The sequence below is a fragment of the Dendropsophus ebraccatus genome, chromosome 3, assembly GCF_027789765.1.
Source record: "Dendropsophus ebraccatus isolate aDenEbr1 chromosome 3, aDenEbr1.pat, whole genome shotgun sequence".
In the NCBI taxonomy this organism is placed as follows: Eukaryota; Metazoa; Chordata; class Amphibia; order Anura; family Hylidae; genus Dendropsophus; species Dendropsophus ebraccatus.
The window spans coordinates 122,905,711-123,049,889 of record NC_091456.1 but is presented as its reverse complement, the minus strand read 5'-3'; the positions used below and the strand labels follow the sequence as shown (position 1 = coordinate 123,049,889).

Here is a 144,179-nt window from a genome sequence, read left to right as displayed (position 1 = left end):
GTGCACTGTAACGTATATAGTGTAGAGCTGGGGCTACCTCTGTATGACTGTATGAGGGGATATTGATCTTTTGTTCAGAGGATTTTATTCAGTAGCAGCGGTGGTGTTAGTCAGTATTTGGTGGTGTTAGTCAGTATGTGGGGGTATTATTTGTTACTTGTAATCTGGTGTGGTGTTCATTGGTCTTAGTATACCAGATTTGGTCAGTAACAATATGGTAGCAATGGTTGTGGTGTTGCGGTAATATTTCCACCTTGTATACTGGTAATATTGGTCTCAGTATACAGGATTTGGTCAGTAACAGTATAGCGGTAATATGTATGGTGATACTATTTCCCTCCTGTATACTGGTTTATTGGTAATATTGGTCTCGATATACAGGATTTGGTCAGTTACTGTATAGCGGTAATATGTGTGGGGATATTTGCTCTTTGTATACTGGTGTTATTGGTAGCTGTATGACTTGTATCTAAGCATACAGTGCTATCATGCAAAAAAAATTGTCTTATAGCCCAATTACACCGGCCAATAATTGGTAACAAGTGCTCCTAGGAAGTCTATTCAGCCGATGATCGGCCCATGTAAAAGTGCCAGAGATCTGCTGACATGCAAGCAAATGTCCCATAGTCGACTGATTTGATCTTTTGTGCGGCTAAGATCATTGCTGTCGGCTGCACATCCCCTGCCCTGCTGATTAGCAATCATTTGCAGACCTATGCTGCCCCATATCACGCCGTGTTAATGGACCCTTATTAATGTTACCATAGATAAGTGCGGTGGCAGAAGGGTGGGCCCCAAGAATGATTTCCCCTGGTGGGCCAAGGCACTCCAGTCCGACACTGTATATATATATATATATATATTTCCTGGTCGTCCTACGGCAGTACACTCATGGGTTAATGGATTCCCTTGACCCGGACAGAAGAGGGTTAATCTAGCAATAGAATACAAACAGATTAATAGATTAACATACAACACCTGCTGGTCAGCCTATAAGATACCCTCAAGAATCACAAGACCGCATATTTTTTTCTCTTCTCGGACAGAAGAAGGAATGGTGCGGTCTCTATACCTCTCATGGTCCCTGAGACAATATACTACTCAGCCGTATACTGGCGTTATGCCAGTCCCTCAGCTGTGTCCATGTGCCTGGTGTTGCACCTATCTATGGCCGGCCATGGTGTCAGTGTTATTCTTTCACTGACTTGAAAATCCCCAGGTAAGCATTCAAACTCCGGTCACTGAATGTAATTTACCTTTACCGCGGCTTTCCGGCGAGTCCGGCGTCCGGAAACCTCGTCTGCGCAGGTCCTGCTCATAAAAAGCCCGCGAGTGCACACAGAGACAGCACTCTGCCTAGGCAGCAGGTCTCTCTGGTGCACAAGGTATATGTATATCCTGGGGTCTCCTCTCTACCTCTGTTCATTATATGTTATATTCTAATCCTCTCTTGTGCTCTCCCATAGATGTCAAGCCCTGGAGGAAAGAGAAGGAGAAAGAGCAGGCACAATGCATGTGCCACATGCCATCAGCCACTCCCTGATACCTGGGAATGATCTAATTGTGCTTTATGCCTATCAGTGTCTCACAGACGTCATCATCATCACCAGCAGCAGCAATTCCAAGCTGGGGAATTTTTGTCCTGGTTTAAAGACCAGATGTCAGAGACATTCCAAGATTTAAAAAATTCCTTTTCCACTCAGCTTCAAGACCACAGAGGTCATAGTATACGGTCAACACCTGGACCTTCTGCTACTGTATCAGAGAAGCATGTGCCTTCTGATGATGAAGATTCTGTTGAATCTAAATTTGAGTCAGTGGAGGACATGTCGCTCCTGAAAAAAGATTCAGTCCCTAAGCTTTCGTCTGCAGTGAAAAAAGCAGTGGAATCTGACAAGTCTGTCTCCCATAAGCCTAAAAGAGAGCAATTGTTCTATTTCCCACCAACACAAAATAAAGTGTTTCCATGCCATCCGCTAGTAAAAGAATGTTTCCAAAGTACATGGCCCAAACCTGAAAAACCTAAAACAAGTTCTAAGTTTAAGTCAGTATACAGACTTGATTCTGAATACACAAATGAATGGGTGACTCCACCACCTGTGGATCTAGAGGCAGCACGCCTATCAAAAAAATCATTGTTTCCCTCAGAAGACTCCTCCCTGTTGTCCGATCCGATGGAGAGAAAGGCAGATTCCCTTTCTAAAAAGGCTTATGTTGCGGCTGCATCATCTTCCAGGATCTCGATGGCAACAGTACCAGTGGCGCGAGCCTTGAGGATTTGGTTAAGCGATTTATTTAACGATATTGAAGATGGCGTGCCCAGAGAAGAATTACTTCAAAATATGTCAGTTATGAAATTGGCGGCTGATTTTTTGTGTGATTCACCCATGGACAACTTGAAGTATGCCTCAAGGGTTATGGCGGTGTCTAATGCGGCAAGGAGAGCGCTCTGGATGAAACAATGGTCATCAGGCGATGTGCTCTCCAAAAATCATTTCATCTCATTACCTTTTCACCCTTCTTCGCTCTTTGGACCGCAACTTGAAAACATCCTCAAGCGTCTAAGTGAAAAGAAGGGAATAGGATTTTCCTTTAAGCCAAAGCCATTTAAGTCTTTCAAGACAAAGTACAGAAGAACTCCAACGAAACATTCTAATTTTCGTTCCTCGGCCAAGAGGAGACAGTATGGCGGCAAGCAGCAATACAATCAAAGTGGGAAGAAGAAATCCGACTCCAACAAAACAGAGCAATGACGCCGGGATTTGCTCCCAGCCAGTCGGAGCAAGACTGCAAAACTTTGCAGAAGTCTGGGCAGAAACATCAAACGATGCTTGGGTGACTTCAACAGTCTCGAGAGGTTACTCCTTAGAGCAGTGAAAGTTCCCTCCGAACAAGTTTCTCTTGAACAAATCTCCAAATCCGGTGGTTCATCAATTACTTCTTCAGTTCTTTCAGAAAGGCGCCATAGAAGAAGAGAGGTCAAGGGGTTTATTAGCCAGTATTCGCCGTTCCCAAAGCCACCGGGGACTGGCGATTAGTGATCGATCTCACATTTTTAAACGGATTCTTCTTAAAGAAAAAATTCAAAATGGAGTCCATTCAGACAGCCATCCTAGCGATTCAAAAAGGAGATTTTCTCGCCGCCATAGATTTGCAGGACGCCTATTTACACGTGCCAATCATAAGATCCCACAGAAAATTTCTCAGAGTGGCGGTTCTTCATCAGCATCAGACCCAGCATTTCCAGTTCACCTGCCTTCCCTTCGGGATAACGTCTGTGCCCCGAGTTTTCACCAAAATAGAGGTGGTATTAACAGCTCATCTGAGGACTCAGGGGGTATATGTAATACCCTACTTGGACGACTGGCTAGTCAGAACTCCTTCCAAAGAGTTGCTGCTTCAACATCTCAGTCTGACCTTGAATGTTTTACAGAACCACAGGTTTTTAATAAACCACAAGAAATCCAACCTTGTACCTTCTACCCGAATTACTTACCTGGGGTTTATCATCCACACCGATCAGATGCGTCTCTTCCTGACATCAGAAAGAGTGATAAAGATACAGCATGCGGTCCAGAACCTTTGTTCTCGTCAGCATTGTTCCATCCGTTTTGCAATGGTAGATGAAGTGTCGGATCCTCGGGGTAGGCGGGGACCACAGGAGCCAGAATGACGGCGCTTCACGGCTTCAGGTTTAATGAAGTAAAACGATGAATTTTAATGGTCTCATAAACAGAGCGTTTCGAGGCATAAATTGCCCCTTTGTCAAGTAGGAGAGAAGATGAGGCTAGCATTGATGCACTTTCATCAAATTCTGCGCAATCAGTCGGTCCAGATTCAGTCGGACAACATCACGTCAGTTTATTATATAAACAAACAGGGCGGAACAAGAAGCCAACTTCTCCAAAAGGAGTTCAGCCAAATAATGGACTGGGCAGAGAGGAATCTTATTTCCATATCGGCGGTACACATCAAAGGAGTGCTGAACTCCAAAGCCGACCTAATCAGCAGGAGAATTATGCATCCAGCAGAATGGGAACTGACACCATCAATATTCAATTCACTAGTGGCCAAGTGGGGTCGCCCCCAAATAGATGGCGACAAGGAAGAACTCAAAGCTACCTCGGTTCTGCTCCCTATACAGGTCATATCACCCATGGGCGGTCGACGGCCTGTCATTCAGCTGGTCGAAAATGTTCGTGTACGTCTTTCCCCCACTGCCTCTGATAGTGAGAGTTCTAAAGAAGATACAAGACGACAAAGCCCGAGCAATTGCCATCCTTCCATTCTGGCCTCGCAGGGCTTGGTTTCCTCTCGCATTGACGCTCTCGAGGGGAGATTATTGGAAACTACCTCTAGTACCCGACCTGTTACTGCAAGAAGGGATATACCATCCAGACCCAGCCCATCTTCACCTCACGGCTTGGAACATGAACAGGACAGACTAAAAAATCAAGGGTTCTCAGATGAAGTGATACAAACCCTGATGTCATCAAGGAAGCCCAGCACCTTAAAGGTCTAATCCAGAGTGTGGAAAATCTACTCTGAATGGTGCTCCACTAATGAGAGATCAACAAAGGAAGTCTCTTCAATACTACAATTCCTGCAAGAAGGCTTTCAAAAAGGTCTAAAGCTGAACACCCTTAAGGGCAGTAGCAAAAATACGTCCTATCTTCCACAATCCCATACCATCATGGGACCTGTCTATTGTCCTAAAAAGATTGGCGGAAGACCCATTTGAACCATTGGAATCTTCGAGCCTGAAATGGTTGTCATGGAAAACCTTATTCCTTATAGCCATAACATCGGCCAGGAGAATTAGTGAACTTCATGCCCTGTCCTGCAAGGAGCCATACTTAAGACTCTTACCACATGCGGTAGTCCTGTGTACAATGCCAGGTTTTCTCCCAAAGGTTCCTACTACTGTCAATCTAAACCTGTCATCGATCCAGAACAAGACGAAAGATTACAACTCTTGGATATTAAAAGGTCAATTTCCTACTACCTTGACAAAACAGCAACTTTCAGGAAGTCTGAAGCGTTATTCCTACAATTCCAAGGGAGAAATAAAGGTGAAAAAGCCAGCAAATCTACATTAGCCCGCTGGATTAAAGAGCTGATAAAATTCTGCTATACATCTGAAGGACTGGAATCACCTCTATCCTTAAGGGCACATTCTACCCGCTCAACAGCAACTTCATGGGCAGAAAGATGCTACGTTCCGTTAGATCAGATCTGTAAAGCGGCAACATGGTCATCATCGTCCACCTTTGTGAAATACTATCGGGTGGATTTCGCATCTTCAGAGAGATCAGCCTTTGGTCTGAGTGTTTTACAAGGAGCTATTTCAGTTTGATCCCTACCCCTGTCTCATTGCTTTATATGTCCCATGATTGTGCTGCCGTAGGACGACCAGGAAGTATCAAATTTACCTGAAATTTTTATTTCCTGCAGTCCGTAGGCAGCACAATATACCCCCCCAATAAATCCTATTGCTGCATACTATACCCGGTCTTGTGATTCTTGAGGGTATCTTATAGGCTGACCAGCAGGTGCTGTATGTTAATCTATTAATCTGTTTGTATTCTATTGCTAGATTAACCCTCTTCTGTCCGGGTCAAGGGAATCCATTAACCCATGAGTGTGCTGCCTACGGACTCCAGGAAATAAAAATTTCAGGTAAATTTGATACATATATATATATATACACACAGGAGAGTACAGGCTATCGTTCTCTGGTGTCAGCAGTGTCACACATTACACAGGTAGTAAAGATTTGGAGAAAGACCTGTGCTGTGTTCTGTGCAGCCACCTCAGTGAGACAACAGTAGCTGTAATAAGTGACTGGAGCTCCTATGTTGGGGTCAGTGATTGGTTACATTAGGAGCCTCTGCAGCTGTATGAATTGCTCCTATCCTTGGAGCTAATAGTTTAGTGTATTCCTCTATAATCAGTGTCGGACTGGGGTACCTGGGGCCCACCAGAGAAAATGATCCTTGGGGCCCACCAATATAGAACCAGTGAGACACGACATGCTGACCCGCTACTTGTGGCTCCTGGTGGCTGCAACCTGTGGGTGACAACCATCAGCCCTGAGGGTCCAGCAATACATCTGTCTACAGCGGCAGTTATCAGATGATTATCCCCAGCATACAACTCCCAACATATCCTGAGGGCTGCAGACTGTCAACTTGGGCCTCGACCGAGCGATATATATTGTTACTGACCAAATCCAGTATACTAAGACCAATAAAACACAGTGCCAGATTCAAAAGTAAAAAATAAAAACATACTGACTAAGACCACCGCATACTGACTAATACCACCACATACTGAATAATGTCACAGCTGCTACTGAAGAAAATTCACGGTACAAGGTTCACAATCACCTCATACAGTCATATAGAGGTTGCCCCAGCACACACAGGTTCTGTACACCATATACATCACAGTGCAGTTATATCAGGTGACTCCAAGGCTGCTCTACTCTCCTATTGTGGGAGCACTCTGCAATGTGCTGCAGTCAGGGTCTGTGCGCTGCTTAATCAGCAGCTGAGGGCCGCTGACGGGCTGAGAGCGTCCTCCCTCTACAGTGGTCTGCCAGCGGGGGTGTCACTTGTCACCTGTTCAGCAGCTCCCACATCCTCCCTGCGCTCTCCTCATTCTCCTTTAATTTTTCGGCACAGGCCGTGTCTCTGTCCAACGCTGCCCTCACCGAAAAATGAAAGAATGAGTAGAGCGCGCAGAGGATGAAGTTGCTGCCGGGAGAAGAGACGTGTGCTGCTGCGAGAACGCTGCCAGGGAGCAGGTGACAGATGAGTTGAAGTTTTTTTCTATGGAGGGGGCATAAAGGGCCAATAAAATATATTTGACACAGAGGAGAGCATACATCTGATTGGGGGGCACAGATGAGGGCATAAATCTTATTGGGGGGCACAGAGGGGCATAAATCTTGCACAGAGGATGGCATAAATCTGATTGGGGGAACAGAGGGGCAAATATCTGGCACAGCGGAGGGCATAAATCTGTGTGGGGGGGACTAAAGCTGATTCGGGGCACTGGGGGCTAAAACTGATTGGGGGCACAGAGGGGTTGGGGGCTAAAACTGATTTGGGGAACAAAGAAGGTGGGGCTAAAACTGATTGGGGGCACAGGGATAAAACTGATTGTGGGCACCGAGGGGGTGGAGCTAAAACTGATTGGGTGCACAGAGGGGGGCCCTTAAACAACTAATTGGCACAGAGGAGGGCTCAAATCTGATTGGAAGGACTAAAACTGATTGGGGAAATGGTGGGGGGGGGCTAAAACTGATTGGGGGCGCAGAGGGGGTCGGGGCTAAATCTGATTGGGGGCACAGAGGAAGGCCTTAAACTAATTGAGGGCACGGGGGGGTGCATAAAACAACTAATTGGGGGCACAGAAGGTCATATATCTGGCACAGAGGAGGGCATAAATCTCGGGGGGGGGGGGGGGGGGGCTAAAACTGATTTCGGGCCCAGGGGGGCTAAAAATGACTAGGGGCACAGAGAGGGTGAGGGCATAAATTTGATTGGGGGGTACAGAGGAAGGCCTAAAACTGACTGGGGGCACAGAGGGGGGCCCTAAAACTGGTTGGGGGGTCATAAAACTGATTGGGGGGCACAGAGGGGCATATATCTGGCACAGAGGAGGGCAAAAATCTGATTGGGGGCACAGAGGGGGGCTAAAAGTGGGTGCATGGGGGGACTAAAACTGATTGAGGGCACAGAGAGGTTGGGGGCTAAAACTGATTGGGGCACATAGGGGGCCCTAAAACAACTAAGTATCACAGAGGGGGGCATAAAACAACTAATTGGGGGCACAGAGTGGCCAATAAAATATATCTGGCACAGAGGAGAGCATAAATCTTATGGGGGACATAGGGAGGGCCTAAAACTGAAGGCACAGAGGGGTAGGGCCCTAAAACTGATTGGGGTACAGAGGGGGGGGGCATAAAACAACTAATTGGGGACACAGAGGGGCCAATAAAATATATCTGGCACAGAGGAGGGCCCGAAAACTGATTGGGGGGTGGGGCTAAAACTGGTTGGGAGCAAAAAGGGCGTGGGGCTAAAACTGATTGGGGCACAGAGGGGGCATAAAACTATATGGTGTGTGGGGGGGTATGGCTCCAAGGGGAATTGCATCTGGCTATGGGGGAGTGGGCATACCTGTCAACAAAGGGCATATCTGGCTGTAGTGGGCATACTTGATTGTCTCATGGTTGAAGGGGGCATAGCCGGGAACAAGAGCCATACCTAACTACTAGGGGCATACTTGGCTACAGGCCTTTCTGTCTAAGGGCATATCTGGCTAAAGGAAGCATTGCATCTAGCTACAGAGTGGGCATTATCACTGGCCACAAAGGGGGCATTAACAATGGCTACAGGGGCATTATTAGTACAGAAGGGGGATTTATTATTGGGGAAGAGGACATAATTACTCAGCTCACTATAGCTCACTCAGTGTGAGGATGCAAAATCCAAAAGGATCTATGTACCCGGTACATCTGCTCTCTTGGAAAGTTGATCTTTGTACCCGGTACATTTATTCACTTGGATTTAGCACTCACACTCAATAAGCTATTTCCAAGTGATTAAATGTACCAGGTACATAGATCCAAGTTATAAAAGAGCAGAAGTACAAGGTACATAGATCCACTTGGATTTAGCATTCTCACACTGAATAGGCTATTTCCAAGTGGATCTATGTACCCGGTACTTCTGTTCTTTTATAATGTGGATCTATGTACCCGATACTTCTGTTCTTTTATATTGTGGATCGATGTTCCCGGTACTTCTGCTCTCTTGGAAAGTGGATCTATGTACCTGGTACATTTATTCACTTGGATTTAGCATCCTCACACTGAATAAGCTATTTCCAAGTGAGGGAATGGACTGGGTACGTAGATTCACCTGGAAATAGCTTACTCAGTGTGAGGATGCTAAACCCAAGTGATTAAATGTACCAGTTACATAGATCCACTTTCCAAGACAGCAGATGTACCGGGTACACAGATCTACTTAGAAATAGCTTATTCAGTGTAAGGATGCTAAATCCAAGTGAATCTATGTACCTGGTCCATCTGCGCACTTGGAAAGTGGATCTATGTACATTTAGTGGATCTGGTACATTTAATCACTTGGATTTAGCATTCTCACACTGAATAAGCTATTTCCAAGTGATTAAATGTACCAGGTACATAGATCCATGTTATAAAAGAGCAGATATACTGGGTACATAGATCCACTCACACTGTGTAAGCTATTTCCAAGTAAATCTACGTACCCTGTCCATCTTCTCACTTGAAAATGGCTTATCCAGTGTGAGAATGTGGGATAATAGTGGATCTATGTACCTGGTACTTCTGCTCTTTTATAACGTGGATCTATGTACCTGGTACTTCTGCTCTTTTATAACGTGGATCTATGTACCCGGTACTTCTGCTCTTTTATAACGTGGATCTATGTACCTGGTACTTCTGCTCTTTTATAACGTGGATCTATGTACCCGGTACTTCTGCTCTTTTATAACGTGGATCTATGTACCTGGTACTTCTGCTCTTTTATAACGTGGATCTATGTACCCGGTACTTCTGCTCTTTTATAACGTGGATCTATGTACCTGGTACATTTAATCACTTGGAAATAGCTTATTCAGTGTGAGGATGCTAAATCCAGGTGTATCTATGTACCCGGTACATAGATCCACTTTCCAAGAGAGCAGAAGTACCAGGTACATAGATCCACTTGGATATAGCATCCTCACACTGAATAGGCTATTTCCAAGTGACTAAATTTACCAGGTACGTAGATTAACTTGGATTTAGCATTCTAACACTGAGTAAGCTATTTCCAAGTGAGGGAACGGACAGGGTACCTAGATTCACTTGGATTTAGACGCAACCAAGTTACACAGAAGTATTGAGGACCTTTGGGTCCTTTATTCCTCTCCTTCTGTGCGTACAGGACCTGGCAGGTCCTGCTTCTCTGTTCCTCTCCTTCTGATGTGTAGCCCGCTCACCCTGCATTACAGTGAGCGGGCTGAAGAGGGAGGGGGGATGTGGTGGTTGGCTGTCAGTGGTATACCTTACATGAAGGCAGAGCAGGGCTTTCTGGGGCCCCCTTCCTGCAAGGGCCCCATAGCAGTCGCCTTCCCTGCCTTCATGGTAGCTATGCCACTGGTCATGGCACCAGATTATCTGCCAAAGATTTGAAGCCAAAGACAGGACTGGATTTAAAATTGGAGAAATCTCACGCTTATGACCTGATCTCTGTTTATATATGTGTATATATAACATATATAAACAGAGATCAGGTCATAAGCGTGAGATTTCTCCAATTTTAAATCCTTTCCTGTCTTTGGCTTCAAATCTTTGGCAGATAATCTTTCTGTGTAAATGAACCCTTAGATTTTGAAAGTTATAATGACAGTGACACTTTAAATACACCATGATAAACTCTACCTTTTTAAAGTACTTTAAAGTAGTTTAGCCTTAAAAAGAAAGAAGAAAGCCTCCTGGACTTAAGCGCATCGTGCCATGACCAGTGGCGTAGCTACCATGAAGGCAGGGAAGGCGACTGCTATGGGGCCCTATATATATATGCTACGCCCTGGCCCCTGGGGGCCACTTTCGCAGTGCAGATGTTGTGAGGGTGCAGGAACCGGGGCAGCTGTAGGATATAGTGTGGTCACGGTGTAGGCACGAGGGTGATACAGCTGGAAACCGGGCTCCTGACCATGCGGGAATACTGGGCGTGCGATTCTTCGTTGTCCTTAGTCAGGGCACCAATGAACACACCAATGCCAAGGTTCAGAAACAACGGTAGTTGTACATTTATTGTAACGGTGGTAACTAGTAGTAACAGTCTCTCCGGATGCAACCGGGAATAAGGCAATCTTGGATAAAGCAGAGTAATGGGTGATGCTGCAATAGTCTGTGAGAGTAGCGTGCTGAATGATGGGAGTAGTAGTGAAACTGAAGCTGAGATGCTGGGTGGAATGAGACTTGAATGAAATACTTGCTGTTGATGATTTGAGGAGATGATGATGAGAGGAATTGAAGAATGACTGAAGAATCGACACCCAGATGAGAATCTTGAGACTTGAGACAGGAACACAGCCAGTGGACTGGAGCAGCAGAGCACACAGAGGCCTCTCTCTTTAGCAGGGAGAGAGAGGACAAAAGCACATCTTGTCTCCTGATGGTGGAGGACAAGACTCGACGCACAACCTACCCCCTCTGTGGCAGGGAATAGACTGAGGTAGCACAGGAAGTCACATGGTAACCCCAGCCAAAAGCTCGATGACCATTGGTGTTACCATGGAAGCAGGGCACAGTCACGTGACATCCAGCCATTGCATCATCACACCATTAGGGATATACAGAGGAATATACATGAGGAGTACCATCCTTGAACACTAGGAGGCGACATACCTTTTGACACTGATACCTGAATACACATGCAATAAATGACTGAAATGGCAGACCTGAATACTGAGAAGGGGGACACAATACACGCAGTTTGCAGTGGACCATAGCTTTCCAGAACAGAACTAGTTATAATAAAAATATGAGCATAAGAATGGCTGTTCTGGGACACTGCATACCTCCCTACTAGAAATGAGCCGACCTCGGCGAACCACAAGCTGAGGTAGATGTGGCCGAATGAACATAGAAGACCAGGACAACAGGACAAGAGGAAGGAATGTTAGTGTGAGTGAATATGTAGATGTGTGTTTCCCACGCTCAAGGCACAGGTGACAAGAGAGAGAGAGAAAGAAAAACCCTAGTGGCAGGACTTCACCTAGGGGTGCCTAACGTACTCTGGTTACAGGTAGTTAGTGCGTGGACCATCTGACATGGAAGTCAGGACAACTTAACTGCTGGCGGGCGACCCTCAATATTCCAGTCAGTTTGACAGTACTTTTCCAATGGAAATGAGTTACCCTACTGGAAAGAAAACTGTGAAGACCTGTGTACTACCATGGCGTGTCTGTGTGAAGTGACTTGGACACCTGAAAGAGAAAAGAACAAAATAATAAAAGCAAACATACATGGGGGCCCCTTACATACCGGTCAATCATACAACACAATTATCCAATAGGCCAAACACACGAAAGGGTATCCAAGGTGCAATATGTATGGACCAGTGTGAATGTTAGGTATGACTATGTGTGATAACTACTGTGTTGGGACAAGACAGAGGTGAACAAATACTGGAAACAAAAGGAAGGGAAATACAAAAGACAACAAATACTGCGAGGTCTTGAGGAGAACTGGCTCACATGACTCTAAAGGAAACCTTGAGAGAAATCTGAATGAAAATCTGAAGAAAATCTGCATACGAACTGGCTCAACTAAATCTTTCCAGCTATAGATATGATGATAATACACAATGAGATTATGCATGGAGAAAATAGAAGATTCTTCTGAAAAATACACTTTTTAGAAAATACACTTTCTCTGAGGCTATAGATATAAATATGTAGACTGACTTCTTTACTCAGAGGAGGAGGAAACTGTCTCTGACATGAAAATATACACTGTGAAAAAAAAATACTTCTTCAAAAGACACACTTTACTCTGAGACTATCTAAATGACTTTTCTTCTCACTCAGAGGTAGGAAAAAAAAAAAAAAATATATATATATATATATATATATATATATATGACTCTGACAAGAAAATAGACCTTTGACTACTGAAGTGCAATGCTGAAGTGCAATACTGAAGTACAATAATAAACCTCTGACAATCACATAATCTGGAAAATGCTTTAGGAAGGAATGGATAAGTGTCTCTGTGTGGTAGAGTCTCTTTAGGCAATATAGAACATTGTCCATGTAAAGGCTCTGGGACAGGCACTGAAGAACAGTTTGGTCAATGAGTGTCCATCAGCACATAGCTGAATGATAATAAGGGAACTTGGTCAGGAGGACCAGGCACGAACCTTGAACGTTGCATAACAAAACAGTTTAACAGCACACGAAAAAAAAAAACAGTCATAGAACTCAGCCTTCGGGGAGAACACTTAATAGAGGTGTCCTCTATCACCCCTCTTCTTCTCCGAGGGGTGATACCGGGAGGAAGCCAGAGCAGGAGCATCATCTGCCGCGGTGGTGACCACAACGCTAGGGGTCACTGTGGTGATGGGGGAAATGATGGGAGCCACGTGGTATGTCACTGAGGTGGTCGAGCAGGCGGCTTTAGCCAGAGCAGCAGGAGCAGTGGAGTGAGCAGTGGTAGTGGCTGAACCTGGGGCCTTGGAAGCAGCAGTGATAGAGCCCAGAGGCTTGAAATCCTGCCAATCTTCTTCCCAGTTCTCTGATGGAGTTGGTAGGAAAGGCCGTTGTATCGGATTCTTAGGCCGGGTGACTGCTGCAGCCCAGGGACCTTTTGGGGACCCTATCAGGGTGTACTCAATTACCTCTCCAGGAGTAAGGTTGTTAAGGTAGGCTGGCTGGTAATCTCGCATCACTGCATGCCTGTTGACCAGCACCAGCAGTCCGGTGTATGAGTCCATCACCAGACCATAGCCCCGCTGCTTGTCAAATTTTGTGATAGTCCCCCTTCTCCTCTCCAAAGGAGCTGCACCTGGCCTTGGTCTTTCCAATTTGCGGATGAAGAGCCGCTCGGACGCGGCATTAGACTCCAGGTAGGGGGTATATGGATGACCCCAGAGTGGGGCATAATCAGGATAGGGCACTGATGGCGGTGGTTCCGGCACTAGGCCGGCTTTGGTAGAGGCAGCATCGCTGGCGGTAGTAGCTGCGGTAGACTGCCAGGCAATAGTGGAGGCTGCAGGCGCAGTAGTAGCCATAGCGGGGGCAGCTTTAATGGCGGGCGGAGAGAGAGAGCCCGCTGTAAATCCTCTACTAGCTGCATTACTTTGGGCTCCCGGCCGAATACCCATTGTGGTAGGGGCGGAGAATCACGCCCTGGAGGCCGCCATAGGCCCTGAGATATTGGGCCCTTAAAGAAAGTCTTACCCCCGGGGTCAGGGTCTGGAGGCACCGGTGAAGACCCGTCCAGGATCCGGTCGTCCTCGGAAGAAAGCGATGGTCCGGTGGAGAAGGTGTAGCGGGAGGAGCCAGAATGCTCAGGGCTGAAGGCACCGCTGAGTCCAGAAGACGTCTCCTTGTCGCTATCAGGGGAGCGTGGAGCGGAGGCCCGGCTTTGATCCCCGTCTTCGGACCGGACAGATCCCCAGCTGCTGTCACTATCGGAGGGCAGCGGGGCTAGCAAACAGGCTGGATCGAGTTCGGGCAGAAGCGTAGGACGCTCCGGTAGAGGCAGTACGGCAGCCGCGGAGTTACACTCCTCACAGGATGCCATCTTGCTATGCACTGGCGTGGTCTTGAGGACCTGGGGGGAGGCGGAGCGCAGAGGCTGAAGTTCCGGCCCAGCAGTCTGCCTGGCAACAGTGACGTCATCTGGCGCTGGCAGCCAATCAGGAGCAGTCAATGCAAAGTCTATGGCGCCGGGCGATTCCCGCGCTTGGGCAGCATGGCAATTAACCCCCTCCTCTCCGGGGTATGGCGCAGTTAGAAATTGAAGAAGACGGCGGCCATCTTGTGTACAGTTCAGGGCCCTGAGTGCCTCGATTACCCCCATGGTGATATGGCAAAGTCTTTTTGGGGCTGCGGCACAGTCTTGGGGGCACATAATGCAAACGTTATCCTGTTCGTGACGCCAAATGCTACGCCCTGGCCCCTGGGGGCCACTTCCGCAGTGCAGATGTTGTGAGGGTGCAGGAACCGGGGCAGCTGTAGGATGTAGTGTGGTCACGGTGTAGGCACGAGGGTGATACAGCTGGAAACCGGGCTCCTGACCATGCGGGAATACTGGGCGTGCGATTCTTCGTTGTCCTTAGTCAGGGCACCAATGAACACACCAATGCCAAGGTTCAGAAACAACGGTAGTTGTATATTTATTGTAACGGTGGTAACTAGTAGTAACAGTCTCTCCGGATGCAACCGGGAATAAGGCAATCTTGGATAAAGCAGAGTAATGGGTGATGCTGCAATAAGCTGTGAGAGTAGCGTGCTGAATGATGGGAGTAGTAGTGAAACTGAAGCTGAGATGCTGGGTGGAATGAGACTTGAATGAAATACTTGCTGTTGATGATTTGAGGAGATGATGATGAGAGGAATTAAAGAATGACTGAAGAATCGACACCCAGATGAGAATCTTGAGACTTGAGACAGGAACACAGCCAGTGGACTGGAGCAGCAGAGCACACAGAGGCCTCTCTCTTTAGCAGGGAGAGAGAGAGAGGACAAAAGCACAACTTGTCTCCTGATGGTGGAGGACAAGACTCGACGCACAACCTACCCCCTCTGTGGCAGGGAATAGACTGAGGTAGCACAGAAAGTCACATGGTAAACCCAGCCAAAAGCTCGATGACCATTGGTGTTACCATGGAAGCAGGGCACAGTCAAGTGACATCCAGCCATTGCATCATCACACCATTAGGCATATACAGAGGAATATGCATGAGGAGTACCATCCTTGAACACTAGGAGGCGACATAATACCTTTTGACACTGATACCCGAATACACATGCAATAAATGACTGAAATGGCAGACCTGAATACTGAGAAGGGGGACACAATACACACAGTTTGCAGTGGACCATAGCTTTCCAGAACAGAACTAGTTATAATAAAAATATGAGCATAAGAATGGCTGTTCTGGGACACTGCATATATACCCACATATATACATACACTGACATGGTCAAAATTTGTACCTGTCATTTTTCTTTCTTCGAGACGTCAGGCAGCACAGAAGGGATATCCTTCCCCCACTCACCTCTCCAGGACCGCCCACCTAGATCAATTAAATAATTAAACAATGAGGTTAGGTACCGTATAAGTATAATCTCCCCACAATGCTACATGTGTAATAAAATAGACAACAAATATAGATGCAAAAATAACATTTATTGGGTGGGTATTCATGTGCTGCCTGACATCTCGAAGAAAGAAAAATTACAGGTACAAATTTTGACCTTCTTCTTCGTCGTCAGGCAGCACAGAAGGGAGATGCATAGAATAAACACGAATAACTGGGCAGGATTAGTTTTGCATAGCAGCAGACAACACCCCTTCACCAAAGGCTGGATTCTGGTTTTGTGCATTCAATCTGTAGTGCTCTGAGAACGTAGATGTCGAGGACCAAGATGCAGAGTTACATATCTCCTGCAATGGCACCTGGGCTGTTTCTGCCCACGATGTCGAGGTAGAGCGGGTGGAATGCGCCTTCACAGGAAACGGAGGCTCTTTGTCTTCCAACTTGTAGACTTCGTGGATGCACATCTTGATCCACCTTGCTAGGGTGTCCTTAGAGGCTTTTTTGCCTTTATTAGGCCCCGAGAATTGTAGAAAAAGATTTTCTTCCTGGCGAAACTGAGCAACTCTGGAAGTATATATTGACAGAGCTCTGCTTACATCCAAGGTATGTAGGCGTTCCTCCTCTTCATTTTTGGGCTCTGGAAAGAACACGGGCAGAAAAGCTTCTCTGTTTACATTGTCCACAGACCCTACCTTGGGCAGGAAAGATGGCACTGTTCTAATACTGACCCCTTCAGGGAGGAACTTGAGGTAAGGACTGCGAGATGACAAAGCTTGAAGCTCTCCAAGCCTTTTTGCAGATGTTATTGCAACCAGGAATATTGTTTTATATGACAACCATTTAAGATCAACGTCCTGTAGAGGCTCAAAGGGGTCTAGTCTGATACGCTTCAGGACCAAGCTTAAGTCCCAGGATGCTACCGGATGTCTCAAAGTTGGCCTAACATTTCTTAAGGCTTTGAAGAACCTGGTAATGAGCGGTTGACTGGAAAATCTACCGTCAGTAAAGGCGTTGATTGCAGTAAGGTGTGCACGAAGAGTGTTTACCTTCGGACCTTTGTCAAAGCCGTTCTGCAAAAATTGTAGAACCACCGAGACCATGAGCTCTTGATAATTATTGCGTTGTAACCAACCGGAAAAGATCTTCCACAGTCTATTGTAGGTGGCATTAGTCGATTGTCTTCTTGCTGCAAGTCTTTATAACTTCTTCAGAGAACCCAAGACTCTTCAATCTGTCAGTCTCAAGAACCAGGCCGTCAGATGTAATTTGTGCACTTGCGGATGTAGAAGTCCCCTCTGTATGAGTAGGTCTTTGTGAGGAGGGAATGTCCAGTAGTCTCCCTTGGAGAGATCCAGGAGTACTGGTAGCCATGCCCTGCGAGGCCAAAACGGAGTGATAATGATCACTAGTTTTTTTTTTCTTCTTGATTTTGTTCAAGGTTTTTGGAATCAGCGGGACTGGTGGATAAACATACACAAACTTCTCCCTCCAAGACATGGCAAAGGCATCTAGGACACACGGCCTGTCTTGTCTGTTCAATGAACAGAAGTTCTGGACTTGACGGTTGGACCTGGTGGCCATGAGGTCCCATTCCGGTAACCCCCACTTGTGGACAATCTGCTGAAAGTACCTGGGGTTCAGAGACCACTCTGTAGGAAGAATCTGAGTCCGACTGAGCAGGTCTGCCTTGCCGTTGTCTGTCCCTTTGATATGCAGGGCTGTGAGGGACATAACATTCTTTTCCGCCCAAGACATTATCTGGTGGCAAAGTGTCTGCAGTTGTCGGCAACGAGTTCCTCCCTGCTTGTTCACATAACAGACGGACACAGAGTTGTCTGAGTGTATGAGGACTGGCTTTCCCTTGAGAACAGTCTCGAAACCACATAACCCCAGACGGATGGCTGACAATTCTCTGAAGTTGGATGACTTCATTCTCATCTCTTGGGACCAGGTTCCTTGTATCCATCTGTCTGCAATGTGAGCCCCCCATCCCGACTAAGAGGCGTCTGTCACCAACACGACCGGATCCTGTGGAAAGAATGTTTTCCCCTGCGAAATATTCAGGTCTCTTAACCACCACAGTAGATCTATGCGAGTAGAAGACGACAGACTCAGGCGTGATGACAGACTCCTGTGATCTCTGTTCCAAGTTGACAGAATCTCCTGCTGTAGCGCTCTGATGTGGGCTTTGGCCCAGTGTACAGCTTCTATTGAAGATGTCAGAAATCCCAGTACTCGCATGGCTGATCGAATGGACACTTTCGGAGTCTGAATAAGAGTCCGGATCTCCTTCTTGATGTTCAGAATTTTCTCCTGAGGAAGATATAATTTCATTGCCACAGTGTCGATAATGAATCCCAAAAACTGGATACGGGATGTTGGGACCAGTTCTGACTTTGCCAGGTTTATGATAAACCCCACTCTCTGGAGCAGTTCCATCGTAGTCTGGACATCTTCTCTCAGCTTCTGTTCCGTGTCTGCTATGATAAGCCAGTCGTCCAGATACGCCACTAGACGAATGCCCTTCAATCTCAGAGTTGCTAAGATCACAACTGCTACCTTTGTAAAGATGCGTGGGGCCGGCGAAAGGCCAAACAGCAAGGCTTTGAATTGCAGGTGTTGCACCTTTCCTTGCATCTTTACAGCAACACAAAGGAACTTCCTGGAATAGCTGTGAATCGGGATGTGTAGATACGCGTCTCTCAGGTCGAGAGACGCCATAAAGTCCCTTGGTTGTATCAGTCCTAGAACAGTCTTTATTGTGTCCATTTTGAACTTGCTCTTTTGCAGTGATCGGTTTAAATATCGGAGCGCTACTTTAGACCGGGCTTTGGTACCGGAAAAAGCCTTGAGTAAACGCCTAAGCCCTCTTCCTCTCGGGGAACCGGCTCTAGGGCTCCCTTTTGGAGAAATTCTAAGACCAGTGTGTTGATTCGATGATCTTCTGCTCGGTTTTCTAGAAACCTGTCACTTGGATGTCGATCGAATTCTAGAGAGTACCCTTTTTCCACAATAGACTTGACCCACCTGTCGCTCGTTATCTGATCCCACTCTGATATGAAGGCAGTGAGTCTCGCCCCGACAGGAAGAACGCTTCTGGCGTCAGAACTCAGTCTTCTGATTACTGGGCTCACTCTGCTTCTTCTGGGTCTTTCCTTGAAATCTGCTTTTGTAATTCTTTCCCAACTTTCCTTCTGTGCGTCTACGAAAATTGCCTCTTCCTCTTTGAGAACGAAACTGCTTGGTATTTCTGCCTCTGAATGACTGGCGTAAAGACAAAGATTCTCCCTCTTTATTTTCTTCAAGTACCTTGTCTAAAGGAGTGCCAATCAATCTGCCGGGTTCAAAGGGTAACGAAACAAAGTTGTTTTTGGAAGCCAGATCACCAGTCCAAGGCTTCAGCCATATCGCTCTCCTTGTGGAATTAGCAATCGCCATATTTTTGGCTGTCACTCTCACTACGTCCAGAGGAAAGTCACATAGAAAGTCCGCTGGTGACTTCAAGGACCCCATCTGTTCTAATAACTCCTCTCGATGAATGCCATGTTTAATGTCATTAGTGAGATGGCTTAACCAGAGTCTCAATTCTCTAGCAATTGGTACGGAAGACAGCGCAGCTTTGTTCAAGGATGCCAGATTACAATGAACCTTTTTAAGTAGAGTATCCGCCTTCCTGTCCATCGGATCCTTCAGCAAAATGGAGTCATCAGCCGGAAAGTAAGTTTTTCTAGACAGCTTGGAAACTGCATGATCTACGACAGTAGGTGTTTCCCACTTTTCTGAAACAGAAGGATCCAATTTATACACGGACTTAAATCTTGAGCCAAGATCCAATCACTTGTCCGGTCTTTTCCACTCCTTCTCCATAATGTGGGATAGGACAGGATGGCCTGGGAGGACACAGGATCTTTCTTTGGAAAATAAAAGAGACTCTCTTTGTCTTGATGTGATGAGTCATCTTTCTTAGATTCCAAGCTCTTTTTAACTAAATTAATCAGTTTGTCAGCAGCCTCAGCAGCCTCTTTTTTAAAGAGATAGAAGTCCTCGGAGATTTCAGGTTCCGATGCAGACCCAGAGGCTTCAGATGCAGATGAAGAGGAATTTGTATGCTTATGATGTCTTTTGGTTCGTTTAGATGGAGGAACCATCTCATCTTTATGTGCCTGGAACCAGGTAAGCATTTCCTTTAATTCACCCATGAGATCCTGAGACTGCTGCTGCAGAGCATTCCGCAGAGACTCTCTAGTCCTGCGACCAGACCGAGAATGACTTCTCCTCTCTGAGCAAGGGTCACATATATTCCCAGAGACATCATCAGGCATAGGTTGTTCACAATCAGCACAACATCTATGATGGGACTTTCCTCTGCTCTTGCCCGAACCTTCTTGGCTAGACATCTGTAAGAACAGAAACCATGGTAAACAACCCCATGCAATAATAGAAGGACCAGGCCTCCTAGACAGTAAGTACCTTACAAAAACCAGAATCCGGCTGCCCAGGCAGTAGAGTGGCTGTGGGCGCCAGGATTCGCGGGTTTAAATGGCCGTGGCTGCGCATGCGCAGTAGAAACCGGAACTGCCGAAATCCCAAACCGCAAGTGACGCGGTACGCATGCCGCCTACGTCATCAGAAGACGCCGACGCCTAGAACGTCATGACGTCAATGCTTCTGCGACGCAGGCGCATAGCATAATGATGTGCCGAGACCCGCCATATTGGTACTCCTGCCGCGATAAAACAGATGCCATGAGCGGCGACTTACCCGGGAGGCCTACAGCAGCAGGCAAGTACCAACGACCAGGATAACTCTGGCACTACCAGGTACTTCTCCGGGAGCAGTCTGGCCAGGGCACCCCCGCTGGCTCTATCAACTGCCAGCCGCAAGGCAAGCGATGCAGCCAGGACCCCGCAAGGCTGTTCTTCTTCTTCCTCTCGTCCAGGTGGGCTTCTTAGCAGGTACGGTAGACCTGCTGGAGACTTTGGAGGACAGAAAAAAACACATGTAGCATTGTGGGGAGATTATACTTATACGGTACCTAACGTCATTGTTTAATTAGTTAATTGATCTAGGTGGGCGGTCCTGGAGAGGTGAGTGGGGGATGGATATCCCTTCTGTGCTGCCTGACGACGAAGAAGAAATACATTTATACCCACAGATACATACACACACTGACATATACATATATACCCACAGATACATATATACACACACTGACACACATACACAGCACTTACAGCTCCCAGACTTCCCCCTCCTCCTCCTGTAGTCCAGCTGATCTTTACGGTAGATGCTATTTCCAAGTTACACAGAAGTATTGCCCTGTTATCGGCTTCATGTCCCCTGTTTACAAAGGAAAATGTGCGACCAATAATGATACATTTTGAATAAAGCGAATCACTCATCTAAACGAAGCTCTCTGTTTGATCAGCGATCCGCTTATCAAGCCCGAAGGCTCTCAGTGATGATTGGCTCCCTGGCGCTTAACCCAGGGTGCCATTGAAAAGCTGGATCCAATCCTGGGAAACTGGGAGAAGTTTTCCAGGATTGAATCCAGCTTTTCCTGCATCCCGGGAGGTGTGTCAGGAAGCAGAGCAGCGCTGAAAGCCGATGGGCTTGATGAACGGATCACTGATCAAGCGAAGGGCTTCGCTCTTAAATGATGAGTGATTCGCTCATCTCTAAAGCATGTTCTTAAGACAAAAACAGCCGCAGATCGCTGATCGCTGTCACTTTTACATGGATTGATTATCGGCGCAGGAGCATTTCTTGCCAATAATCAGCCTGTGTAAAAGGCCCTTAAGCCCTCACGGACAAGATGCTCTTTCCCTATCTACTAGTCTTCCATTTGTTTCTTTTTTTTTTTTTTTCAAAAAAACTTTTTTTATTGTCACATCCATAAATACAAAAAAGTTTTACACACAAACAAGTTATCCAGTTTTCCCCTTTTTCCAATACCCCCCTCCTCCCTTATCCCTTCCCCTCCCCCCCCCCTTCCCCAGGTGGACCTCCAATACTCAAACCCGACCAGACCAGTGTTTCTATTTTCACTCCTACTTTCTTCTTCACTACTCTCTTCCTCTTTCCCATACCTTTTCATACTTAACATACTGTTTTACCAAATTATTCCAAGTCTCTGCTCGTAATATTTCATTTGTATTCCAACTCCGTACAATCATAAGTCTTGCCACAAACAATCTCCTACCCAACACTTCCTTTTTTTTCCTATCCATTCCCGCCATTTGTGAATCATCTCCCAATATTATCAATGCTGGATACGGTACTATTCTATATTCCAGTTCTTCTTCTACTGCCTTTATTATTTCCCGCCAGAATTTTCCCAGGGCCGTACATGTCCAAAAGATGTGCAGCCAATCTTCTACCTCTTCCCCACATCTTGCACAGTCGGCCGTGGATCTTTTGCCTATTTTTACCAGAAAAGAGGGAGTGTAGTACAAACGGTGCAGAACATGAAGCTGCACCATCTGGTGATTTTGGTTTACCGACACTTTCTTAACATTTTTTAATATACTCTCCCATTGCCCCTCCGACATTTTACCTAATTCCTTCTCCCATTTCCCCCTACATCCCATTTCCATCTTCCCCTGATTTTCATCCATTAATTTCCCATATATTCGTGATACTCCCTTTTTAATACCCATACCTCTACTTAGGAGTGATATTATTTCCGGAGTAGTTCCCACTATAAGCAACTCTCCATTCTCAGTATCCCCAACGGCATGCTTCAGCTGTTCGTATTCGTACCATTCTTTCCCCTCCAGACCAAACTCATCCCTCAAATGCTGCCAAGTTTTCAATTTCCCATCTCGGAAGGCGTCTTTTACTTTACTAATCCCTGCTCTTTTAAGATTTTTAAGTATTCCTAATTTACATATTTCCCTCAATCTGTTGTTATTCCATAAGGGTGTAATATCTATCGCATTTTTGACCCCCAATAGCTTTTTAAGATTCCTCCATACCTTAACTAGCATAGATACCGCGGGATACTTACTCCATTCTAACTCTTCTAAAACTCCCACTTCTAACATCCCCATCATACCGTCGTGAACCCTACCTAACCTTCCCTCTAAATATTTATACAATTCCACTCCCCTCCTATTCCCTAAATAATTTAATTGCGCAGCTAGGAAGTACAGCCTCATGTCCGGCAACCCTACTCCCCCCTCTCCTTTCGGCAGGCAAAGAAATTTTTGTCGCAATCTTACTCTCTTCCTCCCCCAAATAAGTTTATTTAACATTGCTTCTATTTTTTTAAAGATATTCTCCTCTATCCATACTGGAGTAGCACAGAATATATACAGTAGCTTGGGCAGGATTATTGTTTGGGCAAGCATGACTCTATCCGCTTTGGAGTGTATAAGGTTTATCCATATATCTACTTTATCATTTATAGTTCTTAATACCTTATATGTGTTGTTTCCATGAAATTCGCTGATCTTTCCTGACATCTCTATTCCCAAATACCTAAAACTTTCTCCCTGTTTCAACACTTTCATCTTCCCATATCTCTCTCCCCCCTCCCCTCCCTGGTCCTCTAATATAGGCAAAAGAATAGATTTATCCCAATTTATTTTTAACCCTGAAAAATTCCCATATCCCTCAATCACACTCACTACATACTCAACAGTCGTCTCTGGTCTACTAAGGAAAAGCAAAGTGTCATCCGCAAACAGGCTGATTTTGTCATTCGCTCCTTTAACCCCAAACCCCTGGATCTTCTCATCCCTTCTGATCATTATTGCTAGCGGCTCAAGTGCCAAAATGAACAACATTGGAGAGAGAGGACACCCCTGTCTCGTGCCTCTTCCTAACTCAAAGTACCCTGATTGGACCCCATTTACCATTACACAAGATTTTACATCTCTATATAGGAGTTTTACCTTCCCTATAAAGTCGTCCCCCAACCCAAACCGCTCCATGACCTTCCATAAAAACTCCCACTCCACTCTGTCAAAGGCTTTCTCCGCATCCAATGACAGAATGGAGTGGGGAATTCCCTCATCAGCCATCTGCAAATTATGAAACACCCGTCCAATATTACTCATAATCGTTCTCCCTGGCACAAAGCCTGCCTGGTCTTCATGCACCAAATCAGATATTACTTTTTTTAAACGGTTTGCCAATACTCTAGCATATAACTTAACATCAACATTTAACAGTGATATCGGCCTATATGCTCCTGCCTGCTGTAGATCCTTACCTTCTTTGGGTATAAGTGTTATACTTGCCTCTCTCATAGATTCAGGTAATTTACCCTTTTCCACCGCCCCTCTCATTACTCTACATAGTGCCGGTATCATTACCTCTCCGTACCTCCTATACACCTCGAAAGGTAACCCATCTCCACCTGGAGAGGTATTCCCTTTCACTTCCTTCAGGGCATTCTCAAATTCCCAAATCTGCAATGGGGCCCCCAACTCTTCTTTTTGCACCTCAGAAATAACTGGCATTTCCACCCCCTTCAGGTACTTCTCAATCTCCTCTGATGTTTTCTTGTTCTCTGACCTATACAACCCCTCGTAGTATCTTACAAATTCCTCCCTGATCTCACTCTGCACACTAGTTAACCTCCCACTCCCATCTTTTATTACTGATATTCCCTTCCTGGGCTCTTGACTCTCTATTATCGCCATTGTTCTTTTACTAGGCTTCCCTCCACTTAAATATCTCTCTTTTCCCATAAAAAAGATTTTATTCTTCGCTTTTTCTTCCAACATTTCATTGTATTCTTCCTGCGCCTGTAACCACTCCCTCTCCTTTTCCTCACATGGGTCCTCATGATATTTTTCCTCCATTCTTGCTACCCTTTTCTCTAACTCTATTCCTTCCCTTCTGAACTCCTTCTTTTTACTTTCTATACTTTTTTTGAGTATACCCCGAAGGAAGGCCTTCATGGCTTCCCATACCATCTCATCCGGCGCTGTCCCCCAGTTCTTACTTAACATCTCCTCTAATTCACTCTTTATCTGATTATCCTTATTCATAAGCTTAAACCAGTGTGCATTTATTCTCCATCTAATCAATCTCTGTTTTTCCCCTGACACTATATCTACACATAAGGGGGCATGGTCTGACACTGCGCGTGTTTTATACTTTATTTCTTTTATATAACGTACAAATAGGTCATTTACTAAGGCTAGGTCAATTCGTGAACTTGTCTGGCAGGTCTTATTAAAACAGGAATAAACCGATGCCTCAGGGTTCCTCTCTCTCCATATGTCCCTCAGACCCATTTCCACGCTCGCTTTACTTAATGGGGTTATTTTAGCTATATTTTTCACCTTTTTTCTTCTCAATCTATCTTTCTCCTCATTCATCACACAATTCATATCCCCCAAAATCATAACTGGTAACTCCTCCCACCCACTAATTATTTCATACACCTTATTCAAAGTGACGGATGAGTACGGTGGTGGTATATATACAAAAACCAAAATACACCTCAAAAATCCTATTCTACATTTCAATATTATATATTTACCCTCTTTATCTAAAACTTTTCCCTCTAATTCCCAAACAATTGATCTGTGCACTAAAACTGATAACCCTCTAGAATATTCAGAAAATGTTGCGTGGTATTGAGAAGACCACCAGGGCCTATTTAACAAAGTAGTCGTGGACTTCGTGAAGTGCGTTTCTATCAAACATATAATCCCCGGCAAATAATTTTTAATCACCCCAAATACTGCGTGTCTTTTTAACCGATCTTTTAAACCCCTTACATTCCAAACCACTATTTTCGTACTCATCCCTCACTTATCAGGCGTCTTTCCCTCCCCTTTGGCCTAGGACCCATATAGAGGAAAGAGCAAAGTAATAAAAACTCCTAAAAAATTTGAAACACTTCTGCTTGTTACACCTTATTCCACCCGGGAACCCCCCCCCTCTCCTCCCCCCCTCCCCCTTCCCCCCCTCCCCCTTCCCCCCCTCCCCCAACCACCCCTCCCCCCCACTCCCCCCCCCATCCCCCCCTCCTCCCCCCTCACCACCCTCCACCCCCCTCCCCCCCCCCCCCAACCTGTCCCCCTGTCTTTACAGGAAGGCAGATTCCTACTCGTGAGTTTTCCCCACCTAGCACGCTCCTCATTTCATTTTCACTTATCATTTACCGGCCTTGGCTATCCAACCACTTCCCCGTTTCCTCTGGTGTACCAAAAAACCACACTTTCCCATTAGCCACCACACGTAATTTTGCTGGAAACAGTAACGAGTACTTTAGATCGGCCGCTCTCAAACGTTTTTTCACATTATTATAGCTCATTCTGTCCCGCCCTGTTTGGGCTGCAAAATCTGGATAGATAGAGATCCTCTGTCCATTATACATCAACTCCCCTACCTTCCGTGCCCTTTGCATAATGGTGTCTCTATCTCTAGCGGACATAATCTTCGCTATTATAGGCCTAGGATAGTCGCCTGCTGTTATCCTCTTCCCTGGTATTCTATGTGCCCTCTCTACTTCAAACCCTGGGGAGAGATATTCCCCAAACCTTTCCTTTAGCCATTCATATATAAATGTGGTTGGGTTTTCCTTCTCTTCCTTTTCTGGTATACCAATTATTTTCACATTGTTCCTGCGCGACCTATTTTCTAAATCTGTGGTTTTTTCCTTCATCTCTCTGCTACTGTTCTCCAGATACTCAATTGTTTTTTTCATTTTCTGCACCTCATCCTCCACTGTACTGATTCTGTTTTCTGCCTCATCACATCTTTCTTTTATTTTCCCCATATCTCCTCTAATCAGGGAAATTTCTGACTGAATGGTCCCGATCTGTCCTGTTAACACTTCTAATGACACATTACATTTGTTCACAGCTTCCAATATCTTTTCCAGGGTTTCACTGCCTTCAGCCTTTTCCAATTTACTCTGTGCTCCATCTGCTGTTTCCTCCAGTAAGGATTCCCCCAGCCCTCTGTTAACTAATTTAGCTTTATTTGCTGCCTGTGACGGGGATAAATATTTTTCCATCTTTCCCCCCTGCTTCGTCTCCCTTCCTTCTTTAGTGGGACTCTGCTGATTTTTTTTTGTTCTCATCATTGTACCTTTTAACACACAGATTTTTCACCCCTCCTCCAACAGTTCTCCACAGGTTATTCCCCTCACTCCCAACAAAAGTGTAACCAAGCTCACATACAAGGTGGGAAGATTACAACGTACATATGATTACATGACCTTGCACCTCCTAACCCCAAAATAAATTACAAGCTTAAGGACACACAAATGGGGTTTTTCCAACTCCTACTTAAACAGCTAACCCCCTTTTTTTTTTTTTTTTTTTTTTTTTTTTTTTAATTTAACTTCTATTTTGTTAATTCGGCAGTCCTCTTCGTTGTTTCCACTCAGTAAAGCCTGGCCCAGTTCATATGTGCCCAAACTCTATGCGTCAATAGAATGTCTCTTTAATAATGTTCAATGTTGCAGTGTCTCTCTGCACCTTGCACAAGCTATTCCAGTACACCATATACTTTTACTCAGTAATTATCTTTGTGCAGTTACTTCATACATCCCTCTGTTAGCAGTTCCACAATGGTTTAAAGAAGTCAATTCTGCTCCACTGGTTATACCAAGTGAGACCCTTCTACTAGACCCCCACTGCTTTACACACAGTATAGGTCAAAGAAAACAAAAAGGGCTGATCTCACCATCTGCTGTCTTCTGTGGCCACGAATTCACACCACTTTGGTCTCTTATGGCTAGGCGAACCCCTTTTCCTCTGACCAGCAATCCGGCTGTAGGGGATGGCCCCTTTAATCGGACCAGTGTGGCTATGGCAGGCCCGCACAGGCTCCCGTGGCTTTGTATTTCCTTGCACGGGGTCTGCCTCTCACCCAGACTCCCGTGCCTCCTGCAACTCGGCTTCCGCTTCTGCCCGGCCGGCTCGGCTCTCACCCGAGCGGCTGCTCCGGCTCTCAGCGTTCAGCTCCACTCGGCTCTGACGTCACCAGCGGGGTACTGCTTCCGGATCAGCTCCCGGCTTGCAGTAAGGGCTCCCGTCTCTCACTCGAGCTTCCCTCCTGCATCCGTCCAAGCAACTTGGCCTCTCCACAGCACCTCCCGGACTGAATCCATATACAGCAGGGCAGACTAGCAACCAAAGGGGACCCAGCGGACAGCCTCAGCATACATTACTCCCGCGTGCTAGGTAGGCAGGAGAGCTTCACCTCAGCTCCTCCTCTTCCTCATCCTCCCCCAGTCTTCTATGTGCTTCCATTTGTTTCTTGAATATGTAATGTTCTGTACTATCACTTGTACAGCGCTCTGGTATCACAGGTTCTTTAAAAATAAATAATAATAATAATTCGCCTTTGAGCTTTGCAGTCAAGAAAGCAAATTGGTCAGCATTACAGGCTGTGTGTTAACCCCGCCTGCAGTAAATTACTATCTGTCACACCCCAATAGTTTGCCAGTAGCCCTGAGCAGATCTGTCAAAATGTTTGGGTTCAGTAACGTTATCTAACCCCAAATGCTAGGTGTTTGATTCCCTGTGGCTGCAGAAGTTTTGACAGATCACAAGGTATGCAAGGTATCTTGTATGGCAAGGTTCTCCAGTCATGGAGTGCATGGAGCAGTAAGTACTGCAGGCCTTTTCCCGTAATTACTGGATATTAAAAAATTGTGTCTTTCAGCTCCTTAAAATCTTGTAAACCTTATTTCCCCAGCGACATGACAGCACCACCAGAGAGGGACTCCGCCCCCCAGGGACAGGAAACCTGGAGAATAAAAAGAAAGGCCCTCCTCTCCACCCTCAGTGGTTTCCTGTCCCTGCGGGGAGCCTGGAGACGAAGCATGCTGGAGCTCCCTCTATTCCCTGGTGGTGCTGTGCGGCCGAGGGGGAGACTCAAAACGGGCCCTGGTTGGGTCCAGAAGACCACACTCACCCCCTCCAGACGATCCGGGGCATGGAGCGGCCTGGACATGCCGACCGGAGGCTCACACGCGGCGGTGAATGCGGCGGGAGCATGTTTCCGGGTGGGGGAGGTGGGAAGTCCACAATAAACTTGTTGCAAAAAAAATAGTTTTATGGCCTCTATTGATTTAAAGGACGCATATCTCCATGTACCATATCTCCAAAAATATTTGAGAATTGCTATAAAAATTAATAACAACCTGTGTCACCTTCAATTCCAGGCTCTTCCCTTTGGAATTGCGATAGCTCCAAGAGTGTTCACCAAAATTGTGGCAGAGATGGCAGCACACATTCGGGAAGGGCCAGGTTTGTTCATTCCATACCTGGATGATTTTTTACTTGTAGCTGGGTCAGAGCAAGAACTCAATACACAAACAACAAGGACTTTAGGTATACTAGATAAACTGGGATGGATTGTAAATAACGAAAAATCTTTTTTATCTCCAGCTCAGGAAAAAAGGTTTCTAGGGATAAACTTAAATTCATCTTTTCAAAAATTCTTCCTGCCAGAAGAAAAAAATCCTCAAGCTAAAGGAGTCGGTAACCTCCGTGTTAAGGAACCCCAGAATTACCATTCGAAAGGGTATGTCTCTGTTGGGTTTGTTCACGGCAGCCATCCCAGCAGTTCCTTGGGCCCACATCCATAGTAGACCCCTACAGATTCACCTCCTTGGGGTATGGGACGGGTCTCCAAAGGGATTGGATTGTAAGACAGTCATTCCCCAGGATGTTCTAGATAGCCTGTCCTGGTGGTTGGTTAGAGAACACCTCACCATAGGTCTAAGTTGGAATATTCTCTCCCCAATTGTAGTCACTACTGACGCTAGCCCTAGAGGTTGGGGGGCCCATTTAGGGGATTTAGATTTTCAAGGTACATGGGACTGGTCCTATAGAGACAAATCTTTAAATTATCGAGAATTGGCAGCAGTATTAGAAGCTCTTAGATCATCAAAAGACTATATGCAAAATTCTAATGTTAAATTTTTTTTCGGACAACTCTACAGCGGTTGCACTCATAAATAGACAAGGAACTACCAACGGGGCAGCATTACTGGATCTATGTTATCAAATATTCTCCTTCGCAGAGCAAAATCTTCTGACGTTATCAGCGGTACATCTAAAAGGAACACTGAACACCAGGGCAGACTATCTCAGACGCAACTCACTACACCAGGGGGAATGGCAGCTAAACCCAGAAGTATTCCAGATGATCACGGGCCTGTGGTGTCAACCAGAGTTGGACTTATTTGCCACGCGATCCAACCGGCAGGTGAGACAATTCTGCTCACTGTCTCCCACGGATCGACCTTTGGCGATAGATGCACTATCTCAGACTTGGAGTTGGAATCTAATGTATGCCTTCCCGCCATTGCCTCTTCTTCCAAGAGTCCTGAGGAAGATAAAACAAGACAGGGCCAAAGTGATTGTAGTGGCTCCATTTTGGCCCAAGGAGGGCTTCGTTCTCGTGTCTGACCCAAATGTCTGTGTCAGACCCATGGGTTCTCCTGGACCGTCCGGATCTACTTCTACAAGGACCAGTCCAACATCCACAGGTAGCCAAGCTCCACTTGACGGCTTGGCTCTTGAAAGGCTAATCCTAAAAGGTAAAGGTCTGTCGGATGCGGTCATCTCGACATTGCAGAAAAGTAGGAAGCCTATAACCTGTAAAATTTATTTTAGAATTTGGCAGGTCTATTTTAATTTTGTAGGCACTAGTGCGATTGAATTTGACAAGCCCAACCTGGCCAGGATTCTGGACTTCCTACAAAAAGGACTGGAAAAAGGTCTAAAATCAGCTACCTTGAAGGTACAGGTTTCGGCTCTAGGAGCACTATATGGTCATCCTTGGATTATTAGATTTTTTAAGGCCATAGCTAAATTGTGTCCTAGAATTCCTATAAAAGTAGCCCCTTGGGATCTTAATACAGTACTCTCCACCTTAATTAAAGCCCCCTTTGAGCCTTTGGCAGAAGCATCACTAAGATTAGTGACACTCAAAACAGCCCTGTTGGTAGCTATTACATCAGCTAGGAGGGTGAGATGATACATTTTTCATCTTCGGAGCCCTATACTAAGGTATTGGCGGATAGAATTATACTTAGGCCAGATCCCGCTTTCCTACCGAAGATATCTTCAGCATTTCATAGGTCACAAGAGGTGGTACTGCCTTCTTTTTGTGACAACCCCAAAAATGAAAAAGAGAGAGAGTATAGTTATCAAGATATCAGGAGAGCAGTACTTTCTTACTTGGAAGTTACTAAATCCTTCAGGAAGTCTAAGAGCCTATTTGTACAATTTTCTGGTCCAAATAAAGGAAACAAAATATCTAGAGGTACTCTAGCAAGGTGGATCAGACAGGCTATAAGTCTTTGCTATACTTCCTTGAGTCTCTCTCCTCCTCTCTCTCTTAAAGCTCACTCCACACGTGCAGTGTCAGCATCTTGGGCAAAGAAAGGGGATGCCTCCATAGAGCAGATTTGTAAGGCTGCCATCTGGTCTTCTCCTCACACTTTCTTCCGGCACTACCATTTGGATCTTTCCTCTTCTTCTGATGTGTCCTTTGGAAGGAAGGTCTTACAAGCTGTAGTCCCACCCTGAATTCCTCTCTGGTATTCTCTCTGGTGGTGCTGTCATGTCGCTGAGGAAAACCGGAGTTACTCACCGGTAATGTCGTTTCCCCGAGTACATGACAGCACCGCTACATTCCCACCATTTTATATTCTCCTTCTCACTGGGTGATCACTTAGGGGTGTTAGTTGGTGATCTTATATAGGTATATATATAAAACTCGAATTAAGAGTAATATTTATATTGGACGATGTCATGATTATGTTTGTTTTTTCATTGTATACTGTACATATGCGTGATTAAAATTCTTAAAGGGGTTGTCCGGCGATAAAAAATTATTCACAGAATAACACACATTACAAAGTTATACAACTTTGTAATGTATGTTATGTCTGTGAATGGCCCCCTTCCCCGTGTCCCACCACCCCCACCCGTGTACCCGGAAGTGTGGTGCGCTATACATTACCTGTCACGTGCCGACCACGGTCTCCGATCCTCAGCAGTGACCTCTTCTTCGGGAGGCCAGCGGATCTTCCCGAGTGCCGGCCGCCCTCTGCAGCGTCATCCGAAGCTCAGCCGCGATTGGCTGAGCATAACTGTGCTCAGCCAATCGCGGCTGAGCAGCTGATGACGTGGCCTTGTCATCAGCCGCTCAGCCGCGATTGGCTGAGCACAGTTATGCTCAGCCAATCGCGGCTGAGCTTCGGATGACGCTGCAGAGGGCGGCCGGCACTCGGGAAGATCCGCTGGCCTCCCGAAGAAGACGTCACTGCTGACGATCGGAGACCGTGGACGACACGAGATGCGGTGAGTATAATGCAACACACTTCCGGGTCTAGTGTGGGTGGGGGGAAACACGGGGAAGGGGGCCATTCACAGACATAACATACATTACAAAGTTGTATAACTTTGTAATGTGTGTTATTCTGTGAATAATTTTTTATCGCCGGACAACCCCTTTAAGGCTCTCTTCAGTCTCGGATATTCACTGAGGGTGGAGAGGAGGGCCTTCTTTTTATGCTCCAGGTTTCCTGTCCCTGGGGGGTGGAGTCCCTCTCTGGTGGTGCTATCATGTACTCGGGGAAACTACATTATCGGTGAGTAACTCCGGTTTTTCAGTACATCTTAAAATATCCAATAAAGTTAAAAACTGCACCGACGCGTTGCGAGGTAGACCCTTAAACGTGGCAACTATTCAATCACACTAATACAACTTTATACAGGTAAGATGTACCTCCCTAAAACCGGAGGGCCCACAAGGGGTAACCACTCTGGAACCATATGACTTACAGGTATAGAAGGAAACGTGAAATGGACCATACCGTACTTGTTATTAATAAATGTAATACAGATCTGTTTTCTGATTTAAACCTTTAGGGTATTGTGTTTGCAAATACAATATCCAGAAAGCCTCTCTCTTTCTTAATAAGTGCAACCAATCTCCGCCTCTCTGCAGGTTATTTACTTTCTCTATCGCACTGATAATAAGGCTTCTGGGGTCTCCACCACGACACTAACCAAAATGTCTTGACAAACCCGAAACCGTTTTTATTTTCAGCCGCAGCCTTTGAACACATGTCATCTAAATGCTCACCGATGCAGGTTTTTAGCTTTCTTTTTCTTGACCTTACATATTGTAACTTACATACTTACATACATACATATTGAACGCATACTGCTACATAAATGGTATACATTGTAGCACAATTTATAAATCATTTAACTTTAAACATGCGTCCCGTACTGCATGAAACTACTACTTGCTGTTTCTTCACATATAAACACATGGGACATCTTTGGAAGCCTGTGGTAGAGAGCCAATTACCTGTAGTTTCTTGATTATTTGACCTTCTCAGGGTACTGGGTCAGAGCATATTGCCCAGTGTTTGACCCCTTTGGGCCACACATCTAACGCCAGACGATAGTACTTGTTCACATTTGAAATCTTGAAACAACATGGGAATATATTTCATTACAATATCATGTATCTCTCTAAACTGTGGACTATAGATTGTGGAAAATGTAAAATTATATTTATTAATAGCAAGTAGGGTATGGTCCATTTCACAATTCCTACTATACCTGTATGTAAGTCATATGGTCTCTGTTACATACATAGTTAATACTGTTGAAAAAAAGACACATTTCTAACAAGTTTAACCAAGGAGGGGATGGATACAGGGAAGGGATGATATGCATTTAAGTTATTTTGGTCTATGAACTTGTCTAGGCCGGTTTTGAAGCCCTCTACTGTCTTTGCTGTGACCAGATCTTGGGGTAGACTGTACCACAGATTCACAGTTCTCATGGTAAAGAAGGCTTGTCGCCTCCAGAGATTGAACCTTTTTTTCTCCAGGTGGAGGCAGGGCCCCCTTGTCCTTTGAGGGGGTTTTACCTAGAAAATCTTTTCCCCATATTTCTTGTAGGGGCCATTTATATATTTAAATAAATTAATCATTTTTTCCCTTAAACGTCTCTTCTCGAGACTAAACAAATTTAATTCTTTTAATCTATCCTCATAACTAAGATGCTCTATTCCCCTTATTAGTTTAGTTGCCTGCCTTTGTACCATCTCCAGCTCTAGGACACACTTTTTATTTATTTTTTAAAGGTTTTATTTATTCATTTTGTCAAAACCAACAATTACAACAAGCAACGTAACAAACATCAAGCCCACATAGGCAACGAGCCACATAATGTACAGCCATGGAGCAAATCACATTATAAAGCATATATTGCAATTGAGAGTCTCGAATCTAGAACAATCATAACAAGGTCAAAATATCCAAGGCAAAACATTATCTGGAATAGGAACTCTCAAGGTAAAAACGGACCCGGTGCCCGAGGACCGCCATTCAAGAGCAAAACACACAAGACACATATCATTCACTCACCTTTCACACCCTGCGACACTCCTGCCCTCCACCCCCAAGCCCTGAGAAAGAGCCGTCCAAACTGTTTATGACTGAATCGGAGAGGCCGTATCCAGTATAGCAAACCATTGCAGCCAAATCTTATCACATTTTTGAGGCAGTTTCTGTTCTGTTAAAGCACTCTATACAGGGGAATGTACAAATTAACAAGAGATTTCCAATGAGATACCTTCCTGGCACAGAAAAGTAGGATACGGAAAAATAAGCGCTTATATGTGCCAAATATAATAGTATCTATGACACCAAGTAAGCATAACTGGGGCGATCCGTGGAAAATTAAAGTGCTGATGCAGAAACAACAGCACCAATGACCAGAAAGGTAGTACTCTAGGACACAAAAACACTGAGTGTAAAAAGGTTCCTGTATCACCTTCAAGAGAAATTTGAACAGCGCTCCATAGCACAGATCAGGGGGGTATGTGGTCGGTGAGAGAAGTGAGTTAAAAAACTCTCACCTGGTAACGTTGTGCAATTGGAGGCACAACACTCAAAAACCGCATGTAATAAGATCGCTGCCACTCCCAGGTAGACCATACAAGATGGTTAGTAATGAACAAAACGACCTCCCTCCAAACAGGGTAAGTTCGGGCGCGGATCCAAAGGGAATACCAAAATATTGTTTAAAATTTATTGCCATCTGCCAAACATAAATCTCCACCTCCATATATACACACCTACTTTATATCATTGATGGCATCAATATGCAAATTAAAAACAAAGTTGCAAAGCATTAACCCTTAGATGACTGAATATTGGCAGTAAAAAGGAGGAGAAAGGGGGAATGAAGAAACAATAAAAAGAGCAATAAAAGTCCACAAGACTTACATAAAAGATATGTACAAGATATATGCAAAGCATTGTTATTAGCGGACATTCTCAATAATTTCATTTAAGCCATACGGTGATAAAGTGCATAATTTGAAGATCCAGAAGGATTCACAATTAATAAGGTGCCTATATCTATTATGACATGTCTCTGGAATATGCTCTAAAATTGTTAGAGTAACGTGCTTGGGATCACTGTTATGTTTTAGAAGAAAATGTTTGGAGACACTATGTAGTAGATATCCTTTGCGGATATTCGATCAATGTTTATTCATGTGGGAACTGTCTGAACAGTGCACTCTAAAAGATAAACTACAAACTGTACAGAACAATCAAAGTGACCTATTGCAGGGAACACTTCTCCAGTAATCTGAGATATAAAAGTAGTACATGGACTCTGAGGTATCCAATCGCAACATAGACACCTTGCATTATAACATTTATTGGTTCCTAATAATTTCTCTCCACCACCCTTGCCACTAGTCTGTACAGCGCTATCTTTATCCTTTTTTGATATTCTGCTCGGGGCCAGATGATTTCGTAAGCTCTTGGTTCTACGAAAAATTATATTGGGATTTTTTGGGATAATGGATTTTAAAATTGGATCATTCTGAAGAATTGGCCAGTTCTTTTCTAAACAGTTCTTCATTTGCATGGCCACACAGTTATACTCCGTCGTGAAACACAATCCAAATTTATTATTGGATGTTTTATGGATGTTATTTTTATTCATGTTGCTTTTCTCCTTCATCTTTTCCAATATGTTACCTTGTGTAGTACATTTATTTAGATTATATGCGTTTTTTAGAATATTTTTAGGATAGCCCTTCTTGGTAAATCTGTCTTTTAAAATTTTTGATTGTTGTATATAGTCACTTTCCAAGCTACAGTTTTTTCCTATGCACTGGTACTGACCAAACGGGACATTTTTCAGCCATAAAGGCAAGCGGCAGCTATTAAAATCTAAAAAACTATTTACGTCGAAACTTTTAAAATGGGTCCTTGTAGCAATGTGGAGATCATCTGTTTTAAAAACCTCTAAATCTAAAAAATCAATGGCATTAGCCCCAAAGTTCAAAGTAAATTTTATGCCCCATTGGTTACAATTAAGGTTTTCTACAAAAAGTTGGGCTTCGATTTCAGACCCTGCCGAGATTAAGAACAAATCATCTATAAAGCGACGATGAAAAATGCACTTGTTAAAATCGGGGGACTGTGTGAGGACACTCGCCTAGAACATGCACATAAAAAGGTTAGCGAAGCTAGGTGCGAAGCGAGTGCCCATCGCACAGCCGCGGATCTGCCTATAGATAACATCCTTAAAATTAAATACGTTGTGTTCTAATATAAAATTCATGCCATCATAAATAAATTTGATTTGTTATTCATCAAGATCAGGATCCTTTTGGAGATAATAAAGAGTTGCATCCAGCCCTAAAGTGATATCAATATTTGAATATAGTGATGTTACGTCTAAAGTGACAAAATTATAATGAGTGGGTAACTGTAATGTTTGTAATTCAGAAATTAATTGAGATGAATCTTTTAGAAAGGAGGGTAATTCCCACACATATTTTTGCAAAAACAAATCAACATAGTGAGATGAATTCGAAGTAAGGAAACCGACGCCAGAAATAAGAGGACGACCAGGAGGATTAATGAGTAACTTGGGAATCTTCGGTAAATAATAAAATAAGCAAGGTTAGTGTCAAAAACTGTTAAAAAATCTTTTTCTTTCTTATTTAAAATGTTTGAATCAATTGCACTCTGAATTAATAGACTATATAATTCTTTATACTCCACTGAAGGATCCATCTCTAATTAGATTAGATTGGTGTAGGCTGTGTCATAGGGTTTGTGGCTGATTGATTGGAGCAGAGCATATATATTAGTCAGGGGTTTATCCAGATCCTCTGTACGCAGTAAGGTCTCTAGGCTAGACGTTGTGAGGGTGACATCTCCCGTCCCAAACTCAGCCCGCACCAACTGCCCCAACTGAAGGAAACAAAATAGGGCAGTTTAGCAAAGTCTGCAATTCACCAGAGGGAACAAGGCCAGAGGAGTCTGGAAATAGTTGACCCAGATATTTAAGTCCCCTAGAGGTCCAATATCCAATGGCAGGATGCCTAGCCAATCCCATGGCCCCCCAAACAGACTTATACTTTCAGTGGTGTATTATCTCCAGGCTACAGTTCTGCTATGATTTGCATAAAAATTGCTGCTTTTCACTGCAATTGTGCACAAATCAGAGCAAAACTGCAGACAGGAGACAATGCAGTAACAATACAGTATATACTGAAGGACCTTATTATGTGACAATGATGTCACCACATGTCCTTTACAGGCTGCATTATGGAAGAAAAAGACTAAAGCTAGTGCCGCCATAGTTACAGTGGGTTGGAAGGCCCAAGCTTGGTTAACAATCCGGGACCCATGGTAAAGTTAATCCGCCCCTGATGGTAAGTGGGGATTCAACCACAGAGGAGTCTTAGAAGACAAGTATGGGATAGGACTGTTTAATTTCCGCCAGGCAATCACCACCACTCTCACCGGAAGTAAAGGAGCTTCTTCCAACCCCTTGTACCTATAAAGAATATTAGCCAGACCCTCGTAGGAACCTATAAGGGCCCCATATTAAGAAGTGGCCGCATTGCTGTAGTCAATATCGAGCCACCAATTGGCATATACTAGCTGTGAAACCAGGTGATAGGCATGAAAGTTGGGAGCAGCAAGTCCTCTGTATTCCTTGGGGGCCTGTAAGGTAGAGAGACTAAATCAGGGGGACTGTCCCTGCCAGTAAAAGGCCCGCAGTATACTGTCCAATTGTTTGAAGTAGGAGCGGGGAGGGGGGGGCGACAATTATGAAGGAGGTATGTTAATTTCGGGAGGTATATCATTTTGACTATATTTATCCGCCCAAGAAGCGATAGGGGAAGAGAACCCCACGACTTGAGTTTGGTCTCAGTATGAGACAAGAGGGGATCTAAGTTAAGCTCTTTATAGGCGGAGACTTCAGGAGAAACAAGGATTCCAAGATATTTAAATTGGTGGACAATGGAAATGGGAACCGGGTGATATTGGGGTGACGGTATTGCGTTAGAAAGGGGGAAGAGAAGAGATTTGTCCCAGTTCACACATAGCCCAGAGCATGCCCCGAACTGATTTAGGAGGGTCAGTAAGGAAGTAAGGGACAGGCCAGCTAAATATATGAGGATGTCATCCAATTACAAGGAGACTTTCTCAACCAGAGAACCACACTGGATGCCTTTAATGGAGTCTAGGTGTCTGATCGCTACGGCCAAGGGTTCTATAGCTAATGCGAACAGAAAGGGGGATAGAGGGCAGCCCTGCCTAGTACCGCGTCAGAGAGGGAACAGGGTAGATACATCTAAATTTGTTTTTACACGTGCAGTGGGCTCAAGAGTATAGTAGCTGTATGTAGGACAAGAAAACTGGGCCTATATTGTGCCTACGAATGACCTCCCAGAGGTAGGGCCACTCAACAGAGTCAAATGCTTTACGAGTGTCCAGGGAGAGGACGAACCCCGTCTGGAGACCCAGTCTACAGGCGTCAATATTAAGAAACAGTCTTTGTATATTAATGTCTGTGGCCTTACCCGGCATAAACCCCATTTGGTCCGGGTGGATTAGGGAGAAGATAACATAATGGAGCCTGGAGGTTAATATTTTGGCAAAGACCTTAATGTCTGAGTTGAGGAGGGAGATGGGGCGGTAGGAGTCTGTGAGTAGGGGGTCCTTTTCAGGTTTAGGGAGTACTACAATAAGGGCTTCTCTCATACTGGCAGGGAAGGCCCCCAACACTACAGCGTCAGTGAAAAGAGTTAACAGGATCGGATCAATAGCTCAGCCTGACTCTTATACCAATCATATACAAGGCCGTCTAAACCTGGAGTTTTCCCAGGGGGAAGAGACGTGACAGCCGAGACCACTTCCTCCAAGGTAATGGGAGCTTCTAGTGAGACGGATTGCTCAGCTGAAAGCTTCCATAGAGGGAGAGAGAGTCCAGAAAGGCAGGAATTTGTCCCCCATCAGATTGGAGGCGAGAGTCATACAGGCCAGCGTAATAGTCCCGAAAGGTTCGGTTAATATCACCAGGGCAGGTAATATGCTGATCTAAGCCTCTAAAAATACAGGGTACAGACGCACAAGGTCTCTCAGCATGTGCTAAGTAATCCAGAAGCTTCCTTTTCTTGTCCCCAAAGGCAAACACCGATGCTCTCTGATTGCAAACAGATACAAAGAAATCTGGATAGAAGGAGACTTTGGTATTGTTGTAGAGAATCTCCCCCTTCTGCCTGACTGCCCGAAGGATGGCGTCTCTATCCCGGAAGTGCAACAATTTAACTAGTAATGGTCTCGGTGGGGCTCCCGGAGGGCCAAGCCGCGTCGGAACCCTGTGAGCCCGCTTTATAGCAAAAAACTGAGAGAAAGTGGAGGGATCTAGGAGGTCTTTCAGCCTTTTCTCCAAGAAAGCAACAGCATTAGTCCCTTCAGACCTCTCAGGGAGACCAACAAGGCGTATATTATTTCTCTGCAGTAGATTTTCTAAATCATCAGATCGGTCGGCTGCGAGGGAGGCTAAGCATTGGAGTTCTGCAATCTGTCCAGGGACAGGACGCAATGTGTCCTCCAAGTCAGAGGTTCATCTTTCCACTTCAGATGTGCAGTCCCGAAGTTTTTGAATGTCGTGCTTGATGATTGTGAAGTCCTGCTTTAGCTCATCAACTTTAGAAGTTAGAGTGGTTTGGCACACGTTAATGGCCATCAGGACTTCTGCGAACTTTTGGTCAAGCTGAGAAATGTCATGAGGAGGCTCAGGAGGAGACATAGGTAGTATAGGGCTCGGTGAAACCTCAAACAGCGACAGCGGCGATGCTGGTGGATGTTCAGGGGAGTGTGGCCTATAAAATTGTCCCAGGTGCTGTACCGCTCTGGCTCTGATTTGCGACAAAGTCTCTGAGGATCCAGTTGCCATCTCAGTATCAGCAGCGGAAGGTGACACAGTATCAGCCTGTGAAGTGGCCATAGTGGTCTGCTCAGGGCTATTCACAACTTGTGAGGTCTTGAGCCTGCCACCCCTCTTCTCATCGGATTTTTGGTAGCCACACAGCCAGATAGGTGAACAGCTAAACGAGTCAGGAAGGACACTGAAGAACCCTTGTCACTATATTTCTTATGAGACTGACGGGTACAGATAGGAGCTGCAGCAAGCAATGTTACTGTGTTCAGACCCGGACAGTAAATTATGATATGTTGAATGTACTGATAGGCAGCATAGAGTAACTGATATGTACGGGAGGGGAAGCCTGCACTTTCAAATGTGCAACACAGCAGTAACCCCTTAACTCCTGTGGTGAGGGGAGAGCTAGTGGAGAAAGGGCAGGTCGTGATCTGATGAACAAGTAGCCCAGCAATCCAGGGCAGGGTAGGAGAAGAGATCCCCACGAGCGGCAGTGCCGCAACTCACCCCTGCAGGCTGACTCGTCATGGCCCTTCACATGGCCACACAAGATGGTGGCCGCACTATAGTCCAGGATGGGGTAGGAGTGCAATCAGCAGCTTGCCAGGCCGCCGTATTTCCGGACTCTAAGGGCCGCTCCCGACCCAAGTAGCGGCAGGCCGAACTGCAGGTGAGGCAGGGACTGGGCCCGATGTGCGGATGGCAAGATGGTGGCCGGAAGGAGCTGGGGGGAGTGCAGGAGCTCCAGCACCAGAGCGGCCGCACCTCAACTCAGTGCAGGGGTATGCAGTGTGCGGGGGGCTGCTTCCTTGCAGCCAACAGTCCGTCCAGGTAGCACGCTCGGCACCTGTGAGCACAGACCAGAGGGAGCGGGGTCAGGGAGCCGGCAGCACAAGATCCTGCACCGCGTGGTCACTTGCAAGATGGCGGGCTAGCGGGAGGAAGGGACAGTGAGGCCGGGAGTTACAGAAGCCAGGCTGCGACACGTTCAAAGATGCCAGCGGGGGACCACGTGCTCTCCTGGTGGCTAGGGAAGCTGCCAAGGTGCAGGGTCTGCTGTAGGGGTGTCTATCTTCAGGATCGGGTGCAGGATAAATGATCAGGACAGCAGGAGTTCAATGAAGCACGTCTGATCAGTCTGCAATGCAAGCCATGCCCCAGTAGGACATCCTTTTTAAGAATCTGATTCCAAAACTGGACAACATACTCCACATGAGGCAGCACCAAAGCTTTATAAATATTATATCCCTGTCCTGAGAGTCCATGCCTGTTTTAATGCATGACAAAATCCTGCTGGCCTTAGAAGCAGCAGACTGACATTGTGTGCTGTTCTGTAGTCTATTATCTACAAGTACACCCAGATCCTTCTCCATCAGCGACTCTCCCAGAGTAACTTCCCCCCAGGACATATGATGCATGCGGGTTATTAGTACCCAGGTGCATAACTTTACATTTATCCACATTGAACCTCATTTGCCAAGTGGACGCTCAAACACTCAGTGAGTCTAAGTCAGCTTGTAACATCTGCACATCTTCCATAGACTGTACTGTACTACAAAGCTTGGTGTCATCTGCAAAGATAGAAACATTGCTTTTAATTCCATTCTCAATATCATTATTAATTTAAACAGAAGGGGGCCCAGTACTGCCCCTTGGGGTACACCACTTATTACCGGGGACCATTCGGAGTTGTTACGCTTTGTGGGCAGTGTGGTCTCACAGAGATACTCCATACCTGTATGAAGTTGTATCAGGGTGAATGAATAGTTGCCATGATTAAGAGAGTTCACCTTGCAACGCATCATTGCAGTTTTTAACTTTGTTGGATATTTTAAGATGTACCAAAAATAAAGTTTACAAACTTTTAAGGAGCTGGAAGCAGAAATTCTTTTTATATTCATATTGACAGATCTGCCCAACACTACTAGCCAGCAATTAGTTTGCATATTGGGTATGGGGGCCACAACCATAGTACAAAGTTCACTAGAAACTGGGAAGCAGCAACAGTAAGGCCGAGTTCACACTGAGCAAAACTAGCGGAATTCCGCGGCGGAATGCCGTTAGCCTCCCTCTCATAAAGTGAGTCAATGGGAGGCACACGCTGCTGTTCTCACATTGTCTCTCCGCGCTGAAGAATGAACATGTTCATTCTTCAGCGAAGACAGAGCAGGAGCGTGCGCCTCCCATAGACTCCCATTATGAGAGGGAGGCTAACAGCATTCCGCGGCGGAATTCAGCTAGTTTTGCTCAGTGTGAACCCGGCCTAAGGTGAGCTTCCTGGTTTCTAGTGATTCATCTAGTGACAGTTATATATATAAAGCTAGTGGGCACCACTAATAATCATGGAGTGCTAAACCAATGCATATAAGTAGTACATCATCCTCTCAAAAGAAAAAAAGCATATGCACAAAAAATGGCAGCACATCACAAAAATCTTTATTATAACTCTGACATAGATACAAAAATGCTACATAAATATATATATATATGTACATGAGTAGTAAAATGAGGGAGACAACACCCCAAATACTGCTCTACATTAAAAACACTAAAATGTCACCATAAGTCCTGCTGGTGTTCCAGCCAGGGCTAATCTACCACTCTGACTCTGGACTGTATGTACAATTAACAAAAATCCAACATCTCTACCTAGACAGAGACCCAGTAAAAAAAAGTAATTGAGCATAGGAAAAAAAAAAAAATTCCAACAGAATATCCCATATATTTATGTGGTATTTTTGTATCTATGTCAGTGTTATAATAAAGATTTTTGTGATGTGCTACCATTTTTTGTGCATATGCTTTTTTTCTTTTGAGAGGATCATGTAGGATCATCCCCTTATGCTGTAATAAGTTGTAGCCTGTAGACTTTAGGTTTTACAGTTTTACACAGGTGATATTTGACATTCAAAGAGATGCAAATGAATATTTAAAGCATACAGACTTTTTCCTATTTATATTTAATTAGAACTTTTAAGCCCCTTTACCTTATCCAGTTAACAGAAAAATATTGTAATTAGCACTTAGCATAATTGTATTTTATTGATGGCATTCAACAACTCTGAGAACATTTTTATATTGTTATATCAACACACTATGGTCAGGTAACAAAATAACATAAGGAAGGAAGAAAAAAACGATCATGTTACTTTTGACAGATCTTATGTCACAGACTTGTAGCTGCAGAAATCAATGTAACTAAATGAGAGAAGACAGCATAAAATGTGCAGCATCAAATTATTTGCAGATCTTGTGAATGGACCTTCAAAAGGACCTGCTACCACTACTGGTCTGTCTGTTGTAGGAAATACATACACAATGCCTAGGAAATAACAATTCTGCAACATCTTTTCTTATAGCTCAGATGTGCTGCCTTTTGTTTTTCTTACTTGAAATGTATGATTTTATAACCAACTGGGTGTAACCAGTTAAGGCTGTGTCCCAAGCTGGTAACACCCAGTTACTTAGTCATACATTTCTGGTAAGAACAACAGAAGAACGGCATCAGAGCTTTAAGAAAAGATGTTCCAGAATTGTTATTTTATGGGCATTTGATAAAACAGACAGACCAGGAGTGGTGACAGGACCTCTTTTAAATGTACATGGGACCTTAATGTTATTAGTGTAAAAAAAAAATAATGATAACAATAATAAAGTACACTGAAAAAAGTTTTAAGATCATCATTTTAAAAGGCTTCTTTATAAAATTAAAAAAAAAAAATGGTTGTAGTCATTGCTGTTTTCCCCTGGAATGTTAAGAAATAAAAGTGTGAGATTTTAAGGATGGAGTCAAGTGTGTGCAACTGTCTTCACTGCATTATAAACTGTTAAGCTCTAATAGCGTTTGGTCCAGAACTTGGTGCATTCCCAGGTTTTCTTCTTTGGCATGTGACAGTTTTTCTGAAATAAAAACATAAAAATTAAGTATCTGCATATTTAATTACATTCTTCCTTAGGCTATGATTAAGAGGGTTCTTCATGTAAAATGAAGGCAAATAATAAAGGCAAATAATAATCAAGATTATTTGTGGATGTCATTATCATTAAACAGCCACCTTTTGCTGTTAAATGATGGCCCGTTCCCAGAGTGTAAACATAGCCCTAAAGTGTATCCTTTAAAAATGATTAAAGGGGTTATCCAGCGCTACATGGCCACTTTTCCCCCTCTCTTGTCTTCAGATTGGGTGGGGTTTGGGACTCGGTTCCATTGAAGTAAATGGAGCTTAATTGCAAAACACACCTGAACTGGAGACAAGAGAGGGAAAAGTGGGCATGTTTTTTGTAGCGCTGGATAACCCCTTTAAAGGACAGTGGCATTCACCCTACGGCCGTTACGCAGTATCGCCGCTTTTTTCGGCCCACATATATGGCAAAACAGCCTACCTGTCAAGTATCCTGGAACATTAGGTACCACAGTTGTTAGCTGTCTGAGAATGATTAAATAAAGTCGGTGAATGTGAATCCAGCCTGGTCAGTGAGGCCGTGCTTTAATCTTTTTTTTTTAATTTTTTAAAACATACATTGCATTACCTCACTCATGGCTAGAGCACCACTTGCGGAGACTACTCGGAACAGTGTAGTCTGTTTACCGCTTACCTCGGAGAGGTGTCGTGTCTGTGGGGCAGCGCATGTGATATAATTTCTCATATAAATATAGCTCTTAAGTGTTTATGCAGGATCAGAAAAATATACAGAGGATAAGAGTGTCACCATTTTTTTAATTAAAGCAGCTATTTCTAATCCTGGATAACCCCTTTAACTATTAATTTGACTTTAGTGAGCTATGATTATAGATGAGCAAATTTACAGTAACAACAAAGCAAAGCTTTTTGTTATCTCTGCAATCCGCTCATCAGTCTGCTGCCTTTTTACTCTCTGCCGCTATGTGCTACGGAAAGCTGGATCCAGTCCTTGGAAACTGGGAGAAGTTTCCCAGGACTGGATCCAGCTTTTTCCAGCACCCAAGGAGGAGCGGCAGGTAGCTAAAGGGCAGCAGACTGATGAGCGGATTGCAGAGATAATGAAGTGCTTTGCTTTGTTATTACAATAAATTTGCTCATCTCTATCTATGATGATGCACATTATAAAATAAAGAGTATCTGTGCAAATAAAAAGTTATAAAATCTGTGGTCTCAATGTATTTTGTGAATGTTGTTGTAATCAAAGGCTCAAAATGGCAGTGTTCTGTATTCCGGTTTCTTCTATGAAACTTAAGAGTAGATCTCATGTATGGAAAGTATCTGACTTCTTTCATACACGCACACAAACTATAAAAAAAAAAAAAAAAAAAAAGGGGGAAAGAAAGAAAAGAGGAGATGCAGATAGATTTTTATTTCAACATAATAAGTGCAGCAATTTTCAAATAGAGAACAGTAATTGACAGAAAACTAGTGCCACATGACATGGAACCAACTGGGTAGTTTATAAGGAAGTCATGTCATTGAGAGCATGGTCTAGCTCCTCACTGATAGCCTTGTACTTCAGCTTCTGGGCATATAATTCATCTATCAGGCAAGATGCAGAGATCATTCAGAAGGACAGCAGTAGAGTAGAGTACAGATGCAGAATAGTATAAAGGAAGCATGGAAGAAAAAGAGATCTTGTTACTACAATTTGTTTTAACAAAACATAACACATACACTGCTAAAATATGAAAATAAGTATGATGATAATAATAATAAAGGTTTAATTTGAGAACATGGCCACTTTTCTCCAGAAACAATGCTACTCTTTGACTTGATATGCTGAAATACCACACAAAGCCTTTTGTAACCCTTCCCCACAAATGGATACAACTGTATGTACAACAGTTTTATTGGTCCTTTCTCACAAATGTAACTGGCTACAGGGGGCATACCAGGTTGAAAGGGGCATGCGTATTTACAAGCAGCATATCTGGGTGCAGGGGACATACCTGGCTACAAAGGGCAAACCTGGTAGAGGCAGGGCATACCTAGCTGTTGGGGGCATATCTGACTACAGAGGCTTATCCTACTGCATGGGTTATACCTGGCTACATGCAGCATTTCTGTCTACAGAGGGCTAATCTGGCTAAAGGAAGCATTGAATTTAGATGCAGGGGGCATACTGAGGAAGGGCAGAATATTGAAGGAAGAGTCCGGCAAATATTTAAAAAAAAAATAGTAATTGGCTGCAGGCAGTGTGTGTGTGTGTGTGTGTGTGTGTGTGAGAAACATACGTTGTTCTACTTACCCATCCCAGTGCCCCCGCATCACTGCCTTACCGCTCCGGGACCCTGCCGGCCTCCAGGATCTCCTACTGCAATCAATGACTGGCTGCGCAGGCAATCCATCAGCCAAGTCAAGTACTTTCTCCCTGGTCCTGACATCACCGGAACCCGGGAGAAATTGCGTTTCAGAGGCAGTGAGTGAGCCTGTGACGCGGCACAGCAGGTGCATGGAGACTGGTAAGTAGAGATTATTTTTTAATCCCTCCCCCCCCCCCAGGAAATTTTCTGTCTGTCTCCTGCAGCCTCCCCTCACTACCCATAATCCTCCCCAAACCAGCCAAAAAAAAAAAAAAAGAGCCTAGAAGAAAGACCAACCAAGCTTTGATGCTCCCCTCCCATTCAGACTAAGGAACATACATAGCAAAGATCATGAAGAATACAGGCAGGCAGCAGAAATAGTTAGAAGCAGACACAGTAGGGAAATAGTGGCCATGGAAAATACCATTAAAAAAAAAACCTTATGTTATGTATATCCAGCACTATCTGGATATACATTATTCTTTGCCTATCTCCAAAGAATGTATCTGCAGCTATATTAAGACTACAACTCCAGTTATTCCTTCACTTTCAGAGCATGATACAGCTGCAGATACCTGACCTTATTACATATATATCCCTGTATCTACTAGTGAATCAAGTTATCTGCAGCAAGACTACAACTCCCATCATTCTTACACTTCCAGAACATGATGGGTATGGTATTCTAGCTACAACTGCAGATACCTGACCCAATTATATATATATATATATCCTTGTAACCAGTACTACAACCAAGTTATCTGCAGCAGTGTTCACTGGTTTCTAAAGTCATCAAGCTCACTGTCTGATCTCTTGACCAGCATTCATACCACTGCAGAGGAAAGAGAGAGGAGCACAAGCAGGGAAATTAGAATGTGAACCTTACATGCTGGCAGCCTGACGTAGCAAGGAAGGGGTTAAATAACCCTTCATTGCTGGGCTGTCTGCATCTAAAGTTCACATTCTTATCTCACATGAAGGCTCATGACGTTGTTGAGAAAGAAGCGGTCTTTATAAAGGCAGAGTAAGGGCGTATTACACCCGACTCCAACTCAGACTCCTGAATTTTATCAGGACCGACTCCTACTCAGACTACCGACTCCTGCTCTTTCATAAATGGCCGGTCATGTACCAGGGGAGCCATTTATCACACTGGCTCAGCAGCTTCTCCCTAATGTCCTACATGATCCTGGGGCGACTTCTGAGGGAATAAGGAAACATATAAAGCAGCTTCTAGTGTGGGCAGTAGATGCAGCCAGTCTGCATCCTCCATGTCCTGAACTACTCACAACTAGACTAGATGGAGCAGGTGAGCTTTTCCTGCTGACAGTCTTCTATGTTTCTAACTAAATATTCACCATACTTAATGGGGTTATCCAGCGCTACAAAAACATGGCCACTTTCCCCCTACTGTTGTCTCCAGTTTGGGTGGGGTTTGGAAACTCAGTTCCATTGAAGTAAATGGAGCTTAATTGCAAACCACACCTGAACTGGAGACAACAGTTGGGGGGAAAGTGGCCATGTTTTTGTAGCACTGGATAACCCCTTTAAAGAAACACTGCTAACAATGCCAGATCCCTGTAATATAGATGTCAGCCATAGCCATATACAGGGGGTCACACATAGTGATATAGAGGTCACACAGAGATATAGAAGGTCACTGTGGGGGCACGCAATAGCACACACACACACACACACACACACACACTGCTGCAGCCATACCATACACACACACCCCCACCCCCACACAGCCTATTGCAGCTATAACACACACACAGCCTGCTGCAGCCATAGCGCGCACACACAGCCTACTGCAGCTATAGCACGCGCGCGCGCGCACACACACACACACACACACACACACACACACACACACCCATAGAACACTGAAGAAAAACACACCACACTGAGGACAGAGGTTACACTTACACTACTTATGTCTTCTACTCCTACTGTATATTACACAGGATATCGTCATATTACACTGCTGCTCATATACAGTCATCCAGCATCCAGGAAGAGAACAGCACAGATCTCCCCGAACACAATGGACTCTTCCAGCTCAGAAACAAACTGCCAAATAGTGACCGACAACTTTTCCATGACCCACCTAGTAATAGGGCCAGTGTCCTATTAGAATGTTGCTCATAATATATATTCATCAGCAAAACTTGTAAAATTCATATCAAAATACAATTCTACATTTTTTAAAGATTTTTTTTAAAGCTGGAGTCGGAGCTAGTTTCGGCTGGAGTCGGAAAAAAATGTACCAACTCCGACTCCACGACTCCGACTCCAAAGCCCTAGTATTACATAGCCCAATCAGTAAAGTAAACGAGAGCCGATCTGCTAGATCGGGGCTCATTTACTGAGCCTATTACATGGCTTGATAAAAGTGCAGCAAGGGTTGCACGGTCATATTTAGCGATGTCTTTGCAGCCCTTGCTTTAAAAGTTAAAATAGTAAAGTATATACATACCTCTTTCTGCCGGGAAGACACGGGGAAACGGACAGAGGCACGGGGGAACGTGGAGAGGCATTTATATTCTATTAATTGCCTTACACGTTCATGAACCGTCAGTCGTGTATTGCTATTACACGTATTGATGCACAGTTGTCAGCCGATGATTTTTGGTGAGGACCAAAAGACATGATCAGCCAATGATCACCGTGGTCATCGGCTGATCATTGTCTTTATTATATGAAGCCATAATCCAACAAATCGCCCTGATTTGACAGATTATCGCTCTGTGTAATAGGGAGATAAGCGAGATAAAATGTACACATCACAAGTCTAAGTTATTATGGCGTAAGTCACAAAAAGGCTAATAAAATATATATGAAATTAATTTGAAGATCTCGCATAGAGATAGATAGATATATATATATATATATATATATATATATATATATATATATGCAGTAACACAAATTATTGTCTTTAATTAAACTGCACTGTACCGTAACATATCAGTTACCTTTTTTCATTGGAACATTTACAAAATCACATAATATACTAGGGTCAACAGTTTAAAGAATAGCCCACCTTCAAGGTCATCAATGGTTTTCTCTAGTTTGGCAACTGTTCTTTCTGCAAATTCAGCCCGGGTTTCTGCCTGTGTATTTAAACATAATAAGTAATAAATAAGGCAGGCAGGCATGCAGCCAAGGATTTACTAGTCCAAAACATTTTTTTTTATTTCTTAACCCTTTCACGTCAGTCATACAGCTATATATGTACCTGCTGCACTTGCCCCATTCAGCAGAAATGTATATGTTGCAGTGAAATCATAGAATCCAGGGATTTGATCGCATCCTAGGAAATTATGAAATGGCCAAGCCGTTCCATCATTTACCTGAAGAAAGTCAGGGATTTAATCAAATCCCTGACCCCTTTCAGGGAAATGATGGAATGGAATGCTATCATTTCACCCTGCAACATACAAGTTTCTTACTGCCTGTTGGGAGGTCCAGTGTAGAAGGCAGAAGGTCCTGGACAGGGAGCAGAGAGGCGGCCGCGGAGGCAGACAAGCGGACAGGGAGAAGAGCGGAGGCATTTCCCCCCTGCAACATACAAGTTCCGTACTGGCTGTTGGGAGGTCCGGTGCAGAAGGAAGAAGGTCCTGGACGGGGAGCAGAGAGGCAGCGGCAGCCTACACGCAGCTTGCACCGGAAGGCAAAAGGTCCCCCCTGGATCTCCCGGCAGAGCATATAGACAGGGAGCAGAGAGGAGGCGGACGGCTACACAGGGAGCAGAGTGGAGGCTTGCAGGCATGGCGGTGGATGGCCCCGGAAAGCAGAAGGAACTCCCTGGATCTCACGGCAGGCAAAGCAGCATGCACAGGACCTCACTGGACCTCCCAGCAGGCAGAGCAAGACGCACCGGACCTCCCGACAGGGGGGAAATGATAAAATTCCATTCCATCATTTCCCTCAAAAGGGTCAGGGATTTGATCAAATGCCTGACTTTCTTTAGGGAAATGATGGAACGGCTTGGCCATTTCAACATTTACCAGGATTTGATCAATCCCTTAGGGATTTGATCCAATCCCTGATTCTATCATTTCACTGCAACATATATATACGTTCCTGACTGTACAGGGATTTTAATTTGTGTAGGGCCGTTTAAATGCGACCGGCCTTGCACACGTTACTGTCCCCAGACCCGGGCATAATGACACGTCCCACAGCTGTCTGTCATTAACCCCTTAAATGATGCAATGCACAGCAGTCACATTATTTAAGGAAGTCAGTGACAGGTTAAATACCCGTCACTGAATGATCAGGACCCCCGCAGCATAGCTTGTACAGACAGGCGGGGGTAAGCCACTTACCTGTCGGATGGGCGATCTGTAGATGGAGTCTGCCTAAGAGCAAACTCTATCTACAGATCGCCGATAGTACTGTTTTTTGCTATGCTATGGCATAGCATAGATAACTATATGCAATCTAATGATTGCATGTTTAACAGTAAAATAAAAGTGTAAAAAAAAGTGTAATTAAATTTTTTTTTTTACAGTATTTAAGAAAAAAAAAAAACCCCGTAAAATACCTCCTTGCCCATTATAAAAATAAAAATATGTAAAATAAATAAATATATTGTAGCGTGCGGAATTATCTGATCTATTAAAATATACCATTATTGCATGAACGACGTACACCAATGTAATGCTAATAAATTAAGAGATTATGGCACAAAAAAATTGACACCCCAACCAGCCCTGTAGGTGGAAAAATAAAAGTGCTATGGCTCTAAGAAGGCAAGGAGGAACATTGCATCAAATTTGACCCGGACATCAATGACCTCGGTCATGAAGGGGTTAATATCAAAATACAAAAAACTACTATGTAGATGTCCATAACATCAATCTTCCAGTACAACCATCCCTTGTAATGCATGTTACCTCTTTGAGTTTGTCTGTTAAGATCTTGATTTCTTCTTCATATTTGTCTTCTTTTTCAGAATACTTAATAAAAAACAAACAAACACATTAATATCCAGTGATGAGGTTACATTCCGCTGTGTTCTTACTGCAAGTATACAAACTGAAATTTAAGTTTTCTAACTATAGCTATATATGCTTTCAGCAAGGTGCAAAATAATCTAGAAACTGTCTAAGGCCAAGTTCACACAACATCCTTTTTTGGTCATTTTGTGGAGTTTTTTTTGGGGTGGCAGTCATTACAGTCATAATTTGCATAAAATGGCTGTGTTTTGGCACCAAAATTATGGTAGTCCACAAATACGGCTAAAAAAAAAAAAAAGACATCTTGGACATAGCCTAAAAGGGGTATGGCTTCACTAAAAGGGGCATGGCTGAAATGGCAACACCATGGGCCAGAATTTTGGTACACAATTTTAGTATTCATATGCCAACTAATAAATTGTCTAAACTAATTTGGTGCATTCGTAGTCTACACATAACTAAAAACTGTAAAATTTTGAGTTGGAACATTTCCGTCCTCAAACAATGGCCTTGTTCATTTTTTACGGTGCCATATACGATCCGGCCGTAAGCTCATACGTAGTGTGCACTGTGCGGGCGTATATCGTATACTTTCAAGTGAACGCATCAACCTCAAAACTACGTGCATATATTCGCGGTTCGCACTACGCCCGGAAACATACGCAGTGTGAACATAGCCTTAATCTGTATGCCTCATATAAATAAAGTGGTATTCCTCTCAAAATTAACTTTTACTGTGTTGCTGACCTTGGTGTGAACATAAAAAGTCACTTATCTTTCCCCTCTCCCTTGGTGTCCCCCTACGCAACCTTCGCGTCCCAGATGAACGATCCTGCCTCACAGTGACAGCATGCTCAGCCAATCATCGGCTGCAGCACTGTCCCCTCTCAGTCGGTGATTGACTGAGTGGCCTGTCACCCCCCCAGACCAGTCTGTCTTAAAAGTGGAGGTGGGATCGCTCAGCCTGGACCTGGACGACACCGGGTGAGAGTTGAAAGGTAAAAAATATGCTGTTTGTTATGTTGTCACCAAGGGCAGCAAAATATTAAAAGTTAAATGGTCAGGGTCACTACAAATAACTTGTTATTGATTACAGCGGGTCTGATCAGAGCAGCTCTGTTGAGAGCCGTGGTATAGGCATGGAGAGATCGCTGTCACGTGATCCAATTCCCAGCTGGCCGCTTATTCTGTCAATATATTTTCATAGATTTACGTTGAAGAATATTGACAGAACGCATGTCTGGCCGGGGAGTGGATTGTGCCACCGCAATCTCTCCACAATTATATCTTATCATCAGAGTAGGTCTCAGCAGTGAGACTTGCTGTGATCAAAACCTTTTGACATGTCTGATGAGCGGAATAACTCTTTAATATAATTTATGGAGTAACTAAGGAATGCTGTGCAGCTTAGACTAACTTTTAAATTGACAATCGGTATTTTTTTTTGTTTATTGCAATGAGTAATGAAATATGCGGCAAAAAGAAATATTTTCATATTACTAATGCTTTAGTTGTAGCATCCTTACCTTTTCTGACTGGGCCTCTAGAGATTTCAAGTTGTTGGTGACATTTTTCAGTTCTTCTTCCAGATCACCACACTTACTGATAAAATAAGAAACTTTTTTTATAGGCAAGATTAGGAGAACAGTTATTTACCAGATAAATACATTTTATCATGATCTAAAAAAATACCACATCATATTTCATAAAGGTATTAAAAGCTTCAACATATAGGTAAAATAATGGTATCAGTAACTACCCTAGGGCATTTGAAGTACAGAAAAAAAATATAAACACTGTATACACATTAACATTATAAAATAGGATATAAGTCCCAGAATGCATTGCTTTTCCTCAGCTTTTCATCAGAGTTTTCTCACCCTGCCCTCTCCCCTCCCCAACGCTGTTGCAGAACATCTCATTTCACTGCAGACTATTTGCAAGTGACATTTCAGTACAAGGCAGCAGTAATCACACCTCACTTTCCCTAAATGCCTGATAAAAGATATATATATATACATACACACACAATTTTTTTTATTTAATTATTTGTAGAACAGAGAAATTTTTAAGTAGGCTGGAAGGGCTGGTCAGAGGGATTGATTGGGAGAGGGATTGGTGATATCAGAGTATAATGCATTGTTTACAAAGAAAGGTAGGAGCCAGGGAGCTGTAGACAATACGTATTTTGTAGTTGTTCTATTTTTTATTTCCTCTCAGAAGTGAAGCATGCAAAACTATGCTGACGCCAGTACTATTAATGATACTAAATACTAATACTAAATTAGTATGTTCTGTCTTATGGTGAGTTTACACAGACAGATTTATCTGACAGATTTTTGAAGCCAAAGCCAGGAACAGACTATAAACAGGGAACAGATCTTAAAGGAAAGACTTAGGGATCTATTACACCAACAGATTATCTGACAGATTTTTTTTGAGTAAAGCCAGGAATGGACTATACACAGAGAACAGGTAGTAAAGAAAAGACTGAGATTTCTCCTCTTTTCAAATCCATTCCTGGCCTTGGCTTCCAAAATCTGTCAGATAAATCTGTCTGTGTAAACACACCATTATGGTGAGTTTTATTTAAAGTGATTGATCTGTTTGTGTACTTACACCCTTAGCTTTCTTTCCTGCCCACTGCTGTTATTACTATCATTGCACAGTAAACACAGGACTTTTTTTACTAATCCTGCATCACATCACCCCAATATGTATTCCATACTAGCGGATGATGTAGCAGAGCTGACGTGTGCATGGTGTAGCTATCTGCTGCATAACAGGTATATGTTTATTGGGGAAGGGGGGGTGAAGTGTAGGTTTAGATCTCTGCTTGCTGACTGTAAATTATAACATTCTAGTTCCATCCAGACTGTAAGAACATCTATAGCACTTACAATATGCAAGTACACAAAGATGGGTACATATGCCTGCATTCACTGACAGCAAGCAAAGCTTGAACTATAACTTTTCATATTACAGAAATCTAGGCTCAAGGACACATTTAAGTCTATAGAAGCAGCACAGGTGCATGGAGATGATGCAGATGTTGTCTCCTGTGGGATGGGGACTTTGAACTCTTCACCGACATGATTTTCAAGAGAAGGAGTTGAGCATGTGGGATTTTCTTCCATTCAAGCCTATTGTTCTTGGAGGAATATGTCGGCAGTCTGAAGTCTGGCTGTGGCTTGCCCTTACCCCCTCCATAGGGAACATGACGAACAATCATGTATGTAAGGAGGCAAGAAGAGATAACTGTGGGCTGAATGATCATTTGGCTGACAGTTCTCAATAATATATGGGCACATTAAGGGTCCTATTAACTTACTTTTGGCAAGAAGTATATCTCCAGTGACAGGATCCAATTATATATTTGGCAAAAATCGATAATCCTTACACTGATGTGTTAAATGCAGCCTCGTACATACATATTTATATCATGGACAAGTGTAAATTCTTACAGTTCAGATACTTCTGCACGCTCCTCTGCTCTCTCCAGCTCTCCCTCAAGTATGACCAATTTACGAGCAACCTAAAAGTAGAAGAAAAGAAATTATTCACTTTAATCTTGTCACCATCAAGAAAAGTATTTAACCGGTGTATTCCATCCCAGAAAGTGAGTGAGTCAGGGTATTCTCAGGATGAAAAGAATTACCACCTGCCCTTAGCCCCTGCAGTATAAAGAGTATGTGACAGACGATGTCTGTGAAGAGAAGGGTCAGGGTGTGCTGGAAATTTTCCAAAAGACCCAAATATTCTTGGTGGGATAAGCTTAGGATCCTTTAACATTAACAGATCTTTCGCAGTCTGCGAGATCAGGGCTCATTTGAAATGTCTTTACAAGGTACGATCATTCGTGCAGCCTTTTAAGCATATTGCTTTCGGATGCACATTTCCTGTTTACACAGGAAATGTGCGGCTCATAGCGATAAGTTTTTAGCGCCACACAAAAAATGCAGTCAGCCGATGAGTGGGCATTTTTTCGCTGATCACTGTCACTTTTACACTGATCGATTATCGCCTAATGAGCATTTCTAGGAACACTTGTTGGCAATAATCGTCCCATGTAAAAGGGATTTTACCCATTCCGTTCATGACAGTTATTGAAGGTGTATGGCCATCTGGTTTGGCAATCTTAGCAAGCTATTTCAATTGAGCAGAGGAAAGCAGTAAGCGAATACTTATGACCTGCCAGTCATGTTCTTGCAGACCTAACAGAAGTCTTTAAAGATTGTGGACTGTGGAAAAATTAGCAAGATCTGATGAAAAAGCTTCTAATCTCTGGTCATCTATGTGTAATAAAGTTACTGGATTCTAAAGGCTACCAAGCAAGTTTTCTTCTGTGAGGAGAGAGGGGAAAAGGACCTGTCAGCCGCGTCAGTAATCCCCCCACCCCCTGCGACCAGGAGTGGGAATCTCAGGAGCCGGTATGTATGCCGGGCCCTGTCTGGGGGTGGGGTGGGTTCAGGGGGCTGACCTGGCTGACAGGCTTCCTTTAAACTGCTGCTAAACAATTCCATAGGTTCAAGGTCAATGGGTCAAGCCCAACTCTGTCTAATGTGCCTAGGCATCTTTATTCTTCACTTAAAAGTGCACAGTTATTTAAAAAAAAAAAAAACACTTTTAATATGTCACAGACACATCACTTCACAAGGTCCAACAGCACCGGTAGGGTAAAGTTCAAGATGGTGGTAAAAACCACAGGGATGCATGGCAGGGGGACATCAATCCTAGTAGCTGACCATAGGAACATCAAAAGCAGGTAGAGTCCGACAGCATCCAGAGTACAGTTTCAAAGGCTTTATTAGCACATCAGGTACATGTAGCGACGTTTCCACCTAGCAGTCGCTACATGTACCTTATGTGCTAATAAAGCCTTCGAAACTCTACTCTGGATGCTGTCGGACTCTACCTGCTTTTCAAGTCAGACACATGTCAAAAAATTTGACTGGTCGGGGTCTGAACGTTTAGACCCTGACTGATCTAAAAAAAAGCTTGGAGAAATACGGGCTCAGCGCATACAATCTCAACTCTGTCTCTGGAAGGACTTTTAATGCAAGTCTAGGGGCTATCTAGATCTCAAAGACACAGAGGAGCATGTGGCATTGCAGGTGTCTTCCAGCTCGTTCTACTTATTGCTAGGACATGTTAAAAGTTTTTATTAGTGACAGATATGCTTTAATGAATATGCATTCCATTTATTAGTAGATTCATATAATACAGGATTGTAAAGGTAGACCTGAATATAGCTACAATGAAATCAATATTAATGCTATAATTAATTCACTCATTGCATGGCAGAATTTTTACCTCCTCATATTTACGGTCTGCTTCTTCTGCAATATGTTTGGCTTCCTTGAGCTGCATTTCTTGAATTTCCATTTTTTCTTCATCCTTCATGGCTCTGTTTTCTATTACCTTCATTCCTCTATAAACACAAGATACAAAGCTTACACAAAGCTTACATACAAAAAAACTTACCTCTACATTTTGTCACCCTTCCTCTATAACTGTCTTATTTTTAATGTGAAATAAAATAATAATTCTTCTTTACTGTCCTAAAAAACATACGCCGATCAAGTCCCACATATAAAACCAGTGTTGATTCCAACAATATATTGACATATATTGAAAGTTTGTGATAAGAAGCATTAGCGTAAGCAAGAAACAGCACCACTATACTGACAATAAGTCCCTCTAACAAAGGTGCTCAGCTGCTGATAGGCAACAAAAATCTCACTACCTCCATAACAGTGAGACTAATGGAACTAAATAGCCAACTTCTTCCATCTCCTCCTGTTTGGTTGTAGTCTCGGTTGCAGTCTAAACACCAAGACCTCGACTAATCCAACATGTCTCTCTGACACACCCAATGGAGTTTTGTAGCATCAGTGGTATAATCAATGAAGATTTATTCACATGTACTAGTACAGAAAATGCAACATTTTGACCTTCACACAAGATTTCCCTTGTCATGTCATTAGACTTGTAATTAAGTTAGATATGGATTGAAGGGCAACCTTATTTTGTGATTTCATTTTTTGCATCTAACTTGCCTTGTGTATGTAGGCTTATGTATACTTGGTTATATGTTTCTCTGTGTACATGGGTGTACATATTTTGTTATTCTTGGTTAGGCTAAGTCCGAGGTTTTGATGTTTTTTTCCTGGATATATTTGTATATTGGTATTTATCCTTTTCTAATTAAATAAAAAGAAAAAAAGAGAAAGATATGGATTGAAGGGGCCACTTAATATGGTGTTTTTTTTGTCTTCTCCTTACAGGAGCCACCCCTTTGAAAGATCCTTCCCTGGCTAGTCCCATGTTTTGAGACTCTTAATTGAACTAAAGTTGAAAACCATAAACAATACCACCTGCTGCAGAACAGCCATATAGGCAGATCTTTCAATCACCAGATTGCTAGTATGAGAGAAAGGGACAATATATTTTGGGTAAAGACTTCATATGTTTGGTGAGTTCTCTTATAAGAGAAGAGCCCAGCATTATTACAGGCTGTTTGCAGAGCATCTTTGGTAGCTAGCTTGTAAATCCCTTGAATGTGGGAATAGAGCACACCCGGCAGCATTTTTTTTTTTATAACACCACTTGGAAAAATTATTGTGCATTTATTTACCTAAAGACACAAGAAGTGATGTTTCAGTACTTCAATGTAAACTTTTTTCAAGCAAGTGAACACAGAAAACTCTGGGCAAAAAATACAAAAAAGGGCAGTGGGTGGTGGAAATAATAATGAAGTGATACTTCCCCAACTGGGTGCCTCCACAGCACAGCGCCACCACTCACAGTCAACCACTGGTCTCCTGTATCTCCCAGTCCTGAGACATCACGGCCCTGCTAAGCCAACCAGTGAGGAAGAACACCTCTGTAGTCACTGACTGGCTGAGCAGGTAGTTCATTACACCACCACAGGAACCCAAGAGATTTAGATCAGAGGCTGACAGTAAGCAGTGGCAGTGAGGCGGCAGCAGGACAGGCAAGTATTACTTAAATATTATGTCCCCAGCAGCCTCTGGTTTTATACATTTGCCCAGGGTTTTTCTTTAAATAATTATTAATAGTAACCAATATATAAATGCATGTATGAAGTGCAATCTAATATCTTTATAAAATAATGACCTATACATAATCGAAAATATGTGAGAAATTTGTTTCATGCAATGCAGGTACATATAGTGTTAAAATATACTGTGGAAATATATAATTGGATAATAAAAATTACTAAGTGAGACAGGATAGACACCACTCACCAGAAGATGGATAGCAGCTGAATTTTAAGGATAAATGCATTAAAGAAAGGCCATGTGCAATCTTGAGTGCTATGTCCACGCGTATCACAGTATATAAATAACGACTCACAAGGAGAGTAGGTGTCAATGAACGAAACAGGCACACTCAGGCACAGTACGGAATATTGCACCAGCAGCGCTCCAATAAACACAGATATCTGGAGGTCTTCCACAAGGTGGCTGATCAACCAAACATCTAAAGTGCAAACTTATAAGCAGTGTACAACAAATTATGGGGCTAACCAAAGTGAAAATATGCTAATGGATTTGCCTGCAAGTGTTTCTTCAGAACACCACAAAACAATTGGAGTCCCAAAGTGGAAACCTAGGTATTATAAAGAGACAGCTTCCCAAGGAGACTTGAAATTGCCAAAATGTCAGTAAAGGGGGGACATTGTAGTTATGGGTGACTTTAACATGCTGGATGTTGACTGGAATATCCCTTGTGCACTTACTTTTTAAAGCAAGAATATAAGAGGGGCGCACATTTCTGCCCGTGCCATAGACCATTTTATGGTTGGGCGGATTCCGCTGTCCATCCAAAAATGAACTGGTCTTGTCCTGACCCCTCTTAGTTGCCCAGGGTGATAAACTTAGGGATAGGTGGTCATAAGGGGTTAGGCGTTTAGTAATAAGACAGTTAAAGGTCGTAGATAAGAAGGGGAAAGAAGGTAGAGGTAACTGAAAATATTGCCTCCTGGAAAGGTTTAGTTAAGATTGATGACAATGCCTATTAAGAAGGGGTCAGGAGTCCCTACGAAGGGGTGTGTGAGGAGCCAAATGGGGGCCCGATGGAAATACAAATAAGGGTCCATCTCGCATCTATTTTTGAGGCTATTAGGTTGGGTTGAGATTACTATATGGAGGGGCACGGTCTTTCGTTCGGGTTGGGGGAAGTTTGAGTCTACAGCAAGTTTTTGTTTTGAAAGAGGTACAAGGCAGCGTGGTCCCTTCGCCCCCTTTCTCTTTGCATTGGCGCTACAGTCACTTGCTATTGCAATTAGATCTCACCCTGGTATAGAGCGATTTGGAGCAGGGGGGCAGGGGATGTTGTCTCCCTGTATGCAGATGACATCTTGTTGTGCCTTGCTCAGCCAGAAAAATCATTACCCCATATAATAGAGATCTTTCGGGATTTTGATAAAATACTTGGGCTTGAGGACAAGCTGGGCCAAGTCTGTCTTTCTCCCCTTAGGGTCATCTAAAAATTCTCCAGTTAACGGACTGAATAGTGCGGGATCACAAGGATTTCAAATATCTTAGTATAGCTATGAACAAGAATATTGCAGACTTCTATAAGTTAAACATAAAACCTATGATTTTAGCGTTGGAGCGGAAGGCTGGAGTTTGAAATAGCCTTCCTTTAGTAAGGGCAAGAGCGAGTCATCCTGATTAAGTCCATATGTCTACCAATAATACTCTATATATTTGGTACATCCCCATTGTGGGTTGATAAACTAACATATACGAAGATAATCTGAAAAAATTCTCCACCCCTTCTCACAAAAAAACTACAACTACACAATGTCTCCTTATAAAATAATTTTCAAACAAAACATGAAAAATAAAAACAAACATTCATATATTTGGTATCACCACATCCTTAACGATCTGAACTATAATAGTATGTCATTATTTAGCTCACGTGGTAAACACTATAAAAATAAAAATGAAAAAAACTGCACCAGACTTGCTGTATTTTGTTTTGCCCTCATAAAGGTATGTTGACTAAAAAAAAAAACGAACAGGTTATGCAATTTTGAAGGTGACCATTAAAAAAAGGGGTTATGAAGGGGTTAAGGGAAAAATGGGTGGCAAATATTGGCATAATAGAGGAGGGACAATTGAAAGAAATCCTATAGCTGACACCTAAATTGGATGAATTGGCTCTTGACATCTGTGAGCAGATTGCTGTTGCTGGTATCTTTTTTATTGCATGTAAAGCCCCTACAGTGGCAGAGTTTGTTGGAAAGTTCACCTGGTCACCTGACACAGAGAAATAGACGTATAGGAAAAAAAAATTGCTGATATGGAGTAAATGGCTAATGTCTGACACCCAGGATTCCCGCACAGGCTCTTCACCTTTGCATTAATTTAGTAATCCAGAGGTCTATTTGTTAGTACAGAGCGTGCTCTGAACTAGGCTGGCTAGGTATTTGAAATATTTTATCTGTTTTAGGCTGGGTTCACACACAGTATTTTTGTCCTCATTAGGGATGAGCGAACTTTTGAAAAGTTCGGTTCAATCCGGCGAACTTTCCTGAAGTTCGGATTCGTATGAACCGAACCTAAAACGAACCTTGCTATAACGGCTGAATAATTGCAGCTACAATAGTGGGAGTCTGATAGGGTATAGTTTCGTTTAGTTGCAGTTGCGATCACAATGAAAAAAGTGGAAAAAAATCAAAGTGCAAAAATAGTGAAAAAAAAAATTAGTCAAGGTGCAAGTGATTGCACAGGACTAGAGATGAGCGAATAGCAATTGCCGGCAATAATACCGCTTCCCTGTAAGTTTCATTCTAAAAAAGCTATTTTCGTTGTTCAATAGCATAATTAAAACGAATCAATGCTTTTGCAATTAAATATACTGTTAAAAAAAAAATTATATATATATATATATATATATATATATATATATATATATATATATATATATACACACACACACACACACACACAGTATATTATGCTATTGTACAACGAAAATAGCTTTGTTAGAACGAAAATGTGCTTTGTTAATCAAATATTAACAATTACAGGGAGATGTATTGATGCCGTCAATTACTATTGCCGATAGTACAGTTCAATGTAATACTTAATTAAATCTTTACTTTAAAACAGCAAATGTTTGTAATTTATGCAATTTTTTTTTTATCACAATAACAAAATTAGAAGAAATATTTAGATTCATATGCCCGCCCAGCTGATTGGCTGAGCGGACATATAAAGAGCTGGAGCTCTTTATATGTCCGCTATTACTAACTATTACAGGGAGCGGCATTATTACCGGGGATCGCTTACCCCGGTAATACCATTCCCTGTAATACTGCTTCCTTGCTTTCCCAGATGCATTCCAGAGGTGTTTGCATCACTTTCTAAAGATGTCTTGGACTTGGTGACCTCAGATCACACATCTTGATATTCACAGAAAACCAGGATACAAGGGATTATAGGAGTAATAATCCCTTGTATCCTGGTCTATTCTGTGATTTTATTTGTTATTGTTATTTTAACCAGATTCGTTAAGAACTTTCTCAAAGTTCGGTTCAGTGACGAACCGAACTTTTTGCAAAGTTCGTAACGAATCTGGTTCGTTACGGTTCGGTCATACCTAGTCCTCATATTGCAACCAAAACCAGGAGTCCATTGAAAACACAGAAAGGCTATGTCAACACACTGTTTAAATTTAGTGGATGGCCGTCATTTTATGACAAATAGTGGCTGTTGTTTCATAAGGGCTGATGTTTTAAAATAACGCCAATTATTTGTCATTAAATGACAGCCATCCACTAAATTTCAACAGCGTGTGAACATAGCCTTTCGGTCTTTCCAAACCACTCCTGGTTTTGGTTGCAATATGAGGACCAACATACGGAGCAAAAATACTGTGTGTAAAAATAGCTATACTGTAATGTACATGTAAGTAACAAGAATTCCATCCATTTGTTACAATTATATTGTGTAGGTATGCTCCTGGCAAGGAATACTGGAGGAGGGATAAGAGGGATGTTTTTGTTTGTTTAAATAAAAATAAAAATAAAAAACACACTTCTTTTTGGAAAAAAAGAAGAGTGGTTATAGACCCAGACACTCAACAAATGAGACAGGATGACATGCATCAGAGATTTAGGGTTACCCTGACAAAACACTAGAAGAGGTGAGAAGATACTTGGACTTATAGTAATAATGCTTTTATTTGTATAGCCCACACAGATTCTGCAGCACTTTCTTTTATACGGGCCAATTTTCCTCAATGGCGTTCCTAGCCACTCTTAACTTGAGTGAGTGAACGCCTACTCATTGGCTGATTGGATCTTTTGAGCATATGAGTGATAAGCTCAATGTATAAGTCTCATTATACAACGTGGCAACTGGCATTAGCCAAAAACAACAGCACTTCTACCCTACTTCAAGGACAGCAGTAGGGTTTTAAAAAAATGGGGGAATACCAGCAGATTGTCATAACATCAATTACTACGTCTTGCTGTGTAATTCTAGGGGATCATCACAACTGGTTCAGGGGGCTTTAGTAAGTCCTGATGCTGCTTGATGTTTCCGTAGCAGCATAGAGAATATGAATATTCCCAAACCAAGAAGTGGAATAACTCAGAACACTGGAAAGAGAGAGAGAGGCAAGCCTTTTTAAGCACTAGTCCGCTATTGCTCTGTTCACTTGCAATGGGACTGCTGAAGATAGCTAAGTGTAATAGGCTATCATTGCAAGTTCTATAGCCAATGGAGCAGTGGCAATGCACGTGTTAAAGCTGTGTTGATTGGTTGCAATCAGGGACAGTCTTTCTTTTACGAAGTCTCACAAATCTGCCCGACAGTGTTATGAGTTTTACAATAATGGAGTAAGCGCGCTCTATGCTTTGTTTACAGGGATGATGATTAACCCCTTAAGGACAGAGCCAATTTCGATTTTTGCGTTTTAGTTTTTTCCTCCTTGTGCTTAAAAGGTCATAGCACTTGCATTTTTCCACCTAGAGACCCACATGAGCCCTTATTTTTTGCGTCACTAATTGTACTTTGCAATGACAGGCTGAATTTTTGCATAAAGTACACTGCGAAACCAGAAAAAAATTCAAAGTGTGGTGAAATTGAAAAAAAAAAAGCATTTTGTTTATTTGGGGGAAACGTGTTTTTACGCCATTCGCCCTGGGGTAAAACTGACTTGTTATATATGTTCCTCAAGTCGTTACGATTAAAACGATATGTAACATGTATAACTTATATTGTATCTGATGGCCTGTAAAAAATTTAAACCATTGTCAACAAATATACGTTCCTTAAAATCGCTCCATTCCCAGGCTTATAGCGCTTTTATCCTTTGGTCTATGGGGCTGTGTGAGGTGTCATTTTTTGCGCCATGATGTGTTCTTTCTACTGGTACCTTGATTGTGCATATATGACTTTTTGATCGCTTTTTATTAAAATTTTTCTGGATTTGATGCGACCAAAAATGCACAATTTTGCACTTTGGGATTTTTTTTGCGCTGACGCCATTTACCGTGCGAGATCAGGAATGTGATTAATAGTTCGGGCGATTACGCACGCGGCGATAGCAAACATGTTTGTTTATTTATAACCTGGGAAAAGGGGGGTGATTCAGACTTTTATTAGGGGAGGGGGCTTTTTACTGTTAACAACATTTTTTTTTTTTTTTAACTTTTACACTTATACTAGAAGCCCCCCCCTAATACCTACGGTCCCGGGCTACAAGTGGCACCCGGGACCGCCGCGGTTCAGAGCGGGGGCGCCGCGCGGCCCCACTCTGAACGTCCTTACCGGCATCAGGGCGTAAGTATACGCCCGATGTCGTTAAGGGGTTAAACGCAATGACCATAAACCACACATTTTTTTTTTTTTTTTTTTTTTGTGTCACAGGATATTTTACATGTATCTCCATAAATACCTTTCACTCTCATCAGCTGCCTTTTCGGCTTCTTCCAGTTTCTGTAAAGCTGTAGCAAGACGCTCTTGAGCTCGATCCAACTCCTCTTCCACAAGCTGGATACGGCGGTTTAATGCAGCCACCTCCCCTTCAGCCTGAAATTAATTAACATATGTATTAATACTAAACATTCTACATCAGGGATGAGGCACCCCTGCTGTTAGAAAAGTACAAATCCCATCATGCAGAGGGATAATAACAGGATTTAAAGGGGTGGTGTCACAAAGCAGAGGTGGTAAAATCAGATATGTACCACATACATATGTAAAGTAAAAATGCAGTTTTAAGTAAAGTTGCTTACATCACTGAATCATTTTTCTTCCCCTTGTATTCAGTTTCTTAATGGTTTCCACTCTGAACTGTGACCCTGCGATTGCCTTGCAACTGTGCAGACATTCCGAGGCCCACCCCGTACATGTGAAAACTAACCGCCAGTACTAATTGGACAGATCATGTGACTGAACTGAGCATGAGTGATCCAAGATAGTGGGTGCCTGGTGGGCTTCACCCACAGGCAACAGGTTATAAAACAAAACAGGCACATGGGGTGGGGGTCAGTAAGTGTATATCTCTCAAATGATACATCTTAAGAAAAGGTTGTACAATAGGAAATATTTAACATAATGTATCACTATAGATCTAGTTTTCTTCGAGACACCCCCCCCCTTTAAAGCAACTCTGTACCCACAGCTGACAGGCCACTCTGAAGTTAGAGCGCGCGGGACCCGTGGAGAAGAAGACCGCAGCAGCAGCAGCCCTGGAACGTGGATAGGTAATGTATATAGTTAAAGCGACTCCGTACCAACGATCTGACCCCCCCAAACCGCTTTTACCTTCAGATAGCTACTTTTAATCCAAGATCTGTCCTAGGGTCCGTTCGGCAGGTGATGCAGTTATTGTCCTAAAAAACTACTTTTAACCCCTTAAGGACGGGGCCCATTTTCGTTTTTGCGTTTTCCTCCTTGTGTTTAAAAGGCCATAGCACTAGCATTTTTCCACCTAGAAACCCATATGAGCCCTTATTTTTTGCGTCACTAATTGTACTTTGCAATGACAGGCTGAATTTTTGCATTAAGTACACTACGAAACCAGAAAAAAATTCAAAGTGTGGTGAAATTGAAAAAAAAAACGCATTTCTTTTATTTGGGGGAACTGTGTTTTTACGCCATTTGCCCTGGGGTAAAACTGACTTGTTATGCATGTCCCTCAAGTCGTTATGATTAAAACGATGTATAAAATGTATAACTTATATTGTATCTGATGGCCTGTAAAAAATTCAAACCATTGTCAACAAATATACGTCACTTAAAATCGCTCCATTCCCAGGCTTATAGCGCTTTTATCCTTTGTCTATGGGGCTGTGTCAGATGTCATTTTTTGATGTGTCAGATGTCATTTCATGATGTGTTCTTTCTATCGGTACCTTGATTGCGCATATACGACTTTTTGATCGCTTTTTATTAAATTTTTTCTGGATTTGATGCGACCAAAAATGCGCAATTTTGCACTTTGGGATTTTCTGCGCTGACGCCGTTTACCTTGCGAGATCAGGAATGTGATTAATTAATAGTTCGGGCAATTACGCACGCGGCGATACCAAACATGTTTATTTATTAATTTGTTTACTTTTATTTAAAACCTGGGAAAAGGGGGGTGATTCAGACTTTTATTGGGGGAGGGGGCTTTTTATTATAAACACTTTTTTTTTTACACTTATACTAGAAGCCCCCCTAGGGGACTTCTAGTATATATACTTTGATCTCTCATTGAGATCTCTGCAGCATAGATATGCTGCAGAGATCCATGAGATAGGCACTCGTTTACTTCCGGCTGCTGCAGCCGGAAGTAAACAAGTGCCGAGCCGGGGACGGCGCCATCTTGGACGAGTCCCCGGCCGGCATCAGCAACGGAGATCGCTCCTCCGGGACAACGTCCCGGAGGAGCGATCTCCCCCACTAGACACCAGGGAAAGGTTGCCTCCGGTAATCGGAGGCAGCTGTCAACTTTGACAGCTGCCTCCGATTAGCTAATTAGCGGGCACGACGATCAGACCGTGCCGCGCGGCCCCGCTTTGAAGTGCTAACAAGGACATATGACGTACCGGTACGTCATATGTCCTTAAGAGGTTAAACTTGCAGCCCCCTGCCCAACGGGCGTGGCCTAGATTGTGTATGCATTAGGCTGGTACAACCTCTCTATCCCTCCTCCCCGCCCTCCTCATCATTAGGAATGCTCCAGGCAGATTGCCCATTATTACCCACCTACTGTATGTCAGCCCGGCACATGGGCTGGATCATTAAGCACCTGTGCAATGTTCAGACAGGAGTATATGTTCCAGTGACATTCCTAATGATGAAGAGGGTGGGGATACTCTTAAGTCACGCCCGTTGGGTACAGGGTTGCAAGTTTAAAAGTTGTTTTTTTAGGACAATAACTGCATCATCTTCCAAACGGACCCCAGGACAGATCTTTGATTAAAAGCAGCTATCCAAAGTGGTTTGGGGGGGGGGAGATTGTTGGTACAGAGTCGCTTTAAGATACATAAAATCAACTGTTTGTATTATTCGAAGTGACAAGATAGCCAATGGTCTGCAAAGCAGTACTCAAATTTCCCTAACAACCTTTAGACACCACAAGGAACTTTTGGTCTCCTTTTAGCTACCTGTCCTTTTATTAATGCTCTTTATGCAATATCATATCTATCCAAAGGGAGTAAACAGGAGAATGATCTAATAAATTTCATCTGTAGAGCATTTAATAAAGGTGTCTAATGGTGCATTTACACAGAGATTTATCTGACAGATTTTGGAAGCCAAAGTCAGGAATGGATTTGAAAAGACAGGTGATCTCAGTCTTTCCTTTATGACCTGTTCCCTGTTTATAGTCTGTTCCTGGCTTTGGCTTCAAAAAATCTGTCAGATAAATCTCTGTGTAAACGCTCCATAATTCAGAGTGAAAAGAACAAAAGGGGCGGGGGGGGGGGGGAATTATCAATGTTTTTACCCGAAACTATAGTTTCTGCACACCGTTGACCCTTTAGTGAAAATGCAGGAAAGTTGCAAATTTTGGGGCATTGGCCAATCCCCCCCCCCCCCCCCCCCCAAGTGCTGGCGAAATGAGACAGTTTCATTGAGTACTCACTGCACAAAAATATGCTACTAGAGTACGTTGAAAGTGAAAACATCCATCATGGAAATTCCACCTTTTTCATTTATAGCAGTACGGGAAGGCAGGCTGACAGGAAACTACATGCAGAGCAACACTGTAAAGGCTGCAGGATGCTGTCTGTGGGAATTGCTGAAAAAAAATTGCTGATCTCTAAAAAAAAAAAAAAAAAATTACTAATACTTAAAGGGGTATTCCACTCAAACAAAACTTTATATGTTGCTGCCCATGGTTAGACAAACAATTCAGTCTATACTTGTTATTATCTATCTTGTCTCCTTCTGCCAGTTCTTAGTTGTTGTTTTCTGCTGAAAACACAAAAATCTGTATGTGAGCTTTTCTCTCTGTCTCCCTCTCCTCCCCTGTCCCTTCTGCAACATTGTAGCTTCTTTGTTAGGGTATGTGCATGTCAAAGATATTCTCAAATGAAATCTGCCATCCGTCCTAAGAGTTGACATATGCGGACCCCGTTTGAAATTTCACATACCCTAATGCTGGGAGGGTTAGGGTGGTATTACACGGGCCGATGGGGGCCCGATAATACCTGTAAACGAGCAGCGATCTGCTAGATCGTCACTCATTTACTGGACCTATTACACGGCCTGATAATCGTTACAAGGGCTGCAGGGACATCGTTACAGATGTCCTTGCAGCCCTTGCTTAAAGCGACTCTGTACCCACAATCTGTCCCCCCCAAACCACTTGTACCTTCGGATAGCTGCTTTTAATCCAAGATCTGTCCTGGGGTCCGTTCGGCAGGTGATGCAGTTATTGTTTTAAAAACGACTTTTAATCCGGCAGCGCTGTGTCTAACAGACGGGGCTTACATTAGTATATGCATTAGGCTGGCACCACCTCTCTGTCCTTCCTCCCCACCCTCCTCATGATTAGGAATGCTCCAGGCAGATTGCCTCCTATTCCCCACCTGTGTGCATAATGAACATGGGCTGGATCGTTAAGACACCTGTGCAAAGCTCAAACAGCAGTAAATGTTCCTGGATCATTCCTTATGCTGAGGAGGGAAGGAGAGGTTGTGCCAGCCTAATGCATATACAAATGTAAGCCCCGGCCGTTAGACACAGCGCTGTAGGATTAAAAGTAGTTTTTAGGACAATAACTGCATCACCTGCCAAACGGACCACAGGACAGATCTTGGATTAAAAGCAGCTATCTGAAGGTACAAGTGGTTTTGGGGGGGGGTCAGATTGTGGGTATGGAGTCGCTTTAACTATATACATTACCTATCCACGTTCCAGGGCTGCTGCTGCGGTCTTCTTCTCCACGGGTCCCGCGCGCTCTAACTTCAGAGTGGCCTGTCAGCTGACAGGTCGCTCAGCCAATCACAGGCCAGGACCGCCACGGCCTGTGATTGGCCGGGCAGCGGCCATCAAATTTGCGGCGGATCATGTACATGTGATCGCACCCTAAAAGTAGGTACTCCTGATTTCGTTAACTACCAGAAGTAAGGGACGACATGGTCCCATCTGCTGCCACCAATGTTTGTATACTCTGTTCAATCAATACCACACAACACTATACAGAGCAGCCGATACGCATGTGTACTGTGTACGAAAAAGGGGGGTAAAAGGGAGTTGGGAGTGTTTTGCATATTAGGGCAATTCAGAGGAATTCCCGCAGAACACTTCTTGCTGATTCCGCCACCACATAAAATGAAGTCTATGGGACGAGCGGAGAGTCAAACAGGGGCGGGGAATTCCTCAGTGTGCACATACCCTAACGCTGTTAGCAGCTCCTAATAGAGCTGCTAAAGCATTCCCTTAACATATTGGGGGAGATTTATCAAACTGGTGTAAAGTAAAATTATCTTAGTTGCCGCTAGCAACCAATCAAATTCATCCTTTCACTTTTCAAAGACTCTGTGAGAAATGAAAAGTGGAATCTGATTGGTTGCTAGGGGCAACTAAGACAATTCTACTTCCATACCTCCCAACGGTATTCCGCGGGACAGTCCCGTTTTCGGGGTGCTGTCCCGCGGTCCCGGAACGGCACCCAGTGTCCCGCATTATATGTGGCCCGACTAGAAAAACAATAAACCAGTAACTCACCTGTCCGCCGGCCCCAGCAGCTCCTCTCCCGGCAGAGCGTGCACTCCCGTCATCCTCCGGGACGGGCAGCGGGGTATACAGACACTGACTATGCCGGAAGTGACCTGCAGCCCCATCATGAATCACTTCCGGTACAGTCAGTGACTCTGTACCCCGCTGCCCGCCCCGTAGGATGACGGGAGTGCGCGCTCTGCCAGGAGAGGAGCTGCTGGGGCTGGCGGACAGGAGAGTTACTGGTTTATTGTTTTTCTAGTCGGCCACACTAATGGGGGCATTGGGGATTGGCTACTATGTGGTGCAGATATGGGGGATTGGCTACTATGTGGGGCATATATGGGGGATTGGCTACTATGTGGGGCGCTATATGGGGGCATCGGCTACTATGTGGGGCGCTATATGGGGGATTGGCTACTATGTGGGGTACTATATGGGGGCATTGGCTACTATGTGGGGCACTATATGGGGGATAGGCTACTATGTGGGGCACTATATGGGGGATTGGCTACTATGTGGGGCACTATATGGGGGATTGGCTACTATGTGGGGCACTATATGGGGGATTGGATACTATGTGGGGCACTATAATGGGGGATTGGATACTATGTGGGGCACTATAATGGGGGATTGGATACTATGTGGGGCACTATAATGGGGGATTGGATACTATGTGGGGCACTATAATGGGGGATTGGATACTATGTGGGGCATTTGGGGGGGATTGGATACTGTATAGGGCACTATTTAGTCAGCAGCATGTGGTGACTGTAGGGGAGTGGCTATGGAGGGTCGCTATGGGGGCGTGGCTATGGAGGGTCGCAATGGGGGCGTGGCTATGGAGGGTCTCTATGGGGGCGTGGCTATGGGGACCGCAGCGCACATGTCCCTCTTTGCAAAAGTTGGGAGGTATGCTTTACACCAGTTTGATAAATCTCCCCCATTGTGTGCAGCGTCTTCTGTTAGAAGCCTCTTTGCCTGTCAATCATCCCTACAGAGCGTGCAGAGAGCCATCACAGCCCGAACACCGCCCAGATGACTAGTCATGGCTCTCCCCCTGCACTGGAATAAAAGAATGTTTTCTTGGATATAACCTAATAGAAGACAGCACACACACACACTATGGTAAGGAAACACTTCAGCAGCTCTACTAGGAGTTGCTAGCAGCGTTATATGCAAAATACTCCTATTGGTTCCCCTTTTATACTTTTAATAAACTTCTAAAGCTGGAAAGAATTTTTTCATCTTTTTTTTTTTTTTAAATCCCCTCAGGGGACTTCTATAAGCAATAAATTGATTGCCTATAGAGATCAATGTAGTACATATGCACTTTACAATTTTTGCGCATTTGCAAAAACTGGATGACACTGATGTGCACTACTTTTATTTTTTTTGTCGATTGTGGGCAAAAAATTGAGGACTCAAAATATAGGCCGTAAAAACATATTGACGTGTGAATGAGGCCTTAAACTGTAGGTACAAATAGACATAAATAAACAGGGATTAACAGGAATTTCTGTAGTCACACCAAGCTAGTTTACATATTTAACTTGGTTAAAATATTGGTTAACTTCCATTCACTTTCATTTCAGTCTCCACGACAAAGAAGAAAAAAAATACAGTGCAGACAAGGTGTGCGGACATAATAATGAATGTATACTTATGAAAGCTCGCTGGCCCCCAGTCTGACGAGACCCCCTCCCCTCTGTGATGTGGCTCCATTAGAATCAATGGAGCAATGTCACACAGGGAAGGGGATATTACCACACTGGGGGGGGGGGGGGTGGGACTGCCCCTAGTGCTCTAGGGCGGACCGATGATGTGCGAGGGAATTGAGCGGCGTTTTGAGAGAGAAAAAAAGCGGCAATGTACTTGATGGTACATTCGCTTTAAAGAAGAGGTCCCATGAAACTCAAGACTTACAGGAAGGCAGGAGGGTATAGAAACATAATAAAGTATACTTACCCATCCTCTTAATTACCATGTGTTCCCACCCCCGTCTGCCTTTTTGTAATTTCATGGCACTTCTCTTAAGTGAATAAACACTTGCTCTATCTTGCTCCAGGACACTAAATTGTGTCTGTTGGGGAAAAAAAGCTAGTGCTCACTACAGATTGCAACATCTCTGAATGAGCTCACCTTATGATTCATGAAGAGGAATGCATAACTAGAACAGGTATAACCTCCTGCTATCTGCATGGACAACAGAGCAAATGTTGGGACACGCCACATTGTTGCTGATGTCATTTCTTGTTCATGAGTTGTTAGGGCTCTCACTTGATAAATACCAAAAGCTAAATACCAAAAGCGTTTCTACCTCAACACAACTAAAATTCTTCAGTACATAGGAAACTAAAGTGACTCCGTACCCACAATCTGACCCCCTCAAACCACTTGTACCTTCAGATAGCTGTTTTTAATCCAAGATCTGTCCTGGGTTCCGTTCGGCAGGCAATGCAGTTATTGTCTTAAAAAAAATACTTTTAAACTGGCAGCCCTGTCTCAAACGGCCGTGGCTTGGAGTATCTAAGCCCTAACTTTGCACCACCCCTCCACCCCTCCCTCTTCATCATTAGGAATGCCACTAGAACATTTTCTCCTGTCTGAACATTGCACAGGTGCCTTAACGATCCAGCCCATGTGCCGTGCTGACACAGGTGATGAATAGTAGAAAATCTGCCTGGAGCATTCCTAATAATGAGGAGGGCAGGGAGGGGGGACAGAGAGGTTGTGCCAGCCTAATGCATACACAATCTAGACCACGCCGTTTGACACAGGGCTGCCAGTTTAAAAGTTGTTTTTAAGGAGAATAACTGCGTCACCTGCCGAACGGATCCCAGGACAGATCTTGGATTAAAAGCAGCTATATGAAGGTAGAAGCGGATTGGGGGGGTCAGATTGTGGGTACAGAGTCACTTGAAAGACAATGATCAGCCGACATCCCGCATGTTGGTTAATCGTTGCCTTTTACTATATGAAGCGGCCATAATGGCGGATAACTGTCTAAATGTGGCTGATTATCGCTATTTGTAATACGGCCTTAAGAGAGGGGATCTTGGACATGACATGCCTTGGACACTGACTGACTGAGCGGGCCTGACCCATCACCTCACATTACAATCAGAAAATAGAAAAAATTGTTTTAGTATCGGACTCTATAATCAGTAAAACAAATCTAGGGGGTACATTCTTTTAAATAAATATTAGCAGTACATGCTTATAGCATTACTTGAGAGGCATGATCCCAAAATGCTAAATTATCCCACAAGGTATGTTAATCTGTTAGGGCCCTTTTACCATGGCCAGTTATAGGTAATGAGGGTTCTGAGGAACGCTCATTCACCCGATAATCAGCCAGCGTAAGGATATGTTCACACATAGCGTTTAAAGGGAATCTGTCAGCACCTGGGCTGGTGCCGAGGTGCTGACAGTGCAGTGAAGATGCATGTCCGTTAATGTATGTGTTAACTTTCTTGTAGCATTCGGTCTAGTAGTTTTTTTTTTTTTTTAATTCTTGTTTGTAACTTGTAGTGGTGAGGAGTTCATGGCGCACTTAGGCACGCCTCACCACCGCTTCCTCCTCCCTCTTTGCTGCCCGGCCTCCTGCTTCCTGATGACGTTGCTGGCAAGGGCTGTGAACCGATTTGCTAGTATTCGCAAGCGCCCTGTATATTTCGCGCATGCCCAAAGTTGCGCCGCTCATCTGTGCATGTGCGAGATGTACAGGGGGCTTGCCTTGGCAAGTCGGCGCGCAGCCCTTGCCAGCAACGTCTTCGGAAAGCAGGAGGCCAGGCAGCAAAGAGGGAGGAGAAAGCGGTGGTGAGGCGTGCCTAAGTGCGTCACGAACTCCTCACCACTACAAGTTACAGACAAGAATTAAACAAAAAAAAAAAAAAAACTACTGGATCGAATGCTACAAGAAAGGTAACACATACATTGATGGACATGCACATTCACTGCACTGTCAGCACCAGCCCAGGTGCTGACAGATTCACTTTAATTGGTCATATTTTGCACCTCTGTGATGCAGCTCTACTAATTCTAATGGAGTTGCGTCACAAAGGAGAGGGGAGATCGTCCCACCAGGGGCCGGCGGGACGGGCAGGTGCTCCCGAAAAGTGCATTGGGGTGGGCCTGTGCTCCCAAACAGAACAGTGTCGCGTGCAGGAACCAGGCTGCGAATCAAAAAAGGACCAAGCCACTGGCATCCCTGCGCTGATCCATTAAGGTATAATAGCCAAAGCAATGTACCTTGTGGTACATTGGCTTTAATTTGATATCCGCTGCGAACATCAGTCATTATTCTATGAATTGTGTGAACTAATGGCTGTTTCCATAGACTGCAATGGAAATCATTGAAGACTGAAAACAACGGCCATTATTTTGAGTACCAAATAACGACAGTTATTTTAACAAAAAAGACAGTGTGGGAACATGGCCTAGTGTATATCTATAATCCATAGTAAAATAGATATAGACCTGTAATAAACAGAATATGTCGGTAGTGTACAGTGAAATTAACACATTCCACAAAAACAGATGTGCAATACTTTTCCTGTAACAGATAGACCAGAAATGAACGGGATATATCTGTAGTGTATAGTGGAATGAACACATCTTTCATAGAAACTGTTGTCTAATACTTTTTCTGTGCCTGATAGACCTGGAATGAAAATTGAGCACAGGAAAAGTATTACACAACTGTTTTTATGGAATATATGTTTATTCTACTATACACTACAGATATCTCAAGTTCATTCCAGGTCTATCAAGCACAGGAAACGTATTACACATCAGTTTCTATGGACTATACCCTCATTCCACTATATATTACAGATATATCCTGTTTATTCCAGGTCCATCTGGCACAGGTAAAGTATTAGGCTCTGTGCACATGGAGCAAAAGTGACGGAATGCCGACAGTCTCCCTGTCATAATGACAGTCTATGGGAGGCTCGCACGCCTCCTCTCTCCGCGCTGAAGAATGAAGCGTGGAGAGAGGAGATGTGCAAACCTCCCATAAACTGTTATTATGACAGGGAGGCTAGCGGCATTTTGTGGCGGAGAGTTCCGACACTTTTGTTATTCCTATGTAACATCTGGATGTCTTTTCTGCTGTGTATAAAAAGCTGAGATTAGCCCCCACGTTAAGAGTCTGCATTTATTCTAGTTTTGCACTATAAGTCAATACATCCATAAGGACAGGTTTTAATAATTCTGAAAAAAAAAGTCCTTCTAGAAAGGTAATTTGGGTATATGCTATCTTAACTGTAAAAAGTCCACTTGCCAGCAACAAAATTATTCAGTCCATACATGGGGCTCTCCAGCTGTTGCAAAACTACAAATCCCATCATGCCCTGGCATGGGTTCGGTCACATCTCTGTGCATTTGTGGGTCAAACATGAATATAACCTATTGAGATGCCTAGTTTCCTTAAAGGGGCAGTGTGAGTCTTTTGTGTGAGATGAATAAGGCTGGGTTCAGACTACATTTTTGCAATCCATTTTTTGCAAAGAAAACTGATACATTTGTGAGCATCCGTTTGTCCATTGTCTTCCATCATTTAAAAAAACGGATCCGTTATTTTTAACCTAGACAAAAACCTAGTCAGCCTCATTTTTGTTTCAGTTAAAGAAAAACTGATGAATTTTGATCCTTTTTTTTTTATAATGGAAGTCAATAAAAAAAAAAGATCAAAATGGATGCAAAAAAATAAAAATAAAAAGATTGCAAAAACTCCAAGCCACCCTCCTTTCTACTCCTGTTTTCTCCCTCTGTAAGCCTACAAACTGGGCATGCTGATGCATAGAGCCCAACATTACAATGGAGAGGACTACTCAGCCCAACATTACAATGGAGAGGACTACTCAGCCCAACATTACAATGGAGAGGACTACTCAGCCCAACATTACAATGGAGAGGACTACTCAGCCCAACATTACAATGGAGAGGACTACTCAGCCCAACATTACAATGGAGAGGACTACTCAGCCCAACATTACAATGGAGAGGACTACTCAGCCCAACATTATAATGGAGAGGACTACTCAGCCCAACATTATAATGGAGAGGACTACTCAGCCCAACATTACAATGGAGAGGACTACTCAGCCCAACATTACAATGGAGAGGACTACTTGGACTACTTCATTTGTGGCTTATAGCAAAGGAAAGCGAGAACATAGAAAGATAAAACTTGGCGATATAGAATCAGCGTTGTATACTCTACTGATGTATAATCTACTGATAAGTGACAATATGGGGGGGGGTTCTTATGGGCTTCTGCCTAACTAGGTGACCATCCAAATGTAAGGACACCTGTGTCTGCATTACCTACTACAACTCCCAGCTGACAGGACTGGTGGGTCTCCAGCAGCTGGGCAGCCGGGTTGGGGACACTATTTCTGCATCTCTAGGTCACCCTATGCTGGTACTCAGAGGTTTCCACGTAGTTTACTATCACTCCTGTTGAGAAAGGAGGCAGCTGAGGTTGGAGCTGCCCATTATCAGCCCCATCACTGCTACCACAACACTTAGCACCAACAGCTTGAGAAATGAAGACTTGTCTTCTAACAGCAATGACGGGAAAGAAGCAGAGATGGAAGAAGACTTATTACTGACAGAGAAGTGAGCTGGCAGTGTAAAGTAGGGAGAAGAGCAGGAGGACCGGCACAACAAGGGACAGGGAGCGGCAGCAGTCACTCAGTAGTGAGGAGAGAAGAGAGCAGACAGGAAGCGGAGGCCGTAGTGCTTGAAGTAGCTGCGCCTCACTTTCTCACGCATCTCCCGTTCAGTGTCCAGTTCTCGCTGCAGACCCTGCGCTCTGTCTTCAGCATCGTCGGCCTGCTGCTGCAAAGCCTGGATCTTCCTCTTCACGGCTTCCAGGGAGTTGAGTCCAGCCATTCTCTTTTACAGCAGGATTGGATCACTAGAGACTTGCCGTCTGTTGAGCCGCTGGACGTTTGTTGGATGCTGTAGCGTCTATGGGTTGTAGATTAACACGTACAGGTCATTGAGCACTGGACGCTGCGGCCTGAATGGCTGTGGACTACTGTGAGAGCTGCCTGCTGAATAAGTGTAGTCTATGAGTAGTCTAGAATTCCTGGGTGAGGTCATGGCACGTGTGGGCGTGGTTACCTGTGGGCGGGGGTCGCTAGCGTGACGTTAGCAGCCGCAGGGCGGTGCCCACCTTAAAAATCTGCAGGACTTTCGACTTATTTGGGAAAGAAAACGTGAATTTTTTTTTCCGCCTTCCCGCCTCTAGATGAGTGAGTAAGGCCGCTCCCGAGGCTGGATGACTTCCTGCTGCCAGTCATGGCTGACCGGGGCTAGGCTTTTGTTCTGAACGCTGCCTGGATTGGTATGGACGAGGATGGAGCGGCGCTCTCCCATTGGAGGCCAATGATAGTGACCCATTCAGGCCACATAGACACCTTTATCCTTGTAGAAGGAGATGACGCGTCTGACCTCTATAGTAAGCGCGCTCCGGCTCTCATAGGTGTGATAACCCGAACAATGGGCGCTCCTAGGGCGTGTTCACACATGGCTAATTGGAGCGTCTGTCCTGCTCACCTGAATGCGGCATGCCAAAAGATTGGAAGGCTTTTCAGCACTAGTCCAGTTAATGCTAGCCTAGAAGTGAAGACAGACGAGTACTGTACAAACAGGAGCCACACACCTTATGCAGATGGAGACTTGTCAGCTTCAAAAGAGCCTTGTGTCAGTGTATCTTAAAATGGTATCTCTAGGCCTTTGGGGGGAGAGTTGCCTCATGAGTATATACAAAAACATGTTAGTGTGATACCGAGGTGTATATGCACAAACAGGCACTGGCCAAGGTTCAGCAAGCGGTCAAAATTGGACCCAGTTTTAGGAATCACAATTCTTGCTGAGAAATCAGAGCTATGACTGGTTGCTTTTCTTTAAAAAAAATTGTCACTGAGGGTTTTTTTTTATTTTGGCAGAAATCAATAGTCCAGGCCATTTTATGAAACTTTGTAATTGGGTTTATTAGGCAAATATGTCATTATTAGAGATGAGTGAACCGGGTTCGAGTCCATCTGAACCCGAATGTTCGGTATTTGATTAGTGGGGGCTGCTGAACTTGGATAAAGCTCTAAGGTTGTCTGGAAAACATGGATACAGCCAATGACTATATCCATGTTTTCCACATAGCCTTAGGGCTTTATCCAAGTTCAGCAGCCACCGCTAATCAAATGCCGAAAGTTCGGATTGACTCGAGCATGCTCCAGGTTCGCTCATCTCTAGTCATTATCTGCATTCAAAGACTTTCCCCAGGTCTCCCCCCCTCTCTCATTCACTGCTCATTATCAGTAAATTTTGACTCTCTAATGGTGCGTTTACATGTAACGATTATCGTGCGAATTTGCGCGATAACGATCGAATTTGAACGATAATCGTACGTGTAAATGACGAACGAGAAATCATTCATTTTGATCTTTCAACATGTTATCAAATCGTCGTTCGCAAAAAATTCGCAGATCGTTCCGTGTGAACAGTCGTTCGCCGATTTAACCAATGTGTGAGATAGGCTTAAGGATCGCGAAACGAATTTTCCGTACGACATATCGTACCGTATAAACGCTGATCGTTATGAAAAAAAATTGTTACTCTGACATCGTTAATCGTACGATTGGGCCAATTATCGTTTCGTGTAAACGCAACTTTAGAGCCCTGTGTAACCTATGGAGGGGGGAGATTAGTCGGCAGCAGAGAACAAAGGATTACACAGCGGACCTCTGTGAAACTGGTAATCAGAGGTCTGTGCTGACTTCAGAGGAGATAGCCCGGTGATGTAGTTTGTTGTCCTGTATTGGTGCCTCATCCTCAACCCCTCCCCTCTCCATAAGACGGTGAAAGCTTTAAACTGCTTTTTCATGATAATGCATTTTTCGGCTAATAAACCTAATTACAACGTTTCTTAAAATCACCTGTACTAAATGACAGTTACACCTTAAGGGTGCGTGCACACTCCGAAATTGCGGCCTATAACCCGCGGCGTATTCCGCCACTCGTCCCCGCACGCGGCGGCGCGCATTTCCGCCCGTGCCATAGACACTATTCTGTGCACGGGCGGATTCCGCGTTCCGTCAAAAGAATTGACATGTCGTGTGGGGACAAGCAACAGAATATGCCGCGGGTTAAACGCGGCAAATTCGTAGTGTGTACGCACCCTTAGTCTCCAGTTTTTGCCATTGGCTCCATTGACTTCTATGGTCAGACTGTAACAGTTGATTACATTTGGGTCCTTTTTTAAACCTAATTTGTGTTTGGATGCATGTCTAAAAGTGCAGCACATCACGGTATGAACACATTTACATTCGGGTAATGTTTTGAATGTAGTCATTATTTGACTACATTTAGGCCATTAAAGTCAGTAGAAACCTTGCCTGTCCATGCTCGCATATATCAGCATCATCCTACATTGGCATTTTTCTGATGTATATGAGCCATATAAGGCACAATTGTGATGTGAACCCCACCTTCACACTTCTGTGGCCGTTTTTGTGGTCGGGAAGCCTTTTAGGAGGGTTGGTCAGGGGGGTCAGGAGCTAATAGTATAATTTCTGGACCTATTTTACTTCACAAACACTCTTCAGCAAAAATACTAGAGGGTGTCCATGCCCAGTCGACCCATTTTAATCAGGAAATCTGTCCAAATTTATTGATAAGAAATGCATATGAAGTTGGTACAGCCTTTTTTTTATGGTGACAGTGTCAATTTAAAAGTGTATCGGTCATTTGGGAAAAAAGTTTTGATCACTGTGGTTCTATGTTCACTCTCCAAGTGATCTCTAGATATCTGAGAGAAAAGTACACTGTAGTGTGCTTCACTTTCCAGTTTGCCAGGATCAGCCTTAGGGTATGTGCACACTACTTGAAGCAGATTTTGCCACATTTCATCCGCTTGAAGTTGCACCCGTTCCATAGACTCAGTGATATTCACCGTCCGCCCCAAAAGAGTTGACATGTCAATTCTTTGGTCGGACAGCAGAATTTTTCAGTGAATATCATTGAGTCTATGGGACTAGCAGCTCAGGTCTGCCCTGCCTTTTGTGTTGGTACCCACGCCACTCAATATATTCAAGATGTACACAATGCTGATAACTCCTAGTGGTGACTAATCTGCATTAATTGTGTAACCGGATGAATCAGTATACACATATATGCTCTGAGTGCAAACCATTAATGTGTTGCCTCAATGTATCACCACAATACAATGCAATACATCACCACAATGCAGCGTAATCATGTCACATCTACTTTGAAGCTGTTAAACAGCTCCAAAGTAGTCGGGTCTTACAGGTGTGGTACCTGTAAGATGTTTAAAACCTGCAATGTGGAGGAGGTTTTCATGAACCGTGAATATGCCAACTGTATAACGACTAATGTTCTCTATGTTGTCACGTGCCCTTGTCACCTGTCATACGTAGGAAAAACAGAGATTTCACTCTCAATAGATACTTGTTACTTAAGTCTGCGGACAGTGTCTTCTTTGGGTTTAAAAAAGGCTTTGTCCTTTTTTGTGTTTATCTAAAATCAGCACTGCAGCCTTAGGGCCGTATTACATGGGCCAATTAGCAGGGAGCACCGATCTGCTAGATCCATGCTTATACAAGATAGACTGTAGATAGCTGATATAGCCTCGGCGCAGGACTTGCAAGACGTACTCTCCAGTAGAATTCATAAAATTGGTTTAATGAGCAACGCGTTTCGGCGACGTACTGTCGCCGAAACGCGTTGCTCATTAAACCAATTTTATGAATTATACTGGAGAGTACGTCTTGCAAGTCCTGCGCCGAGGCTATATCAGCTATCTACAGTCTATCTTGTATACACATTTGGCAAGTATCGGCATCTAGACTGGGGCCGACCACTACCACTGTTTGCCTGGCTGCGGACTTCTGTGTTATATTGGGCTTTGCTAGTGTTTTGCCTATCGTACGCACAACACGAGAAGGTTAGTCTACAACTTGCTTTTTATATTGGAAATTCCACTCCATTGAGCTACTACACTATATGAGCGCCCCTCTCTGTTCATGTTTGTCCGTTCTTCTAGATCCATGCTTGCTTCCACAGCCTATTACAGTACTCAATTATTGCACAGTAAGGGCTGCGTGGGCATGTCAGTGCTGCCCTTGCTATATATAGAAAATAATAAACATTATACTTACCAGTCCAGGCTCCCTGGTGTCTTGCCGCCTTTTCTTGCTGACCGCAGCTGTCACTGAGGCTTCTGAAGCAGTTTCTGGAGTGACTCATCACTCCAGCATACCGCAGCAGATCCACTGCAGTACTCATTTCTTTTAGCCCTGCATTCTCCCAGTGGATTTTAATTCCGTTTTGGGAATGTAGTGGCAAGTTTCTTTAACTAAGCCTACTTTTGTCTTTCCGTGGTAGAGTAAGACCAAAAATCTAGCTCTGGTAGGCCTAGGGCTGGGTGATTAATCAAATGAATTCAACCAGAATTTGAGTATTTAAAAAAAAAAAAAAATCGTAAATTTGGTTTTCACAAAAAAATCACTGCGGGCGGATAGCGCAGCGAGGTGCAGGGTGGCACGGCGAGGTGCAGAACGGGCACAGAGGTGCAAAGCAGTGTGGTGAGGTGCAGAATGGACGGCGGGGGGAGAGGTGCAGGACTCTAGCAGTCTCCAGCTGCTGAAGCCGCCACTGGCTCGTTCCTTACACATAGAGGAACGAGCTACCCGGTCTCTGAAGGAGGCTGCAGGGACAGCTGAATTCCTGTAACTGGGGCAGAGGTGACAGCGTTGTTGCAGTTACTGGAGCTGTACAGCAGGATTGGGGGTCTGCACTGTGCCCCCCGATCCCGCTGTACAGCTCCAGTAACTGCAGCAATGCTGTAACCGTATTCTCCACTGTGTCAGTTTTCTGGAGGCAGTGCACTGCTGTGGGAGGAAAGCTGTCTAGCTGGCTGCTATAATGAGGGACAACAAGGGTAAAGTTTTATTATACAGGACAGAGGCAGTAAATACAATATTTTTAACACTGCTATTTTATTTAAAAACAGCTATAAGATAGCCAACCCCTTTAAGGGCACATTCCCACATGCATGCAACACATGTGCTTGAAAGCTATCCATTGCTATTCTCTAGCAGTTAGACAATGTTGCTGGGACTAGGATGCATTTGCATGCATGTGGGATTGTGGCCTAAAGTGGTTATTCAATCTTTAAAAAGATAATAACATATCCTCAGGATAGGCCACAAATATCAGTATAGTGGGGTTTAGCATGTTAGCTCACTTGCTGATGAGATGTTTGAAGGGCTTGCAGCCTTTTTAAACAGCTGATCAGTGTGAGCGCCCCCCAGTCTGCCCCTCATCTATACCTGTACTACCACACCCCTTATCTGTACCTGTACTACTACAACACTTATCTATACCTGTAGTACTACTACACCCCTCATCTGTACCTGTACTACTACACAGTGTCGGACTGGAGTGCTTGGGCCCACCAGGGGAAATCATTCTTGGGGCCCACCCTTCAGCCACTATACTTATCTATGGTAACATTAATAAGGGTCCATTAACACTGTGTGATATGGGGCAGTGTAGGGCTGCAAACGATTGCTAATCAGCAGGGCAGGAATACACCGAGATGTGCGGCCAACAACAATGATTTATACAGCTGCACAAAAGATCAAATTAGCCGACTAGCGGCCATTTGCGTGTCAGCTGAACTCTGGCACTGTTACATGGGGCTTCCTAGGAGCTTTTGTTACCTATAATTGCCCTGTGCAATTGGCTATAAGACAGGTTTCTTTGCATGATAACACTTTATACAGATACAAAAGTCATACAGCTACCAATAACACCAGTATATAAAGAGCAAATATCCCCGCACATAGTACCGCCATACTGTTACTGACCAGATCCTGTATACCAAGACTGATATTACCAATAATACCAGTATATAGGAGGGAAATAGTATCACCATACATATTACCGCTATACTGGTGCTGACCTAATCCTGTATACTATGACCAATATTACCAGTATACAAGGGGGAAATATTACCGCCGCTACTACTGACTAGTACCACCACATACTGACTTACACCGTCACCGCTGCTACTGAATAAAATACTCTGTACACAGACCACTATCATCTCATACAGTCATATAGAGGCAGACCCAGCTCTACACAGGTTGTATACACCATATACATTACACTGCAGTTACATCAGGTGACTCACAGGAGACGTCTTCTCTGATCGGAGTTCTTCGCTTTTCATTTTCTTCTCCATCTTCCCTGGGCCATTAGAACTTCTCCGAGCCACGAATCCACAGAATCTGCCAGACAGACATATTAGTCTCCTCACTCTGGCACCATCCTCATCTCTCTACACACTGCACATCTGTACTGTCCCCTTTACTGGTCCCTTGTTCAGTCTTCCATACAGATGGCCCCATGTGCATCTACTATAGTAGAAATCCCCCTATGCGCAGTCCCCCTATAGTAGATGACAACCTCTGTGCATCCCCTATACAAGGGGTAGGGAACCTTGGCCCTCCAGCTGTTGCAAAACTACAACTCCCATCATGCCTGGACAGCCACAGCTAAAGCTGTAGTTTTGCATTAGCTGGAGAGCCAAGGTTCCCTATCACTGCCCAATAGTATATGACCCCCTCTGTGCATGCCCTATTATATACATCCCCCCTGTGTTGTCTCACCTATAAATGGCTCCACTATGTTGTCCCCCTTATAAATGGCTCCCCTGTGTTATCCATCCCGCATATACTGTAGATAGCCCCCTTTTGTTGTCCATCCTCCTATACAGCCCCCTTTTGTTGTCCATCCCCCTATACAGCCCCCTTATGTTGTCCATCCCCCTATACAGCCCCCTTATGTTGTCCATCCCCCTATATAGCCCCCTTCTGTTGTCCATCCCCCTATACAGCCCCCTTATGTTGTCCATCCCCCTATACAGCCCCCTTATGTTGTCCATCCCCCTATATAGCCCCCTTTTGTTGTCCATCCCCCTATACAGCCCCCTTTTGTTGTTCACCCCCCCCTATATAGCCCCCTTCTGTTGTTCACCCCCCTATATATCCCCTTCTGTTATTCACACCCCTATTTAGCCCCCTTCTGTTGTCCATCCCCCTATATAGCCCCCTTCTGTTATTCACCCCCCTATATAGCCCCTTCTGTTGTTTACCTCCCTATATAGCCCCCTTCTGTTGTCCATCCCCCTATATAGCCCCCTTCTGTTGTCCATCCCCCTATATAAATATATAGCCCCCTTCTGTTGTCCATCCCCCTATATAGCCCCCTTCTGTTGTTCACCCCCCATTTAGCCCCCTTCTGTTGCCCCCCCCATTTAGCCCCCTTCTGTTGCCCCCCCCATTTAGCCCCCTTCTGTTGTTCACCCCCCTATATAGCCCCCTTCTGTTGTTCACCCCCTATATAGCCCCCTTCTGTTGTTCACCCCCTATATAGCCCCCTTCTGTTGTTCACCCCCCTAAATAGCCCCCTTCTGTTTTTAATCCCTCTATATAGCCCCCCTTCTGTTGTTAATCCCCCATATAGCCCCCTTCTGTTGTTAATCCCCCATATAGCCCCCTTCTGTTGTTAATCCCTCTATATAGCCCCCCTTCTGTTGTTAATCCCCCATATAGCCCCCTTCTGTTGTTAATCCCTCTATATAGCCCCCTTGTGTTGTTAATCCCCCATATAGCCCCCTTCTGTTGTTCACCTCCTATATAGCCCCCTTCTGTTTTTCACCCCCCTATATAGCCCCCGTCTGTTGTCCATCCCCCTATACAGCCCCCTTTCGTTGTCCATCCCCCATATAGCCCCCTCCTGTTGTCCACCCCCTATATAGCCCCCTCCTGTTGTCCATCCCCCATATAGCCCCCTCCTGTTGTCCATCCCCCATATAGCCCCCCTTCTGTTGTTCACCCCAATATAGCTCCCCCTTCTGTTGTCCATCCCCCATATAGCCCCCTCCTGTTGTCCCCCTAAAAATAAACAAAAACAACTCACCTTACAACACGCTCCCCCGTCGGTCGCGGGTGTCTTCTTCTCTCTTCACGACAGATCAGCCGCATCCTGTTGAAGTCGCGAGCAGCACGTCGCCTCTGAGCTCTGTGTGCGCCGCGGCGGCTGAGACTTACGGTACACGCTCCCAGACGGAAGTCCCAGCCGCCGCAGCGCACACTGAACTCAGAAGCGACGTGCTGCCCGGGACTTCCCCAGGATGCTGCGGATCTGTCGGGGGCGGGAGCGGAGGTGACACTGACACTCTTGTGATCACAAGCAAACGCTGCTTGCGGTCACAAGAGTGATTGACAGGGCGGGAAGCCTATGGCTTCTCGCGCTGTCAATCAGCACACTACATTTAACTGGAAGCGATTGTTGCGATCGCTTCCAGTTAAAAAGATAGGTGCCGCACCCGAGTGGGCCCCCCGGGAGCACGGGGCCCCGGCTGGGCTTGCTGGCTGGAGACCACATGGCTGCAGTCTCCAGCCCTGTGTCCCCTGACAGGGGGGCGGGGCCCACTCCAGCTCGGGGCCCACCGGGGGTTTCCCCGGCTCCCCGGTGGCCCAGTCCGAGCCTGCTACTACAACACTCATCTATATCTGTACTATTACAACCCTCCACTACTACACCCTACCTAGATGGAAGTACAAAGATCTATACTATATGGGGGCACAGAGTGGCACATATTTGGCAAACCTACTTATATGGGGGGCACAGATTGGGCTTGTCTACTACATGGGGGAGTACTGTTACACTGGGAAGCAATACAGTTTTTGTCTCAAATGTCATCTGACTCTGCAAGATTTAAATCGAGAATCATCCAGAATTTTTTAAAAATTGAGATTTTATATTTTTGGCCCAGCCCTAGTTAGGCCTCATGGCTCTGACTTTGATTGGAGAACAATTTATCTAAATAAGTTAAAGTCCATCCCCTTAAGGAAAGAAAAAAACATTATACATTTGTGGCTGTCACATTAGGTGATTTACTCTGATCCCCTTCATAGTCTATGTAGTTATGAAAGATACCTATTATCGGATACCTATTTCATCTACATTAAAGATATCTGATTTGCATTGGGGTAGAAGGGAAATCTGTCACTTTCAGTTCAGTGTACACCATTTGGAATATCCCCAGCTCTGAAGATATTCGGATCCCGCCTCCGTCACTGACTGGCTAGCGGACTTAAAACGTCGCGTCAGAGTCCAGTAAGAGGCTGGGCAGCGGGGACTGGAGCGCCGTGATACCCGCCGCTGGAACCGGGGAGATGAGTGGATGTTGTTGCCCTTAGCCACCTCCTCCCCGGCCAGATTGGAAAAAAGCGCCCCCGCCGGAGTACCCCTTTAATTCCACAGGTGTTGAGGGAAGTCAGCAGATGTCCCAGCCAGAGTGATTCCTATTGCCCTGTTCTGGTGTAAAAAAAAAAAAAAAAGCTTCCAGTAAGTAGAGATCTTGCAAGCAAGGGTCCAGCTCTCTATTCAGACGTCCATTCCGTGAGTATACATGCCAGCGGCTACGGGGGGGAGGGGGCAAAAATTTTGGGGGTGAACTGCTTCTTTAACACCAGCCTGATTAATGTAGAGGGGAGACGTTGCTGAATAGAGGTCTGTCAGAGATGTTAAAGGGGTTATTAAGCACTACAAAAACATGGCCACTTTTTCCCCCTACTGTTGTCTCCAGCTCAGGTGCGGTTTGCAATTAAGCTCTATTTACTTCAATGGAACTGAGTTTCAAAACCCCACCCATTCTGGAGACAACAGTAGGGGGAAAGTGGCCATGTTTTTGTAGCGCTGGATAACCCCTTTAATAATTTTGGGAAATTACCTCTTCCATCTGCTTAAAAATGTAAAATATACACTAGCATTTTTTTGGTTTGGAAACAACAGTGCTAGCCCATAATCTTCTGACCTTATGTTATATATGCAATACACCGTTTACACTGTAAACGGTGAAATACAGGAGCAAAAATGACCCTGGTAGGTAATAAAAGGTAAAATAACATTCTTTGATAAGGACCAGTTCAATAGTTTTCTGGTGAGTCACATTGGTCAGTGGGTCACCTGTCAGTGCTGGGGCTTGTTTCCTATACCAGTTGGTAAAGTAGCAGTTGGTTTGGAGACCCAGTAGGCCTAGATCCTACTTCTCTTTAGTAATAATGTTTTAAAGGGGTTATCCAGTTCTACAAAACCATAGCCACTTTTCCCCTACTGTTGTCTCCAGATTGGGTGGGGTTTGAAACTCAGTTTGTAGTAAATGGAGCTTAATTGCAAACCGCACCTGAACTGGAGACAACAGTGGTGCAAAAGTGGACATGTTTTTGTAGCGCTGGATAACCCCTTAATGTCGTGGCTTCATGAGATCAATAGGCTTTCTGCCTTACTATTTAACAACCTCCCAAGATGGACAGATGTTTACATGGTTGCACCATGCCTTCTGCAAAATTTTATCCTGGCAAAGAGTTTTTTTGCAGTTTTTTTTTTTTCAACTGTCTGGCACCATTATATTTTGTGGGCACCTATGGCACTATCACACTGGGGGTGGGGGGTGAGGGGTGAGGATGTTTGGATATTGCGTATATTTGAGGGAGTTTAGTGTAGTAATATTTTTTTTGTTGGGCACTATGTTGAGCAGCACTCATTTTTAGAGAACACTTATAAGGCATTTTCATTTTTTGAGAGGCGCTATTTTCTGTGAATTTTGTCTTAGGGCCCTATTACACCAACAGATTTCTGACCAATTTATCTGACAGATTTTTTTAAGCCTAAACCAGGAATTGATTTGAAAAGAGGAGATATCCCAGTCTTTCCGTGTATAGTCTGTTCCTGGCTTTGGCTTTAAAAAGCCAGTGCCAGACTGCAGGTGGGTGGTGGCTTTGGTGAGTGATGTTATTGTGGTGGTCTGGAAGAGATGGAGAAGAAAGGGAAGGAGAAAGCTTATTATAGTAAATGCATGTATAGCATATGTTACTAATTCTGCCACATCTTTATTAATAACTTTATGCTGTGTAGTTTCTTTGGCAATCGTCTTGATCTTTCCAGCCGCAGTGTTCGCGCGCGCCCGCATCAGAACTTCCAAAGCACACAATGAGCGAGTGGCTAGAGCCGCTCGCTTCATTGTGTGAACTGACAGGTCTTTCTGCGGCTGCAACTTACGGAATTGCGGCCGCAGAAAACTGACATGTCAGTTCTTTGCGGCGCCGCATGGGATCCCGGCCGGAGCGTATACTATGTGTATACGCTCCGGCCGTGATCCCATAGAATAGGCAGTGTTCCACACCTTACAAAGTACGGCCCTTTTATGCTGTGTGAACATAGCCGGAAGATGTATGAATAAGGCTACACCAAAAGGGCTGGTTCAGACTACGGAATTCTTGCAGATAAATTCCGCCGAATTCCGTTGCCTCTACGCGCTCACTGCCACGCGCCTCCGTGCCATAGACACCATTCTATGCACGGGCGGTTTCCGCATTCCGCCGAAAGAATTGACATGTCAATTCTTTCGGCGGATAGCGGAATCAGCCAGCCCATAGAAAGGTGTCTATGAAGCCAGCGGAAATGCACGCTGCCGTGAGCGCGTTCTAGCAATAGAATTTATCCGCGAGAATTCCGTAGTCTGAACCCGCCCAAACACTGATACTGACTGATTTTAACTCATTTTTTTTTTATTGTGGAGGTAAACAGTATATCAACTGTATGTGTACTGCTTTTTAGTATTGGTTTAATAATCATAATTTACCCTTATTATAGCTCAAATATTTAAAATAGTATTTTATTTTAAAATCCTTTTTCACTTAATACACAGTTAAAAATTTGGTGAAAAATATGTGACATGTTTATGAAAATTATGTTAATCTCAGCTCCAGTTTAGCATTATGTGCTACTGAGAAAGGTCCTAATAGTTCCAAGACTGTCTGGCTTCTTATTGTGGACTGGAAGACGAAACCCGCTTGTTTGCATAACTGGCATTCTTTACATTCTCCAGCTTCTACGAGGATGTAGCAGTTCACAGACACCCTGCTGTGCATACTGCTGCTGATATTTAAGCCGGGAAGCCATATGTTAACAATCAGTAACAAAGGACCTGCCTCCGGCTGTACAGAGTGTTTGAGAAAACACGTAAAATAGTAGTACCGTATATATTACACTGCATCTGCTATACACCGTAGAGGACCACAAGTCATATCTGTGGGACATTTCATGATTTATTGCCAATATTTGCCTACTTTACAAAATATCAACATTTTATTTAGGGAAATTAAGTTTTTGTGAAAAATGCATGGTAAGGCTGGGCAACATGGCCAAAATATAAAATCTCCTCAGCAACCTTAGCACTGCCACTCATACCTGTCACCTCACACAATTCACACCACGGCAGCACTGCTCTCCCCTCCCGAACTCTCACCATCCTGCTGCCTGCTCTGTGAACCACCTCTCCCTGTGTTAGGCCTTATTCCTCGGCCTGTCGTGGTTCAGTGTCCGGACCCGGTGCCTCCTCCCCCTGGTGCCCCCAGAATCTCATGGGTTTGGGCGGCCCGAAGGCGATCTCATGAATGGTCCCGAGCAGCCCAACAGGTGATGCTCTGACCTGCAGGAAATGTAGCATGCCGCTCCAGGCCATGTTCAAGCTGGAGGCTGCCGGTAACTGCACGCCAGTGCTCTACCTGGAGGTTAGAGCGCACATATTTTCTTTTCTTAAAAAATCTAATTTATGATTTTCAAAGAAATTCAAATCGATTCTAAAATTCATGGTGTATTGAGAGCGATGCCAGATTTTATCAATAATACATCCTTTATAAAATGCAAACCAAGTAAAGAAAAGGGAGCAGTTTAAAACATTTTCTAATGAGCGAGCTGTCATTTTCCTGCAGTATAGAAAATGTTATTCACCATTGACTGTGTTGTCCAATCCAGGAAGGAGCAACAAGTTTGCCCTGATAAAATATGTTAAAATGAGCTGTCTGATTATTCTGACTTCTCAGTGATTCCTGGCCATGCGACTAGGAATCACTGTGTCGCACTGACTGTTCATGCCGTAACCCCACATTCTCAGAAAGTCCAGGTTGCTTGACCAGAAATTGCTTTGTAGTCCCAGCTCAATTTTTCATGTTTAAACATCTTGTTAGAAAGGAAAACGGATTTGTTTTCCTGCTAGATTTCAACCATGGACCCAGTAAAAAAAATATATATATTTATAATTAGTTAAATATTATATAACAATTTAAGAAGTGATGTTCTGTGGTTTTGATGCTTGGCAGTTGGCTTTGAATCTGCAGCATTTGCATGGAACTTTAAAGCAACTCTGTACCCACAATCTGACCCCCCCCCCCCCCCAAACCACTTGTACCTTCGGATAGCTGCTTTTAATCCAAGATCTGTCCTGGGGTCCATTCGGAAATACATAGTGCTTGAAAAAAACGCACCTTTAACAGTGACTTCCCTTTAAGAGAAACTTAAATCCTTGATACCCTCCCTTTAAAAGCGACTTTGGTACAGTCCCTTTAGGAGTTACTTTGGTGCCAACTCTTTAAGACTGGCTTATGTACTGTCCCTTTAAGAGCAGCTTATGTAATGTCCCTTTAAAAGCGACTTAGGCACCCCCCTTTGAAGAGCAACTTTAGTGCCATCTTTTTGAGAGTGACTATGTTACTGGCCCTTTAGGAACGACTTTGGTACTGTCTAAGAGTGACTTTTATACTGCCCCTTTAAGAGCAAATTTGGGGGTGGGGGGTTACGCAGTCATGCAGCCCGGGACCGCAGCTATTAGCGGGCACGGTCCAGTTGCTGTGCCCACAAATTAAGTATTTAGATGCAGCAGATGCATCTTAATACTGGATGATCATCTTCCCCCCTCCCCCCCCCCCCCCCCCCCCCCCCGAGTGCTGATCCCGGCTCTGCACCCTATTGCTTTCGGCTGAAGCAGCCAAAAGCAATAGAGCACAGATCTTGTGTATCTATGCAGTATATCTATGAGAGATCAGTGTAGTAATACTAGAAGTCCCCCAGGAGGACTTCTAGTATGTGTTGTTTGGTATCGCCTTGTGCGTAATCACCTGAACTAATTATCATATTCCCGATCGCGAACGGTTAACGGCATAAGCGGCAAAAAATTTAAATTTTCGTCACATCAAATCTCGAAAAATTGTAATAAAAAGCGATCAAAAAGTCGCATATGCGCAATCAAGCTACCGATAGAAAGTACACATCATGGCGCAAAAAAATGACACCTCACACAGCCCTTTAGACCAAAGGATAAAAGCGTTAAAGCATGGTAATAGAGCAATTTTAAGGAACATATTTTTTTTATAAAGGTTTTAATTTTTGTAAAAGCCATCAAATAAAATAAGTTATACAAGTTACATATCGTTGTAATCCTAACAACTTGAGGAACATGTATAACAAGTCAGTTTTACTCTAGGACAAACAGCAGTGTAAAAACAAAAACCACCCAATTTTTTTTTTTTTTTTTTTTTTTAATTTCCGCCCCCCCCCCCCTTCCCCAATTTCACCACACACATAATTTTTTTTCTGGTTTCACAGCATATTTTAGGCAAAAATTACGTCTGCCATTGCAAAGTACAATTAGTGGCGCAAAAAATAAGGACTCATCTGGGTCTCTGGGTGGAAAAATGCACAAGCCGATGGCCTTATATACACAAGGAGGAAAAAAACAAAAGTGCAAAAAATTAAAACTGTCTGTGTCCCCTAAGGGTTAAGAGTAGAGATGAGCGAACCTCAAGCATGCTCGAGTCGATCCGAACCCGAACTTTCGGCATTTGATTAGCGGTGGCTGCTGAACTTGGATAAAGCCCTAAGGCTATGTGGAAAACATGGATATAGTCATTGGCTGTATCCATGTTTTCCAGACAACCTTAGAGCTTAATCCAAGTTCAGCAGCCCCAGCTAATCAAGTACCGAACCTTCTGGTTTGGATCGACCCGAACCCGGTTCGCTCATCTCTAGTTAAGAGTAAATTTGACCCCAGCCCTTTAAAAGCGACTGATACCATCCCTTTAAGAGCGATTTATATACCGTCCCTTTAAGACCAAGTTATGTCCTGCTCCTTTAAGAGCTAATTTGCCCTGGCCCTTCAAGAGCTATTTTGGTACCGTCCCTCTAAGAGCTACTTTGGTACCAACCCTTTAAGAGCAATTTTGGTACCATCCCTTTAAAGAGGATGTACCACCCGGTACATGCTCTTTAACCTGAACCCACGGATCGATCGGCGCCGGCACGGGGAAGCCGGTGTCGCGGTCCGTTTTTCGGACTTCCTCCCGGTTCCCGAGCACGGCGCCGTTCGATCCAGCGGTAACGGCCGGTGCTGAAGCACTGGAGGTCGGCCGGCCCGCCCCCAGTGGGAGGGTTTAGGTTAAAGAGGATGTATCGGGTGGTACATCCTCTTTAAGTGCTAATTTGTCTCTGATCCTTTAAGAGCGACTTTGATACTGGCCCTTTAAGAGTGACATTGGCCCTGTCCCTTTAAGAGCGAAGTTGGTACCATTACTTTAATAGCTAATTTGGCTCCAGCTCTTTAAGATCTAAAGTGGCTGTGGAGATTGTTTTGGAAGTTAAGACCCCTCGGGAAATGTGTGTGGGAAAAGTGCATTCTGCCAAGTAATTATTTTTTGCCTAAATGTCTAGATATATATCGGGGGTCAGCATATATTCTGTAGTGATAAGGGGTGCTCACTCTAGTAGATTTCTAGTACTTTGTGACATCAAGCAAGAAAGATATATATATACAAGGGCACTCACCATTTTTAACGCTTTATTTCTCTTCAAACAGGCTGGTGAATCAGTGCAAAAGGCACGGGAGATTTGGAAGATTATCGCTGTGTAAAATAGAGGCAACGATCAGCCAATGACAACAATCATCTGCTGATCATGTCAAATGGTTTGACACCAAAATCATTGCCACCGACTGTGCATTGCTACGTATGTGTAATAAACTTTTTTTTTTACACACTTTAACTACAAAAACCTTGTGAGATTGTCTTAAAAATAAATCTTTATTTTGTGTGACAAAACCGCATGTGATAATGTGGTAGCTGCCCTGCCGGTGACAGACAGGTCACAGGTTAGATGGAACAGCGTGACTCCACTGATGTAGTTGGCTGAGAAATAGCCTTGCCCGTTGGTATTTTGTTGTGACGCCAGTGCCGGTTGGGCACACAGGTATGCTGGCACACCTGCTTTTATTTTGAGTGGGCTGGCAATACCTTTTCCCCTGTGGTCAGTAACCTGCCGGGCTGTTTGGGGGTCCCTCTGGCAATTATCATGGTGGTCTGGAGTGGAGTAGTGACCCACCCGGACCTTTGGCACTGCCACCCACAGAAAGGGGAGATAACCCAAGGAAGCTGTGATTATTGTGTAGATGCTTGGTAAAGAACCACAAGTCCCGTGAAGAGTCCCGTTCGGATAAATATACTTTTCTTTACTGTAGAAATACTTCATACAGAAACATACAATATACTTTTTGTCCTGATAAGTTACTTTAGGCTTGGGAAACCAGATCTGCAGAGAGTTGAAAGAGTAGCACAGCCGTGCTGGCTGGGTTGCGTGCTGAGAGGTAGAAAAGGATCAAAAGAGTAGAGATGAGGATGTCGAGAGAGTCCCAACCCAAGTAGAACTGTGCTCTGCTGGAACTTTGGCGGTAGAATACTTGAAAGTAAAGAGAATACTTGTGCCCGTGTTTTGGCTCCTTGGTCTCTGCACCACCTATTGCCCACCAGAGTTGGATGACCCGTCCTAGAGGGTGAAACAAGCCCCATCCCTTGTTACCTGGGATGAGCAGAGTGGTTAGAGTTCTCTGATTATATCCGCGCTGCGAGATAGTGCCTAGGCTTCTAGCAACTTTGCTCTATCCAGATCAGTTCCTTTATTTCTTGTGGATACTGTCCTGGACTGTGTTGAGATGTCCATGGAATGGGTTAGGATTAGAGATGAGCGAACCTCGAGCATGCTCGATTCAATCCGAACCCGAACTTTCGGCATTTAATTAGCGGTGGCTGCTGAACTTGTATAAAGCCCTAAGGCTATGTGAAAATCATGGATATAGTCATTGGCTGTATTCATGTTTTCCAGACAACCTTAGAGCTTAATCAAGGGTTCAGCAGCCCCAGCTTATCAAATACCGAATGTTCGGATCGACTCGAACCCGAACCCGGTTCGCTCATCTCTAGTTAGGATGATCCGTGACTTGTCCTCTCTAGTAGTGACTTAACACTGCATTGTGTATGATAGTGTTGCTTGAGGGAAAACTGTGTCTAGGTCTCGCATATGCATGTGCTCTGCTTAACGTCTAGTCCACACACTGAACTGGCACTTCCTCTTCCCATGTGACTTCCTTCCTACCTACAGCCTATGTAAAATGTGCTGTGAGTGGGTGAGGAGTGTGTGTGAAAGATGCAAAGAGAAAGATAATAGGTGAGAAGAAGAAAGAACTCTCATTGGTGCATAGATCCATGTGGTACAGAAAAACGGTAACCCATTAGTTCCTACAGCAATACTTAGGTACAGTTATACACAACAACGACATCTAGCAGTAAAACTTTGGTACTGCTACACTACCACTTACACTTATAAGTACAGACTTTTGTGAAGGGTGTAACCAACAGCAACACCCGTGGTGGGACACCACAATAACTGCTTATACCTAAAATAGTCAAAATATTTCAATTTATATCAAATCTGGAGTAACCCCCAAACTTATCAATTATTTTTTTTATAACTTTGTCAACCAACAAGTGGGCATTGGAAAGGAACAACATGATATTATCGGCAAAGGGATATCTTCTCAATCCTATGATATTTAAATCCACATATCATACTTCTTTATTGTTCCTTATTTTTTCCACAAGAAGTTCTATTGCTATGTCAAACAAATAGGGGGAGAGGGGACATCCCTGTCTAGTACCTCTCGAGAGTGCAAAGGGTTCAGATAGTTTAGCATTTATTAATAATCTTGCACAAGGTTTTTTTTAAAGTAATTGAACCCACCCTTGAAACCCATTGCTTAAAGTACTGCCCACCGTTAATTCCACTTGATGGCTTTACCTGGGGGTGTCTCTGTTCCCTCTGCCAAATTACTGTATGCTCTCCGTAGACTGTGATTTGCTCTCTACCTTGGTCTCTACGAATTAATGCCCCTATCAGCAAATGAAGTTTAATGTGGATAAGTGCTCTTGAGCTGTAGTAATAAGTATATTTATGTCCTAAATAATAAAACACTGGGTAAAAACTGCTTCTGAAAAGGACCTGGGGATATTGGTAGACAGTAAACCGAACTTTAGTAATCAACGCCATGCAGCAGCTGCCAAAGCATGGATGCTAAAGATAAGAACATAGTTTTTCCTCTCTATAAATCACTGGTCAGACCACATATGGAATACTGTGTACAGTTTTGGGCACCTATAAGATGAGATGGTGATGCAGAGGAGGGCAACAAGGGTCATTAGGAGAATGGGTGGGTTACAGTACCAAGACAGGTTATCAAGCTTGGGGCTATTCAGTTTAGAAAAAGATGTCTTAGGGTCGATCTGTGCAAAATGTACGCGCTCATTTACAGTTTTGATCGGGCCCGTGTAATCGAATGCTAAGAGCAGTGAGACTATAGAACTTTTGGCCACATGATGTTGTCATGGCTGATTTTTTTTAAAGTTCAAGGGAGGCCTGAATGCTTTAATATAATATTACAAGTTATGGGCATTAGATATCATGTGATACGTCATTGATTCATGACTGTTTTTGCCTCCCTCTGGGTCAACAGAGTAGGGTTTCTTTAGGTTGAACTTGAACTTTTTTTTTTTTTTTTTAACCTTATTAAAGGGGTAGTGCGGCGGTAAAGAATTATTCACAGAATAACACACATTACAAAGTTATACAACTTTGTAATGCATGTTATGTCTGTGAATGGCCCCCTTCCCCGTGTACCACCACCCCCACCTGTGTACCCAGAAGTGTTGGTGCATTATACATTACCTGATCCGTGTCGCGCATGTCCTCCATCTTGTGCCAAACATCATCTTCTGCCGGCCGGCCGAATCGCTACCGCCGCCCCCCCCTATCGCGTCATAACTGTGCTCAGCCGCGATTGGCTGAGCACAGTTATGCTCAGCCAATCGTAGCTGAACATCGGATGACGCTGCAGAGGGCGGCTGGCATTCGGGACAGTCGGAGCTGTTCGCCATCCGTCCGCACCACACTTCCGGGTACACTGGTGGGGGTGGTGGGACATGGGGAAGGGGGCCATTCACAGACATAACATACATTACAAAGTTGTATAACTTTGTAATGTGTTTTATTCTGTAAATAATTCTTTACCGCCGCACTACCCCTTTAACTATGTAACTAAGTAATGTTCCCCCCCTTATGGTGCATTTACACAGAGAGATTTATCTGACAGATTTTTGAAGCCAAAGCCAGGAATGGATTTGAAAAGAGGAGAATTCTCAATCTTTCCCTTATGACCTGTTCCCTGTTTATAGCCTGTTCCTGGCTTTGGCCTCAAAAATCTGTCAGATAAATCTCTCTGTGTAAATGCACCATTAGATCCCAATTAATATGACAATCAGGTAAAAAATGGCCCTAGTCAATTAGGATGCATTTGAGTAAACTCCATCATCAAATATAATACCTATGATGTGGCCATATTAAACCATTTTTAAACAAAAGCATATATCTACACAATAGCATAATGGCTCTCAAAATTGCAATGTGCAACCCATGCCACAACAACAGTATCAACCAGAAACAAATCCCCACAACTATGGTTCACAAAGAGGAAATTTTCCCTATTGTTAACCATAGCTTTGGGGTTCAATCCCTGGTACTTTATCCAAAGAATGATACTATTGGCGGATATGAGTTGATTTCCAGGCCACAGTTATAATTTCTCAAGAGCAAAAAAGATGGATATAAAAAAAGTATTTTATAGGAACCAAATACCAAAGAGGCATTCCCTCTTGATAAGTTAAAGTTAAAGTTTAGGAAAAGGCAAAAGACAAATGTAGGAAAGTTCCAACATCAGATTGACTACCAAAGCAGATATTGGATGGTGACATCCCCAAAAGTTTCAATCTAGCAGGGGTGAAGTAGACCTTGTGGAGGAATCTTTATTGTAAGATAAGGTCACGTGCACTTACTACCAAGAAGAAAAATTATCATCTGCTGTCATTCCAGAGAACAAACCAAGTATTTAGCCTGTGCCTTATTAAGGAGGCCTGGAGAGGCGGATTGCAGGAGAGGGTGTGTGTGTATAGTGTGTGTGTGTGTGTGTGTGTGTGTGTGTATATATATATATATATATATATATATATATATATATATATATATATAATGTATGTGTATATATATATATATAGATATATATATATATTGGTTAATGGTTTGTCCAGGTCTTCAGTGCGTAGCAAAAATTCCAGAGAAGAGGTAGAAAAAGCATCCAGGGTAGATCCAAACTTGGCCTGCACCACTTGCAATTAGGGAGGTTTAGGTGGGATTGCAAGGCAGAGAAGGAAATAAATTCAGGAGAGTCAGAAAGGGCTGGCTAAAAAGTTAAAGTCCTATAGGAGCCCAATAGCACACAGCTGAGTGGGCCCCACGTTGCAGTAATTGTGCGTTTACACGTAACAATTATCGTGCGAATTTGCGATCGAATTCGATCGATTAACGATCGAATTCGAACGATAATCGTACGTGTAAACGCAGCGAACAATCAAACGACGAACGAGAAATCATTCATTTTGATCTTTCAACATGTTATCAAATCATTGTTCGCAAAAAATTTGCAGATCGTTCCGTGTGAAGTCGTTCGCTGATTTAACCAATGTGTGAGATAGGCTTAAGGATCGCAAAACGAATTTTCCGTACGATATATCGTACCGTATAAACGCTGATCGTTATGAAAAAAAAAATCGTTACTCCGGACATCGTTAATCATATGATCGGGCCAATTATCGTTTCGTGTAAACGCACCATAAGTCTGTGTTATTCCAAAGTGGAGTGCTAGGAAAGTAATTGGAGGGTGAGTAGCCCAGTTTTTTATGCTCAGAAATCCTTGCTAATCCCAACAAGCGTGTAGGTAATGGGGGGCATCAGTAGGTTGCTTCAATCTATAGAGGGTATGAGCCATCCCTTCATATGAGCCAATAAGAGCACCATAAAATGAGGTGGCCACTTTGTTATAGTCTTTGTCCTTCCACCAATGGGCGTATACTAGCTGAGAGGAAGTAGGGTTACCAGGCTAAACCTGTGAGGGTTCTCTTGCCAATAAAATGTGCTGAAAATAAAGTCAATCTGTTTGAAGAAGAGTGCTAAGAGAGGTGCTGGGCAATTAGGGAATAAGTATAAAAATGTAGGTAAATATTAATATAATTTTCACTATATTAATTCGTCCTAGGAGTAAAAGAGGGAGAGATTACCAAGCTTTTAATTTAGCTTTTAATTGACCCTTGACAAAGCTTGTTGGCGAAACGCAGCGTTGGGTGAGTGGCATTGCTGGGCAGTAGTTCTATAGAGAGCAAGTAGGGTGAGGAGACTCCATATTTGACTGTGTGTTAGATCATATCAGTGGCTCAGACATAGACTATTCATTTATATACTTGTGTATTATCTGTGGCCCTGGTTTCATATATTTGTTCTTATAATAGAGTTTGGTGTGTCTCCCCCTTTACATGGTAACGGCTCTCCTAACGTTATTTGTGCGTATGCATGTCTGTACATATATTTCATTGCCTCTTTGCACTGCAATCCCTCCAATGTATGTACTTGCTTCCTACATTTTATAAGAAAAACCTTGTTTTTATCTGTTATGTAAAAAATTTGACATTTTTTGTTAATATTTAAATTTATTGTCCATCATTTTTGTTTTTTATTGGGTATATATTTTCGAGTTGTGCTTATGGACATATAGGTATCTAAAGGTAGTAAATGGACATATAGGTATCTAATAGTAATTAAGGTACATAAAAGTCCTATGAATTTCTGTTCCATATACTACTAAAACAAACAAAAAATTTATAAAAAAATAAAATGACTGCTTATTAGTGTTTATTTTGAACTAAACGTATTCCAACTTATTTTTCATTTGAATTTATTACTGTTTATTTCTGTGTATTCTTAATTGTGTTTTGATTGAGCATTCGGTGGGCAATACTTAAAAAAGCCATATTAAAGGCAACTAGACTACATGTCCAAGAAATTAGCAAAAGGAGAAGAAACCACTATCGTTCACTAGAGATGTAAAGGCTATAGTGAAGGAAAAAAGTCAGCCTATAGGAGGTATAAAGAGACTGGAAGCATAGCTGACAGAGACGTAAAAATTATACAGAAGGAGGCAAAGCAGATTATAAATGCTGCTAAAGCCTCTAAAGAAGAAGAAATGGCAAAATCGGAGAAGGAGGGCGATAAAGCCTTTTTCAGATATATTAGTGGCAAGAAGATTATGGTAGATTGGTGGTTGGTGCAGCGATTCTTTTATTTTGCCACGGAGCGGTTAGCTGAATTTGTAATAGCGTCCCTAACTGCAGAAGAGTGTTTGTAACACTCTCTAAAATAAATCTGTACTCATACATCACACCAGTATAGATGGTCTTTTATCAGCAACTCTGCCCCTGCTGTTTCCTGTCCATTTCAGTGTTGTTTCCATCATTTTCTGAGGTTTCCAGGTTTTCAAGCAACCTTTCCTGTGCAGAGCTTTGGTCGAGTTTCCCATTGACTTCAATGGGGTTCGTTACTTGAAAGAGCACCCGAGCATCGGGAAATATTCGTCAGGCACCCAAGCATTTTAGTACTTTCTCATCTCTAAACATAAATCAAATTCTGTGTGTGTGTTTGTGTACATAGTAAGAATAATGATACACTGTTGCTATCTAGTGGAGTTGATGGATAGAACGGCTCTCTCCATAGTACATGCAAATGAAATCTCAAATAATGAGACGCTACTACCATCTAGTGGACCAGTGTGTATTGCATCATGATTGTCTAACATGCAAACAACTCCAATGATGAAACACTGCTGCCATCTAGTGTAAACAGTGTATATTGCATCATAAGCTTATCCCCACGTCCCGTATATTACAGATGCTACGGATGAGGACGCCTTGTAATGGAGTGTTTGCCCCTCCAGCATGATGTGTCAAAATCATGCCGCGAGTGGGGAAACTGTTTGAATCTCTGCGACACTGTAGTGACAGAGCTGTATGACTGAGAAGTAATACAAAGGTAAATACATAACCTTAGTATACATATGTACAAAGTATAACATGAAAGTCTAATGCCCGGAACAGCGGCGTGTAAAATAGACCCCACGTGTTATGCTATACAAAGTAGCTTTGTCAGGAGTTAAATATTATGCACAGTATGCCAGTATTAATAATCAATTAACTTACAAGTGGAAAGCTGAGAGGCCAAAGACAGAAGACAGACGTGCGATCAGTGGCTGCGTGGACCAAGCATCAGCACACATATTTATATGCACACGCAAGTTGTTTGACATGAGTTACATGACATAATAAGGCATCATTAATTAGGTGACCAATAGCAGTCTGTTTGACACTCTACAGCAATATGTTTGTAAACCTAGTTTAAGAGCAGGTAAGTAAAGTGCATGTGCACAAACAAAAAGTGCATACTGATATTCTAATATATCATGAGTGATGTAACATGCATAAAATAACAACTATTGACAATGTCAAATATGACAATGAGTGAAAAAACTACAAATGCACCTAATTACAATACAAATATATGTTTATTAATAAAGTGCTACTGCTGGACAAAAAAAACGTATGAGTGCCAAGATATTGGCCCTAAATTAGTGCCACCAAAATAACAAACCAAAGCAAACCCTAAATAGTACACTAATACAGTAAACTATTGCAGATAAATGAAAAGCAAGTAATAGCAAACCATTAGCAAGTCATATCATGTGTGCTTACAGAGATTGTCATAATAATGATACTCTGTTGCCATCTAGTGGAGTTGATGGATACAGCAGCTCTCTGCATAGTTCATGCACCTGAAATCTCAATAATGAGACACTGCTACCATCTAGTGGATCTGGTGTGTATTGCATCATGATAGTCTCTAAATAATCCCAATAAAGAGACACTGCTGCCATCTAGTGGAATTAGTGTATATTGCATCACAAGCCAATTCACATGATATGCATACTTAGTTAGGGTTAAAAAATAATACCCCCCCCCCCTCAAAAAAAAAGTTAAGTAACCTAAATAAACCATAATTGATATAAGTAATATATACCATATTTCCCCTAAAATTAGACAGTGCCTTATATTTTTTCCCCCTCAAAAACAGGCACTACGTCTTATTTTCCCAGAATACTCACCCCAGGACCAAGAGTGGGGGACGTGCCAGCGGAATGTGGGTTAGGCATGCGGTGGCGCAATGTACGGAGGTGTGTGGTGGAACATGTGGTGGGCGTGGGGGCCATGGACCAGTGTGCCTGTGGCACACTGGCAGAATTCACATAATTCCTATGGGAATTAGCTGAATTCTGGGTTGCAACAGGCAGCCTTACTTTCGGGGGTGCCCTAGTTTAGAGTTGGGGTGTCTTATTTTCGGGGGGATGCCTTACTTTGGGGGTAGGGTAGGGTACTTAGGGTGTCTTATTTTAGGTGGGTGTTTTATTTTTGGGAAACATGGTGTGTGTGTGTGTGTATGTATTTATATACATATATATACACCGTGTTTCCCCCAAAATAAGACCGTACATAAATTTTGTTACCAAAGAGGCACTCTTATTTTCGGGGGATGTCTTTTTTCTCGGGAGCGGCACCAGACAAGCATGTTGGGGAAAGGGGTGAGTGGCCCTGGAGGGGAGACTAGTGAGCAGCATTGGAGGGAAGGTGGAGAGCGGCACGGGACGATCAATGGGAGGGAGGGGTGAGCGATGGCGGGTGGTGGACGACCTTACTTTTGGAGGGGGGGGGCTCCATGGTAGATTGGTTGAGGTGTTATGGGTCAGTGATCGGGGCCCCCCCCTGTGTGGTCCCAGAACAAGTGATATACTATATACCTCTGATCGCCTGTTCCCAGTGCAGGGATGCACTTTTTATCCCCTGTCACCATAAATAATTGGTGACAGGGGATTAAAAGTGAAGTCTCCAATTTGGTCCCTGTCACTAAACTATGATTACTGTGATAGAAAATATCACAGTAATACAGTGAAAAAAAGTGTAATAGCACAAGTGTAAAAGTGAAAAACATACAAATAAAATAAAACACACTTTTAATAGTAATAATTGGGGTTTACCCCCAGATTACCCATACCCCTCCCCCCCCCAGATTACCCGTAACCACCGCACGTTGCCCGTAACCACTGCTCGTTGCCCGTAACCACCCCAAATTGCCAATGACCCCCCTCTAGATTACCCGTAACCAAGCCAGATTGCCGTAACCACCCCAAATTACTTGAACCCACCCCAGATCACCTATAAGCACTTCAGTTTATCTGTAACCACCCCAAACTGTCCGTAACCACCCCAGACTGTGGGGTGGTTACTTAGTAACCACCCCAGAGTGTTCGTAACCACCACAGGTTGCCCATAACCACACCAGGTTGCCCGTAACCACCGCAGGTTGCCCGTAACCATCCCAGGTTGCCAGTAACCACCCCAGGTTGCCCGTAACCACCCCACATTACCTGTAATCTTATTTCTTTTATTTTATTTTTGGTAACTGCGCTATTCTAATAACTGTTACTAGCTGCAGTTTTGCTACAGGAAATTGGCACTCTTTCTAAGCCCCGCTGTGTGCCCATATAGTGGTTTATGCCCACATATGTGGTACCGTTGTACTCAGAAGAACCTGCGTTACAGATTTGGGGGTGCCTTTTCTCTCCTGTTCCTCCGGAAATTGAGGAATTTCTAATTAAAAGAACATATTATTGGAAAAATTCTAGTTTTTAATTTTTACTGGCTAATTTTGAATACTTTCTTCTAATACCTGTGGGGTCAAAATGCTCACCACACCCCAAGATGAGTTCTTTGAGGGGTGTACTTTTTTAAAATGGAATGACTTATGGGGACATTTCACTCCGCTGGCACTACAGGGGCTCTGCAAATGCACCTGGTGCTCAGAAACTTCTTCAGAAAAATCTGCATTGAAACAGCTAATTGGCGCTCCTTCCCTTCTGAGCCCCGCTGTGTGCCCATACAGTGGTTTATGCCCACATATGGGGTACCTTTTTACTCAGGAGAACCTGCTTTACAAATTTTGGGGTGCTTTTTTTATCATATTCCTTTTCAAAATGAGAAACTTTAATATAGACAGATAATATTATTGGAAAATTAAAATTTTCCATATTTTTTTACAAACTAATGGTGAATACTTTCCTCCAGCCCCTGTAGGGTCAAAATGCTCATCATACCTCTTGATTAATTCTTTAAGGTGTCTAGTTTCCAAAATGGGGTCACTTATGGTGGATACAAGCCTCCTATATTTAGTTTAAAAAAGAACTGGTCCCTTAAAAAATCAGTTTTGGAAACTTTCACAAAAATCTGATAATTTGCTGATAAATTTCTAAGCCCCATAACACCCTAAAAAAGTAAAACATGTTTACCAAATTATGCCAGAATAAAGAAGACATATTGGTAATGTGACTTAGTAACTAATTTATGTGCTAAGACTTCCTTTTTTTAGAAGCAGAGAATTTCAAAGTTCATAAAATTAAAATTTTTCACATTTTTCATGATATTTTGATGTTTTTCATAAAACACACAAAATAGTGACCAAATTTTGCCACTAACATAAAGTACCATATGTCACAAAAAAAAAAACAATCTCAGAATCGCTAACATATGTAAAAGCATCACTGAGCTATAAGCGCATAAAGTGAGACAGGTCAGATTTTGAAAAATGAGCCTGGTCATTAAGGACCAAACTAACTGCAGCACAAAGGGGTCAAAAGTTGTTTTTTATCAAAATAACTGCATCACCTGCCGAACGGACCCCAGGACAGATCTTGGATTAAAAGCAGCTATCCGAAGGTACAAGCGGTTTGGGGGGTCAGATTGTGGGTACAGAGTCACTTTAAAGCAGTTTACCAATTTGACACCCCTGGGCTGCCTACTCGATTCCTGAAGAGGTCAGCAGTAGAATCCTTTCTATTGTTGGCGGACTTGAATAGAAGGGGTGGGAATGAAGATTAATTGTGATGAGACAAGTTGGGGATGTAGTATGGGGCAGTGTGTGACCTATTATTCCCATTTAGAGTACAGTACCTATGTTCTTATACTGCTTTCTTCATTTTAGCACTACACAGCCTCTACCTCTAGGATTACTTGTGCACCTGTTTTAAAGTCTGTCTTCTTTCCTCCCCTCTGTGCTATCAGGGCAGAGATGATGCCTATGGATGAATATGTATACTGTGTTATGTGGGTGGAGTGGGTGTTAAGATGGGAAGAACAAGAAAATGGCCTATGTTTATACGTGCATATGCTGAGCTTATTTCCCCTACTTTTGAAAGAGACAACCTCTGCTGATTATTTTTTTTCTGTATACTTGACGACTACATATGTTTTGTGTGGGAAGGGATTTGTTGGAAGGTGGGAGCAGGGTGGATGGGGGGGGGGGGGGGGGTGTGAAAAGTTGTACACACTGTGTTTGTTGTGTGTAAAACACAAACTTTCAATAAAAACGATCTGATAAAAAAAAAAAAACTGTTTACCAATATATCTAATGCTCAATAAATACTTTAAAGGGGTTGTCCAGGGAAAATCTTAAATGGCCTTAAGGACCGGGCCAATTGTCACTTTTGAATTTTTGTTATTTCCTCCTCGCCTTCTAAGACCCATAGATTCCGCAAATTTGGGGGAGGGGGGTCCATGTTTAACACTATGATATGCATGTTTACTAAGTTTTCTAACGTTTTACTATTTTTATTTGCAGTAAAAAAAAAAAATTCGCAAATAGGCATATAACTCCTATAGCGCATTTATTTTTTCACCTACAGGGTCATATGGGGTGTCATTTTTGCATCATGATCTCTAGTTTTTATTAGTAACAATTTTTTTTCTAGATCTGCAGGGTTTTTTTTTACTGCTTTTTGTTCACGCTGTTCACCGTGCAGGAATAATTTTGTTTTATTTTAATAGATCGGACGATTACGCGCGCTACAGTATATTATATGTTAATTAACTTTATCATTTTTATGTGTTTTATGTATAAAATGGGAAGGGGGTGATTTTCACTTTTTGGGGGAGGGGCTTTGGGGCATTTTTAAAAACTTTAATTAATTTTTTTTTTGTACACTTTTTAAGTCCCCTTAGGGGAATTTTACATTATTACATTTAATTCTATACACTGATTACTGCTATGCCATAGCATAGCAGGGATCGGTGTAATCTGGCAAGTTCTGATAGAGCCTGCCTGTGGCAGACTCTATCAGAAGACTGCAGACCTGACTGCACGGAGGAAGGTAAGGGACCTCTGGCAGTCAGGAAATGCAATCGGGACCCCAGCAGCCATTCACGCTGCGGTGGTCCTGATCGCTACGTGACCGGAGATGCTGCACTGCAGCACATCCGGTCCCTGCTCTGTGTAAGGGCACATTCACACAGAGCAAGAACGGCGGAATTGTCATTATGATATTATGAAAAAAAGTCCAGCTCCATTATGAGTTCGACTTTTTTTTAACACAGAGTGGGGAGAGGATGCTCTCCAGCGCATCCTCTTGAGCTCGTTCTCCCAATCGGTACGGGTATAAACACTGTATGACGTGAAAAGTTTTTTTTATGATGACAGTGACACTTTAAATATATTAAAACAGTTTTAGTAGGAATGCAGATAACATGATGTCGGTGCATTCAGCAGCAGTGAATGCAATGATTCTGCCATTGCTGCCCTGCTGTACAACTTCAGCTTAACCCCTTCGGGACCAGGCTAATTTTCGATTTTGCGTTTTCGTTTTTTCCTCCTTGTGCTTAAAAGGCCATAGCACTTGCATTTTTCCACCTAGAGACCCACATGAGCCCTTATTTTTGCGTCACTAATTGTACTTTGCAATGACAGGCTGAATTTTTGCATAAAGTAAGTGAAATTGAAAACAATAATCGCATTTCTTTTATTTGGGGGGAATGTGTTTTTTCGCCATTCGCCCTGGGGTAAAACTGACTGGTTATGCATGTTCCTCAAGTCGTTACGATTAAAACGATATATAACATGTATAACTTATATTGTATCTGATGGCCTGTAAAAAATTCAAACCATTGTTAACAAATATACGTTCCCTAAAATCGCTCCATTCCCAGGCTTGTATCGCTTTTATCCTTTGGTCTATGGGGCTGTATGAGGTGTCATTTTTTGCGCCATGATGTGTTCTTTCTATCTGTACCTTGATTGCACATATACCACTTTTTGATCGCTTTTTATTACATTTTTTCTGGATTTGATGCGACCAAAAATGCACAATTTTGCACTTTGGAATTTTTTTGCGCTGACGCTGTTTACCGTGTGAGATCGGGAATGTGATTAATTAATAGTTCGGGCGATTTTGCATGCGGCGATAGCAAACATGTTTGTTTATTTATTTATTTACTTTTATTTATAACCTGGGAAAAGGGGGGGTGATTCAGACTTTTATTAGGGGGAGGGGGCTTTTTACTAATGACAATCTTTTTTTTTTTTTTTATACACATATACTAGAAGCCCTCCTGGGGGACTTCTAGTATATACACTCTGATTTCTCATTGAGATCTTTGCTGTATAGATATACAGCAAAGATCAATGAGATCGGCACTTGTTTGCTTTCGGCTGCTGCAGCCGATAACAAACGAGTGCCGAGCCGGGGACGGCGCCATCTTGGAGCGGTCCCCGGCCGGCTTTAGTTACGGAGATCGCTCTTCCGGGATAACATCCCGGAGGAGCGATCTCCTCCACTAGACACCAGGGAAATGCTGTATCCAGTAATCGGATGCAGCTGTCATGTTTGACAGCTGCATCTGATTACTGTATTAGCGGTCCCGGCGATCGGACCGTGCCCGCTAATACCGGCGGTCCCGGGCTACAAGCGGCACCCGGGACCGCCGCGGTTCAGAGTGGGGTCGCCGCGCGGCCCCGCTCTCAACGCCCGTACCCGCGCAAGGATGTACAGTTACGTCCTTGTGCGGGAAAGTGTTAAAAGGGATTCATTCTGATAATAGCAGGCTGGGCACACTGCGGGAGTCCTGCATATTTTCTGAACTCTTCTAAACTAAGATAACTAGATGGCATTTTTGTTTTTAATAATGTACTGTTCATTTCCTAATACAAACAAGGAACCCTTGCCAAGTATTGCCAGACACCATCCAGGTGTTCCTTTGGCAAATAAAACCAGTGTCCATCAGGCACCCCCATCTTTGTATACACACTACAGCTACCATTACTTTATATACACTACTACACTCATTATTATACAGTGTATAACTGTGGGGGTTATAGTGTGTATATAATGATAATACACTGTATAATGATGGGGCTGTAGTGTGTATATAATGACGATATACTGTATAATTATGGGGGTTGTAGTGTGTATATAATCATAATGCACTGTATAATGATGGGGGTTGTAGTGTGTATATAATGATGGTATACTGTACAATGATGGGGGTTGTAGTGCTTATATAATGATAATACACTGTATAATGGGAGTTGTAGCCCTTATATACTGATGGTATATTGTATAATGATGGGGGTTGTAGTAAGTACAGACTGGCACAATGTGACTGCAGGTAACGCAACCTGTGTATGCGCTGATGCAGAGCCCAGATCCTTGCCACACAAGGGGCCAGAAAGGGTGGAGGAGGCATGGCAGAGCTGGGCACAGAAGCAGGCTCAGCGGCCCTAGTATGGCTTGTGCGGTACTCATGGCTGGGCTCATGGGCAAATCCTGGCAGGGAACAGACTCTCTTCAGGGCAGGATGGTCTGTGTTGTGCCTGTGTGATCAACTTTCAGGACCACAACAACTCAGCAGGTCCTGGAGTTGAGGTGCCAGCAGGGGCCAAAACCTTCAGGGTTATCATTTATTCCTTTGGGGGTTGGGCCCCGGACATTTAGGCATAGTGACACCCCTGGTACTGGTGACCCCTTCCCCGTGCGGACTTAGGACATTCTGCTCCTGCAGTGAGGAGCCTCAGATACGCACATGGGAGTCCAACAATTTGCCTGCAGCTTCAGAGGCCGGAGGTTATTTGTGCAGGAGTTGATAGGGTTAAAGATCAGAAGACGGGACCTCTGTGCCTTATCAGCTCCTGCACTGATAACCTCCAATCTCCGTACTGGTAAGCACACCATGCGAATGATGAAAAAGTACATCGTTTATTAAAGATCACAAATACAAATAATCTAGCAACCAAACATGATTAAACCCCCCTTAAAAACAATTAAAATCATCCCACATAATCCAATAGTTGTCAGGGAAATAACCAACAACTAACTCCCTAGCCTGTGAATATAGAGGTACTCTCTGATATAAGACAATATGACAAATCTAACTGGTACTGTATAAAGTCACGATCCTCCCTGTAGGTACAAGTAAAGTGCTAATGCATGCAAAATCCAAAAGAACAAGTATATACATATAAAAGTGAATAATGATAAGGTGCTGTGGATCAGTGCTATACTTTATTTATATACTATACTATATTTATAGCACTGATCCACAGCACCTTATCATTATTCACTTTTATATGTATATACTTGTTCTTTTGGATTTTGCATGCATTAGCACTTTACTTGTACCTACAGGGAGGATCGTGACTATATACAGTACCAGTTAGATTTGTCATATTGTCTTATTCCAGAGAGTACCTCTATATTCACAGGCTAGGGAGTTAGTTGTTAGTTTTTCCCCTGACAACTATTGGATTATGTGGGATGATTTTAATTGTTTTTAAGGGGGGGGTTAATCATGTTTGGTTGCTACATTATTTGTATTTGTGATCTTTAATAAAGTATGTACTTTTTTATCATTCGCATGGTGTGCTTACCGGTGTTTCTATATATCTTTTTCTGTCATGTATAACATGAGTTTTTTCTATGTAGAGGTTTAGCACCCGGAGTGTTCTTATTTGGGCTGTGCATCCCTTTCCCCTTTTTTTGTTGCATTTGGGACTCCAATGTGCGTACAGTACACACTGATTCCACAAGATGGCAGCAGTGTCTCTTCTTTGGGATTATTTAGAGACTATCATGTTGCAATACACACTAAATCCACTAGATGGTAGCAGCATCTCATTATTGAGATTTCATGTCCATGTACTACAAAGAGAGCTGCTATATCCATCAACTCCACTAGATGGCAGCAGCGTATCATTCTGACATCTCTGTAAGCACACATGCTTACATACTAATGGTTCTCATTTACCTGCAATTGGTTTGTTATTTTGGTGGCACTAATTTAGGGCTAATATCTTGGCACTCATACATGTTTTTTGTCCAGCACTAGCACTTTATTAATAAATATATGTTTGTATTGTAATTAGGTGCATTTGTAGTTTGTCTCACTGATTGTTATATCTAGCGATTGTTGTTTTTCTATGCTCTAAAACTAGGTTTACAAACAAATTGCTGTAGAGGGACACTCAGACTGCTATTGGTCACCTGGTCTATGGTGATTTATTATGTCATTTTACTTATGTGAAGGTGGCCATTAAGGGGGTTATTACTTTGGGTGAAAACATTGTAATCCCTAAAATGGCTTCAGCCTTGTGACTGCTTCTAGAAGGAGAGGGATGCTGGCGGCACTCCTAGGAGGAGAGCACCATGAACCTATATCGTAGTCACAACACAGACACAAGGACAAAACTGTTATATAAATAATATATATGGTAAACAACACGTTGTGCCAGCCTGACTGCGCAGGACAGGACTAACCATTTATGGACTGACCTATCAGAGTGTGACATGTATGTGTCTTGTAACTTAAAACCCCACCTGTATTAAAAGTTTTTATATATTTCATGTGAAACCAAATAAAGCGTTGAGTGTGCACTCCTAAACTCAGCTGAGAGAGGAGGTTATACCGTATTTTTGCCTGGCGTCATGTCCTTGTCGCTAGCGCTCAGCTTACTTAATTTGGACAGGGATAGTCACTTGGGAATAAGGCAGATAAAAAGCAAATCTCGCCTTATTACTAACGTCAAACAACTTAGGTGTGCATATGAATATGTGTACTGATCAGTGCCGAGTCGTACCACTGCACAGGGCGTCGATCCCCTCATCATCAGGGCTTGCCCGGGGATCTGAAAGCTAAGTTCCAGATCCCCTGGCAAGAGCGACCTTAAGCTGTGCCTACGCCTTTAAGACGTACGCACAGCTAAAGGGAACGGCACACAGGGGCAGAGGCTCAGGCACTTCCTGTGCAGGCAGCCTATGTATGTCAGGCTGGCTACCTGCATGGGAAGCTAGAAGGGGAAGGGTTCAGCTGGGAGCGGAGCTGTGTGGATCAGGGTGGTGGGGGTAATCCTTCACTGCACTGCTACATGGGAGGGGGGTCTGCACTCATAACTGCGGACATCCCCCAGTATGTCCCGGTAAGCCCCACCCCGGTGCCAACCTACCAACCAAGTTCACAAGTTTCACAGTTTTCCCAGCATCCTTTAGTCAGTGTGTAATGGAGGTCGCACAGCTTTCCCAGCATCATGTGTGTCTGTGTAATGGATGTCACCCAGCTTTCCTAGCATCTTGTATGTCAGTGTAAAGGAGGTCACCCAGCTTTCCCAGCACCCTATAGTCAGTGTGTAAGGGAGGTGACCCAGCTTTCTGTAATTAGTGTAATAAAGGTGTCCCAGCTTTCCCAGCTTCCTGTAGTCAGTGTGTAATGGAGGTGAACCAGCTTTCCCAGCTTCCTGTACTCAGTGTAATGGAGGTGACTCAGCTTTCCCAGCATCTTGTACTCTGTATGATGGAGGTTACTCATCTTTCCCAGCATTCTGTTGTCTTTCACCTCTCAGCGTTCCACATGTAAGTTGTTTGATTATTAATACTGGCATACTGTGCATAATACTTAATTCCTGACAAAACTACTGGGTAACATGTCAGGTTGTCCCAGGCACCAGACTTTCAGGTAGTATTTTTTACATATGTATACTGATGTTATATTTGTTTATGCACTTTATCTGGGCATCACTGATATCCATAGATGCTCTTTATTTATTTTTTTCATTCCTGTGTACCCAAAAACCCTTTAGTGGCATATTCTGCCCCACAACTGCGTTGTTACACACATTAAATTGTTTTAATCATTTCTTGCAGACAGTTTCAACAGTTTTTTTTTATCTATATAGGTATGCATTTTTTGTAGGGCACTGGTGAAACCCTATATTTTATATAAGGTGTTCATTATTTTAGTGGTGCCCACTTTATATTTGCTTACAGTCCCCTTGTAGAGTCTTGTACCTCTGTACTCCAGAACTTCAATGGCCTGAGGGCCATCCTTCAAGAAGAGTGGGATGCCATGCCTCAGCAGACAATGGTTCGACTTGAACAGCATGACAGGTTGTTTCAAGTGTGGGTCTGAAGAAGCAACTACTTTCTGATATCCCCATTTATACAATGACTTCCAGGAATGACAATGCGGTGCAATATACATCTTGTGTGATGTATGCAATGCTTTAACAATGTTTTTAGGGTACATGTAGTACGAGATTTGTGCACGTTGCTTATTTGGAAGCCCAGATTCTGGATCTTTTGGGGCCTCTGGCAACACTGAAATCCATCTGTAGTGTGTCAGTATGGGTGGCCTAATAAGTTTTATACTGCCTGGGTAAAGTACCTCTGTCAGATATTGCACTAAAGGGATGAAGGTGTTGTTTATGTTTTCCCCACTAGATGTCCAACTCTTATGTTACATTGTTTGGGTGAATGAGCACAGCTGGAGGTAATGGGTTAACTTGCTGTCTTGTTTTGTGTACTGTTTGACCAAACACAGATGCCTCACACAGCTCACAGCCAACTACACTTCTTCCTTCTCCTTTTTCCACACAGCCCGACCAAAAGGAGTTAGCCCCAGTCAGCCCTATATAGGAGTAGTTAGTTCCTGGTGGGAGGTCTTTTTGTCAGTAGTTGGCGGAAAGAAAGACAGGCAAGAGAGAGAGAGTTTCTTCTGCAGTGAAGCCAGGCCTGGAAACTAAGGAAGAGATTATCTTATGAGAGACACTGTCCTTAGAATGTGCTGCTAAAACCCACAGGCAGGGGTGTAACTAGAAATGGCTGGGCCCCATAGCAAACTTTTGATTGGGCCCCCCCCTCCCCCTCAACCGACCACTATGCCATCAATATACCTAGCTCTACACAGGCTCTGCATTACATATAAATTACAGTGCAAATATATTTAGTGGGGGGGATGTCTTCGCTGATCGGAGTTCTTCCCTTTCTTCCCTTCCCTTCCATTTTCTTCTCCATCTGCCCTGGGCCGTCATAAGAACTTCTCTGAGCCACGAATCCACAGAATCTGCCAAACAGACATATTAGGCTCCTCACTCTGGCACATCCTCATCTCTCTACAAACTGCACATTAAGCCCTCTTTCAGTGGGTAGCCCTGACTCTTTGTAGTATGTGTGTGTGTGTGTGTGTGTGTTTGTGTGTGTGTATCCCTTGTTCAGTCTTCCACATAGATGGCCTCATGTGCATCTTCTATAGTAGAGAGCCCCCCTCTGTGTAATCCCTATATAGTAGATGACACCCTCTTAGCATCACCTATATCAGGGGTAGGGAACCTCAGCTCTCCAGCTGTTGCAAAACTGTAACTACCATCATGTGTAGACAGTCAAAACTAAAGCTGTAGTTTTTCAACAGCTGGAGAGCCAAGGTTCCCTATCCCTGCCCTAAAGTATATGGCCCCCTCTGTGTAGTCCCCTTATAGATGACCCCTCTGTGTAGTCCACTATAGTATATGCCCCCTCTCTGCCCATGCCCTATTATATACACCCCCCCAGTAAAGTTCCCCTTATAGATGCCTCCTCTGTGTTGTCCTCCTTATAGATTGCCCCCCTTATTGACGGCCCCCTGTGTTGTTCCCCTTACAAATGGCCCCCAGTGTTGTCCCTCCCCCATATAGCCCCCAGTGTTGTGCCTCCCCCATATATATAGCCCCCAATGTTGTGCCTCCCCCATATATATAGCCCCCAATGTTAAGCCTTCACCATATATATAGCCCCAGTGTTGTGTCTCCCCCATATATATAGCCCCCAGTGTTATGCCTCCCCATATATATAGCCCCCTGTGTTGTGCCTCCCCCATATATATAGCCCCCAGTGTTGTGCCTCTCCCATATATATAGCCCCAAGTGTTGTGCATCCCCCATATATCTAGTCCCAGTGTTGTGCCTCACCCATATATATAGCCCCCAGTGTGGTGCCTTCCCATATATATAGCCCTCAGTGTTGTGCCTCTCCCATATATATATAGCCCCTAGTGCCTTGCCTCCCCCATATATATAGCCCCCACTGTTGTGCCTCCCCCATATATATAGCCTCCAGTGTTGTGCCTCCCCCATATATATAGCCCTCAGTGTTATGCCTCCCCCATATATATAGCCCCCAGTGTTGTGCCTCCCCCATATATATATAGCCCCCAATGTTATGCCTCCACCATATATATAGCCCCCAGTGTTGTGCCTCCCCCATATATATAGCCCCCGGTGTTATGCCTCCCCATATATAGCCCCCTTATGTTGTGCATCCCCCATATATATAGCCCCCAGTGCTGTGCCTTCCCCATGTATAGCCTCCTTATGTTGTGCTTCCCCCATATATATATAGCCCCCAGTGTTGTGCATCCCCCATATATATAGCCCCCAGTGCTGTGCCTCCTCCATGTATATAGCCCCCAGTATGTGCTTCCTCATATATATATATATATATATATATATATATATATATGTGTATGTGTATATATATACACATATATATATATATAGCCCCCAGTGTTGTGCCTCCCTCATATATATATAGCCCCCAGTGTGGTGCCTCCCCCATATATATATAGCCCCTAGTGCCTTGCCTCCCCCATATATATAGCCCCCAGTGTTGTGCCTCCCCCATATATATAGCCTCCAGTGTTGTGCCTCCCCCATATATATAGCCTCCAGTGTTATGCCTCCCCCATATATATAGCCCCCAGTGTTGTGCCTCCCCCATATATATAGCCCCCAATGTTATGCCTCCACCATATATATAGCCCCCAGTGTTGTGCCTCCCCCATATATATAGCCCCCGGTGTTATGCCTCCCCATATATAGCCCCCTTATGTTGTGCATCCCCCATATATATAGCCCCCTGTGTTGTGCCTCCTCCATATATATAGCCCCCAGTGCTGTGCCTTCCCCATGTATAGCCTCCTTATGTTGTGCTTCCCCCATATATATATAGCCCCCAGTGTTGTGCATCCCCCATATATATAGCCCCCAGTGCTGTGCCTCCTCCATGTATATAGCCCCCAGTATGTGCTTCCTCATATATATATATGTATGTGTATATATATACACATATATATATATATATATATAGCCCCCAGTGTTGTGCCTCCCTCATATATATATAGCCCCCAGTGTGGTGCCTCCCCCATATATATATAGCCCCTAGTGCCTTGCCTCCCCCATATATATAGCCCCCAGTGTTGTGCCTCCCCCATATATATAGCCTCCAGTGTTGTGCCTCCCCCATATATATAGCCTCCAGTGTTATGCCTCCCCCATATATATAGCCCCCAGTGTTGTGCCTCCCCCATATATATAGCCCCCAATGTTATGCCTCCACCATATATATAGCCCCCAGTGTTGTGCCTCCCCCATATATATAGCCCCCGGTGTTATGCCTCCCCATATATAGCCCCCTTATGTTGTGCATCCCCCATATATATAGCCCCCTGTGTTGTGCCTCCTCCATATATATAGCCCCCAGTGCTGTGCCTTCCCCATGTATAGCCTCCTTATGTTGTGCTTCCCCCATATATATATAGCCCCCAGTGTTGTGCATCCCCCATATATATAGCCCCCAGTGCTGTGCCTCCTCCATGTATATAGCCCCCAGTATGTGCTTCCTCATATATATATATGTATGTGTATATATATACACATATATATATATATATATATAGCCCCCAGTGTTGTGCCTCCCTCATATATATATAGCCCCCAGTGTGGTGCCTCCCCCATATATATATAGCCCCTAGTGCCTTGCCTCCCCCATATATATAGCCCCCAGTGTTGTGCCTCCCCCATATATATAGCCTCCAGTGTTGTGCCTCCCCCATATATATAGCCTCCAGTGTTATGCCTCCCCCATATATATAGCCCCCAGTGTTGTGCCTCCCCCATATATATAGCCCCCAATGTTATGCCTCCACCATATATATAGCCCCCAGTGTTGTGCCTCCCCCATATATATAGCCCCCGGTGTTATGCCTCCCCATATATAGCCCCCTTATGTTGTGCATCCCCCATATATATAGCCCCCTGTGTTGTGCCTCCTCCATATATATAGCCCCCAGTGCTGTGCCTTCCCCATGTATAGCCTCCTTATGTTGTGCTTCCCCCATATATATATAGCCCCCAGTGTTGTGCATCCCCCATATATATAGCCCCCAGTGCTGTGCCTCCTCCATGTATATAGCCCCCAGTATGTGCTTCCTCATATATATATATATATATATATATATATATATATATATATGTATGTGTATATATATACACATATATATATATATAGCCCCCAGTGTTGTGCCTCCCTCATATATATATAGCCCCCAGTGTGGTGCCTCCCCCATATATAGCCCCCAGCGTAGTTTCCCTCTTACAAAAAAAAAACAACTCACAACTCACCTAACCACATGCTCCCCGTCGGTCGCAGGTCTCTTCTTCTCTCTTCCCCCACCCCCGACAGATCAGCAGCTTCCTGGCGAAGTCCCAGGCAGCGCCACCACTGAGGTCAGTGTGCGCCGTGGGGGCTGGTACATGGTACATGGAGTGCGTTACTTCCTGTATCAGAAGTCCCAGCCGCCGTGGCACACACTGACCTCAGTGGTGGCACTGCCCGGGACTTCGCCAGGAAGTTGCTGATCTGTTGGGGGCGGGAGCAACACTTCTTGTGATCGCCAGCAAAATGCTGCTTGCTGTCACAAGAGTTATTGACAGGGCGGAAATCCTATGGCTTCTCGTGCTGTCAATCAGAACACTGAACATCCGGGAGACCCGCTCAGCCGCCGGGTGTTGTAGGCAGTAACCGCTACAGCTACTACGACGGTAGTTCCGCCCCTGCCCACAGGAGGGGTCACCGTTCTCTAGGGTACACCTTGTCCACGCAATGCTGTGAAGGTGAAGAAGAAGGCCGCAGGCATGTGTGGCAACTGGGACAGCAGTGTGGAGTAAAGCAGAAAGAAGAGGTTCTCTTTCATACATAGAGCGAGTTACTAACCTCTTATATATTCTCTATTTGAGGGGGAGTAGGGGGTGGGGGGCAGGAGGACTTGAATGGAGTAGTGCTGCGATTTACTGTTTAATTAACACACATTACAAAGTTCGATAACTTTTTGTGATGTGTGTTAATAAGCTGTTTGGCCCCGTCCCCCCCGGAAGTGAATGGGAGAGGAAAAGGCTGCTGGTGCACTTGACCTGATTGGCTGAGCAATCTGGAAGCCATGTGATGTGCTCCAGCCAATGAAAAGGCTGCCGATGCACCCATTCACTGTCCCATTCACTGCTCCGCAACCCGGAAGTGAGAGCGGCCAACGAAGGGGGGTGGGGGTGGTGCCGGAGTACTCCTTTAACCTCTGCAGTACCCTTATGGATTCTCATATAGTCATATTGGGGGGGGGGGGGCGAGGTTCTTAGAAATGTGTTGGGTTGCACACGGCTCGTCGTGCAAAATTCTTTTTTATTCTTAATGTGGCTTAAAAACAGCAGGACATCGTGAACGGGAACGTCAAACACTATTCAGTACGGACATGACAGTTGTTTAATGCGCGCTTCATCAGATGTCGCCCCCCCCCCCCCCTTGCAAACCTCAAATGAAATACCCACTGTGACGTGCGTGAAGTGGGTGTTACGATAAGGTAATAGAAAATTACCAAACAAAACCTTACAAATAGAAAGAAAAATTAAAAACAATAACATACTATTGGGCATAACAGCTTGTATGGGGGCACAGAGAGGGCATTTTTAGTGTTTGGCGCAATACATGGGGAGTTTGTATAGAGATTATGATGATTCTGGAGCAAGAAGCCTGATGGACTAATACATTACCTGTCCGTGCTCCCACCTGCTTCTCCGGTTCCTGGCTCCCTACACCACTATCCATGATATATGGGGGAGGATATGGTGTGTGGGCTGCTGGAGTTTGCGTGCCAGAGCTGATTTTAAGTCCCAGTCCAACACTTCCCCTTCCCTGCTTCTGGGGACGTTGGTTTGGGGCATCAGCAACAGTGCCTAGGGCAGCATGAATTCCAAATACAGGCCTGTGTATATGCCCCCCTGTAGGTACACAGTTGCATGCACCATTTGGTATCTGCACCCTGGAGGTAGCCAGGCGTTCACCCTCATAGGTAGATATATGTCCCCTGTAGGTAGGCATATGCCCCCTATAGGTAGTTGCTTCCCTGTAGGTAACCAGGTGACACCCACCATAGGTAAATAGGTAAACCCTATATACAACGATATATAACTTGTATAACTTTTATTTTATTTGATGGCTTTTGAATTTAATAGTTCCGGCGATTACGCACATGGCGATACCAAATATTTTTGTTTATTTTTATTTATAAAATAGGAAAAGGGGGGTGATTTAATAATACTTTTATTAGGGGAGGGGATTTTTTTTATGAATAGAAAAAAAGTTTTTTTTTTGTTTTTTTTTTAACATACATTAATTAGAAGTCCCCCTGGGGGACTTCTATTACAACTACATTGATCTATCATGCAGATCAGTGTAGTATACATAATATACCACTGATCCTTTAGATCAGTGCTGTATTGGTCTGCTGCAGACCAGATCAACAGATTGCCAAGCCAGGATCAGCGTAATTCCGATACTGAGGCCCGGCTAAGTAAGAAGAAGGGGTCTCCCCTGCTGGGATCGGGGGACAAACACAATTTAAATGCAGCTGTTAGCTTTGACAACTGCAGTTAAATAGTTAAATAGCCGGGAGTGGCGAACTGCCACGCCTGCTAATACACACGGTCCCCGGCTGCACATAGCAACTGGGAATCGCACACTGCAGAGAGGGCCCGCACTGTCAGCCCTCTGTGTTCGCCCTGTTTGTGTTCTGAAATTGTCATTTTCTTTTACAGACAAAGAGCCGTACTCTATGTCAATCAAGTAAGGTTGGAGGGGAGGTTGCATCTGGGCTGCTACAAACGAAAATGATGACTTTATAACTTTACAAACAAAGGTATGGTCAGTTGTATCTCCCTATGGCCTGAAGCATTACATGTTCCTGTTGCAAAGGGTTCTTTTTAATCTCTGTTTTTCCCATAGAGTTGTATGAGCAAGAGCAGAGATAAGCAAATCTAGAGTAGGAACAAAGCAAATTGCCTTGTTCCTAGCAGCATTCCGCTCATGAGGCTGTGAGACTTTGAAGTCTGCCCCACTCCGTGCCACTCCTCCAGGTTTTTTTCCAGCACCCGGGGAGGGGTGGCACAGCAGATTTCAAAGCCCCACAGCCTCATGAGCAGAATGCTGCTAGGAACAAAGTATTTAGCTTCTTTCCTACTGTAGATTCGCTCATCTTTAAGGGCCCTATTCCACCGCACGATTATCGTTTGCATAATCGTTAACAATTAACGATCTCAAATGACCGCTATTGCGAAAGACCTGGAAACTTTCCAGGGAACGATAATTGTTACTTATGATCGTAGTTGCGATCGTTTTTCTTCACTATTTATTCGCTATTGCGTTCGTATCTATTGCGAACGACCGAACTATGTCTTATTCAATGCGAACGATTTGCAAACGTTTTGCCAATGAGCAATGATCAAAATCGGTCCAGGTATTATAGAGCGATCAACGATTTCTCGTTCGGTCGTTAATCGTTAACTGCATTTCAACCGAACGATTATCGTTTAGATTCGAACGATTTAACGGTAATCTGAACGATAATCGTCTGGTGGAATAGGGCCCTAAGCAACAGCATACCTGCCCAACTGCTTCTCTATTGAAGAGAACATGGTACCACAATACAGTACTGTATCTCTTGATTGCTGGAGCCCCCAGTGATAAGATATAGCACTGTACTGTATTTCAGTTGCAGAACTTTCTACATTCTTTTATACTTTTTGGTTTGCAGTGTGCTGATGTTATACTGTAGTCAGTTCAAATAATAGTTTTAGGGGAATACTTCACATATGTAGAATGTACAAAAAAAAGGTCATAATACAGTATTGTTTGCTGTATGAAGGCATGTTTGTGTGCTTTTTCATCATTATTTATGTGTAAATTTATTCTGTACACGTTCCTGCTTCAATTAGACACTCAAAGGGGTTATTCAGCGAAATGTTTTTTCTTTCAAATCAACTGGTGTCAGAAAGTTATATAGATTTGTAATTTACTTCTATTTAATCTCAAGTCTTCCCATACTTATAAGCTACTATATGTCATGCAGGATGTGTTTTTTTTATTTACATTCAGACACAGATTTCTCTGCTAACATCTCTGGCAGAGACAGGAACTGTCCTGAGCTGGATGTTTTTTTTATGGGGATTTGCTACTGCTCTGGACAGTTCCTGACAATGACAGAGGTGTCAGCAGAGAGCACTGTTTCTCAATGTAAATAAAAACTAGAGATGAGCGAACCTCGAGCGCCATCCGAACCCGAACTTTCGGCATTTGATTAGCGGTGACTGCTGAACTTGGATAAAGCCCTAAGGCTATGTGGGAAACATGGATATAGTCATTGGCTGTATCCATGTTTTCCAGACCACCTTAGAGCTTTATCCAACTTCAGCAGCCCCAGCTAATCAAATACCGAACGTTCGGGTTCGGATAGACTCAAACCCGAAACCCGGTTCGCTTATCTCTAATAAAAACACTTCCTGCAGTGTATACAGCAGTTAATAAGTACTGGAAGACTTGAGATTTTTAAATAGAAGTAAATTACAAATCTATATAACGTTCTGACTCAGTTGATATGAAATAATTTTTTTTTTTTTGCTGAAGTACCCCTTTTAATTTAGCATTTTCTATACTTTGTTCTTTGACAGGATTACCCCCATAAAAGACTGGGTTTTTTGTTTGTTAGTTTGTTTTGTGCAAAATGAGGTGGCTGGCTCCATAGAGGTTTTACTGTATCTGAAATATGGCACACATTAACTTTTACAGAGCCCTACTGTATTAGGCCTCCTATTTCATACAGAAGTATAACAATTTTTTTTTGCCAGATTCCATTTTATTTGGAAACAGCAGGAAATAAGTAATAAGTACTTAGCAGACTTACATCAGTTGCTTTTTTTTCAGCTTGTTCCAGTTTCTCCTGAGCATCCTTCAGAGCTTCAGAGTATTTATCCAGTTCATCTTCCGTTCCTTTCAGCTTCTTCTGCAGTGCAACCAGTTCATCCTCCACCTAGTAACATTGAAAAAAAGGTGGTTAATGCATGTTTGGCATTTATTTTGCCCTAGACGATCAGGTCATGCTTGAATGTGGCTTGTTAAAAGGTGATTTCCTTGACTAGAGAGCATTACTGAGCATTGCAAGAGTGGGAGATCTAGTTGCTGAGCGGCAGTCAGTGAGCATTTGACATGAGACCCTTTCACAAGCGCCAGTGAAACAGGGCCCTGCACGGTAGTACTGCCACCAGTTCTATATAAACCCAGTCTATCGGTATTATATTGGGCCAGAAACCATCCCTGTAGCATGTAGCATTAGCCTATGAACATGGACATATGGATTTGTGGATAGAGATAAAACAACCACCCAAGATTAATCTGAATCACCTTAAGGGCTCACTAACAGGTCACTATATCCATGTTAAAAAATATATACAATGGTCAGATGCAAATCCAGGTAACGATACAAAAGGTTTTAACAATAAGCAGTTACCATTTTGATGCGGGTCTTGGTTGAGAAGCCAGCACATAGGAGGCATGTGAGGCTTAGTGGTTTGAGGAACTCTCCAACAGGACAAAGGGCATGGCCTCCCTTCTAAGAAGAACACCCAACCTGCTGTGAAGCACCAGTACAAACACCCCTGGCCAGGCACTCCCTCTCCCACCCCATGGTTTTCACCCCTTGGAATTAAAGTCAAAAACTCCAAAATCCAAAGATAGGGCATAACTTTTGAATGGAAGGTCCTAGGGGGATTGTTCTGGTATCATCACATCTGGCTGGGCCCCAGTACATATAGAGACCAAACATGGCTTTTCTACTCAGCTTTCACTACTTATTATACACTTAAGGAAATTGATAACAATGTCCATGCAGGCCTTGCTGCACGGTAGACAAGCCGTGTAATAGGCTCAGTAAACGAGCACTGATCTAGCAGATCAGCGCTCGTTAACATATCTGATTGGGCCATGTTATACGGCTCTTAGATTTATATCCCTGGTTTTCCTGGGCATGAACTCAGACTGATTCTGGGCAACCACAGATAAGATCACACCTCTCATGCACAGACCTTCACAATGTTGTTTTGCATCTAGATTAAATAGGGAAATAGGTCTATATGAGCTGCATTGGGCCAGAGGCCTCCTAGTCTCGTGGATAACCACTATAGTGGCTTCCTAAAGAAAAGGGGGCAGTTGTAGTTATTTTTCCAAACAGAATTTTTATTGAAAAGGTCAGTCAAGTACAAAGCATGCAACAAATAGGAACACGCAGGTCCCAGTCAAGATAGAAATTCAGAAAAAACATTGAAGGTGACCTCTTTACAGTTGTAGGTATTATTACAGTTGTAGTTTAAGGTTGCCTTCACACACCAGTCCTTTCTTATGAGAATACATACTCGCAGCGGGAATGACATCCTGCTGCGAGTATGTAAGTTTACCCCCGCCGACCAGAGCAAGCATCACCTGCTCCCTGCTCCGGCTCGCTTCGGGGGTTCCCAGTGTCTGCCCATTCCACTTAACCAATCTGTGCGCTGCCCCAACACAGGCACTTATTGGCTGAGCGGGAGTCCAGCCAAGAACCCCTGATGCAAGCCAGACAGGGGACATACTCGCAGCAGGATGTCAATCCCACTTCAAATATGTATTCTCATAGGAAAGAACTGCCAATAGATCTGCAGCTGATTTTGCTGCAAATTTGCAGCGTGAAATCCCTTTGGATCTGGTGTGTGTGAAGGCACCCTAAATAAAAAATGTTTAAAGAGGGCAGCATATTTGATGGACATACTACTTGTACCATTTGGCGGGAACGCCATATGGACCTAACATTTTATATATTTAGAAAATATATTTTTCTAAATATATCGATTTTTAATATTTTATGTCCCCCTTTGTCTAGGGGATGGTTATATCTATGCATCCGTGATGTAGAGAACAGCATATGTTTTGTGGATTTTTGCCTGTTCTGGGCTTTTATCCTATGATCCCACTGTATCGTCTGTGGAGCTATAGCTCGGTTGTGTACGGCTCAGCCTCTTTTGTTGTTATCAGTCTCTAGTGCGCCTCCTACTCTGAGTGAGGGGTTGGAAGGGAGGGCTCCACCTCTCTTCTCCTCTAGTTAGTGGACAACAGTCTGCTGCAAAGAGAGATGGCAGGTGTAACTATTAATTTGGCCACTAAATAGCTCAGAAATCGATTGAATTGAGTATCTGTGGTATGTGCTGATAACACAGGTCCGAATGATGGAGGCCCTACCTTTCAGCCTAGTCCCATAGCATTTTGGTGCCAGGTTTCACAGAACACTTTGAAAGAAGGGTATCCAAGCTCACAAAAACATGGCAACTTTCTTCCAGAAAGAACACCTCTCCTGTCCTCACTTTATGTGTTGTTTTGCAGCTCATGTGCATTGACGTGAATGGAGGTGAAGAGTAATACCACACACAACCTGGGGACAGGTGTTATACTGTTTTTGCAAGAAAGTTGCTGTGCTTAACAACCCCTTTACACGTCCCTATCACGGTACGGCAGCACTGATTGGCTGATGGGGACCGACGGGAGCCGGGAACCCCACACGCAGCCGCGGCGCCGAGCAGGTAATGTATTCTCTGGGCTGGGGGCTGCTGGCGGTGGGGGGTTAAAGGGGCCGGCTTACATACAGTATGCGCAGTGGAATGAAATTTCTGCTGCGGATATGTAATCCCATAGACCTTCACACTACATGGATCCACAGTGGATTTCGCTGCAAACTTACAGCGTGAAATCCACTGCGGATCTGGTACGTGTGAAGCTACCCTTAAAGTGACTCTGTACCCACAATCTGTCCCCCCCAAACCACTTGTACCTTCGGATAGCTGCTTTTAATCCAAGATCTGTCCTGGGGTCCGTTCGGCAGGTGATGCAGTTATTGTTTTAAAATTGACTTTTAATCCGGCAGCGCTGTGTCTAAGGGCCGGGGCTTACATTAGTATATGCATTAGGCTTGCACCACCTCTTCTTCCCTCCTCCCCACCCTCCTTATGATTAGGAATGCTCTAGGCAGATTGCCTCCTATTCCCAAGCTTTGTGCATAATGAACATGGGCTGGATCGTTAAGACACCTGTGCAAAGCTCAAACAGCAGTAAATGTTCCTGGATCATTCCTAATGCTGAGGAGGGAAGGAGAGGTGTGCCAGCCTAATGCATATACAAATTTAAGCACTGGCCGTTAGACACAGCACTGTAGGATTAAAAATTGTTTTTAAAACAATAACTGCATCCCCTGCCGAACGGACCCCAGGACAGATCTTGGATTAAAAGCAGCTATCCGAAGGTATAAGTGGTTTGGGGAGTCAGATTGTGGGTACAGAGTCGCTTTAAGGGGTTTTGTGCAATCCATGCCTCAGGTAGTGCTGTTTTGGTGGAAGGAAGGATTCCCACACAATTTTAGACAGGTGATCTTAATGTTATGGCTCATTGGAATAGGTTATCTACAGTAAACAATTGTCTCTCTTAAGTTTCATTGTTGATCTCTCTTTTGTAGACTATATACACCAGTGTAAAAATAGAATTTATTCTTTAGCTGGAACAACTGTTCATTCTGTTACACTCTAACATTTAACACTAATCCAGAGGATAATAAAATGAGAAATGATCTCACTTTATATAGTTTTTAAATCTCTCCCAGGCTGCCACATAATACCATCCAAATTCTGCTCAGAGATCAGTTAATTCCTGCTATTGTTTGTGGCAGTGTGTGTGTCAGAAATTAGCTAGATGACTTAACCTGCTGGAGAATCTCAGATGGCGAGAACCAGTTCTGCTACACAGCTGGCATGATCCCTAGCTATCATAAGTGAGATTCTTTTACAAGTGCAGCGTACCAGCTAGACAGCTAAAGAAGACACATCTAAAGAAGAATATTTAACTCAGTTACAAGTCTAAAGGCTTAATTACATGGCATGATGTGCAGAGGAAGTGAGTGCCGACCTGTCGGGTCAGTGCTCACTTCCTTCTTGTTACCCGCTCACTGCCTGTGCTATTACACAGGCGGCCCATTGAAGAGAGCTGCCACTGCTCCTAGTGCTGTCGTGGCTACTCCCATGTTTTAAGACTCTTAATTGAGGCTCCATAGACTCTTTTGCATATTTATATTTCCCAGGGGCAATACACCTAGTTTCACTTCATTCAATCTATCCAATATGCATACACGCTTTTAATGTTTAAAAAGATTCATATTTTATTGCATAAATCCATGTTTTACCATCCTTACATACTTATATTTATTGTCAGATATCTTTTTTGTGTGTGTTTTTAGCACATAATTTAGGTGACAATATGTCAGTGATCCAATGAATTCTTTGAACAGCACCACTCTTGTCTCCAGTTTGCATGGGGTTTTTGTAAGATTATGTTCACATCTCTTTTTTGGACCCACGTCGGGTCAAAACCCTAACTCATTTCCAACAAGTGAATGGAGCTCAATTGCAAACCACACATGAAATAGACACAATAGTGGTGCTGTCTCTGAAAGAAAGTGGCCATGTTTTTGTAGTGCTGGATTACCCCTTTAAGTCTTTCCTGTGTTTTATGTCTAAAACCTTCTACCATTTTTGTAGCCTGTCTTTGGACCCGTTTTATCAATATCCTTTTTTAGGTGAGGTCTCCAGAATTGGACACAGCTACACAGATTTGACTTCACAGAGGAAGGATATGTCAAATATGAGGGGCATATTTTTCTCCCTATTGGAGAATAATCTGGAAATATGTAGGGGAGAGATCGCTAGGCTAAAAAAAGACAATAAAATGGTTAGAAATACATTGGTCGAGCTTGGAGGACAGATCTAGGTGCTTTTTAGGTAAAAAGAAACATTTGGTCGGATTGGGTTCACCGTATACCCAGGAAGAAAACATCAGCCCGGCCAATTTTTTTTTTTTCAGTAGAAGTGTATTATGAGTTAGAATGTGAGAGGTAAGAACATGCGGCTAAAGAGATGTTCCATCTTTGAACAAGTTAAAAAATATTTGCCAGCAATTGTTTGCCTGGTGAAAACTTATTTGACCAAAACACAGCATTTTAAACAGAAAAGAAATGGGCACCTCTCACTATTCAGCTGGGGTGCTTAAATAAAGAAGTGGATTTTATGATAAAAAAAAAACAAAAGAGGGAGGAATCATTTTTTATTTTGTGATCTTGATGGTGTCAGTACATTACTAGCGTTTGTGTGCATTTGATTTAAGATCACTCAAGAAAATAAAATACGCTCCAAAAATCCTCTCTGACCCTACCCTTTTGATTTGGGAAGTTGGATGTAGGGCAAGAGGACGGACTCCCTGTAGGCAGTTTGGTTTGAACTCACAATGATTTAATATACTGGGGAAACTTTGGAAATTGATAAAGAAATTGAAGAACTCATGATTAATAAGAGAGAATCCACCAGCATTCAAGTAATTTGGGATGCTTTAATGGCATATCTCAAGGGGATAGGTAGGTCTGAGTAATCAGATAAATTAGGGGTAGTGAAAACTCCTCAAACAGAATAAAAACAACCCAGGAGGAGTATACTAATTATCTTAGGGAAAAGAATCAAAATAAACTTTTATTTATGGATCAAAACATTTTTATGAAAGTAAGCTGGATGTTGGCAGATCTAATCAAAAAGAACTGAATGAAATTAAATGAGAAGTCCTGCAAAATTTTTTATTATATTGTATTGAGACCCAAAAGCTATACAAATTACCAATATACACTTATTATGGGAAATGCATAGAAAGTGATTTTTTTCCCTGCACTTACTACCGCAACAAGGCTTCACTTCCTGGATAAAATGGTGATGTCACGACTCGACTCCCAGAGCTGTGCCGACTAAGGCTGCTGGAGAGGATGATGGCAGAGGGATGCTCAGTGTCCCTCCAGTGCCCTGTGTCCCTAAGTGTTCCCCTGCCATCATCCTCTCCAGCAGCCATAGCCCGCACAACTCTGGGAGTCGGGTCACTGTTTTATCTAGGAGATAACAACCTGTGGCTGTAATATTTGTAAATGGTATTGCCTCCTCAGGGATTAAGATTTAGGGTGCCTTCACACGTAACGGATCCGCAGCGCTTCCTTGCCCAGTACACTCTATGGGCAGACAAACTCGCAGCGGGATGGATATCCCGCTGTGAGTATGTCAGCAGCCCGTCCTGTTAACCCCCCTCCGCCAGAGCGTATACTTCACCTGCTCCCTGCTCTGGCTCAGCTACTGATGGCAGATGTGAAGAGCCAGAGCCCAGCACAATTCAAGCTCAGTGTGTCGGGCTGTGGCAGTAGCAGATTATAATAGGTCCGTTTCGAAGGTAGCCCTGGGCCCTGAGCTCCTCGGGGCCCATGACCACCCAAACAGACTTATACTTTCAGTGTTGTATTGTTTCCTGACTATAGTTCTGCTATGATTTGAGTATGATGTGAGTATGTCAGCAGCCCACCCCGTTAACCCCCCGCCGCCGGAGCATATACTTCACCTGCTTCCCGCTCTGGCTTGCTTCAGGGCAGTGCACTGATTGGCCGAGCAGGACATGCCAGGAGCCCCGAAGCAAGCAGGAGCTTGTGGATAAGGTGATGTATATGCTCTGGCGGCGGGGGGGGGGGGGGGGAGTTAACGGGGCTGGCTGCTGGCATCCATCCCACTTTGAGTTTGTCTGCCCATAGAGTGTACTGGGCAGGGATCCGCAGCGGATCCGTTACGTATGAAGGCACCCTAAAAGAGAAATGAGAACCTCTAGCAGAGTGGGTAAGAAAATGCTGTTGTTATAAAAGGTTCAATATTACAGGAAAAGAAGCAAAAAATTCTTTATGCAGATGACTTTCTTCTCTTTGTCGCCATCCCTGAGAGTAAGGCCTTATTCACAAGTCCCGTAATCTACGGATCCATATTTCCGTGTTCAGGTCAGTGCACGTTGTTCTCTATTGGGCTATTCACATGATCAGTAGATTACAAGGATGCAAACCAATGCTAAAAAAAAGACATGTCCTAGTGCAGACCTACATTTTTTTACGGATCCTCTCATAGAAATCAATGGGATCCTCTATTTTTTACGGATTGTGACCTGTTTAGCATCCATATTTCTGTAAAAAAATATGGATGAGTTATAATTGACATGTTGAAAAAAAAGGATTTATAGAAATACAAATGCACTACATATGCTCAATCTGTAATTTTTATGTGCACATGCATAAGTCCTAAGTTATCAATTATAGAGGAGGATTTTAGATTAGGTGCTCCAATGGGGTTGGTGATAAATTGGACCAAATCGTCCTTGTTGCAACTGGATAAAGAAATTGTTTTTAGCACAAATTTAAAAATCTTACCCGAAAGAAGACAAACTGGAATATCTGAGAGTCGCACTAACAGGAAATCCCTCACAGTATGTGTCAGAATATGGAGCAGGATTACAAAGGACAGGAGTAGCCGTGACGCTGGCACCCGCCTCACTGTCCCTGCATATTTGCCTCAACAACCCTAATCGGCAGCAGACAACTGGTCGACAGTTCCTAATCCGATATAAACGTGAACACAGAACAAAGACAAACAGTCAGTAACAAAAGGGCGGTGCAGTACAAGAACGTGATGTTAAAGAGAAGTCAAATGTACAATGGTGCAATTCAGTTAATTTTGTTTTCTTGATAAAAAAATAAAAGAAATAAAAAGATATTTAAAAAAAAAGAGAGAAGTCAAAAAGGCCAAAAGCCAGAAAGTAAAAAAAAACAGAACACGATGCAGAGAAATGCTAGGTCAAGGAACACTAGTAAACTAGGCTGTATCACAGGCAAGGAACACATGAATGGGGAGGATACTTATGGGGCTTGGAAGCCCAGCCCAGGTGTTATTTGGGCTGAGACTCCAGCCCCAGGACACGCACAACAATATAACTGGCAGTCGCCAATCATTCAAACCAAACACAGAGTAGCTGTACCGCTCAGCCAGGGGCAGGCAGCCCCGGCCGCAGCAGACTCAATTAATGCAACCGCACCCCTGGCAACCTGGCCGACCAGTAGCTAGGGACACCGTCAGGGCACTCCTTGCACCCTGCCTGGCCGGTTCCAGAGATGCTGTCAGGAGGGGTCTGGCTGGACGCTCCAGCGAAAATATGTCAAGCAAAATATAAAACCTCTGATAAAAAAAATTAGAAACTAAATTTTCATTTTGGGAAAAACTTCCAGCTTCTATGGCAGCTAGAACTGCCTTAATAAAACGGGTCCTCCTTCCCCAACTTACTTTTCACTTAACTCCATCTCCAATATGGATCAGCAATGGGTTATAAACATAGAACAAGTATTGAACAGGCTAATCTGGGGCAGGACAAAGGTTTGGCTAAAATATAGTGATTTTTGTCCTCCCCTTAAGAAACAGGGGTTTTTCCCTTCCAGTTCCTGTCAAGATGCCATTTTAGGAGTTCAATATGGGTGACAACATCATGTAAAGATCTAGAAGAAAAAGACATGTTCGGAAGGTTTGAATCAGTAGCGATAAGAATTGGAGGAAAAGTAGAGGAAAAGACTGGCTAGGGATTCTCACTCATAAAATGTGTCAGGAGTTAAGAAAAGTATATAAAGAGGGCCAGGGATAATGAATTTAGTAATATATATTTATTTATTTATTTATTTATTTTTACCTCAAGTATTATACTTGCTACAAACAATTCCAATCAAATTACTGGCCAAATGTTACAGGGGGGTGGGATTGGGAAGGTCAATTTACTCTCCGGTCTTCAGCCAGTCAGCGGCTAAGGCCGGGACCCTGCTGCAGCCACTGATTGGTTGAGCAGACACTTGTGCAGGGTCAGCTCAGCCAATCACTGGCTGCAGCTATTTCCTCCTCAGCTACTGATGGCAGATGTGAAGAGCCAGAGCCCAGCACAATTGAAGCTCAGTGTGTTGGGATGTGGCAGTAGCGGATTATAATAGATACGTTTCAGACGGTAGCCCCGGGCCCTGAGCTCCTGGGGGCCCATGGCCACCCAAACAGATTTATACTTTCAGTGTTGTATTGTTTCCTGACTATAGTTCTGCTATGATTTGCACAAATCACAGCATCATGACATTATCTATCCTGTACTATGAACGCCAGGCTAGTGCTGACATAGTTACAGTGGGGTTGGGGGGTCCAGGCTTGGTGAACAGCCCGGGGCCTATGGTAAAGTTATTCTGCCCTTGGGCTTCGGTGAAGTGAAAAGACATTGGAGGTGAGTATGGATGCTCCCCCCTTGAGCCAGAATCCCGCACTGCACCCATCCCAGCCAGGAAGGGGGGGCACTTATCCCCCTTCCTTGCTGGTATGAGTACAGTGTGAGATCAGTCTGGCCCCCCGTGGGTTAAGTGTGGATGCAATGCATACTTATGATGCAATACATTGTTCAGTATGGCACCCAAAGGGTTAAAGTCTAACTGTCATTCAATTATTATTTTTTTTTTTTTTTCTGAAATCAATAGTACAAGCGATTCACAGGTCAGAAAGTTTATTTATTTGTTTATTTTTATTTATAACATGGGAAAAGGGGGGTGATTCTGACTTTTATTAGGGGAGGGGGCTTTTTATTAATAATAACACTTTTATTTTTAATTTTACACCTATACTAGAAGCCCCCCTGGGGGACTTCTAGTATAAGTGCACTGATCTCTCATTGAGATTGCACATCGATTGCTTCCGGCTGCTGCAGTGCCGAGTCGGGATCAGCGCCATTACAGTGTGAGAAGCGAAAAACAAAAATAGGAAAATAAAAAATCTCTGTGTCCCCTTAGGGTTAAACAATACCCTCTGGGGTGGAAACCACACCCTCTGTTCTCCCCAATAGCTGCAAATATCCCATGTATGTGGAAATACACCCTGAGGCTATGTTCGCACATAGTATTTTTGCTCAGTATTTTTCAACTAAAACCAAGAGTGGATTGAAAACATAGAAAGGCTCTATTCACACACTGTTGAAATTTAGTGGATGGCCATCATTTAACGGCAATTAAAGGCTGTTATTTCAAAACAATGCCCGTTGTTTCAAAATAACGGTTATTATTTGTCATTAAATAGTGGTCATCCACTAAAATTTCAACAGCATGTGAACATAGCCTTTCTGTGTTTTCCATGAACTCCTGGTTCAATCCATCCTTTAGGCTTCATTCATAAGTTTGGGAATTTTTCAGGACCGTATATTATGTCTGCAGTCAATATCCACTATCCGCAAAAATTTTGTCTGTAGTGCATCCGCAATACATCTTTTTTGTGGATCTGCAATAAATGAGAAGGTCATAGCTTAAAATGTAACATCTGCAATAAATGTGGCTCCTATAGACGTCTATTGACCAATTGTTCTGCAATCGCGATTCGCACTAGGACATGTCCTATCTTTTTACAAGTGGATTGCTGATCCGTAAAACTACAGATTACCAGGAGTGTCAGATTGTCTATAATAAAGACTTAATCGTGTTTTGGCAGCTACTGCCTATTAAGCTCAATGTAAAAAAAAAGTATGCATTTATGAAATGCAATGTGCTTTCCCCAAAGTTCTCAAATGCAGATAGGGAAATATAGCCTTTAAAGCCACGTTTACACACTGTATTTTTGCTCAGTATTTTGCAACCAAAACCAGGGCTGGATAGAAAACACAGAAAGGCTAAGTTCACACACTGTTGAAATTTAATGGATGGTCACCATTTATTGGCAAATAATTGCCTTTATTTTAAAACAACGGCCATTTCTTCTATGGTTTCACCCCATTCCTGGTTTTGGTTGGAAAAATACTGATGGAATTACTGTGTGAACATAGCCTTTCCGTGTTTTCTCTCCACTCCTGGTATTGGATGCAAAATACTGACCAAAATACTGCATGGGAACATAGTCTCAGGCTATGTTCACACATAGCATTTCCATCAGTATTTTTCCAACCAAAACCAGGAACAGGCTAAAACCATAGAAGCAGTGCACATATTTCCATTATAATGTCTCTCAGTCAGTCCACTCCTAGTAGTTTTGGCTACAAATAGTGACCAAAATCCAATGTGTGAACCTAGCCTTACTGTGTACAACGTCCCGACATTGACATTGGACAAAAATCAATCACCCCTTCACGGGGGGTGACAGGTGTCCTTTAACTAAACAAAGCAACGCAACAAAAACACATGTGGAAACACTGCCTGGGGTTTCCAATATTAACTTTACATATAGTCTACTTTATGGTACAGTTACATAGATTTCATGTCACAGATTTAGTAAATAATGCATGTAACCTGCTGTTAAACTTTTAGCCTCCAGGTGTAGTGCAGAAAACTGCTCCTATCCATATGTGTTAGAAGCTTAAACACATGATGCTTAAACACATACAAAATATATATTTTATATATTTTTTTCAAAGTTTGCTTTGGTTCTCAAACTCTTGCTCGGTTCACTTTTCGGGCAGTCAGTCTTGAAGTACAGTAATACTGGGGTATAAAACTTACCTGGAAGTAATGTTCAGAATTCAAAGTTTGCTTGGTATCTGAAGGTTTTTGTGAGTGTGGATGGTGGGTTGTACCTGGTAAGTTTAGCACTGGTGAGGCTTCACATACAGTACAGTACTGTATAGGAATGCTGGAATGCATATACAGTACATTAGTAGTACAGTCTGTGCACCACCATCTACTATCCTGTACAGTACTGTATAAGTCTGCTGGAGTGCATATACAGTACAGTAGAAGTACAGTCTGTGCACCACTATCTCCTATCCTGTACAGTACTGTATAAGTCTGCTGGAGTGCATATACAGTACAGTAGTAGTACAGGCAGTGCACCACCATCTCCCATACTTTATAGTGCTGGGGTGGGGGGCACTATACAGTAAAGAGTGAGTAGTTAGTAATTACTGTACTATAATTGCTGGTTTTGTTGAATGTTTGTTTAAAATGTACTGTACAGTATATAGTGCTGCTCTGTACTGTAGTGGTTATATTGGGTACTTTTCAATGTAATAAATAAGTATTGTAGGTAATTATTGGTGGGTGCTGGAATCAATTAAACAGATTTATATTAGTTCCTATGAGTATTTCCTATAAGTTCGAGAACCGAGGTACCACTGTGCATATATTAGTAGATGTATATACATGCTAGAAAATATACCTGTTTACACTTGTCCTCTGCTGCTTTTTTGTCTGCTTCAGCTTGCTCTGCCCTATCTATGGCATTCTCCTTATCCAGCTTTAGCATCTGCATTTTCTTCTTGATTGCTTCCATCCTGGCCGGAGTTTGTAGCTTTACTGCAGAGAGGAAAGGAGCAGGACCTGGTGCAGAGAGACTGCTTCAACTGAGAAGAGCACAACAGGAGTAGGATAATCTACAAGCAGCCCTAAACTCACAAAGAACATCATTGGTTGATAAATCCCCTGAGACACCACAAGATTTACACTTACATCCTTTCCAAGGAAAGACTTGGACTTGTTTCAAATCCAAGATCCACAGCCCTAAACCAGTCACCTTATTTGGGATTGGTTATGCTTTACAGGAGAAAAGAAAAGATTTTGTTTCCATTTATAACCTTCTGACAACACCAAGTGCTCCAACAAATGAACACATGCCACAGATAAGGCTTATTAGCATATCTGAGTATATTTGTTCAGCGTGATCAGCTGCCCTTTAGAATGAAAGTGGTGCATGTCATCAAGTCTGGCAGTGCCCATTCAATTAAATTCTCCTAACACTACTTTGTAATAGTTGCATTTTTAACCAGATGTAATGAATGAACTTTTGTATTTTTAAGTCCTAAATTTTATGCTATTTTACTATCTTTTAGATTTTTTTTACTTCACAATATATTTGCTTATTGGTTTGGAAAAACCATACTATGCCTCTTTATTGGCACAATAAATGTAGCATTGAGTCAAACTGAATTGATGCCACTGTACAACAAAGGGTCTTTGAAGGGGAACTATCAGAAGGTTGGACAAATCTAACCTGCCAATATGTCCCTACTGGGCAGGAGACGCTGAGAAGGAAGGTATGTGTCTTACCTTCCTCCTCATTGCTGTTCTGATGCTGTTAGTCTTTTACTCCATGGTTTGGTGACACCATTAGGAGCACTGCCCTTCTCCATAGCACTGATCTGGCTCACCCCCTCCATTTATTATTATTAGAAAGGGGGGCAGATCGACGGAGGGCAGTGTTCCTAACAGGTGCCCCAGTGCTCCCTGCACTCTCATCAGACCATGGAGCACAGACTAACTGCACTAGAATGGAACCGTAAGGTAGGTAAGGTAAGGTAAGAAACATAACTTTATCCTTGATGTCTCCTGTGCAGTAGAGATATATCAGCAGGTTAGGTATTTTTTTTAATGCATCTTTTTGATGCAGTTTTTGACATCTATGCAAGGAATGATCTTACCTACTCACTATCTGACCCCTTCAAACCGCTTGTACTTTCAAATAGCTGCTTTTAATCCAAGATCTGTCCTGGGGTCCGTTCGGCAGGAGAGGGAGTTATTGTCCTATAAAACAACTTTTAAACTTGCAGCCCTGTGTCAAATTGGTGTGGCCTAGAGTGTTTGTGCCCAAGTCTTGCACCGCCTCTCTGTCCCTTCTCCCCAGCCTCTTCATCATTAGGAATGCCCTGGGCAGGATTTCTTCCTATTCATCACTTGTGAAAACACTGCACAGGTGCCTTAATGATCCTTCTCATGTGCAGTATTCACACAGGTGATGAATAGGAAAAATCTTGCCCAAGGCATTCCTAATGATGATGAGGGATGGAGAGGCGGTGCACGGCTTGGGCACACATACTCTAGGCCACGCCAATTTGAAACAGGGCTGCAAGTTTAAAAGTTGTTTTTAGGACAATAACTGCATCACCTGCCAAACGGACCCCAGGACCTTGGTCTTAGATTAAAATCAGCTATCCAAAGGTACAAGTGGTTTAAGAGGGTCAGATTGTGGGTACAGAGTCAAGGGGAACTCCACATATGGAAAACTTGTTTTCTATTAAAAGTACATAAGAAGTTATATAGATGTGTCTATATAATGTATTACCATCTCTGTGTGGTTCTGCCACACTGGTAACTGATTGAAATCCAGGAAATGAAGAAAACTGGCCTCTGTGCCAATCCACATTGTCTCCTTCCCCCATTGCTCTCCCACCTTAGAAGACAAAGATTACATGCTTCTGTTTTAAATTGTGTGTTTGCTGAGGACAGGCTGATGATGCAGACAGGGGGCAGGGCGTGATGTCACAGGAGGCTTGGCTGGATCTCTCAGGCAGTGCTCACTCATGTTGGCGTTTCATTGCAGTACTGCAGTGGATTCACATAAATGATGCAGTAACACAATTAAATGATGCTTAACGGCACAGAGGATCAGAGCTGGCACTGCCAATCACACCTGGTGAACATAAACAGTATATTCCATGTAAGATAGTATCGGATAAAGTCCTTATTGTAGGGCTCAACTTCATAGAAAAAAGATGCTTGATCATTATATGTGCGTGGAGACCCTCTCCACCCTGCCACCCTCTCCTCTTACCCTCTCCCCTCTGTCCTGCCGCCCCTCTCCTGCCACCCTCTCCCCTCCCCTGCCACCCTCTCCTCTCTCATCTTTTTTTTTTTGTTTCAATAGGTTTTTATTAAAATTTTCAGGTTTTTTAACAGAAAGTAACACGCATGTAGTGTATGAAGGTAGGTACGGTAAAATCAGCAGGTTATTATCTGGTATGCTGGTTATAACACACTAAACAGACATATAAACAATGCCAATATGCATGCAAGTGATATCCTGTGTCGGGGGAGGAACAAACAGCAATATTATATGCGTCAGTATTCAGAGGGATATAATCGTATATAAAGCAGTATAATAGGAGTATAAATGCTGGTAAGTCATATTAAAGTAAGCAGGTAAATGCTAAAATCACCAACTATATGAGGAACAAGCTGTAATACCATTTAGAACGTAGAAAGCGGTGGCTGGAATGTGAGTATATAAGGTTGCAAGGGAACATAACCTAGGACCGAATCCAAGCAAAATAACTGACACAAGGATATAAGACAATGAAAAGACATACAGAAGACAGGAGGAACAGTCAAACATCTAATGCAACAAGCTAAGAGGTGTAGCAGGTAAACGCTGAATACCGGCATGCCATATCGGGATGGAAACAGGCATGCCAAAAGGTATGGAGGGCACAGAGTTCGGCCTATTTCAGAGACCTATGTGGAGATCAGAATAGTTCCTGGTTTATGTAGACATCCAGGAGTCCATTAGTCGCTGTCCTTCCTCTGGGCTGGCAATGAGATATTTGGCATTTCGGAAAGTGACTGACAAGCGTGAAGGGGTGAGCCACTTATATGGGATGCAGTTCTCTCTAAGTTTCTTGGTTAGGCAGGCATACGTTCTACGCTGCTGTAGAGTCTCCGGGGATAAGTCAGAAAACACTGTTATGTCTTGGTTCGCTTCTGAGATCTTTTTTCCCTCTCCTTGTCGCTGCCAGGAACGCTGACTTTACATGCAGAAAGTAAATCCGAGCAACTACGTCTCTAGGTGTAAAATGAGGAAGGTGTGAGGGTTTAAGAATTCTTCGCACCCAGTCAATAGTTAGTTCCTAATTTGGATGGTTAGGCATAACACATTTGAGGAGTTTCTGTATATAAGCTGGTAAATCTGCGGGTGTGACAGATTCAGGAACATTGCGAAATTTTAGGTTGTTGCAGCGATTATTATCTTCTAACGCCATTAGTTTGCACTTTATGTTTACTCTTATTTTATTAAGTTTTTAGAAATATCAGAAATATGAACAACAGAGTACATATTCAAAGGAACAAGAAGCCAGTACGAAATAAGGCTTATGCCATGAAAAATGACCGTAAAATGAACAGTAAGACAGATAAAGAAACATAGCATTAAGGTCAGCACAGTATATAATAAACCATAGCGTTGCACATTCCGCTGATTCTCGTCTGGCTACCTCTGACGCCATACATGAACCTCAAGACACAGAAGAAAGACAAACAAACACCACAAAAGAAAGAAAGAAGAACGGGGGAAGGCACAAGAGGTATACAGTCGGGGAGTCCAGGTATCTACCATCACTTCACCTTAGGGTATCTGCAAAACCTGGGGCCTCTACATGGATTGTCCAAGCTGTCCAAACCTTCTTGAAAGCGTCCGATTGGCCCTACGCCCCGGCTACCATCTCCTCCGCGCGTTGTATGGCACACAGCTCCGCAAACCAGTCTTGTAGGGTGGGCGAATTTGCTGTTCTCCGGTGGCGAGGTATTACAGTTCTAGCAGCTGCAAGAAAGTGTCTCAGCACGTCCTTCTTGAGTGCAGACAGGGTACCGGGCAGCAGGGACAATAGAGCTATTTGGGGGGAGTTAACAACCCGCTTCCCAGAGAACTCCTCATAGATTCTGAAGACCCCCTCCCAGAAAGGTTTGATACGGGCACAACCCCACCACACATGCAGCAAGGTCCCCTCCTCCTGGGTGCACCTCCAACATAGATCCGACACCTCAGGTTACATGCGATGCAGCAGGGTCGGGCAACGATACCAGCGTGACAGGATTTTAAAATTTTTCTCCTTTGCGTGGGATGCCATAGACATGACATGAGCAAAAGTGCACATCTTAGTGACCTCCTCCGCAGTGAAGGAAACTGCTAGATCTTTTTCCCATAAGGAAAAGTAAGGGGCTACGCCAGAGTTACTGAGAGACATGAGCATACTGTAGAGTCTGGACAGCACCTGTGTGCCTCCATCCGAGGCCAACACCCAATGGTCAAAATCTGTCAGAGAAAGATCCAATGCCGCATGTACGGTGGGGGTTTGAAGAAAAGACTGTAATTGATTATGCGCCAACCAAGATAAAGCTCTTGTCGGATTGGCCTCCCGTAAAGCCTGTAACGTAGGGAGTTTTTTGTCAGGCACGATCTGGTGAAGGCGGGGGTTAGTGTCTTGGTGCCAGATTAGGAAAGTCCCCGTGTCTAGCCCCGCCGGGAAAGCCGGGTTCCCAAACAGGGGTGTCATGGGGCCTGGCCTAAACGAAATCTTGAACTGTCTCACCCACCTGTCCCATGTGTGAAAGGTATGTTTAGCAAGGAATGGCCATCCCACCACTGTTTCCCTATCTAGTGGGAGTATCCATAAAGATGCAAGTAGATTGCTTGGGGCGATCTTCTGTTCTAAGCCCACCCACCATTTGGCGTCCCCCTTGTGGGCCCAGTCTAATGTCCTAGTCAGTATAGCAGCCTCGTGGTAAAGGCGTAGGTCTGGCAGACCCACCCCTCCATCAGTTTTGGGTTTTGACAGGACTAGTCGGCTCAAGCGGGATCTGCTGCCCCCCCAGACATACGAGGTGAAGGCTTTTTGTAGTGTACGGAAGTAAGCCACAGGGACACTAATAGGGACTGTTTGGAATACATAGAGGAAACGGGGGAAGATGTCCATCTTGAGCATGCTCATCATACCGAATCACGAAAGAAGTTGTCTATGATAGGAGTGTAAACGGCCTAACGTCTTTTTTTGCAAGGGAACATAGTTCAAGGAGAACAGCCGGTCTAGTCTATTCGGTATCTGTATGCCCAAGTAAGTGATGCTATCAGTTTGCCAGTGGAAGTTGAAATTAGACTTCAGCCGGGCCACATCAGATGATGGTAAAGAGACATTGAGGCCCTCCGTCTTAGACAAGTTCACTTTAAAGTTGCTAAGCCTCCCGAAGGCCTCAAATATCTTTAAAATGGAGGGCAAAGATGTGTGTGGGGATGTCGTGTACAGGAGCAGGTCGTCCGCATATAAGGCTAACTTATGGTGGTCCTGCCCAATTACCATTCCCTTAACATTCGGGTCATTGCGAAGGGAGACAGCCAAGTGCTCCATGGTCAGCACGTACAGGAGAGGAGACAAGGGACACCCCTGACGTGTATCGTTGTTGATGTGGAAGACCTCCGACAGGACTCCATTGGCTCTGACACGGGCAGAAGGATGGGCGTAAAGTGCCATAATTTTGCTGGTAAAGGCAGTACTCAAACCTATCTGCGTCAGGGATGCCGCCAAGAATTTCCAATGGACCCTGTCGAAGGCCTTTTCCGCGTCAAGTGAGATCAGACACAACGGGGTCTTAACGCTTTGGGCATGAGCTACAAGAGAAATGGTGCGCAGGGTGTTATCCCTTGCCTCCCGTCCAGGAACAAAACCCGCTTGGTCTAAATGTATCACCTGCGATATTACAGGGTTTAGGCGAGTTGCCAGCATCTTTGAATACAATTTAATATCACAGTTGATAAGGGATATTGGGCGGTAACTACTACATTGGGCCTCGTCTTTCCCTGGCTTGGGCAGGATCACCACATGAGCTTCCAACGCCTGTTTAGGAAATTGTACTTCCGCTGAAACGGCGTTGAAGACCTTCGTCAGGAAAGGAAGTAGGCAGCCCTTGAACTTTTTGTAGAACGCTGCCGTGAAGCCGTCTGGCCCAGGACTTTTGCCGTTCTTAGAGGCCGCAATGGCTGCTTCCACTTCCTCCTCCGTAAAACGGTCAAGGCTCTCTCTGGTTTCATCATCTACCACAGGTAGGGCCGTTTCTCTCATATAATCCGATATCTTATTGTCAAGAACCTCCCTAGGGGCATCATCATAATGTCCAGAGATGGAGTATAAGGCGCTATAATAGTCTTTGAATGTGTTGGCAATAAGCCTCGGATTATGATAAACTACACCATTTGTGTCATGGATGAGGGGAACATAAGTAGGGGCGGTTCTGGGATGGATGTACCTCGCTAGGGCTCGACCGCATTTATTAGCTTGGGCATACAGATATCCTTTAAATCTCAGTTTGTTGGCAGCTTCGGTTTTAAGAACTAAATCCTTAATTTGTTCCATGACCACCGTCATGGCCTGGAGGGTGGCAGCGTCTAAGGTGCGTTAATGTGTGGCCGTCAGGTCAGCCAGATTGGCCAGGAGTTTACGGAGTTTGGCGCTTCTCTCTTTTTTCAATCGGGCCCCATTTTGTATAAGCACTCCGCGGAGGACGCACTTTAAGGCTGGGTTCACACTACGTAAATTTCAGTCGTATTGTGGTCCTCATATTGCAACCAAAACCAGGTTTGGATTAAAAACACAGAAAGGCTCTGTTCACACAATGTTGAAATTGAGTGGATGGCCGCCATATAACAGTAAATAACTGCCATTATTTCAATACAACAGCCGTTGTTTTAAAATAACAGCAAATATTTGCCATTAAATGGCCGCCATCCACTCAATTTCAACATTGTGTGAACAGAGGCTTTCTGTGTTTTCAATCCACTCCTGGTTTTGGTTGCAATATGAGGACCACAATACTGACTGAAATATACGTAGTGTGAACCCAGCCTAAGGCTTCCCACTGCGTAGGGAGGGATGTGGAGTCACCAGCATGTACCAAGAGAAAGTCTGAAATGGCAGATTCTATTGCTGTCCTGCACACCACATCCTGAAGGAGGGTTTTTCGTTAAGGCGCCAAGACCATTCTCTGAGTGCGCCGTCAGGTATAGCGAGAAAAAGGAAAACAGGGGTATAGTCAGACCATAACCCCGTGCCTATTGAAGTGTATGGGGTGTGCAGGAGAGCATGTTGTGAGAGGAAGATCATGTCTAACCGGCTGTATGACTGGTGTGCGGGGGAGAAATATGTGTAGTCCCTATCCTGGGGGTGCAACACCCTCCATGCATCAACCAATCTCTGTGTGTCTAGAGCTCTCTTTGCCATGGTCAGGGATCATTTAGGGACCACTGATTTCCCGGAGGAGGAATCCAGTGAGGGCTCCATCGTCATGTTAAAATCCCCCCCCAGAATGAATATACCGTCAATAAAATGATCCGTCTCGAGGAGGATATCCCTAAGGACCCTGCCCTGATCAGAGTTGGGGAGGTATACAGTACCCACAGTGTACAGTGTGGAGGCAATTGTCAGTTTGAGAAATGCGTACCTACCCCTCGGATCTACGAGTGTGTCAAGAAGGACGTGCTGAAGAGACTTGTGGATACCAATGGAGACACCCTTGGATTTTGAGTCTGGATTGGTGCTGTGGAGGAAATAAGGAAAATGGCGGGACTCCTGTAAGAATAGAATATGCACACGTTGTTTATGCATAGAATACAATACACGAGATCTCTTAGCAGGCTCATTGAGACCCCTGGCATTATGGGAGGCGACTTTCAGCGTAGACATCTGGGCACCCGAATGAGGGAGGGGGGGGGAGGGGGAAGAAGGGCAGACACGTACAGAGAGTCACAAGACAACACAGAAAAACAAGACACCAAAGGCCACTTACTGTAGCAGCCAAATAAACACACACAAAGAAAACACCGACAACAAGGAACCTAAAGGAGATCCCTTGCACTGCGGAGACCTAGGCTCCACAGGTAGACCCAAAGTCACTGCGCCCAGGGCGCCAACGCTATGTGGGAGCTTGACTAACAATAACGGACACAGAACTCCCAAAAAGGAGGTCAGCTTGTACTAAATTTAAACTGAGTCCCCACCACCACCCCCTCCCCCCCCCCAGCCACAAACAAACCCAACAGGAGAGCACATCCCATCGCATTCCATCTGAAATGGGCACATATGGTAACAAAGAATGCAGGCGAACTGGTATCAACACGAAAGAACAGCACTAATGGAGTCCTGAGCCCCCCCAGTAACACATAGGGCGGCATAGCTGAGTGCCCCATCTGTGAGGTAAGAGAGGCACATTAACTACCCTTGCGTAGTGAAAGACGGACGGCAAGTAAAAGGAGAACCAGCGTCAAGTCAATGGCTAAACATGAATATCTTGCTCAGTCCGAGTATAGTATAAGCTTGCATGCCGGACATCAACCCTCGTCCTCCAGGTCATTTGAACGTGCAGGAGGACCACGCCGTTCCTGGAACTGAGGCACGGTAGACTAATATGGAAGCCGCACCATAGGCAGGTTTAGGGCAGCGAGGAAATCAGGCAGATCAGCTGGATCTCTGAGGATGCATCTGCGGCCATGTAGGCGTACAACAAGTTGGAACGGGAAGCCCCATACATATGGTATTTCCTTTTCACGCAATAATTCCAACAATGGTCGCAATGCACGCCTCTGGGCCAGCATGTGTCGGGAGAGGTCTTGAAGCAGAATCAGAGAGGCACCATCAAAGTCCACTGTATCCAGATCCCGCGCTTTGCGCATGATCTCCTCTTTTATGGCATAGTGATGCAGGCGACATATGACATCCCGCGGTCTGTTGGGATCTTTGCTGATCGGCCCCAATGCCCTATGTGCCCTGTCGATTTCCAGGTCGTCTGTTACTGGACGGTTGAGCAGTGAGCTGAATATCCTTTGCAGGGTAGGGATGAGGTCAGGTGTTTTAGTTGCCTCTGGCAGGCCTCTGTTCCTAAAATTGTTCCGCCTGCTGCAGTTTTCATCATCGTCATGCAACTTATAGAGCTGGGCAATATGATAGTCATGAGTCTCTACTGTGCCATAGATATCAGCAACTTGTGTGGATAACTGCTTTTGGTCTGCTGCCAACTCCTCAACCCTATCCTCAGTCATCTGGATGGCAGCTTTAATGGAGCTCAGCTCCTGCCTATAGGACTTTTCCAGTCTCTGCACAAAACCCTCCATCTCTGCCCTGGTGGGCAACTGCTTAACGTGGTCTTGCCAGTCCCATTGAGTGGGGGGAGAAACATGGGCCTGTGGGGCCTGCTCCATTCCTGCAGCCTGGGGTGAGCCTGTCAGCACAGGAGGGGAAGATGGCGGCTGCAGACTCTCCTCACGTGACGCGGCAGCGGCGCCGGCCGGGCCCGGGGTGATATTGGGCATGGGGCAGACCGGGGGAGGAATCGGGTCGGCACCTACCGTGCCCGCTGCTGACCGGAGGATGCGGGTGCCCTGCGGCTTATCTCCCTGTGTTTGCCTCTGTTGCGCCGCGCGCCAAGGCTCTGCTGCCGCGCTTGCTGTGGGGCGTCCAGCGTCCAGGCAGAGGAAGCCGTCCAGGTTGTGTTGTCCCGGCTGAGAGCGGGTGCGGCGGTTGCTGGGCTGTCTCCCGGTTCTTTTCCCGTGCATATGGTCGAGGATGAGAGGGGGGAGAGCGGGGAGAAAGGCTAATGCGGCCTCCTTGTAGCGGGAGCTCTGCTGAAACAGGTCTTCACGCCGCCATTGCCAGGCCACGCCCCCCTAGTTTGCACTTTAAAAGATTAGATTCAATTTTCAGTCTCTTACATGCATCAGATAGTGAGTTATGCGCTTCAATTACTTCACTTAGCTTCAGTTCAGCTAATAGAGCCCTATCTTCCACTGCTCTCACCGTGGAGGACAGGGATGAGAAGATCTGGTCCAACCCAGCTAAGAGGGAATCTCTGAAAGTTGTTATCAAATCTTTCACAAGGGAGGTAGATAGCTGGGTGTTGTGCTTGAGAAGTGAAGTGAGATGGTTGTCAGAGTCTCTTTTTAAGGCTGCAAATGAAGAAGAGAGTGAGGGGTATGCAGCGTTAGATGGTGTCAGAGGGAGTCGTGAGCCTGGCAGGTGTGCTGGGGATAATGCACTGCCTTGAGAATGGTGAGAGAAGCACAAATTGCTATCAGCCACGATCTGTATTGGAGACCTGGAAATGAACACTGGAGCAGCAGGAGATAGGTTGCTGATGTCCTGGCCCAGCTGAACAGTGGAGAAGTCACGTAGAGTTGAGGGAGGTTCTGTTGCTGACTGTGCATCTGGCACAGGAGAAGCAGGGAGAGGCGCCCCTTCAGCAAACAAGTCTGGAAGGCACAAGTCTGAGAGAGAGCGAGTGCTTAATGTGTCCTCTAATAATAGGGGAGAGGGAGCTGCATCGGGGGAGATATGATGCACCTGCTCACCAGTGTCAGCCAAACGCAGCCGGTGGGAGTGAGATTCAGCAGTCTTGTTCCTCCGGCCTCTCCTCTTAGCTGACTTTGAAGGTGGCAGGGTCAGTGTTGAGTCCTCCCGGGTCTGTGTCTATGATTCCGATGCCGGAGGGGCCTGCCACGCCGCCCCGGCATCTGCACAGAGAGCGCTAAGGATATAGTCCGGGAGGAAGCCGGCGCCATCTTGTACAGCGGCTGGGGGGAGAGAGGACTGTGTCCGTCTCCGTGCAGCCGCCGAAGCCCGTTTAGAGGTGGTCCGCATGTCGGGTGAGGCAGGAAGGATCACTGAGGTCTCCAAAAGTAAAAATAAGAGAAAACTAAGCTGTAAAAAAGCTTCTTGGACGCTGTCCTCCTCTCTCCTCTTACTCTCTTCTCTCTCCTCTTACCCTCTCCCCTCCATCCTGCCACCCTCTCCTCTTACCCTCTCCCCTCTCCTCTTACCCTCTCCCTTCTCCTGCCACCCTCTCCCCTCTCCGCTGCCATACTCTCCTCTTAAGCTCTCTCCTCTCCTTCCACCCTCTCCTCTTTCCTGCCACCCTCTCCCCTCTGTCCTGCCACCATCTCCTCTTACCCTCTCCCCTCCATCCTGCTGCCCCTCACCTGCCACCCTCTCCTCTTAACCTCTCTCCTCTCCTGCCACCCTCTCCTTTTTCCTGCCACCATCTCCCCTCCCCTGCCACCCTCTCCCCTTCCCTGCCACCCTCTATCCTGCCACCCTTTCCCCTCTCCTCTTACCCTGTCCCCTCCGTCCTTCCATCCTCTCTCCTCTCCGCTGCCACCCTCTCCCCTTACCCTCTCTCCTCTCCTGCAACCCTCTCCCCTCTCCTGCCACCCTTTCCTTTTTCCTGCCACCCTCTCCCTTCCGTCCTGCCACCCTCTCCCCTGGATCGGTGGTGATATAGTGTCCCCTGCCTCTGCCCTCTTCCGTTGCTTTATTTTTTTTTCTTCAATGTAATTTTTTATTTTTTTTGTAAACACACACCCCCTATAAGGGTGCCTTCACACACACTGGATTCGCTGCGGATCCAGTGTCAGTGCATCCCTATGAGAATACATACACGCAGCGGGATTGACATCCAGCTGCGTGTATGTAAGTTAATAGAGAACTAGAATGCCCCTGATCTTCACGCTATGTACATATGTGTTACACCAAATTATTCGACAACTGTGAAGATCAATAAAATTAAGACTTTTAATGTTATTCATTAAAATGTGTGATATAGTGTGATTAAAACCGTGAG

General features: G+C 44.0%; 1 protein-coding gene across 4 annotated transcripts; it reads right to left on the bottom strand.

The window, feature by feature from the left end:
- Positions 1–43,131: 43,131 nt before the first annotated feature.
- Positions 43,132–132,397, bottom strand: LOC138786014 (tropomyosin alpha-4 chain). Of its 4 annotated transcripts, none has more exons than XM_069962615.1 (9): positions 132,196–132,396; positions 119,994–120,119; positions 64,289–64,422; positions 56,657–56,774; positions 54,808–54,878; positions 52,870–52,945; positions 51,281–51,343; positions 49,423–49,492; positions 43,132–44,008 (listed from the first exon to the last, which is right to left on the bottom strand). In XM_069962615.1, exons 1-9 carry the CDS (start codon positions 132,307–132,309, stop codon positions 43,926–43,928), a joined length of 855 nt encoding a protein of 284 aa, XP_069818716.1. In that variant the 5' UTR covers positions 132,310–132,396; the 3' UTR covers positions 43,132–43,925. The 4 variants fall into 4 exon arrangements, with proteins under 4 accessions (XP_069818716.1, XP_069818719.1, XP_069818717.1 ...); XM_069962616.1 differs by lacking the exon at positions 43,132–44,008 and adding an exon at positions 45,425–45,612 and having other exon boundaries at positions 132,196–132,397; XM_069962618.1 differs by lacking the exons at positions 119,994–120,119; positions 132,196–132,396 and adding an exon at positions 76,324–76,854.
- Positions 132,398–144,179: the final 11,782 nt, after the last annotated feature.

Bases quoted from the DNA above. Each gene is read 5' to 3' on its own strand.
- LOC138786014 (XM_069962616.1), bottom strand. From the start codon at position 132,309: ATGGAAGCAATCAAGAAGAAAATGCAGATGCTAAAGCTGGATAAGGAG. The intron at 64,423-119,993 runs GTAAGTCTGCTA...AATTAATTTCAG, and splicing joins CTGAAAAAAAAGCAACTGAT to GCTGAAGGGGAGGTGGCTGC. The intron at 54,879-56,656 runs GTAAAAATTCTG...TTCTACTTTTAG, and splicing joins CAGACCGTAAATATGAGGAG to GTTGCTCGTAAATTGGTCAT.